The sequence below is a fragment of the Leptodactylus fuscus genome, chromosome 10 (genome assembly GCF_031893055.1).
Source record: "Leptodactylus fuscus isolate aLepFus1 chromosome 10, aLepFus1.hap2, whole genome shotgun sequence".
NCBI classification, from domain to species: Eukaryota; Metazoa; Chordata; class Amphibia; order Anura; family Leptodactylidae; genus Leptodactylus; species Leptodactylus fuscus.
The window spans coordinates 2,443,238-2,582,745 of NC_134274.1; the positions used below are offsets into that span (position 1 = coordinate 2,443,238).

Genomic DNA, 139,508 nt, shown 5'->3' on the forward strand with positions numbered 1-139,508 from the left:
ATGGCCACTCATGGATGTGAAACTGAGGCAGCTGACTTTGTGGCACCCTAGGGTTTTGTAGCTGGTATTCCATCAAAGGTCTCTGCTGCTCAACCACTCTATTCAACATCTGAAACGTTGAGTTCCAGCGTGTGGGGACGTCGCACAAAAGCCGGTGTTGTGGCACATGCAGGCGTTGCTGGAGAGATTTTAAGCTAGCAGCGGCTACTGTCGACTTGCGAAAGTGGGCGCACATGCGCCGCACTTTCACCAGTAGCTCTGGAACATTGGGGTAGCTCTTTAGGAAACGTTGCACCACTAGGTTGAAGACGTGGGCCAGGCATGGAACATGTTGGAGTCCGGCAAGCTCCAGAGCTGCTACCAGGTTCCGGCCGTTATCACAAACGACCATGCCTGGGCCCAGGTGCAGCGGCTCAAACCATATTGCCGTCTCATCGAGGAGGGCATCCCTCACCTCGGAGGCAGTGTGCTGTCTGTCCCCCAAGCTGATCAGCTTCAGCACAGCCTGCTGACGTCTACCAACGCCAGTGCTGCAACGTTTCCAACTCGTAGCTGGGGTCAATCTAACAGCGGAGGAGGAGGCGGTGGCGGAGGAGGAGGCGGTGGCGGAGGAGGAGGCGGTAGAGGAGGAGGAGGAGGGGGGTGTTCTTCTCGTGTCCCTGCCAGGAATGTTAGGCGGGGAGACGAGGTACACCGGGCCAGTTTGGGAAGCAGTCCCAGCCTCAACTACATTCACCCAGTGTGCCGTCAGTGAAATGTAGCGTCCCTGTCCGCATGCACTTGTCCACGCGTCGGTGGTCAAGTGGACCTTTGTGCAAAGCGCGGAACTAAGGGCCCGCCTGATGTTGAGTGACACGTGCTGGTGCAAGGCGGGGACGGCACACCGGGAGAAGTAGTGACGGCTAGGGACGGCATAGCGAGGTGCCGCAGTTGCCATCAGGTCCAGGAAGGCGGGAGTTTCAACAAGCCGGAACGCCAACATCTCCTGGGCCAGCAGTTTAGCGATGTTGGCGTTCAAGGCTTGCGCGTGTGGGTGGTTAGCAGTGTATTTCTGCCGCCGCTCCAATGTCTGAGAGATGGTGGGTTGTTGTAAAGAAACGCCTGATGGTGCCTTTGATGGTGCAGGAGAAGGAGATAAGACAGGACCAGGGGAGGATGAGGTAGAAGTCAACAAAGTGGCGGAGGCAGATGAAGTGGTGTCCTGGCTCGTCCTCTGGAGTGCATCGCCAGCACAGTCAGCAGTGGCAGTGGCAGAGGCAGAGGCAGTGGCAGTGGCGTGAACGGCAGGCGGCCTTTGTCCTGCCGTTGCTGCCTGCCACTGATTCCAGTGCTTGGATTCCAAATGACGGCGCATTGAAGTGGTGGACAGGTTGCTCTTCTCAGAGCCCCTAATCAATTTCGAGAGGCAAATTGTGCAGACAACACTATATCTGTCCTCGGCGCATTCCTTGAAAAAACTCCACACCTTCGAGAAACGTGCCCTCGAGGTGGGAGTTTTTCGGGGCTGGGTACGAACTGGAACATCTTGGGAGATTCCGGGTGTGGCCTGGCTTCGCCTAAGCTGCTGACCTCTGCCTCTGCCTCTAGCTACCCTTTTTGGTGCTGCACCTGCCTCAACATCCACACTACTTTCCCCGCTTGACATCCCCCCTGTCCAGGTCGGGTCAGTGTCCTCATCATCCACCACTTCCTCTTCCAACTCCTGTCTCATCTCCTCCTCCCGCACAATGCGCCGGTCAACTGGATGCCCTGACGGCAACTGCGTCACATCATCGTCGATGAGGGTGGGTTGCTGGTCATCCACCACCAAATCGAACGGAGATGGAGGAGACTCTAGTGTTTGAGCATCTGGACACAGATGCTCCTCTGTTAGGTTCGTGGAATCGTGACGTGGAGAGGCAGGTTGAGGGACAATGAAAGGAGCGGAGAACAGCTCTGGGGAGCAGGGACAGTTTGGGTTATTGTTCTGTAAAGCTTCGGAATTTTGGGAGGAAGGAAGACAAGACTGTTGGGTAATAGGAGGAGAGGAGGCAGAGTCTGACTGGCTGCTGGACAATGTGCTGTAAGCGTTCTCTGACAGCCATTGCAAGACCTGTTCCTGGTTCTCGGGCCTACTAAGGTTTGTACCCTGCAGTTTAGTTAATGTGGCAAGCAACCCTGGCACTGTGGAGTGGCGCAATGCTTGCTGCCCCACAGGAGTAGGCACGGGACGCCCTGTGGCTTCACTGCTACCTTGCTCCCCAGAACCATTCCCCCGACCTCGCCCACGGCCTCGTCCACGTCCCTTTCCGGGAGCCTTGCGCATTTTGAATTCCTAGTTAGAAATTGGCACTGTATACCAGTAGTAAAAATTGTGGGTGCACGTAACCCCAATATATTCTTTGAATTCCCAGTCAGAAACTGGCACTATATGGCAGTAGCAAGAAATGAGGGTATTTGTATTCCCAATATACTCTTTGAATTCCCAGTCAGACAATGGCACTGTATACCAGTAGTAAAAATTGTGGGTGCACGTAACCCCAATATATTCTTTGAATTCCCAGTCAGAAACTGGCACTATATGGCAGTAGCAAGAAATGAGGGTATTTGTATTCCCAATATACTCTTTGAATTCCCAGTCAGACAATGGCACTGTATACCAGTAGTAAAAATTGTGGGTGCACGTAACCCCAATATATTCTTTGAATTCCCAGTCAGAAACTGGCACTATATGGCAGTAGCAAGAAATGAGGGTATTTGTATTCCCAATATATTCTTTGAATTCCCAGTCAGACAATGGCACTGTATACCAGTAGTAAAAATTGTGGGTGTATATAGCCCCAATTCTATTGCTAGGGGACTTGCAGGGTATTTCTGGGGTGAAGGTGGGGGGGCACACCGTTGGAACGGGTATCGGGGTATATATCGGGTATACGGGAATACACTGACAGTGTATTCCATTCAGGATCCTGGGAAAGCTGGGTTGCGGCGATTGAGCCCGTCAGTGCCACGTTACACTGACAAGCTTCTCCCTGGAATTTAGCTCTTACAAGAGCTGTTGGTTGTCTTCTCCTTCCTATCCTAGCCTGTCCCTGCCTACCCAGAATCTAAGCCCTAGCTAGCTGGACGGAAACCTCCGTCCTCGGTGAATTGCAAGCTCAGAATGACGCGAAGTTGGGCGGCGCTGTTCTTTTAAATTAGAGGTCACATGTTTTCGGCAGCCAATGGGTTTTGCCTACTTTTTTCAACGTCACCGGTGTCGTAGTTCCTGTCCCACCTACCCAGCGCTGTTATTGGAGCAAAAAAGGCGCCAGGGAAGGTGGGAGGGGAATCGAGTAATGGCGCACTTTACCACGCGGTGTTCGATTCGATTCGAACATGCCGAACAGCCTAATATCCGATCGAACATGAGTTCGATAGAACACTGTTCGCTCATCTCTAGTGAGCGCAGCTCTGGAGTATAATACAGGATAAGTAATGTAATGTATGTACACAGTGACTGTACCAGCAGAATAGTGAGCGCAGCTCCGGAGTATAATACAGGATAAGTAATGTAATGTATGTACACAGTGACTGTACCAGCAGAATAGTGAGCGCAGCTCTGGAGTATAATACAGGATAAGTAATGTAATGTATGTACACAGTGACTGCACCAGCAGAATAGTGAGCGCAGCTCTGGAGTATAATACAGGATAAGTAATGTAATGTATGTACACAGTGACTGCACCAGCAGAATAGTGAGCGCAGCTCTGGAGTATAATACAGGATAAGTAATGTAATGTATGTACACAGTGACTGTACCAGCAGAATAGTGAGCGCAGCTCTGGAGTATAATACAGGATAAGTAATGTAATGTATGTAGACAGTGACTGCACCAGCAGAATAGTGAGCGCAGCTCTGGAGTATAATACAGGATAAGTAATGTAATGTATGTACACAGTGACTGTACCAGCAGAATAGTGAGTGCAGCTCTGGAGTATAATACAGGATAAGTATTGTATGTACACAGTGACTGTACCAGCAGAATAGTGAGCGCAGCTCTGGGGTATAATACAGGATAAGTAATGTAATGTATGTACACAGTGACTGTACCAGCAGAATAGTGAGCGCAGCTCTGGAGTATAATACAGGATAAGTAATGTAATGTATGTACACAGTGACTGCACCAGCAGAATAGTGAGCGCAGCTCTGAAGTATAATACAGGATAAGTAATGTAATGTATGTACACAGTGACTGTACCAGCAGAATAGTGAGTGCAGCTCCGGAGTATAATACAGGATAAGTAATGTAATGTATGTACACAGTGACTGCACCAGCAAAATAGTGAGCGCAGCTCTGGAGTATAATACAGGATAAGTAATGTAATGTATGTACACAGTGACTGCACCAGCAGAATAGTGAGCGCACCTCTGGAGTATAATACAGGATTCGTAATGTAATGTATGTACACAGTGACTGTACCAGCAGAATAGTGAGCGCAGCTCTGGAGTATAATACAGGATAAGTAATGTTATGTATGTACACAGTGACTGTACCAGCAGAATAGTGAGCGCAGCTCTGGAGTATAATACAGGATAAGTAATGTTATGTATGTACACAGTGACTGTACCAGCAGAATAGTGAGCGCAGCTCTGGAGTATAATACAGGATAAGTAATGTAATGTATGTACACAGTGACTGTACCAGCAGAATAGTGAGCGCAGCTCTAGAGTATAATACAGGATAAGTAATGTAATGTATGTACACAGTGACTGTACCAGCAGAATAGTGAGCGCAGCTCTGGAGTATAATACAGGATAAGTAATGTAATGTATGTACACAGTGACTGTACCAGCAGAATAGTGAGCGCAGCTCTGGAGTATAATACAGGATAAGTAATGTAATGTATGTACACAGTGACTGCACCAGCAGAATAGTGAGCGCAGCTCTGGAGTATAATACAGGATAAGTAATGTAATGTATGTACACAGTGACTGCACCAGCAGAATAGTGAGCGCAGCTCTGGGGTATAATACAGGATAAGTAATGTAATGTATGTACACAGTGACTGTACCAGCAGAATAGTGAGCGCGGCTCTGGAGTATAATACAGGATAAGTAATGTAATGTATGTACACAGTGACTGTACCAGCAGAATAGTGAGCGCAGCTCTGGAGTATAATACAGGATAAGTAATGTAATGTATGTACACAGTGACTGTACCAGCAGAATAGTGAGCGCAGCTCTGGAGTATAATACAGGATAAGTAATGTAATGTATGTACACAGTGACTGTACCAGCAGAATAGTGAGCGCAGCTCTGGAGTATAATACAGGATAAGTAATGTAATGTATGTACACAGTGACTGTACCAGCAGAATAGTGAGCGCAGCTCTGGAGTATAATACAGGATAAGTAATGTAATGTATGTACACAGTGACTGCACCAGCAGAATAGTGAGCGCAGCTCTGGAGTATAATACAGGATAAGTAATGTTATGTATGTACACAGTGACTGTACCGGCAGAATAGTGAGCGCAGCTCTGGAGTATAATACAGGATAAGTAATGTAATGTATGTACACAGTGACTGTACCAGCAGAATAGTGAGCGCAGTTCTGGAGTATAATACAGCGTAAGTAATGTAATGTATGTACACAGTGACTGTACCAGCAGAATAGTGAGCGCAGCTCTGGAGTATAATTCAGGATAAGTAATGTAATGTATGTACACAGTGACTGTACCAGCAGAATAGTGAGCGCAGCTCTGGAGTATAATACAGGATAAGTAATGTAATGTATGTACACAGTGACTGTACCAGCAGAATAGTGAGCGCAGCTCTGGAGTATAATACAGGATAAGTAATATAATGTATGTACACAGTGACTGTACCAGCAGAATAGTGAGCGCAGCTCTGGAGTATAATACAGGATAAGTAATGTAATGTATGTACACAGTGACTGTACCAGCAGAATAGTGAGCGCAGCTCTGGAGTATAATACAGGATAAGTAATGTAATGTATGTACACAGTGACTGTACCAGCAGAATAGTGAGCGCAGCTCTGGAGTATAATACAGGATAAGTAATGTAATGTATGTACACAGTGACTGCACCAGCAGAATAGTGAGCGCAGCTCTGGAGTATAATACAGGATAAGTAATGTTATGTATGTACACAGTGACTGTACCGGCAGAATAGTGAGCGCAGCTCTGGAGTATAATACAGGATAAGTAATGTAATGTATGTACACAGTGACTGTACCAGCAGAATAGTGAGCGCAGATCTGGAGTATAATACAGGATAAGTAATGTAATGTATGTACACAGTGACTGTACCAGCAGAATAGTGAGCGCAGTTCTGGAGTATAATACAGGATAAGTAATGTAATGTATGTACACAGTGACTGTACCAGCAGAATAGTGAGCGCAGTTCTGGAGTATAATACAGCGTAAGTAATGTAATGTATGTACACAGTGACTGTACCAGCAGAATAGTGAGCGCAGCTCTGGAGTATAATACAGGATAAGTAATGTAATGTATGTACACAGTGACTGTACCAGCAGAATAGTGAGCGCAGCTCTGGAGTATAATACAGGATAAGTAATGTAATGTATGACTGTATTGTAATGACCTCTGTGATTTAGAATCTCCTCTTCTTTCCTCTTACTGTCTTATTTATATACTAGTTGTGTCTCTGTGTAATATTCTCAATCTTCTGCCTTATACAAGTTTATTAGTAAGAAGTTGTGGACAGATGACGGATATTGCCGAGCGCCGGGTCCTTCTTCCTCCACGAGTCACATAACCTCTTCCTGCAGCTGTCAGTGATGGTAAGTGTTGATCTTCATATATCTTCATTATCTTTCATACAGAAAAGGGTTAATTTCACAAGGCTCCATGTAAATCTTTGTATTATAAATCTTCTTGTGTCTCAGTCTGGTGCAGCAGTGTGCAGGGAGAATACATTTACATTGCACAGACGGCAGCCAATACTGGAGATCACTGATATGTAAGCAGCCTTAGTGTTGTACGGGCCCCCCTGGCTCACGGGCCCACTGACAACCCCTGTACCCTCTATAGTCATGGCAGTGATATAGGACAAATGCAGTGAAATAAATCCCTGATCACTTAACCCCATCTCTGCCGCGTCCCCTTTCCCTATACCATCCAATCCCATGGCTCGCCTTGTTCCGCGGTTCCTTGTACTTTTTCCTTTTCCTCTTCCCGGCCTTGGATAATTTACAAAGTTGCAAAAAGTTTTCTTTACATGTAATGAAAAATCTTTAGACTTTTTAAATTTCTTCTCCTTAATTTGACACAACAAACCCGGACCCCGAGGTTTCGATTCACTTCCCCGAAACGTAGAATTGTAGACAAATGGGAAGCCGCGGTCTGTGCGGGTGTAATTGTCAGTAAGTGGCTAATAAATGTAATCTCCCCCGATGATCTCGCCGAGGAAAAACACAACATTATTGGCGTCCGAAACCTGAGCCCTCATTCAGGCCAAATGTATAAAACAAGCAGCTGAATCTAGAAGCTGCGCCATTCCGGGGGCCGGGGCTCGGGTTTCAGCGCGGGCTGTCTATACATGTTACATCTACATGAGAAAGGAGCCCAAATACCATTCACTTAGTCCAAGCAGCGAGCGATGGCGAATCTGATAGAAATGCAGGAATGAGGGACGACTCGCTCTCCCAGGGTAACCGGAGCGCCTGGATATTCAGCGCGGCCCGGACGGTTATTATGTAACCGCCTCTAATTAGATCTTCGGTGTCTTCTTTTCTTAAGTCGAGAAGAATAAAACTTCCCCTAAACATGGTATCTTAGGCTGATCTCATGGGCCAGGCCAACGTCTTGGGCAGAAGTCGCAGAACGGATTGGTCACATTGGATTTTGATGACTGTGGATCGTTACGTTCTGGGCCACCATGGAAGAGATGCATTCTGGGTACAACTGTTATTGTAGATCCCTGCGAGGTGGACGCCATTCACACTGCAGAGGTCTCGTCTTGTATAGGAGTCTTAGTAGATCCTAATAGTCACAAGGAGTCTAAGAGCGGGGGCAGGGTGAGTTAGGCTGGAGATCAGTGGCAAAGAGCAGTGGCCAAGAACGACTCTGCCCGGAGGACCTGCCCAGTCATTTCAGTAGGAATCGTGTAATACTTCTCCTCTCCTGTGGTGGCGCTGCAGTCTACTTGAACACTTGATGTTGGTCCATCTGATCACTTTGGGGTCTCAGCAAAAGGAGAATCCACCCGAAAGTCATATCCTAGACAGGGCAATGACTAAGTATAAGCAGGTCAGATACGTCCGCTAGTAGGTCCGATCCGGCACAGCCATGTTGGGCTGGTATATTGAATTCCTTAGGGAGACTTCCAGCAATGGATTATGGGAACATATGCAAATATTACAGCACAGGGAGAGGCTGGAACAAGAGACAAGTCTATTGGAGCAGCTCTGGGTGTGATTGGAGTAGAACATGCTGAGGACGCCAGGGCTATGTCTGACTATATTGTCCTGTGTGTTTATACAGTCCTGTAGGTGGCGCCATCCCTCAGGATCAGTCATATTGTCCCCCAGTCACAGGACATTTGGGGTCAGTAGATGTGGGCGCATTTACTCGTCCATCTCTTTGGCCACTTCTAGAAGAAGACGACAAGGGGACACTGTTTATAATCTTTATTATCTTTGTCTGGACATTTATACAAGATGGAGGAGGTTCGTACGATATGACCCTCTAAGTACCATAAGTGCCCTGAGGTGAAGGCTGGGGGTGGGGGAGGGGAAAGCAGAAAGAGATGGAAGGAAACTGAGTGTGCATGTGCAGGAACCCGGGTGCTGGGGCGGTCACTAATATGGGGGCACTCTAGAGGTGTGGCCTATATTTATGGGTGGAGCTTCTGTATTACCACAGTAGGAGGACAGAGGGGGTGATACCCTAACCCCCCCATATTATACATCCGTCCTCCTCACTTGCCCTTGCCGGGCTCACACAGTAGTCGGGAGTAGTCAATCTTGCCAGCCAGGTCCTTGTCATAGTGAGCCATGATGTGATAGATCTCGTCCTCATCCAGCACAATGTTACACAACTTCACCACCGATCTGAACTCCGGCAGGCTGAGGAGACCCGAACCATCCTTGTCCATCTTAAGACAGGACTGAAGAAGGTTCCTCCATTCTGTGCTGGATATCTACAAGGAACAGGGAGACGATCAGGACATGACAGAGAGGGAGATATCCAGATAATAATGACTATGGAGCATGGTTCTGTAGATGTAGCAGAGCTGAAGGCGACCTGGAGACCAGAACTGGTCAGTAATAAGGAAACCTTTATCCTTGAGCTCTGAATGGTCAGACCCGGGGATACTGAGCAACGCAGGTGCGTGGAGTCTGGATGATACGCTATAGGGTCCTATAATATGTGAGCACTGTATGGATACTATAGGATATATGGGCACTGTATGTGAATCTCTTTCCAACATCTCCCCCTGATTTTTTTGGTGACTATTTTCATGGCGTCCCCCCCCCACCCCCCGCCCCTGGTACCTTCTGACGTAGTTTGGTAGTGATGGTGTTCAGGCCACAATCTATGGACTGTTTTGGTGACGTCGTCTTGTCCATTGTCTTCAATGCTTTTCTTCCACTATTTTTCATTGTGTTATTTCCAGTCTGATATGGCTGAAGAAATCTGACATAAGAAACCCTGCGAAGAAAAACAACTCAGCAGGGACGTAAGAAAAATGTATGACCGCAATAGTGTGAACGGGGGGGAATTCTGGAGCACGGCCATAGGTCCCTCATTGTTCTCATCCCATTGTAATAAGACGTTCATGAGATCCGCACATCTTATACTACAGCTATTCATCTGAGAGGTTGTCACAGCCCCGCCCCCTGTTACTGACATCATTGATATAATGTCACAGCCCCGCCCCCTGTTACTGACATCATTGATATAATGTCACAGTCCCGCCCCCTGTTACTGACATCATTGATATAATGTCACAGCCCTGCCCCCTGTTACTGACATCACTGATATAATATTGTCACAGCCCCGCCCCCTGTTACTGACATCACAATGTGGCTGCAGGTATAGATCACGTGTACGAACCTGTTCTGTCCAACACTAAACTTCGCCGCGATGGTGTCGCACTGGTGCTTGGTCAGGTCTGGACTCAATTCTTGGAGCAGATCAAGAAATTCTTCTCTAGTGACAGATCCAGAATTCTGGGGATCAATCTCCTTAAACTTGAACCACAGGTCATCACGAAGGAACTTCACCTGGACAACAAGTGACATCACAAAGTGAGAAGCCGAATCTACCCGAGACCCGAGAACCTTCCTACAAGCTTCAGCAGATTGTACTGGACGACTGCGCTGATACATTGTAACAAAGACAAGTCTCAGCTTTATAGATCAGGAATGTTGCTATTTACTAAACGAGGAACTGAAACTTTATAGGAAACTTGACAATCTTTTCATTCAGTTCTTGTGACTCTTGGACGTATACTAAGGCTCACCCAGCTTTCCCATAGTCCTGACTGGTGCACAGAAGCATGAGAAGTGTCAGATACTACTGATATCTGGTGTTCAGGGGCCTGGTAAAGCTGAGTGCATAAAGAAACGGCTTCTTCTACCCTATAGGGCCCTATAGAGCGACCGTCACGTAGGTGCCTTGTTGTGCGGGCACGTCTATTATGATAAGGTCTCGCCCGTCCTCCTCGCCCCGCACATGACCAGTATATTGGACATTGTTCCCTCAGTCACTTCTATAAATTACCATTTTGGTCCAAAAAGTTTCCATATAATAAAAAAAAATACAGCCCTGGCTAAAGCGCGACATAGTGTAAAGCGGTCCTAATGCTGCCGGGTATAATGAGCCCAGAATCTGAGCATTGTGCCCCCCCTCCCCCACTCCACGCCGTCTCAGGGCTCATTATATAACAGTCGCGTCCGTGCCGTCTTCTCCGGTTTCTCTTTATAGATTCCACCTTGACCCCGCTCTGCCGAATAAAAGCTTTTTTTAATGATTAGAATCGGAGCTTTCCCCCCTCAGAGCGGCGGATCCATTATCTGATGCGTCCATGTCTTCCTTAACACTGCAGCCATTGTGCTCCCGGTGTCCTCCTTTTAAGGTTTGTCGCTCGGAGCAGACACATTGTATTGTAAATGGGGGCAGCGTCTCCGCCTCAAATCACCAAAAAGATTTCATCTCAATTAATGTACAGCGTATCGAGCCGGCAGCCACATACCGAGATTCAGGGGCACTTAAGACGTGGCGTGTGATGAGACTTCCCCGGCTCACAAGGACTTGTCTACATGTACTCGGCGCACAATGGAAAGTTCTGCGGCCTTGGAATAGACGTTTGTTCTTCATTTCCTGGTCCTGAATATTCCTCTCCCCTAATAAGTCTGGACCAGGAGCTTCTTACAATTATCAGACCGATACATTTAATCTGCACTGATACATTGTAGCGACTGCCAGGACCGGAGAGCGGTTTCTGCTGCGGCGGGTGATTGTTCAGACTGTATACAAGTGTAATAGCTGTGAGATGGATTGGGTCAGAATGGGTTACAGATTGGGCCTGTGTAATAAATAAGAGGCTACTGAATGGTTCTCATTTATTACATGTAGCTGGTGATAACTGGCAGCAGCATGGAGGACAATATACAGCACAAGTCAGCAATATACAGCAGATTCCACAGTCTGAACCCCAAGGATACAGTCTTATGTCTTCCCTATATCCAGTCCCATGAATCCCCTGATATGAAGCCCTTTACTACTAAACCAGAGCCAGTTACTAATATTCTAGCCAAGCCTCTAATGGCTGATAACAGGGAGTAATCTGCTGCATTTATCTACCTCTGGTCACCCTACCCCAGGCTGTAGTGGCTGAAAACAGATAACAATAGATTCCATCAACCTTACAACGAACACCCAGCTTGTCTTGTCATATTAAATTCAGATTAGATATCAGATGGGGGCGCTATTGTATTAGTGTCTATGTGAAAATGTTGGTGAAAGGTGGTACTGCAGGTAATAAAGTGGTCCCTCAGAGCGTCCGGAATCTCACCTTTGTCTGCAATAAATTTGCAATGATCCTGGTGTCAGAGTTGAGCTTCAGTGAACGTATCAGACAGTCAACGTCACCTCTCACCGGGGGAGAGATTTTAGCATTTGGGAAGCAGGAAGACTCCATGGAAAAGCCAAAATGGCGGACAAACTCCCAAAAGTCAACTGACTGGTCTTGATTAAGAATTAGGGTCTTCCAGATTTGTCCTACTTCTTCTCTGGAAATCTCTGGCCTGACGCCACATCTGCAATGCAAAGTCATTGTAATTAAAGGGGTTGTCCAAACCGTGGTCATGTGATGAACACACAGGTCGTAGGTCAGCGTCCGCCCCTAGACCTCATGCAGTAATCTGTTGTATCCTATTTATTGGGTCCCTTCTATTTTCTTCCTGTAACAATGTAACACCTCTTCATTTAACCCCTGATAGAGTACTTACCTTTTCAGCAGCTGATACAAGGTTTCTGCTGTCAGTCTCCACGTGTTCCGCTGGTCCATCTCATTAAAGTTCATCTCCAGGGTCTCGTAGTCGTCTTTGATGAGACGTTTGATGATTTCTGTGATCTGCAAAGTGAAGAGAACATCAGGTGACCCTGCAGGAGACAGATCTAATCCAGATCTATGAAATTATGGCAACACATAGAAATACACGGCATGCAACATTTTACTGCCCATGAGGCAAGAGATGAGTTTTGAGCTATTTTTGAGTCGCGGCCACCTGATCTATTACTTATCAGAGTTCCCCGATCTCAGAAGAAGTCAAAACTATCTGTAATGAAGTCTCCCACACGCTGCACTCCGAGAAGATCCTGATCTCTATCTCTTATTACAGAAACAGCAGCAGCATGGAGAACAATATACAGCAGAACCAGAGAGCGTAGCGGTCAGTCCAGCTCTGGGGTGAGTAGTAAAACACTTACTAATAGCAGCAGCATGTCTGTGTGTCTGGGTACTGTAGGTGTCTTCCCTCTTCCTACAGTTCTATTGGAATACGTGTATGCCTTGCTGCTTGTGTCTCAATGCCGCAGCTTCTTTCCTTCCTCCCCATTTCTCATATATATATATATAGATGTTGCAGCAAAGAGAACATTACGCAGCAGTAATAGACAATGCTGTTGTGAGTCCAGCAGTGGGGTCAAATAGTTAAACAACCAAAAGAAGCAGAAGAAGCTGTGTATGTCACTTTACCTCTGGCTCAGTGCAGCAGCTCCCCGCTCCTTTTCGCTATTACTCATTATATATATATATATATATATATATATATATATATATATATATATATATATATATATACACAGAAGGAGTAGCATACAGGACATTATACAGCAGTAAGGGGTAGAGTTGTTTTATACCAGCAATGGAATGAGATAGTGTCACATGTAAGAGAAGGAGCGGTTTCTGTGTATGTCACTTCATGTTTGTCTCATTGCAGCAGCTACCCTCCCCCTATTACTTATATACACAGATGGAGCAGCATGTAGCACATTATACAGCAGTAAGGGGCAGAGTTGTGTAACTCCAACAATGGGTGACATAGTATAACACTTAATACAAGCAAACACAAATGCAAAGGCTTATAAAACAAGCAATCCACAAAGACTAGAATAAATAATGTCTATGAAAGACAGGATCACCATAAAAAGTATATAATTTTATTTGAAAGTTAGTAACAATGTTACTAACTTTCAAATAAAATTATTTACTTTTTATGGTGATCCTGTCTTTCATAGACATTATTTATTCTACTTAATACAAGCAGCAGCATCTGGGTATGTCACTTTATCTCCTTGCAGAAGCTCCCCCTTCCTCTTGCTGTATAAAGAAGCAGCAGCATGGGAGATGTTATACAGCAATCCCAAGCAGTGCAGCTGTGAACCTTGCTCTGGAGTAAGATAGTACAACAGTGTGTTTGACTGTATATATATCTGCAGACGCTCAATCTGCCCCTTCCCCTCAGAAGTAGGGGCCAATCATAAACAGGAACTTTTAAGACTCTTATTTAGGATTGTACTACTAAAGGGATTAAAACTTCATTTCCAAATATCCCAGACACCTTTAAGCAGCAATCTGGTTACATATATCATAATATACGGGAGGTGCGGCCGTTACCTGCTCCGCGTTCCTCTCTCTCTTTCCGTTATGACTGTTTGTCATGTTCACTCTTGACTTTCGGCTCCAGTTTGTCAGAACCGTCTCCCGTCCGTCCCAGAGGCTGAAGGTCCCATCTCTGTAAAGATTCATATTACTAAAAGAAACACAACAACCCCCCTCTAAGTGACGGACACGCCCCGCCTGAGCAACTCTAATCCCACATGGACAGAATCTCTGGACAACTGGATGTCAGGGAGGATATTATCGCTGTAATGGGCTGTTTCTCCACTAGAGGGCAGATCATTCCCCGCCGTCCTCAGATATTTAATCAAATTCTCCACCTGCCCGGAGTCATCCCCAAGACAAGAGTCACATTGTATCCAACCGCAACGTCTCAATACATAGAAGTGACTTATCTTCTACCACAAATCTCACTAAAGGCTTCTATTATTTACCTGCTATCAAATCTGGCCATAAACTCCAAATATCTGATGTCCCCGCAGGGAGTGATGGGTAAATTCTCCAAACAATATGCAAATTCCTCATCTGTGACCTGTATAGAAAATCTACAGAACAGTACATAAGAGCAGTATTATAGTAGTTATATTCTTGTACATAGTAGTAGTATTATAGTAGTTATATTCTTGTACATAGGAGGTAGTATTATAGTAGTTATATTCCTGTACATAGGAGTAGTATTATAGTAGTTATATTCTTGTACATAGGAGTAGTATTATAGTAGTTATATTCTTGTACATAAGAGTAGTATTATAGTAGTTATATTCTTGTATATAGGAGGTAGTATTATAGTAGTTATATTCTTGTACATAGGAGTAGTATTATAGTAGTTATATTCTTGTACATAAGAGCAGTATTATAGTAGTTATATTCTTGTACATAGTAGTATTATAGTAGTTATATTCTTGTACATAGGAGTAGTATTATAGTAGTTATATTCTTGTACATAGGAGCAGTATTATAGTAGTTATATTCCTGTACATAGGAGTAGTATTATAGTAGTTATATTCTTGTACATAGGAGTAGTATTATAGTAGTTATATTCTTGTACATAGGAGCAGTATTATAGTAGTTATATTCTTGTATATAGGAGGTAGTATTATAGTAGTTATATTCTTGTACATAGGAGCAGTATTATAGTAGTTATATTCTTGTACATAGGAGGCAGTATTATAGCAGTTATATCCTTGTACATAGGAGTAGTATTATAGTAGTTATATCCTTGTACATAGGAGGTAGTATTATAGTAGTTATATTCTTGTATATAGGAGTAGTATTATAGTAGTTATATTCTTGTACATAGGAGCAGTATTATAGTAGTTATATTCTTGTACATATGAGTAGTATTATAGTAGTTATATTCTTGTACATAGGAGGTAGTATTATAGTAGTTATATTCTTGTACATAGGAGCAGTATTATAGGAGTTATATTCTTGTACATAGGAGGTAGTATTATAGTAGTTATATTCTTGTATATAGGAGTAGTATTATAGTAGTTATATTCTTGTACATAGGAGGTAGTATTATAGTAGTTATATTCTTGTATATAGGAGTAGTATTATAGTAGTTATATTCTTGTACATAGGAGCAGTATTATAGTAGTTATATTCTTGTACATAGGAGGTAGTATTATAGTAGTTATATTCTTGTATATAGGAGTAGTATTATAGTAGTTATATTCTTGTACATAGGAGCAGTATTATAGTAGTTATATTCTTGTACATAGTAGTAGTATTATAGTAGTTATATTCTTGTACATAGGAGCAGTATTATAGTAGTTATATTCTTCTACATAGGAGTAGTATTATAGTAGTTATATCCTTGTATATAGGAGGTAGTATTATAGTAGTTATATTCTTGTACATAGGAGTAGTATTATAGTAGTTATATCCTTGTACATAGGAGGTAGTATTATAGTAGTTATATTCTTGTACATAGGAGTAGTATTATAGTAGTTATATTCTTGTATATAGGAGCAGTATTATAGCAGTTATATTCTTGTACATAGGAGTAGTATTATAGTAGTTATATCCTTGTACATAGGAGGTAGTATTATAGTAGTTATATTCTTGTACATAGGAACAGTATTAATGTAGTTATATTCTTGTATATAGGAGTAGTATTATAGTAGTTATATTCTTGTACATAGGAGTAGTATTATAGTAGTTATATTCTTGTACATAGGAACAGTATTATAGTAGTTATATTCTTGTACATAGGAGTAGTATTATAGTAGTTATATTCTTGTACATAGGAGTAGTATTATAGTAGTTATATTCTTGTACATAGGAGTAGTATTATAGTAGTTATATTCTTGTATATAGAAGGTAGTATTATAGTAGTTATATTCTTGTACATAGGAGTAGTATTATAGTAGTTATATTCTTGTACATAGGAGTAGTATTATAGTAGTTATATTCTTGTACATAGGAGTAGTATTATAGTAGTTATATTCTTGTACATAGGAGGTAGTATTATAGTAGTTATATTCTTGTACATAGGAGTAGTATTATAGTAGTTATATTCCTGTACATAGGGGCAGTATTATAGTAGTTATATTCTTGTACATAGGAGTAGTATTATAGTAGTTATATTCTTGTACATAGGAGTAGTATTATAGTAGTTATATTCTTGTACATAAGAGCAGTATTATAGTAGTTATATTCTTGTACATAGGAGCAGTATTATAGTAGTTATATTCTTGTACATAGGAGCAGTATTATAGTAGTTATATTCTTGTACATAGGAGTAGTATTATAGTAGTTATATTCTTGTACATAGGAGTAGTATTATAGTAGTTATATACTTGTACATAGGAGGTAGTATTATAGTAGTTATATTCTTGTACATAGGGGGTAGTATTATAGTAGTTATATTCTTGTACATAGGAGTAGTATTATATTAGTTATATTCTTGTACATAAGAGCAGTATTATAGTAGTTATATTCTTGTACATAGGAGTATTATAGTAGTTATATTCTTGTACATAGGAGTAGTATTATAGTAGTTATATTCTTGTACATAGGAGTAGTATTATAGTAGTTATATTCTTGTACATAGGAGTAGTATTATAGTAGTTATATTCTTGTACATAGCAGCAGTATTATAGTAGTTATATTCTTCAACATAGGAGTAGTATTATAGTAGTTATATTCTTCTACATAGGAGCAGTATTATAGTAGTTATATTCTTGTACATAGGAGCAGTATTATAGTAGTTATATTCTTGTACATAAGAGCAGTATTATAGTAGTTATATTCTTCTACATAGGAGTAGTATTATAGTAGTTATATTCTTGTACATAGGAGTAGTATTATAGTAGTTATATTCTTGTACATAGGAGTAGTATTATAGTAGTTATATTCTTGTACATAGGAGTAGTATTATAGTAGTTATATTCTTGTACATAGGAGCAGTATTATAGTAGTTATATTCTTGTACATAGGAGCAGTATTATAGTAGTTATATTCTTCTACATAGGAGTAGTATTATAGTAGTTATATTCTTGTACATAGGAGTAGTATTATAGTAGTTATATTCTTGTACATAGGAGCAGTATTATAGTAGTTATATTCTTCTACATAGGAGCAGTATTATAGTAGTTATATTCTTCTACATAGGAGTAGTATTATAGTAGTTATATTCTTGTACATAGGAGCAGTATTATAGTAGTTATATTCTTGTACATAGGAGTAGTATTATAGTAGTTATATTCTTGTACATAGGAGTAGTATTATAGTAGTTATATTCTTGTACATAGGAGCAGTATTATAGTAGTTATATTCTTGTACATAGGAGTAGTATTATAGTAGTTATATTCTTGTACATAGGAGTAGTATTATAGTAGTTATATTCTTGTATATAGGAGTAGTATTATAGTAGTTATATTCTTGTACATAGGAGTAGTATTATAGTAGTTATATTCTTGTACATAGGGAGTAGTATTATAGTAGTTATATTCTTGTATATAGGAGTAGTATTATAGTAGTTATATTCTTGTACATAGGAGCAGTATTATAGTAGTTATATTCTTGTACATAGGAGTAGTATTATAGTAGTTATATTCTTGTATATAGGAGTAGTATTATAGTAGTTATATTCTTGTATATAGGAGTAGTATTATAGTAGTTATATTCTTGTACATAGGAGTAGTATTATAGTAGTTATATTCTTGTACATAGGAGTAGTATTATAGTAGTTATACTCTTGTGCATAGGAGTAGTATTATAGTAGTTATATTCTTGTACATAGGAGTAGTATTATAGTAGTTATATTCTTGTACATAGGAGTAGTATTATAGTAGTTATACTCTTGTACATAGGAGTAGTATTATAGTAGTTATATTCTTGTACATAGGAGTAGTATTATAGTAGTTATATTCTTGTACATAGGAGCAGTATTATAGTAGTTATATTCTTGTACATAGGAGTAGTATTATAGTAGTTATATACTTGTACATAGGAGGTAGTATTATAGTAGTTATATTCTTGTATATAGGAGGTAGTATTATAGTAGTTATATTCTTGTACATAGGAGTAGTATTATAGTAGTTATATTCTTGTATATAGGAGCAGTATTATAGTAGTTATATTCTTGTACATAGGAGCAGTATTATAGTAGTTATATTCTTGTACATAGGAGCAGTATTATAGTAGTTATATTCTTGTATATAGGAGTAGTATTATAGTAGTTATATTCTTGTATATAGGAGTAGTATTATAGTAGTTATATTCTTGTACATAGGAGTAGTATTATAGTAGTTATATTCTTGTACATAGGAGTAGTATTATAGTAGTTATACTCTTGTACATAGGAGTAGTATTATAGTAGTTATATTCTTGTATATAGGAGTAGTATTATAGTAGTTATATTCTTGTATATAGGAGTAGTATTATAGTAGTTATATTCTTGTACATAGGAGTAGTATTATAGTAGTTATATTCTTGTACATAGGAGTAGTATTATAGTAGTTATATTCTTGTATATAGGAGTAGTATTATAGTAGTTATATTCTTGTATATAGGAGTAGTATTATAGTAGTTATATTCTTGTACATAGGAGTAGTATTATAGTAGTTATATTCTTGTATATAGGAGTAGTATTATAGTAGTTATACTCTTGTACATAGGAGTAGTATTATAGTAGTTATATTCTTGTATATAGGAGTAGTATTATAGTAGTTATATTCTTGTATATAGGAGTAGTATTATAGTAGTTATATTCTTGTACATAGGAGTAGTATTATAGTAGTTATATTCTTGTACATAGGAGTAGTATTATAGTAGTTATACTCTTGTACATAGGAGTAGTATTATAGTAGTTATATTCTTGTACATAGGAGTAGTATTATAGTAGTTATATTCTTGTACATAGGAGTAGTATTATAGTAGTTATATTCTTGTACATAGGAGTAGTATTATAGTAGTTATATTCTTGTATATAGGAGTAGTATTATAGTAGTTATACTCTTGTACATAGGAGTAGTATTATAGTAGTTATATTCTTGTACATAGGAGTAGTATTATAGTAGTTATATTCTTGTACATAGGAGTAGTATTATAGTAGTTATATTCTTGTACATAGGAGCAGTATTATAGTAGTTATATTCTTGTACATAGGAGTAGTATTATAGTAGTTATATTCTTGTACATAGGAGCAGTATTATAGTAGTTATATTCTTGTACATAGGAGGTAGTATTATAGTAGTTATATTCTTGTACATAGGAGCAGTATTATAGTAGTTATATTCTTGTACATAGGAGGTAGTATTATAGTAGTTATATTCTTGTACATAGGAGTAGTATTATAGTAGTTATATTCTTGTACATAGGAGGTAGTATTATAGTAGTTATATTCTTGTACATAGGAGGTAGTATTATAGTAGTTATATACTTGTACATAGGAGTAGTATTATAGTAGTTATATTCTTGTACATAGGAGTAGTATTATAGTAGTTATATTCTTGTACATAGGAGTAGTATTATAGTAGTTATATTATTGTACATAGGATTAGTATTATAGTAGTTATATTATTGTATATTGGAGTAGTATTATAGTAGTTATATTCTTGTACATAGGAGTAGTATTATAGTAGTTATATTCTTGTACATAGGAGTAGTATTATAGTAGTTATATTCTTGTACATAGGAGTAGTATTATAGTAGTTATATTCTTGTACATAGGAGTAGTATTATAGTAGTTATATTCTTGTACATAGGAGTAGTATTATAGTAGTTATATTCTTGTACATAGGAGTAGTATTATAGTAGTTATATTCTTGTACATAGGAGTAGTATTATAGTAGTTATATTCTTGTACATAAGAGGTAGTATTATAGTAGTTATATTCTTGTACATAGGAGTAGTATTATAGTAGTTATATTCTTGTACATAGGAGTAGTATGATAGTAGTTATATTCTTGTACATAGTAGCAGTATGATAGTAGTTATATTCTTGTACATAGGAGGTAGTATTATAGTAGTTATATTCTTGTACATAGGAGTAGTATTATAGTAGTTATATTCTTGTACATAGGAGTAGTATTATAGTAGTTATATTCTTGTATATAGGAGCAGTATTATAGTAGTTATATTCTTGTACATAGGAGTAGTATTATAGTAGTTATATTCTTGTACATAGGAGGTAGTATTATAGTAGTTATATTCTTGTACATAGGAGTAGTATTATAGTAGTTATATTCTTGTACATAGGAGCAGTATTATAGTAGTTATATTCTTGTACATAGGAGTAGTATTATAGTAGTTATATTCTTGTACATAGGAGCAGTATTATAGTAGTTATATTCTTGTACATAGGAGCAGTATTATAGTAGTTATATTCTTGTACATAGGAGTAGTATTATAGTAGTTATATTCTTGTACATAGGAGGTAGTATTATAGTAGTTATATTCTTGTACATAGGAGTAGTATTATAGTAGTTATATTCTTGTACATAGGAGCAGTATTATAGTAGTTATATTCTTGTACATAGGAGTAGTATTATAGTAGTTATATTCTTGTACATAGGAGCAGTATTATAGTAGTTATATTCTTGTACATAGGAGCAGTATTATAGTAGTTATATTCTTGTACATAGGAGTAGTATTATAGTAGTTATATTCTTGTGCATATGGGCAGTATTATTACATTGATATTCTGCTCTCACTATTAGGTTACCAATCAGACATTATAGTTATTACCTTAATGTGTTACAATTCCTAAATAAATCTCATTGTGTTTTCCTGTATATAACTACATCTAGAATTTTTGGATAAATTCACCTTCTTTCCAGGATTTCTCTGAAGTCTTGTGGTCTGATAACCTTTAGATTATTTGTGTCTGCTTTCCTATAAATAAGACATATGTTATGTTAGTATTTGCAGCTTTAGCAGTGACTGAGTTATTCCCTGATATATTACTATATAGTATTGTTGTACTATCCTGTATATCTGGAGCTGATACGTGTTCCAGAACAGTCATGTGATCAGTTTCACACCCTGTATAGGGACCATCTCCGTCCCCTCCACTAGGTGGTGGTAAATTTATTTGACGTTTTTGTGAAAGCCAAGACAATCAAGCGTAGACTGAATATCATGAAAGAGAAATGTGTGTAGTGTGGGGGAATTCTATGGGGCCTCAATACATACAGTATACGGTATTATATTACATTACATTATATATATGACTCTCACCTGAACTCTGCAAGGAGGGAGTTAAAATCTGTATGGAAAATCCGTATGAGCTTGTCTTCTGCCACGCTGATTGTGGATAATGAAGGTGAAGATTGTTTGTTCGCAGTCCTGGGTGGAGGAGACAATTACACAAGCGCTTAGTAATTGTATTCACTAGATTGTCTGTAGCTGGGAAAGTTGGGTTGTTACTAATATTCAGTATCTGTCACATATATTCTAATGCTGAAAAATCTGTGTAGTCGAGGAAATATGATTAATAATTAGAAACGTTATGAAGAAGATTCTGTACAGAGATTGAACCAGCAGGAGTTACAGGAGGATATTAATGTCTGTATATAGGAGCTAAACAGTATATTAGCAGAATTCCTAGCACAGCTCTGGATGTGACTAGAGTATGACAGCAGTAAAGTATCTGCAGCAGTTGAGCTAGTGCTGAACACTAAATATAAGATGTATGAGAGGATTCAGAGCCAGATCAGATCGCCCCAATCACACGATAAGACCTTGATCGTACCCATAGCCCGGCTTACAGAGCGCCCGGTACGCTCGGCCATTTGGATTTCTGCTCTGGAGTCGCTGCAAGAATTCCAGGTAATTGACATCGGGCAACGTCTCGTCCAGTCCACAGCGAGCGAGGAGAAGACCCAACTGATCCCTGGTGAGGTGGAGACGATGCCGGGCCAAGACCTGAAGGAAGGTTTCTTTAGATACCTAGAAGTAAAGATGGCGCAGGGTGAGGGGGATTCTGGGATGAGAAAAGAAAACAAACCTGAACGGAAGAACTTGGTGACAGTCATTTGTGAGTGACAGGGTGTGACCGGCATGGGAAGTGTGAGTGTGTGACATGAGTGTGGCGTGTCCATCATGTGAGTGTGCGGCGTGTCCATCATGTGAGTGTGCGGCGTGTCCATCATGTGAGTGTGCGGCGTGTCCATCATGTGAGTGTGCCATGTGTCCATCATGTGAGTGTGCGGCGTGTCCATCATGTGAGTGTGCGGCGTGTCCATCATGTGAGTGTGCGGCGTGTCCATCATGTGAGTGTGCGGCGTGTCCATCATGTGAGTGTGCGGCGTGTCCATCATGTGAGTGTGCGGCGTGTCCATCATGTGAGTGTGCGGAGTGTCCATCATGTGAGTGTGCGGCGTGTCCATCATGTGAGTGTGCGGAGTGTCCATCATGTGAGTGTGCGGCGTGTCCATCATGTGAGTGTGCGGCGTGTCCATCATGTGAGTGTGCGGCGTGTCCATCATGTGAGTGTGCGGCGTGTCCATCATGTGAGTGTGCCGTGTGTCCATCATGTGAGTGTGCCGTGTGCCCATCATGTGAGTGTGCCGTGTGTCCATCATGTTAGTGTGTGGCGTGTCCATCATGTATGTAGTGAGTGTGCGGCGAGTCCATTATGTGAATGTGCAGTGTGTCTACCATGTATGTAGTGAGTGTGCAGCGTGTCCATCATGTATACATTGAGTGTGAAGCGTGTGTCCATCATGTGAGTGTGCCGTGTGTCTACCATGTATGTAGTGAGTGTGCAGCATGTCCATCATGTGAGTGTGCCGTGTGTCTATCATGTGAGTGTGTGGCTTGTCCATCATGTATGTAGTGAGTGTGCAGCATGTCCATCATGTGAGTGTGCCGTGTGTCTATCATGTAAGTGTGTGGTGTGTCTATCATGTATGTAGTGAGTGTGCAGCGTGTGTCCATCATGTGAGTGTGCGGTGTGTCTATCATGTATGTAGTGCGTGTGCAGCATGTGTCCATCATGTATGTAGTGAGTGTGCAGCGTGTGTCAATCATGTGAGTGTGCGGTGTGTCTATATCATGTATGTAGTGAGTGTGCAGTGTGTCCATCATATGCGTGTGCAGCATGTGTCCATCATGTATGTAGTGAGTGTGCAGCATGTCCATCATGTATGTAGTGAGTGTGCAGCATGTCCATCATGTATGTAGTGAGTGTGCAGCATGAATTGTAGCCTGTCCATGTCCAGTGTGTACTCATGCTTACAATTCTAGGCCATGGTGTGTGTGATTGCCGTTTGGTTGTACACTCACCGCCCCGGCCCCCTGCGGGTCATACACTGAGAGCTCCGTCTTCATGGCCCGGGCCCCTTCCCTGAACTTCTCCTTCAGCCACTTCTCTATACTCAGTGACAATTTCCTCTCATTTCCCATCTTAGAGACATTTACTTTGGATGTTTCTGTAAGTGATAAAGCGGCTTCATTACTATGGCATGGCTCTTATCCTCCAATCACAGCTAAAGCTGCATCCACGGATTGCTTGGAATGTTCTGACTGATGTAATCAGCTGCAATGTCAGGAGCCTCCCTTACTCATTTGGGGCCCCCGGCTGCCGGACACTTTTTGCAGGGCAGAGAGGAGCAAGCCGCGGTTTTCCTCGAGTCTTTTTGTACCCAGATGATATTGTAAGTCATCGAACCTCAGAACAGTCGCCTCGTCCTGGACATATCTGCAAAATGATAAAATACTCAGAGAGGAGCATAGAAGAGGATACAAGGACCCCAGAGCTCACACTCACAGCCCTCACCTCTTCCACAGCTTCTTATATTCCTCCTCTGACATCTTTATACCCAGATGGGTCAGAACTCTGCGGAACTCGGAAACATCCAGACAGTCTCGAGGGAAGAGCTTCAGCAGCTCAAAGTATCTGCAGCAGTGTGGATACAACGGGGTTAACGGATATGGATACAACGGGGTTAACGGATATGGATACAACGGGGTTAACGGATATGGATACAACGGGGTTAACGGATATGGATACAACGGGGTTAACGGATATGGATACAACGGGGTTAACGGATATGGATACAACGGAGTTAACGGATATGGATACAACGGGGTTAACGGATATGGATACAACGGGGTTAACGGATATGGATACAACGGGGTTAACGGATATGGATACAACGGGGTTGACGGATATGGATACAACGGGGTTGACGGATATGGATACAACGGGGTTGACGGATATGGATACAACGGGGTTGACGGATATGGATACAACGGGGTTGACGGATATGGATACAACGGGGTTGACGGATATGGATACAACGGGGTTGACGGATATGGATACAACGGGGTTGACGGATATGGATACAACGGGGTTGACGGATATGGATACAACGGGGTTGACGGATATGGATACAACGGGGTTGACGGATATGGATACAACGGGGTTGACGGATATGGATACAACGGGGTTGACGGATATGGATACAACGGGGTTGACGGATATGGATACAACGGGGTTAACGGATATGGATACAACGGGGTTAACGGATATGGATACAACGGGGTTAACGGATATGGATACAACGGGGTTAACGGATATGGATACAACGGAGTTAACGGATATGGATACAACGGGGTTAACGGATATGGATACAACGGGGTTGACGGATATGGATACAACGGGGTTGACGGATATGGATACAACGGGGTTGACGGATATGGATACAACGGGGTTGACGGATATGGATACAACGGGGTTGACGGATATGGATACAACGGAGTTGACGGATATGGATACAACGGGGTTGACGGATATGGATACAACGGGGTTGACGGATATGGATACAACGGGGTTGACGGATATGGATACAACGGGGTTGACGGATATGGATACAACGGGGTTGACGGATATGGATACAACGGGGTTGACGGATATGGATACAACGGGGTTGACGGATATGGATACAACGGGGTTGACGGATATGGATACAACGGGGTTGACGGATATGGATACAACGGGGTTGACGGATATGGATACAACGGGGTTGACGGATATGGATACAACGGGGTTGACGGATATGGATACAACGGGGTTGACGGATATGGATACAACGGGGTTGACGGATATGGATACAACGGGGTTGACGGATATGGATACAACGGGGTTGACGGATATGGATACAACGGGGTTAACGGATATGGATACAACGGGGTTAACGGATATGGATACAACGGGGTTAGTGAATCATCATGTACACAGCGACTCAAGCAAATTCATTGTAGCCTGCACTACCACATATAACCTGTAGTGTTTGTTTAGACTACAATATTATACCATACAGTACGATATCATACGGTACAATACTGTACAATACCATGCAGTATAATCCCATATCATCCCCATCAATTATTCAGAATATCTTTGAAATAACAAATCTTTATTTTAATAGAACTCAAAGAAAACTCAAACATTTTATCTACATTTATGATTATTTTTTTTTAGAAGACCTGTTGGATGGGATATAAGACGGTAGAACATAAAAGAATAGAAAATGTCTCAAATCTCCAAATAGAAAACAAACAAATCAAAAAAGAAACAGCAAAGAATAAGAAATACAAAGAAAACACAACAAATAAAGGGACAAACAACCAGAAGTGATAACACTGCAATATATAGAGAAGAGCTCTGGTCACGGGTAGATGGAGCAGAAGGAGAAGCAGAAGATCTTCCCAGATATTCTCATTCCTTTTGTAGCCGTTCTTACCATTGGGTCAAAAAAACGCAACAAAATCTGCAACAAAAAATGCTGCATTCCCGCAACATGGGGCTTCAGCCTTAGACCACTTAGTGTCAGCCATGGAGCGGGATTTACAAGAACACCATTGGAGACATGGACTCCTATTAGTACAGTATATAGTATATACCAGTCCCTGACTCCCTGTGTAATACTGTCTCACTCATATGGACACGGTGGTGACAATAACCCCTAAACCCAACACCGCAGGGGATCTGGCCCAGTAATAGTGCAGTGTGCAGGGGTCAGACGTGGACACTGCTGGTCAGACACCTGCCGGACTATCTCACCCCCTTGACCCCTCTGACCTGTTGGTCGCCATGTCCTTCAGCTGCAGGTGAGCCTCATGGGCCGTCCTCACAGCCGCCTGATGTCTTCTCCTCATGGGGTCCAACCACTCGGGGGGAGAGTTATCTTCTTCTAGCTTGAAATGATCGTAGAAAGCATTGAAGGTGATAAGTGGTTTATTGTCCAGGCGAAAGCTGTGTAAGATAGAACAAGAGCTGTCAGTCACCAAGCATAGATACTGGGAGAGCCGAAAGTTTCATCACATCACCCTACAATCAGTGACCCACCGACACAGGAGCCGCTCCAACACCATCTTATTAATGAAGCGTCCCAGAAAGGTGGTGAGGATGATCAGTAAGGAGTCCCTGTAGAAGAAAGGCAGTCAATAATGTGGCATATCTGTCTATAAATACTGGTCCTATGATGGAGACATTCACCCTTGTAATACAGCGCAGGGATGTCAATAATAAAACCGCAACACTGACAAACCCAAACCCCAGCAAGAGTAAAAAATACCTGCTCACTCGTCCTCTGCCTTCAGGGTCATGTGACAAGAACAGATGCTTCAGATCATAGAAACCGCCTGAAGTTATCTTATCCAACAACTGGAACTTCAGCTACAAAGTAAAAAAACAGTGTAACATCTAACAAAGCAATACATTACATCAGTACACAGTACAAATGCTCCAGAGCTGCGCTCACTATTCTGCTGGTGCAGTCACTGCATACATACATTACATTACTTATCCTGTATTATACCCCAGAGCTGCGCTCACTATTCTGCTGGTACAGTCACTGTGTACATACATTACATTACTTATCCTGTATTATACCCCAGAGCTGTGCTCACTATTCTGCTGGTACAGTCACTGTGTACATACATAACATTACTTATCCTGTATTATACTCCAGATCTGCGCTCACTATTCTGCTGGTACAGTCACTGTGTACATACATTACATTACTTATCCTGTATTATACTCCAGAGCTGCGCTCACTATTCTGCTGGTACAGTCACTGTGTACATACATTACATTACTTATCCTGTATTATACTGCAGAGCTGCGCTCACTATTCTGCTGGTGCAGTCACTGTGTACATACATTACATTACTTATCCTGTATTATACTCCAGAGCTGCGCTCACTATTCTGCTGGTACAGTCACTGTGTACATACATTACATTACTTATCCTGTATTATACTCCAGAGCTGCGCTCACTATTCTGCTGGTACAGTCACTGTGTACATACATTACATTACTTATTCTGTATTATACTCCAGAGCGGCGCTCACTATTCTGCTGGTACAGTCACTGTGTACATACATTACTTATCCTGTATTATACCCCAGAGCTGTGCTCACTATTCTGCTGGTACAGTCACTGTGTACACACATTACATTACTTATCCTGTATTATACTCCAGATCTGCGCTCACTATTCTGCTGGTACAGTCACTGTGTACATACATTACATTACTTATCCTGTATTATACTGCAGAGCTGCGCTCACTATTCTGCTGGTGCAGTCACTGTGTACATACATTACATTACTTATCCTGTATTATACCCCAGAGCTGCGCTCACTATTCTGCTGGTACAGTCACTGTGTACATACATTACATTACTTATCCTGTATTATACTCCAGAGCTGCGCTCACTATTCTGCTGGTACAGTCACTGTGTACATACATTACATTACTTATTCTGTATTATACTCCAGAGCGGCGCTCACTATTCTGCTGGTACAGTCACTGTGTACATACATTACTTATCCTGTATTATACCCCAGAGCTGTGCTCACTATTCTGCTGGTACAGTCACTGTGTACACACATTACATTACTTATCCTGTATTATACTCCAGAGCTGTGCTCACTATTCTGCTGGTGCAGTCACTGTGTACATACATTACATTACTTATCCTGTATTATATTCCAGAGCTGCGCTCACTATTCTGCTGGTACAGTCACTGTGTACATACATTACTTATCCTGTATTATACCCCAGAGCTGCGCTCACTATTCTGCTGGAGCAGTCACTGTGTACATACATTACATTACTTATCCTGTATTATACTCCAGAGCTGCGCTCACTATTCTGCTGGTGCAGTCACTGTGTACATACATTACATTACTTATCCTGTATTATACTCCAGAGCTGCGCTCACTATTCTGCTGGTACAGTCACTGTGTACATACATTACATTACTTATCCTGTATTATACTCCAGAGCTGCGCTCACTATTCTACTGATTTGTAGTCTTTCCCTTCTTCTCGCTGCCCCCTATGCTTCCTATCAGGTACACACTCTGGGCTGGTATTTATTCTCACTGTATAGGTCAGTACACTATAGTATTGCGCCCTGTAGGTGGCGCTCTCTCACCTCCTCACATTGCTCCCCCAGCAGAGGGTTTGTGTCTGTTTCGGTTCTTTCCTTTTCTTCTTTGCTGTCTCTTTCCCGGGGTCTCTTCTCTGTAATATTACAGAACACGTTATAATGGGGCACCATCGGCTTTATACTGACTTGCTGGTTTTGTTCTGCACATTTGTGTAGTGCCATCCCAGTCTCCCACATGTGGGGGCGCTCTATGCTATACATTGCCTTATATTGCTGGTGGCTATAAGGGACACGTATATGGTCCGCAGTCACCTCAGGCTGTAACAGTTACTTGTACGTAGTAAAAGGGTGGTTTAGGTCTACAATAAGATGGCTGCCTCCTTCCTAACACAGCGCCACAGTATTCAGCAGGTTGTTTGTGGTACTGCAGCCCTGCTAGAGAGTTTGCTCTGACTGATCTGTGTATATACTGTATATCTGTATCTGTACATATATATATATATATATATACAATCAGCAGGACTTTTCTCGATGAGTCCCGAGCCTTATTCTGCTCCCAGCTAAAGGTTTGTTACAATGTATCTAAACATTCTGACTCCAGACTGATACATTGTAACAAGCTTCTCATTCCAGTACTGCTGAGCTCACATTGTCTGGTCAGGATACAATTGTAACACACAGTATATATATATATACTAATGGCATCTCATCCATGAGGGGGGTATAATCCTCCTTTACCAGTATTGGCCCAGCGCTCCAGCGTCTTCCAGTCGTCCTGCTCGGCCGGGAAGGTCTTGAGGATTTTTTGCAGGGTGTCCTCGCCCCTCCCCTCAGGTCTGGAGATTCCCCGCACTGACAGGCTTTGGGGGTCCCCCCGGCGCAGGGTGGGGTGCTGAATCCCTGGCCGCTTGGAATAGGCCCCAGAGCGGCCCCTGGAAGCCATGAATAACTGCACTGTGTGCACGGCGCCCCTGACTGACAGGACAAGAGAAGTTTAGGAACTGTCAGCAGTGACAACAGAGTAACTCTGGAAACCATTCACTGCCTGTCCGGGACAATGGTGGCCATAGAGACGCCCAATATGTATCCTGCTATAAGACTAAATCTGCAGGGCGATAATTCCCGCTCTGAGCCTGCGTGATACGAGAAACACAGCAATACATGTCACCCAGCTTTCTACAGCTCCTGAAAGACACAGAATCATGGGGTGGAATACAGAAATCCCAGATGTTCCCGCTCTTCTACTTCTCTGCTGGTGTGTCAGTGTTCACTGTAATTCTAGCATTCTATTCTCCAGTCTGATTCAGAATTGTGACGGCTTTCTATCAGTACGGAATTATCATAGAGCCGTCTAATCTTCTGAGACAGTATCACACAGGATTAGATACAGCAGCTCAGTATACAGTATCACACAGGATAGGATTAGATACAGCTCAGTATACAGTATCACACAGGATAGGATTAGATACACAGCTCAGTATACTGTATCACACAGGATAGGATTAGATACACAGCTCAGTATACAGTATCACACAGGATAGGATTAGATACACAGCTCAGTATACAGTATCACACAGGATAGGATTAGATACACGGCTCAGTATACAGTATCACACATGATAGGATTAGATACACAGCTCAGTATACAGTATCACACGGGATAGGATTAGATACACAACTCAGTATACAGTATCACACGGGAGAGGATTAGATACACAGCTCAGTATACAGTATCACACGGGATAGGATTAGATACACAGCTCAGTATACAGTATCACACAGGATAGGATTAGATACACGGCTCAGTATACAGTATCACACAGGATAGGATTAGATACAGCTCAGTATACAGTATCACACAGGATAGGATTAGATACAGCTCAGTATACAGTATCACACAGGATAGGATTAGATACAGCTCAGTATACAGTATCACACAGGATAGGATTAGATACACAGCTCAGTATACAGTATCACACAGGATAGGATTAGATACAGCTCAGTCTACAGTATCATACAGGATAGGATTAGATACACAGCTCAGTATACAGTATCACACAGGATAGGATTAGATACAGCTCAGTATACAGTATCACACAGGATAGGATTAGATACACAGCTCAGTATACAGTATCACACAGGATAGGATTAGATACAGCTCAGTCTACAGTATCATACAGGATAGGATTAGATACAGCTCAGTATACAGTATCACACAGGATAGGATTAGATACACAGCTCAGTATACAGTATCACACAGGATAGGATTAGATACACAGCTCATTATACAGTATCACACAGGATAGGATTAGATACACAGCTCAGTATAAAGTATCACACAGGATAGGATTAGATACACAGCTCAGTATACAGTATCACACAGGATAGGATTAGATACAGCTCAGTATACAGTATCACACAGGATAGGATTAGATACACAGCTCAGTATACAGTATCACACAGGATAGGATTAGATACACAGCTCAGTATACAGTATCACACAGGATAGGATTAGATACACAGCTCAGTATACAGTATCACACAGGATAGGATTAGATACACAGCTCAGTATACAGTATCACACAGGATAGGATTAGATACACAGCTCAGTATACAGTATCACACAGGATTAGATACACGGCTCAGTATACAGAATCACACAGGATAGGATTAGATACACCGCTCAGTATACAGTATCACACAGGATAGGATTAGATACAGCTCAGTATACAGTATCACACGGGAGAGGATTAGATACACAGTTCAGTATACAGTATCACACAGGATAGGATTAGATACACAGCTCAGTATACAGTATCACAGGATAGGATTAGATACACAGCTCAGTATACAGTATCACACAGGATCGGATTAGATACAGCTCAGTATACAGTATCACACAGGATAGGATTAGATACACAGCTCAGTATACAGTATCACACAGGATAGGATTAGATACACAGCTCAGTATACAGTATCACACAGGATGGGATTAGATACACAGCTCAGTATACAGTATCACACAGGATGGGATTAGATACACAGCTCAGTATACAGTATCACACAGGATAGGATTAGATACAGCTCAGTATACAGTATCACCCAGGATAGGATTAGATACACAGCTCATTATACAGTATCACACAGGATAGGATTAGATACACAGCTCAGTATACCGTATCACACGGGATAGGATTAGATACACAGCTCATTATACAGTATCACACAGGATAGGATTAGATACACAGCTCAGCAGTATCACACAGGATAGGATTAGATACACAGCTCAGTATACAGTATCACACAGGATAGGATTAGATACACAGCTCATTATACAGTATCACACAGGATGGGATTAGATACACAGCTCAGTATACAGTATCACACAGGATAGGATTAGATACACAACTCAGTATACAGTATCACACAGGATAGGATTAGATACAGCTCAGTATACAGTATCACACAGGATAGGATTAGATACACAACTCAGTATACAGTATCACACAGGATAGGATTAGATACAGCTCAGTATACAGTATCACACAGGATAGGATTAGATACACAGCTCAGTATACAGTATCACACAGGATAGGATTAGATACACAGCTCAGTATACAGTATCACACGGGATAGGATTAGATACACAGCTCATTATACAGTATCACACAGGATAGGATTAGATACACAGCTCAGTATACAGTATCACACAGGATTAGATACACAGCTCAGTATACAGTATCACACAGGATAGGATTAGATACACAGTTCAGTATACAGTATCACACAGGATGGGATTAGATACACAGCTCAGTATACAGTATCACACAGCATGGGATTAGATACACAGCTCAGTATACAGTATCACACAGGATAGGATTAGATACACAGCTCAGTATACAGTATCACACAGGATAGGATTAGATACAGCTCAGTATACAGTATCACACAGGATAGGATTAGATACACAGCTCAGTATACAGTATCACACAGGATAGGATTAGATACACAGCTCAGTATACAGTATCACACAGGATAGGATTAGATACACAGCTCAGTATACAGTATCACACAGGATGGGATTAGATACACAGCTCAGTATACACTATCACACAGGATAGGATTAGATACACAGCTCAGTATACAGTATCACACAGGATAGGATTAGATACACAGCTCAGTATACAGTATCACACAGGATAGGATTAGATACACAGCTCAGTATACAGTATCACACAGGATAGGATTAGATACACAGCTCAGCAGTATCACACAGGATAGGATTAGATACACAGCTCAGTATACAGTATCACACAGGATAGGATTAGATACAGCAGCTCGATAGACAGTATCACACAGGATAGGATTAGATACAGCTCAGTATACAGTATCACACAGGATAGGATTAGATACACAGCTCAGTATACAGTATCACACAGGATAGGATTAGATACACAGCTCAGTATACAGTATCACACAGGATAGGATTAGATACACAGCTCAGTATACAGTATCACACAGGATAGGATTAGATACACAGCTCAGTATACAGTATTACACGGGATAGGATTAGATACACAGCTCAGTATACAGTATCACACAGGATAGGATTAGATACACAGCTCATTATACAGTATCACACAGGATAGGATTAGATACAGCTCAGTATACAGTATCACACCGGATAGGATTAGATACACAGCTCAGTATACAGTTTCACACAGGATTGGATTAGATACACAGCTCAGTATACAGTATCACACAGGATAGGATTAGATACACCGCTCAGTATACAGTATCACACAGGATAGGATTAGATACAGCTCAGTATACAGTATCACACCGGATAGGATTAGATACACAGCTCAGTATACAGTTTCACACAGGATTGGATTAGATACACAGCTCAGTATACAGTATCACACAGGATAGGATTAGATACACAGCTCAGTATACAGTATCACACAGGATAGGATTAGATACACAGCTCAGTATACAGTATCACACAGGATGGGATTAGATACACAGCTCAGTATACAGTATCACACAGGATAGGATTAGATACAGCTCAGTATACAGTATCACACAGGATAGGATTAGATACATGGCTCAGTATACAGTATCACACAGGATAGGATTAGATACAGCTTAGTATACAGTATCACACAGGAGAGGATTAGATACACAGCTCAGTATACAGTATCACACAGGATAGGATTAGATACACAGCTCAGTATACAGTATCACACAGGATAGGATTAGATACACAGCTCAGTATACAGTATCACACAGGCTTAGATACACAGCTCAGTATACAGTATCACACAGGATAGGATTAGATACACAGCTCAGTATACAGTATCACACAGGATAGGATTAGATACACAGCTCAGTATACAGTATCACACAGGATAGGATTAGATACAGCTCAGTATACAGTATCACACAGGATAGGATTAGATACAGCTCAGTATACAGTATCACACAGGATAGGATTAGATACACAGCTCATTATACAGTATCACACGGGATAGGATTAGATACACAGCTCAGTATACAGTATAACACAGGATAGGATTAGATACACAGCTCAGTATACAGTATCACACAGGATAGGATTAGATACACAGCTCAGTATACAGTATCACTCAGGATAGGATTAGATACACAGCTCAGTATACAGTATCACTCAGGATAGGATTAGATACAGCTCAGTATACAGTATCACACAGGATAGGATTAGATACACAGCTCAGTATACAGTATCACACGGGATAGGATTAGATACACGGCTCAGTATACAGTATCACACAGGATAGGATTAGATACACGGCTCAGTATACAGTATCACACAGGATAGGATTAGATACACAGCTCAGTATACAGTATCACACAGGATAGGATTAGATACAGCTCAGTATACAGTATCACACAGGATAGGATTAGATACACAGCTCAGTATACAGTATCACACAGGATAGGATTAGATACACAGCTCAGTATACAGTATCACACGGGATAGGATTAGATACACAGCTCAGTATACAGTATCACACGGGATAGGATTAGATACACGGCTCAGTATACAGTATCACACAGGATAGGATTAGATACACAGCTCAGTATACAGTATCACACGGGATAGGATTAGATACAGCTCAGTATACAGTATCACACGGGATAGGATTAGATACACAGCTAAGTATACAGTATCACACAGGATAGGATTAGATACAGAGCTCAGTATACAGTATCACACAGGATAGGATTAGATACAGCTCAGTATACAGTATCACACAGGATTGGATTAGATACACAGCTCAGTATACAGTATCACACAGGATAGGATTAGATATACAGCTCAGTATACAGTATCACACAGGATGGGATTAGATACACAGCTCAGTATACAGTATCACACAGGATAGGATTAGATACACAGCTCAGCAGTATCACACAGGATAGGATTAGATACACAGCTCAGTATACAGTATCACACAGGATAGGATTAGATACACAGCTCATTATACAGTATCACACAGGATAGGATTAGATACACAGCTCAGTATACAGTATCACACAGGATGGGATTAGATACACAGCTCAGTATACAGTATCACACAGGATAGGATTAGATACACAGCTCAGCAGTATCACACAGGATAGGATTAGATACACAGCTCAGTATACAGTATCACACAGGATAGGATTAGATACACAGCTCAGTATACAGTATCACACCGGATAGGATTAGATACAGCAGCTCGATAGACAGTATCACACAGGATAGGATTAGATACAGCTCAGTATACAGTATCACACAGGATAGGATTAGATACACAGCTCAGTATACAGTATCACACAGGATAGGATTAGATACACAGCTCAGTATACTGTATCACACGGGATAGGATTAGATACACAGCTCAGTATACAGTATCACACAGGATGGGATTAGATACACAGCTCAGTATACAGTATCACACAGGATAGGATTAGATACACAGCTCATTATACAGTATCACACAGCATAGGATTAGATACACAGCTCAGTATACAGTATCACACAGGATAGGATTAGATACACAGCTCAGTATACAGTATCACACGGGCTTAGATACACAGCTCAGTATACAGTATCACACAGGATAGGATTAGATACACAGCTCAGTATACAGTATCACACGGGCTTAGATACACAGCTCAGTATACAGTATCACACAGGATAGGATTAGATACACAGCTCAGTATACAGTATCACACAGGATAGGATTAGATACACAGCTCAGTATACAGTATCACACAAGATAGGATTAGATACAGCTCAGTATACAGTATCACACAGGATAGGATTAGATACAGCTCAGTATACAGTATCACACAGGATAGGATTAGATACACAGCTCAGTATACAGTATCACACGGGATAGGATTAGATACACAGCTCAGTATACAGTATTACACGGGATAGGATTAGATACACAGCTCAGTATACAGTATCACACGGGATAGGATTAGATACACGGCTCAGTATACAGTATCACGCGGGATAGGATTAGATACACAGCTAAGTATACAGTATCACACAGGATAGGATTAGATACAGAGCTCAGTATACAGTATCACACAGGATAGGATTAGATACAGCTCAGTATACAGTATCACACAGGATAGGATTAGATACACAGCTCAGTATACAGTATCACACAGGATTACATACACAGCTCAGTATACAGTATCACACAGGATAGGATTAGATACACAGCTCAGTATACAGTATCACACAGGATAGGATTAGATACACAGCTCAGTATACAGTATCACACAGGATAGGATTAGATACAGCTCAGTATACAGTATCACACAGGATAGGATTAGATACAGCTCAGTATACAGTATCACACAGGATAGGATTAGATACACAGCTCAGTATACAGTATCACACGGGATAGGATTAGATACACAGCTCAGTATACAGTATCACACGGGATAGGATTAGATACACAGCTCAGTATACAGTATCACACAGGATAGGATTAGATACACGGCTCAGTATACAGTATCACACAGGATAGGATTAGATACACGGCTCAGTATACAGTATCACACAGGATAGGATTAGATACACAGCTCAGTATACAGTATCACACGGGATAGGATTAGATACAGCTCAGTATACAGTATCACACGGGATAGGATTAGATACACAGCTAAGTATACAGTATCACACAGGATAGGATTCGATACAGAGCTCAGTATACAGTATCACACAGGATAGTATTAGATACAGCTCAGTATACAGTATCACACAGGATTGGATTAGATACACAGCTCAGTATACAGTATCACACAGGATAGGATTAGATATACAGCTCAGTATACAGTATCACACAGGATGGGATTAGATACACAGCTCAGTATACAGTATCACACAGGATAGGATTAGATACACAGCTCAGCAGTATCACACAGGATAGGATTAGATACACAGCTCAGTATACAGTATCACACAGGATAGGATTAGATACACAGCTCATTATACAGTATCACACAGGATAGGATTAGATACACAGCTCAGTATACAGTATCACACAGGATGGGATTAGATACACAGCTCAGTATACAGTATCACACAGGATAGGATTAGATACACAGCTCAGCAGTATCACACAGGATAGGATTTGATACACAGCTCAGTATACAGTATCACACAGGATAGGATTAGATACACAGCTCAGTATACAGTATCACACCGGATAGGATTAGATACAGCAGCTCGATAGACAGTATCACACAGGATAGGATTAGATACAGCTCAGTATACAGTATCACACAGGATAGGATTAGATACACAGCTCAGTATACAGTATCACACAGGATAGGATTAGATACACAGCTCAGTATACTGTATCACACGGGATAGGATTAGATACACAGCTCAGTATACAGTATCACACAGGATGGGATTAGATACACAGCTCAGTATACAGTATCACACAGGATAGGATTAGATACACAGCTCATTATACAGTATCACACAGGATAGGATTAGATACAGCTCAGTATACAGTATCACACAGGATAGGATTAGATACACAGCTCAGTATACAGTATCACACGGGCTTAGATATACAGCTCAGTATACAGTATCACACAGGATAGGATTAGATACACAGCTCAGTATACAGTATCACACAGGATAGGATTAGATACACAGCTCAGTATACAGTATCACACAGGATAGGATTAGATACAGCTCAGTATACAGTATCACACAGGATAGGATTAGATACAGTTCAGTATACAGTATCACACAGGATAGGATTAGATACACAGCTCAGTATACAGTATCACACGGGATAGGATTAGATACACAGCTCAGTATACAGTATTACACGGGATAGGATTAGATACACAGCTCAGTATACAGTATCACACGGGATAGGATTAGATACACGGCTCAGTATACAGTATCACGCGGGATAGGATTAGATACACAGCTAAGTATACAGTATCACACAGGATAGGATTAGATACAGAGCTCAGTATACAGTATCACACAGGATAGGATTAGATACAGCTCAGTATACAGTATCACACAGGATAGGATTACATACACAGCTCAGTATACAGTATCACACAGGATTACATACACAGCTCAGTATACAGTATCACACAGGATAGGATTAGATACACAGCTCAGTATACAGTATCACACAGGATAGGATTAGATACACAGCTCAGTATACAGTATCACACAGGATAGGATTAGATACACAGCTCAGTATACAGTATCACACAGGATAGGATTAGATACAGCTCAGTATACAGTATCACACAGGATAGGATTAGATACACAGCTCAGTATACAGTATCACACATGATTAGATACACAGCTCAGTATACAGTATCGCACAGGATAGGATTAGATACACAGCTCAGTATACAGTATCACACAGGATAGGATTAGATACACAGCTCAGTATACAGTATCACACAGGATAGGATTAGATACAGCTCAGTATACAGTATCACACAGGATAGGATTAGATACACAGCTCAGTATACAGTATCACACAGGATAGGATTAGATACACAGCTCAGTATACAGTATCACACAGGATAGGATTAGATACACAGCTCAGTATACAGTATCACACAGGATGGGATTAGATACACAGCTCAGTATACAGTATCACACAGGATAGGATTAGATACACAGCTCAGTATACAGTATCACACAGGATAGGATTAGATACACAGCTCAGTATCACACAGGATAGGATTAGATACACAGCTCAGTATACAGTATCACACAGGATAGGATTAGATACACAGCTCAGTATACAGTATCACACCGGATAGGATTAGATACAGCAGCTCGATAGACAGTATCACACAGGATAGGATTAGATACAGCTCAGTATACAGTATCACACAGGATAGGATTAGATACACAGCTCAGTATACAGTATCACACAGGATAGGATTAGATACACAGCTCAGTATACTGTATCACACGGGATAGGATTAGATACACAGCTCAGTATACAGTATCACACAGGATAGGATTAGATACACAGCTTAGTATACAGTATCACACAGGATAGGATTAGATACACAGCTCAGTATACAGTATCACACAGGATAGGATTAGATACACAGCTCAGTATACTGTATCACACAGGATAGGATTAGATACACAGCTCAGTATACAGTATCACACGGGATAGGATTAGATACACAGCTCAGTATACAGTATCACACAGGATAGGATTAGATACACAGCTCAGTATACAGTATCACACAGGATAGGATTAGATACACAGCTCAGTATACAGTATCACACAGGATAGGATTAGATACAGCTTAGTATACAGTATCACACAGGATAGGATTAGATACAGCTCAGTATACAGTATCACACAGGATAGGATTAGATACACAGCTCAGTATACAGTATCACACAGGATAGGATTAGATACACAGCTCAGTATACAGTATCACACAGGATAGGATTAGATACACAGCTCAGTATACAGTATCACACAGGATAGGATTAGATACACGGCTCAGTATACAGTATCACACAGGATAGGATTAGATACACAGCTCAGTATACAGTATCACACAGGATAGGATTAGATACACAGCTCAGTATACAGTATCACACAGGATAGGATTAGATACAGCTCAGTATACAGTATCACACAGGATAGGATTAGATACACAGCTCAGTATACAGTATCACACAGGATAGAATTAGATACAGCTCAGTATACAGTATCACACAGGATAGGATTAGATACACAGCTCAGTATACAGTATCACACAGGATAGGATTAGATACACAGCTCAGTATACAGTATCACACAGGATAGGATTAGATACAGCTCAGTATACAGTATCACACAGGATAGGATTAGATACACAGCTCAGTATACAGTATCACACAGGATAGGATTAGATACACAGCTCAGTATACAGTATCACACAGGATAGGATTAGATACACAGCTCAGTATATAGTATCACACAGGATAGGATTAGATACACAGCTCAGTATATAGTATCACACAGGATAGGATTAGATACACAGCTCATTATACAGTATCACACAGGATAGGATTAGATACACAGCTCAGTATACAGTATCACACAGGATTAGATACACAGCTCAGTATACAGTATCACAGGATAGGATTAGATACACAGCTCAGTATACAGTATCACACAGGATAGGATTAGATACACAGCTCAGTATCACACAGGATAGGATTAGATACACAGCTCAGTATCACACAGGATAGGATTAGATACACAGCTCAGTATACAGTATCACACAGGATTAGATACACAGCTCAGTATACAGTATCACACAGGATTAGATACACAGCTCAGTATACAGTATCACACAGGATAGGATTAGATACACAGCTCAGTATACAGTATCACACAGGATAGGATTAGATACACAGCTCAGTATACAGTATCACACAGGATAGGATTAGATACAGCTCAGTATACAGTATCACACAGGATAGGATTAGATACAGCTCAGTATACAGTATCATACAGGATAGGATTAGATACAGCTCAGTATACAGTATCACACAGGATAGGATTAGATACACAGCTCAGTATACAGTATCACACAGGATAGGATTAGATACACAGCTCAGTATACAGTATCACACAGGATAGGATTAGATACACAGCTCAGTACACAGTATCACACAGGATAGGATTAGATACAGCTCAGTATACAGTATCACACAGGATAGGATTAGATACACAGCTCAGTATACAGTATCACACAGGATGGGATTAGATACAGCTCAGTATACAGTATCACACAGGATAGGATTAGATACACAGCTCAGTATCACACAGGATAGGATTAGATACAGCTCAGTATACAGTATCACACAGGATAGGATTAGATACACAGCTCAGTATACAGTATCACACAGGATAGGATTAGATACAGCTCAGTATACAGGATCACACAGGGTAGGATTAGATACACGGCTCAGTATACAGTATCACACAGGATAGGATTAGATACAGCAGCTTCACAGACAGTATCACATATGACAGGATTAGATACAGAGACTCAGGAGACACATGACTGGCTTAGATACACGGGTTCTGCATGTTTGTCATTGTGCCAGCGCTGGTTCTCAGGGGGTTAATCACTTTCTCCTGATTTTCGAGCCATTTAAGGTGAATCTTTTGGCCGGTTTCGGACAATTGGCCTTTGTCTCCTTTGTCGCTGTACAGAAAGCATTGAGCGCCAGTGATTTGGGGGGGGGGGGGGGGGATTGGGTACAGCGGACTTTCCATCGGATGTTTCCGCGGTAACCTCATTGACACATCAGGCAACAAAGAACCAATTACAAGCGCGGCCTAAATACGGACAAAAATGGCTTAGAGCGGATTAGACTCCTGGCAGGAGGCGGTGGGAACGGAGAGGGTCACCCCACTGAGGGGAACTACAAGTCCCAGGAGGAGCCAGTCCTGCAGGACCTCAGACATCACCTTACTGGTTATTCCACTTCTCTTAGTTAACCCTTTCTATGCAAATTGGCAAAATCACCAAGATCATAAATCATTGAGTTGTATTTTCTTTTCACATTTTTCGGGTGGAAACTCAATGGCCCCCATTATAGGTCATGGTGTCGGTCTCCACGTGTAACTGCTTGTTAAGCAGATTGGGTTTCTGGTTTTCAGGTCCCCAAGTGGACCCAAAGAATGGAAACCTTATCACAGGTGTGAGCCCAGAATTTGGGGGCTGCTGTCCGGTACTCAGGGAAGCCACCATCTTTCTCTCTGTCTACCTTGACATTGGTGCACATTGGGGAGTGATAAGTGAATCTTCTCAGATTCGGCCTGAATATCAGAGGCCTTGGGAGGGTGCAGATACAAGCACTGCTCAGAGTGTGACAACGGTTCTTGGGGGGAGAACTTGACATTTTTGGAAGACTTGTAAAGAACCCAGATGATTGTGCAGATCCTGAGGTCAGGTCCATGTCATATCATAGCATATCATATGTGGGAGGTGCCTGTGATAGTATGTTGCAGCCCTGAGGGTTGTATACGGTGATCTCCCAGTGGTGATGTCCGTCTGGTGTCCGTCCCTCCACCGTCCGGCGTCCGGCCCTCCACAGTCCGGCGTCCGTCCCTCCACAGTCCGGCGTCCAGCCCTCCACAGTCCGGCGTCCAGCCCTCCACAGTCCGGCGTCCGTCCCTCCACAGTCCGGCGTCCGTCCCTCCACAGTCCGGCGTCCAGCCCTCCACAGTCCGGCGTCCAGCCCTCCACAGTCCGGCGTCCGTCCCTCCACAGTCCGGCGTCCGTCCCTCCACAGTCCGGCGTCCGTCACCCCACAGTCCAGCGTCCGGCCCTCCACAGTCCGGCCCTCCACAGTCCGGCGTCCGTCCCTCCACAGTCCGGCGTCCGTCCCTCCACAGTCCGGCGTCCGTCCCTCCACAGTCCGGCGTCCAGCCCTCCACAGTCCGGCGTCCGTCACCCCACAGTCCGGCGTCCAGCCCTCCACAGTCCGGCCCTCCACACTCCGGCGTCCGTCCCTCCACAGTCCGGCGTCCGTCCCTCCACAGTCCAGTGTCCGTCACTCCACAGTCCGGCGTCCCTCCCCTCACAGTCCGGCGTCCGTCCCTCCACAGTCCAGCATCCGTCATTCCACAGTCCGGCGTCTGTCCCTCCACAGTCCGGTGTCCGTCCCTCCACAGTCCGGCGTCCGTCACCCCACAGTCCGGCGTCCGGCCCTCCACAGTCCGTCCCTCCACAGTCCGGCGTCCGTCCCTCCACAGTCCGGCGTCCGTCACTCCACAATCCGGCGTCCGTCACTCCACAATCCGGCGTCCGATCCTCCACAGTCCGGCGTCTGTCCCTCCACAGTCCGGCGTCCGTCACTCCACAATCCGGCGTCCGATCCTCCACAGTCCGGCGTCCGTCACTCCACAGTCCAGCATCCGTCATTCCACAGTCCGGCGTCCGTCCCTCCACAGTCCAGCATCCGTCATTCCACAGTCCGGCGTCCGTCCCTCCATAGTCCGGCGTCCGTCCCTCCACAGTCCGGCGTCCGTCCCTCCACAGTCCGGCGTCCGTCCCTCCACAGTCCGGCGTCCGTCCCTCCACAGTCCGGCGTCCGTCCCTCCACAGTCCGGCGTCCGTCCCTCCACAGTCCGGCGTCCGTCACTCCACAGTCCGGCGTCCCTCCCTCACAGTCCGGCGTCCGTCCCTCCACAGTCCAGCATCCGTCATTCCACAGTCCGGCGTCCGTCCCTCCACAGTCCGGCGTCCGTCCCTCCACAGTCCGGCGTCCGTCCGACCATAGTCCGGCGTCCGTCCCCCCACAGTCCGGCGTCCGTCCCCCCACAGTCCGTCCCTCCACACTCTGGTGTCCGTCACTCCACAGTCCGGCCCTCCACAGTCCGGCGTCCGTCACCCCACAGTCCGGCATCCGGCCCTCCACAGTCCGGCCCTCCACACTCCGGCGTCCGTCCCTCCACAGTCCGGCGTCTGTCCCTCCACAGTCCGGTGTCCGTCACTCCACAGTCCGGCGTCCCTCCCCTCACAGTCCGGCGTCCGTCCCTCCACAGTCCAGCATCCGTCATTCCACAGTCCGGCGTCCGTCACTCCACAGTCCGGCGTCCCTCCCCTCACAGTCCGGCGTCCGTCCCTCCACAGTCCGGCGTCCGTCCCTCCACAGTCCGGCGTCCGTCCCCCCACAGTCCGGCGTCCGTCCCCCCACAGTCCGGCGTCCGTCCCTCCACAGTCCGTCCCTCCACACTCCGGTGTCCGTCACTCCACAGTCCGGCCCTCCACAGTCCGGCGTCCGTCACCCCACAGTCCGGCGTCCCTCCACAGTCCGGCCCTCCACACTCCGGCGTCCGTCCCTCCACAGTCCGGCATCCGGCCCTCCACAGTCCGGCGTCCGTCACTCCACAGTCCGGCGTCCGTCCCTCCACAGTCCGGCGTCCGTCACTCCACAGTCCGGCGTCCGTCCCCCCACAGTCCGGCGTCCGTCCCCCCACAGTCCGGCGTCCGTCCCTCCACAGTCCGGCGTCCGTCCCTCCACAGTCCGGCGTCCGTCACCCCACAGTCCGGCGTCCGTCCCTCCACAGTCCGGCGTCCGTCCCTCGACAGTCCGGCGTCCGTCCCTCGACAGTCCGGCGTCCGTCCCTCCACAGTCCGGCGTCCGTCACTCCATGGTCAGCTGCTCACACTGTAAACATTGGGGACAGCACAGCCTTGTTTGCTTTATAACAAGTATTGATTCTCTTTCTATTACAGATTCTAAGAAGTTTCCTCTACGTTACGCCGTGGACATCCCCTCGAAGTATGCCCTGGCTGTGTCCGCCTTGTACATTGGGTTATCCTCCATGTTTTTGTGTAGCAGCTGCTGCCGGTGGTTTATTATAGAGGACGCCGAAGCCTTCAGAGACCTGAGCTCAGCACAATCAGAAGGTGATCATTATAGGAGGGGGGGGGGGGGGTACCAGCTGCCGCTGCCTAATGTGACTCCTCAGCAGTTACGTCCCGGCTCCTATATAATGGAAGAAGTAAACACCATCATTGAGGGAGGGGGAAAGCGGCTCAGAGACATAATCAGGTCTCAGCTACACACTGCCATATGGTGGGTAGACGCCACTCGTTGTAGCGGGGTGACACATGGGGTGATGGAGATGGGCGACCGCCCAACACCCAATGAATAGATGAAAATTTCACCCAGAGTTTGAAAACCCAACTTGACCTGATACTTCTCACAGCGGAGGGTTTGTTACAGTTGTATCCAGTCAACACATCAGCCCTACAGATCTGTTACAATGTATCAGTGCAAGTGACTTGTATGCATGTATCTGTCTGGACTGGATATAACGGTAACAAAGTAACACTATATGGAGTCATGGAGGAGGGAAGGGAGAGGAGGGGGATGGAGCTTCAGCTTCTCTTTCTGTTCATGCTGTAATAGGGGAAGGGGAAAATCAAGACATCGGATTGGCTCAGAGCACAGCACACCATTGACATCACACCAGACAAAGCAGACAGAGGGGAAGATCTGCAGGTTACACAACATTTCTGGCCCCACTACATCTCATCCACAATGACACGGGGTTCATCAGTTTATTTATTTATCCCCTGGTTGTTGCTTAATCTCCTCCTTTATACATTGAATTGACAAAATTTTACATGAATTTGCTTTTATGCGTTTCTGCAGACAACCCTGCGGAGTTCATGGCCAGACGGCCGGGAGTCTGAACTTTACATAAAGCTTACAATGCAAACCCTCAGACATTTGCATCCTGTTACTAAAGCGACAGACAGATGGGAAACCTGGAGCAAAGTGCAAGCTGCCAAACCTGCCGCGCCTGGGCCGGGTGTTACCTCCGTCTGGTGCTGTATGTGAATCAGCAGCAGCTCCCTGTAATGTGAGGGGTATACCGGGGAATAGCCTAACCAGTAACTCCACAGCACAGTGACATCATAGGAAGAGGGAGCTCATGGAGTAATAATGGGGCCCCTGGAGAGAAACAGCTTAGTAGTGTCAGCAGACAGCGGTGCCCAGGAGCAAATACACTACATACTAACATGTACTACTAAAAATAGAAATATTTATTAAATAACAATAAAACACACACATATATACAGTATATATATATATATATGACAAGGGGAAACAGAGAAAGACCCACGCAAGGTAAACAAATACCAGAATCCTTTCACAGATGAAATGGACAGAACAAGAATCCCTCCAGGGGAAATGCTGTATATATAAAGAATACACCATGTTTCATAAATAAAGTGAATGAAGTGAATAATAGAGCAATAGCCAAAGACATGATCAGGACATAAGTGGTCACCTGACAGGGGGAAGTTCTGGTGAGACTAAGAACGAAACGCCTGACGCGCGTCTCGCCTGGACGGCTTCATCAAGAGCCTCTTGAAGCCATCCAGGCGAAACGTGCATCAGGCGTTTCATTCTTAGTTTCAGTAAATTGTTGTACATGATGATAAATCTGACGTCACGTGTTGCGCCTTTCAGGAGATCGGCGAGGGCAGTGTAAGAACCTCGTGTGACTATTTCTTGTGGCTCGGTACGTGCTGGGCATGGGGGGCACAATCACCAGGGAGCTGCCGGAAGACTGAGACAATTAGAAGAGTTACAGTTACAGAGATTTATTTTATTTCTCACTTTTTTCTTGCTAATATGGGAAAATATCAGTAGAAGCCCCCCAGAGCCCCCTCCTCCCCCGAGATGCCCCTCCTCCCCCTCTCACAGAGCCCCCTCCTCCCCCCCAGAGCCCCCTCCTCCTCCCTCACAGAGCCCCCTCCTCCCCCCTCACAGAGCCTCCTCCCTCACAGAGCCCCCCTCCTCCCCTCTCACAGAGCCCCCTCCTCCCCCCAGAGCCCCCTCCTCTCCCCTCACAGAGCCCCCTCCTCTCCCCTCACAGAGCCCCCTCCTCCCCCCCAGAGCCCCCTCCTCCCCTCTCACAGAGCCCCCCTCCTCCCCCCTCACAGAGCCCCCTCCTCCCCCCCAGAGCCCCCTCCTCCCCTCTCACAGAGCCCCCTCCTCCGCCCCCCAGAGCCCCCTCCTCTCCCCCAGAGCCCCCTCCTCTCCCCTCACAGAGCCCCCTCCTCCCCCCCAGAGCCCACTCCTCCCCCCCCAGAGCCCCCTCCTCTCCCCCAGAGCCCCCCTCCTCTCCCCTCACAGAGCCCCCTCCTCCCCTCTCACAGAGCCCCCTCCTCCCCCCTCACAGAGCCCCCTCCTCCCCCCCAGAGCCCCCTCCTCCCCTCTCACAGAGCCCCCTCCTCCCCCCCAGAGCCCCCTCCTCCCCTCTCACAGAGCCCCCTCCTCCCCCCTCACAGAGCCCCCTCCTCCCCCCCAGAGCCCCCTCCTCCCCTCTCACAGAGCCCCCTCCTCCCCCCCCAGAGCCCCCTCCTCTCCCCCAGAGCCCCCTCCTCTCCCCTCACAGAGCCCCCTCCTCCCCCCCAGAGCCCACTCCTCCCCCCCAGAGCCCCCTCCTCTCCCCCAGAGCCCCCTCCTCCCCTCTCACAGAGCCCCCTCCTCCCCCCTCACAGAGCCCCCTCCTCCCCTCTCACAGAGCCCCCTCCTCCCCTCTCACAGAGCCCCCTCCTCCCCTCTCACAGAGCCCCCTCCTCCCCCCTCACAGAGCCCCCTCCTCCCCTCTCACAGAGCCCCCTCCTCCCCCCCAGAGCCCCCTCCTCCCCCCCAGAGCCCCCTCCTCCCCTCTCACAGAGCCCCTCCTCCCCCCCAGAGCCCCCTCCTCTCCCCCAGAGCCCCCTCCTCTCCCTCTCACAGAGCCCCCTCCTCCCCCCCAGAGCCCACTCCTCCCCCCCAGAGCCCCCTCCTCTCCCCCAGAGCCCCCTCCTCTCCCCTCACAGAGCCCCCTCCTCCCCTCTCACAGAGCCCCCTCCTCCCCCCCCCAGAGCCCCCTCCTCTCCCCTCACAGAGCCCCCTCCTCCCCCCCCAGAGCCCCCTCCTCCCCTCTCACAGAGCCCCCTCCTCCCCCCTCACAGAGCCCCCTCCTCCCCCCTCACAGAGCCCCCTCCTCCCCTCTCACAGAGCCCCCTCCTCCCCGCCAGAGCCCCCTCCTCCCCCTCTCACAGAGCCCCCTCCTCCCCCCAGAGCCCCCTCCTCCCCTCTCACAGAGCCCCCTCCTCTCCCCCAGAGCCCCCTCCTCTCCCCTCACAGAGCCCCCTCCTCCCCCCCAGAGCCCCCTCCTCCCCTCTCACAGAGCCCCCTCCTCCCCCCTCACAGAGCCCCCTCCTCCCCTCTCACAGAGCCCCCTCCTCCCCTCTCACAGAGGCCCCCTCCTCCCCCCCAGAGCCCCCTCCTCTCCCCCAGAGCCCCCTCCTCTCCCCTCACAGAGCCCCCTCCTCCCCCCCAGAGCCCCCTCCTCCCCCTCACATAGCCCCCTCCTCCCCCTCACATAGCCCCCTCCTCCCCTCTCACAGAGCCCCCTCCTCCCCCCCAGAGCCCCCTCCTCTCCCCTCACAGAGCCCCCTCCTCCCCCCCCACATAGCCCCCTCCTCCCCTCTCACAGAGCCCCCTCCTCTCCCCCAGAGCCCCCTCCCTCTCCCCTCACAGAGCCCCTCCTCCCCCCCAGAGCCCCCTCCTCCCCTCTCACAGAGCCCCCTCCTCCCCCCTCACAGAGCCCCCTCCTCCCCCTCACAGAGCCCCTCCTCCCCCCTCACAGAGCCCCCTCCTCCCCCCTCACAGAGCCCCCCTCCTCCCCTCTCACAGAGCCCCCTCCTCCCCTCCTCACAGAGCCCCCTCCTCCCCCCTCACAGAGCCCCCCTCCTCCCCTCTCACAGAGCCCCCTCCTCCCCTCCTCACAGAGCCCCCTCCTCCCCTCTCACAGAGCCCCCTCCTCCCCTCTCACAGAGCCCCCTCCTCCCCTCTCACAGAGCCCCCTCCTCCCCCCTCACAGAGCCCCCTCCTCCCCCTCACAGAGCCCCCCTCCTCCCCTCTCACAGAGCCCCCTCCTCCCCTCTCACAGAGCCCCCTCCTCCCCCTCTCACAGAGCCCCCTCCTCCCCTCTCACAGAGCCCCCTCCTCCCCTCTCACAGAGCCCCCTCCTCCCCTCTCACAGAGCCCCCTCCTCCCCTCTCACAGAGCCCCCTCTCTCCCCTCTCACAGAGCCCCCTCTTCTCCCCTCAGTGCAGTGGATCAGGGTGTCCTGCACTCAGACTCCGGGCAGCCTGCCCTCACTCATCATGGCCGCCCCTGTAGGCGGGGCACAGTCTGATGACATCATCGCGCCAGCTGAGGCTGCTGGAGAGAGGCTGCCCCGGGGTGCAGTGCTGGCTGCGGAGCCGGAGAGAGGTGAGTGCTGGAGATGGAGGTCACGTGGGTTATTAGACTGTTACATTGTATCCTCCGCTCCATCAGAGATTCTATAGACTGTGCCGCACTGTCTGCCCTCTGAGCCCTGTACATGTGCTTGGCTGACAACCCTCTGCACATGGAAGCCGGTATATACTGTATCCTCTGCTCTATACAATCTGTAATCTGCAAGGTAACTTCATCTCCTCATCCTGTATACAGGCATTTATCTCATTCTACAGGATTGTATCCTCTGCTGTACATGTGCTGTATACCTCTATATACTATATACATTGTATACTGTACATGTGCTATATTTCTAACAGCCTTGTACCTATATATCCTATATGCATTGTATCCTCTGTATACTATACATGTGCTATATACCTGAATGTTATATACATTGTATACTGTAAATGTGCTATATACCCGACTCACAGCCTTGTATCCATATATGCTGTATACATTGTATACTATACATGTGCTATATGCCTGACTCACAGCCTTGTACCTATATATACATTATATTCTCTCCTGTATATTGTATATGTGCCTGACTGACAGCCATGTACCCATATATGTTGTATACATTGCATCCTCTGTTGTATACTGTATCTTTACTATATGTCTGATTGGCAGCTTTGCAGCCTTATATGTGATATACATTGTATACTGTACATGTGGTATATGCCTAACAACAGCCTTGTACCTATATACACCATATACATTGTATACTGTACCTTTGCTATATCCCTGCCTGCCATTCCTCTAGTACTGTATATATGTATATGTATATATTATATCTTTCTGACAACTCTGTAACAATGTATGTAGTCTATATTGTGCTGGTCTGACAGCCTTGTACCCATATAGGTGATATACATTGCATCCTCTGCCTTGTACGGTGGTTGTGCTATATGTCTGCCTGACAGCCCCCTACCCATGTATGCAGTATAGGTGATCTATCCTCTGCAGATCCCCCTCCCCATCCCTCCTACATGAGCGGCTCTTACTGGCACGTTGCATCATCTGCTGGAGACTTCACATGTAGAATACATAGATGAAGATTTAGCACATTGTACATGTATGACAGCCGTGTACTCCTGAATATAGTATATACTGTCCTGTCTGACAACTCTGCACCCATGTATATACTGCCCTGTCTGACAACACTGCACCCATCAATATACTGCCCTGTCTGACAACACTGCACCCATGTATATACTGCCCTGTCTGACAACTCTGCACCCATCAATATACTGTCCTGTCTGACAACTCTGCACCCATGTATATACTGCCCTGTCTGACAACACTGCACCCATCAATATACTGTCCTGTCTGACAACTCTGCACCCATGTATATACTGCCCTGTCTGACAACACTGCACCCATCAATATACTGCCCTGTCTGACAACACTGCACCCATGTATATACTGCCCTGTCTGACAACTCTGCACCCATCAATATACTGCCCTGTCTGGTAAGCCTGTACCCATGTATATACTGCCCTGTCTGGTAAGCCTGTACCCATGTATATACTGTCCTGTCTGACAAGCCTTGTACCCATGGATATAGTATACGCTGTGCTGTCAGACAATCCTGTATCTGTGCATATATTATATACTATACTTCCTGACAACCCTGTGCTGTCCATGTTGTATACATTATCTGGTGTGAGAACTCTGAGCCCGTGTATATAGTCTTGTTCTGTCTGACAACCCTATAGCCATGCATATACTCTGTCCTGCCTGACAACTCTGTGCCCATGTATATAGTATTCATTGTCCTGTTAGATCCTGCAGGATAGGCTCTCCCCTTCCCCCGGCACAGTATATACATCACATATGTATTTATAGCTGTGGTAAGCCCCCGTGCCTGCGCCCCCTCCTCATCTGTGACCTTGGAGTGTCAGTCCCGTCTCTAGCGCCTCTCCAGGGCTCCTCGCACAAGTTCCGTCTCTTCTAGGTCTTACCTTGCTCATGAATATTTGCAGATCATCCCTGCGAGTTATCCTGCCGAGTCCTCAGCCCTGATGTTGGTGTCACTTGCGTTGTGTTTGGCGACTGATGACGTCATCAGCGCGGTCTTGTCCTTGCCTTTGGCTTTGTTGAGATTGTCAGTGACTTTCTGAAGTGTTGTCGTATTGTATGTGTTATTATTTCTTATTGCATGTATCTGTATCGCGGAGGTCTCGCTGTTCTCACTTTCTCTTTCTCACGGGTCCCTTGTTTTGTCTCTGTCTTGTAATCCGTCTCCAGGTGGCGAAGCTGCAGTGACCGCGGCGGAGGCTTCATCCTCAGTGACATGGAGGAGGCTGGATATTCCCTGGGAATGGCTGACATATCGTATCTGCCCAGCGTGGTGGACTATACACGGGGAAGGCTGAAGAACTGCGCCGAAGAATGGGTGAGTGACGGCGGCGCCCCATCTACTACGCCTGCCAAAACTTTGTGGTTGGAGAATGGACGTAAATCTAAATCGCTCGGGCATCGTAACGCCATTCGTGTCAGACATCGAAGCTCTCACAGGACCCGTATAAGGGCATGAGGACGGTGTCTTCTGATTGGTTGTCACGTCTTGCGCCATAGTTAAAGGTTTGTCTCCAAGTGATAAATAATGGGATATATACAGATTGTGTAGTGTATGCCCTTCTATTCAGAAGTTGTCAGGTTGTCAGTGATGTAATATACAGGTCGTAGCTCCCCTATATCCCGTAGGGTCACACTGGGGCCGGGACAGTGCTGCCCTGACTTCCTTTGCGTTTTCTGGCTGATGTAACATAGCCTGCTGCATTATTTATTGGTAGTCGGCGCTATAATACACAGGTTGTCAGATAGTCTGGGCTCCCCTATATGCTGTAGGGTCAGGGTCACACTGGCCTCGGCTTCTTTTGCTTTTCCTGGCTAGAATGGCGTATCCTGCAGCGCGATATTTGTGGTCGAGTCCCCGTTACAAGTCAGAGGGATCTGTTCGGACGCCATGTTTGGGCAGTTCTAAGTTTTGTGCTGTGCGTGCTCGCCATGGCATGGACAACGTACCATAATATGTCATATTTCTCCTGTGCACAATGGTGTATAGCCCTACACTGCACCCCAGTCACATATAAGACTATCCATCAGTGCTGAAGGGGGCGCTACTAATGGGCCACACTTTATGGATATTGTATTTGCTCACAGTATGGCGGTATTTATGAGACTGTTGAGTACGTTTTTAGGACTAAGCATATTAATCCGTATAGTAAGATATGGCGGTGTGTGGGATTTTCCGGCAGGTGTTGCTGGGTACAGTAGTGCGCCCTCTGATGGGGTGAGCGGACGTGTAATGATACTTTATGTGACATCCCCAGAGCTGAGCTCCTGCCTAGGTGTGACAGATCAGCCGCTCCTCCTATAACACCGCCACATGCTATCATTTACACTCGCTGCCTTTTTATTAGCGCAGGACAATTACAGATCTTACAGAACTGGAGGCGGAAAAATAAACACGTTGTAGTGTCAGAGCAATCCTCTTATGTGTGCCGAGAAATGTACAAAACCCCTACAAGCCGCACCAGGATCAGGGATTTAGTATAGCCCCGGGATAAACCGCAACAGACGTGTGTGTGAACCATGGAGTGTGGAATACTGCCATATAGTGCTTATGATAATCCCTACATAACAACAGTATTACCGCCATATAGTGCTTATGATTATACCTACATAACAGTGATGCTGCCATATAGTGCTTACTATAATGCTTCCATACATAATACTGCCATACAGTATTTAATAATATCACCATACAATACATAAAAGAATACCTACATACAAACAATAACACTGCCATACAGTGCTTACTATAATGCTTCCATACTTCATTATACCGCCATACAGTGCTTACAGTAATGCCTCAATACTTAGTAATATTGCCATGCCCAAATAATACCTCCATACTTGGCACCAATAATACTGCTATACAGTGCCCCCATAATACTGTCATGCTTAGAGGCAATGATACTGCTATAAATGCCTGGATAATATTATCATACAGTGCCCAAAAAATACTGCCGCCATTGGTGATAATAATACTAATATATAATGTAATTAAAGGATACATAATTGCCAAATTAATTAATACCGCTGTATAGTGCGCACATAATACAGCCACGCAGTGCTAATATAGTAGCTGATGGAGCCCAGATTGTGCCTTCATTAGAACTACAATAATACCGCCATACTGTGCTACTGTAATAGACCTACATAACTCATATATGGTTGTTTCTGTTCTGTCATCGGCCCATATGTCGTGTCATCCTCTGGATGTGCTGACAGTCCTCTGTGCTCCTGTGGGAAGTGAAGGATGATTTTCCATTACTGGCACAGCGGTGGTTTTACTGACAATAGGTTGTCAGGGGAGCGGGACTCGTCACTGCCAAGATTTCGGGGCGATTGGCTGGGGATCTGGTGCACGGCCTTAGGCTGATGAAGACAACGCTGATGGTGATTTCTTAGAGTTGTAAATGACAAAGATGTTTTCATGTTCTAAATTTAGACTTAGAGGTTTTCCTGTTTATTTTACCCCCCGGGGGCTCCAAGCGCTGCTAAACAAGGGGGCGCCGTGTACCCCGACTCCAGGAGAGGTGCTGAGAGCCGGAATCTGTATAAGACAGTGTGATATCTAGTATTAGTATATAACATACCGTATATATACCGTAGTAATAAGATGTGATATCATGTATATAATGTGATACATAGTTATACGGTGTGTGTGTATATATATATATATATATATATATATATATATATACATATATATATATATATATATAGTAATGTAATGTGATATATAGTATATGAGCTGTGATATCCTGTATATAGTAATATGTATAATGTATAATATCAGACACTATATACTCTCATCGGGCTTGGCTCCTCTTCTTTCAGGGCGATCGCGTCTCCAGCCCGGCCGCCTTTACATCTTCTACACTGAGGTGGAAGGAGACTCTGCTGAGCCGGAAGCGGCCATTTGTGGGCAGATGCTGCTACGTGTGCACTCCGCAGAGCCGGGTAAGAGGTTTACCACAGATTGGAGGAGAGGAGATCGGGGTCAGCGCAGGAGGCGGCAGATATTACTATGGGCTCCACCTAATAACACAGCATCGGCTATGACATCATTCTTCTTAAAGGGGAACGCCACCTGGAATGGAAATAATGGGGCTGGCTGGAATCCACCAAAAATCTTCTGTTTCCGTTTTATCTGTGACACTGTGAATATAGCGAGGAACTCTAACCCCCAGCATGGAAAGGGTTAACTGTGGAAGATACTAAGTGACCAAATGTGCAGAGTTCTGTATAGTCCGTGTATAGTCAGGATCTGAGGTTATTACTGCACTATATGACGGTGATGACATTGTATCTAGATGTGTAACTATTGCCTGTCCAGGTCCGCTCTGATACTCCTTGTATATCTCTTCTATATACTCTCCAGTAATGTCTCCTCCTCTCTTCCAGGATCAATACTATAATCCCAGCATCCCCTCTCTGGGGCTCCGCAATGTTATCTACATCAATGAGACTCACACTCGGTACGTTCCTTTGTTTCCAGTGACTTCTTACTTGGCTCTGACAATAATCCTCCTGCGATTTGTTATAATGTGCTGAAGCTGCGGAGTCTCTGGTATCGGCTTATATAGGTGTATACTGTATAGTAGGTGCGGGGACGGGGGATGGTCACAGTTATGGCTAATCCTCAGGACGACGGATCTTCTATGGGATTTCTGAAGACGTCTGAGTGTAAACATATACGTTACATAGGACTGAGAGGATCGGTCAGTACGTGAGCTGTATACAGTATATATATCACACAGGATCAGTCAGTACATTCCCTATAGACAGTATATATATATCACACAGGATCGGTCAGTACGTGAGCTGTATACAGTATATATATATCACACAGGATCAGTCAGTACATTCACTATAGACAGTATATATATATCACACAGGATCGGTCAGTACATTCCCTATAGACAGTATATATATATCACACAGGATCGGTCAGTACATTCCCTATAGACAGTATATATATATCACACAGGATCGGTCAGTACATTCACTATATACAGTATATATATCACACAGGATCGGTCAGTACATTCACTATATACAGAATATATATCACACAGGATCAGTCAGTACATGAGCTGTATACAGTATATATATCACACAGGATCAGTCAGTACAGTATATATATATATGTATTTCGCTTAGTCTATGGTGTAGACTTTTCATTCTTCTCGGCCACTTCTGTACGTTCAGGCCTTTGCTGTGTAACTGTCTCCGGATGATATTATCGGGTTTCATCAGTCGCCGCTCGCTCGCTCGCACGTATAGACGGTGACGTTCTCTGCAAATATTGACCCACTGTGTAAAGTGAACGTTACAGAGTTAATATTGACAGTATTTTGTATCTTCTTGTGACATTTAGTAACATTACTGATCTGATACGGAAACGGCGACTTTATAGAAAAAGGAAGAAGCCGAGGGCCCCGGGGCCCCTGTAACGTCTCCTCCTGTCCTGTGTAAATAAAGCTTGGCCATTGTATAACACGTCCTGCAGCTTTTCCAGTTTCTGCCCTTTTGCAGCTTGCTGTCAGTGAGTGGCAGTATTCGTTGTTCCTCTGATGGGTTTGTTACATTGTGTCAGTGCAGGTCTGAGCTATCGGGGGGAGAATTATTTTTCTGTGTTGTTACCTTACTGAGACCCCCCCCCCCCCAGACTGAAACACTGAAACAACCCGTCAGCTGTGTGGTCAGGACTAGACTGAAGTGGATTTTGAGTTTTTAGATGCAAACAATAATATTTGTGTTCCGAGATCTACAGAAGTGCTGCCTATAGTATATAGTGTCACCGCCATACACACTGCCTGGACCCGCTCTAGTGTAACACAGGGGATGTCACATTGTGAGTTACCCAAGGGCCCCGTAGAGCAAGAGCACCAGGAGAAGGCGAACGGAATGTGAACTACGTGGCAGTATTATGTAGACTCTAGGCTGCGCTGGCAGTATTATTTTTGCACTGTAGTAGTGGCAGTAGTATTTTCTATGTGGCAGTATTAAATGATCTATATATGGCAGTAATATTATTACATGGTGATATTATATGGATTCTATACAGCTGTAGTATTTTAACACTATATGGTGGTATTATATGGACTGGGTGTGGCAGTAATATTTTGGCACTACTTGGTGGTACTGTATGGACTATATACGGCTGTAATATCTTGCCATTATTTGGTGGTATGGGCTATATCTGGCTGTAATGTTTTTTTTTTACCCTATGATGGTATTGTATGGACTGTATATGGCTGTAATATTTCAGCACTATATGGTGGTATTGTATGGACTGTGTATGGCTGTAATATTTCAGCACTATGGTGGTATTATATGGACCGTATGTGGCTGTAATATTTTATTACCATGTGGTGGTATTGTATGGACTGTATATGGCTGTAATATTTCAGCACTATATGGTGGTATTATATGGACCGTATGTGGCTGTAATATTTTATTACCATGTGGTGGTATTGTATGGACTGTGTATGGCTGTAATATTTCAGCACTATATGGTGGTATTGTATGGACTGTATATGGCTGTAATATTTCAGCACTATATGGTGGTATTATATGGACCGTATGTGGCTGTAATATTTTATTACCATGTGGTGGTATTGTATGGACTGTATATGGCTGTAATATTTCAGCACTATATGGTGGTATTGTATGGACTATATACGGCTGTAATATTTCAGCACTATATGGTGGTATTATATGGACCGTATGTGGCTGTAATATTTTATTACCATGTGGTGGTATTGTATGGACTGTATATGGCTGTAATATTTCAGCACTATATGGTGGTATTGTATGGACTATATACGGCTGTAATATTTCAGCACTATATGGTGGTATTATATGGACCGTATGTGGCTGTAATATTTTATTACCATGTGGTGGTATTGTATGGACTGTATATGGCTGTAATATTTCAGCACTATATGGTGGTATTCAGTAGGCTATCATCATGAGCACAATCTTTCTATGATGGGAAGTCGAGGGCCTTGCTGTTCTATAAACCTCGCCCTTCTGTATAGGAGAGAGATAAGGTGTGAGCACTACGTGCCGGTCGCCGCCTGGTGTGGCAGGTTTATTCATTTACACAAGGCCGACCTGACCTGTTACATGTATACTATATGAGAAACCGCCCTGAGTGGGGTCCAGAACGTCCAGTGGGGTTACGGGTTTTAGCGCGTTCAGTCCTCGCCATTCAGTCATGGTGAGTTGTTGGATTTTTTGTAAAGAAAAAAATTTCCGAAATGTCTCAGTAGTATCGTCACATGATCCGTGGCGGTGTCTGATCTTATCGCGGCCCTGGCACTGCCAACCCTCTGTAGGGCGTCTGAAGAGGTCAAGGGCCAGACTACCCCATAAATGCCCTATAATCCGGCACGTCCGATTAGGAGACTGTTCACACTGATGCAGATTATTGGGATTTCATCATTTGATTCGAAGTCTTGCAAATTTCATCATACAATTGTTTTCGTTGTGCGCCTCTCTGGGCCGTCCAGTCGGTGCGCGCGGTCCGGGGGGCGTTCTGTGTTTTGATCCTGGCTCTGACCTCACGTGTCGCCCTGTTTTCTTCCGCAGGCACCGCGGCTGGCTGGCTCGTCGCCTCTGTTATGTCCTGTTTGTCCAGGAGCGCGATGTCAACAAGAGCATGTTCTGCAGCAACATGGCAGAGACGGTGCTGAACCAGAGCAGGTGAGGACAGGGGGGCGATGGGTTAATGGGTAACCAGGGTGAGGTGACCCCATGTTTGCAGAGTGGTTAGAAATACAATGTGTCCAGATGGTGCAATCGATGAAGATTCTCCTCCTGTGGTCCGGACTCCAGGACCTGTATCATCCAGGTCTCCAGACACGTGCAGGGACTACATCACACCTTCTGCAGATCTGCAGATTATTGCAACAAAATGTGTCAATGTCTGGAACATTCTTAGCCTCTTCTTGACTGTGCATTGTATATAGACATCTGATCAGCGGCTGCGTATCTCTGCAGGGATGTCCCTGTACAATGTAGTGATGTGTTGAAAGTCGTCCTGGGTGTTGTATCCAGTGCTGCCTCCTAGTCCTGGGTGTTGTATCTAGTGCTGCCTCCTAGTCCTGGGTGTTGTATCTAGTGCTGCCTCCTAGTCCTGGGAATTGTATCTAGTGCTGCCTCCTAGTCCTGGGTATTGTATCTAGTGCTGCCTCCTAGTCCTGGGTGTTGTATCCAGTGCTGCCTCCTAGTCCTGGGTATTGTATCTAGTGCTGCCTCCTAGTCCCGGGTGTTGTATCTAGTGCTGTCCCCTAGTCCTGGGTGTTGTATCTAGTGCTGTCCCCTAGTCCTGGGTGTTGTATCTAGTGCTGTCCCCTAGTCCTGGGTGTTGTATCTAGTGCTGCCTCCTAGTCCTGGGAATTGTATCTAGTGCTGCCTCCTAGTCCTGGGTGTTGTATCTAGTGCTGCCTCCTAGTCCTGGGTGTTGTATCTAGTGCTGCCTCCTAGTCCTGGGTATTGTATCTAGTGCTGCCTCCTAGTCCTGGGTGTTGTATCTAGTGCTGCCCCCTAGTCCTGGGTGTTGTATCTAGTGCTGCCTCCTAGTCCTGGGTGCTGTATCTAGTGCTGTCCCCTAGTCCTGGGTGTTGTATCTAGTGCTTCCTCCTAGTCCCGGGTATTGTATCTAGTGCTGCCTCCTAGTCTTGGGTGTTGTATCTAGTGCTGCCTCCTAGTCCTGGGTATTGTATCTAGTGCTGCCTCCTAGTCCTGGGTGTTGTATCTAGTGCTGCCTCCTAGTCCTGGGTATTGTATCTAGTGCTGCCTCCTAGTCCTGGGTGTTGTATCTAGTGCTGCCCCCTAGTCCTGGGTATTGTATCTAGTGCTTCCTCCTAGTCCCGGGTGTTGTATCTAGTGCTTCCTCCTAGTCCCGGGTGTTGTATCTAGTGCTTCCTCCTAGTCCCGCGTGTTGTATCTAGTGCTGCCCCCTAGTCCTGGGTGTTGTATCTAGTGCTTCCTCCTAGTCCCGCGTGTTGTATCTAGTGCTGTCCCCTAGTCCTGGGTGTTGTATCTAGTGCTTCCTCCTAGTCCCGGGTATTGTATCTAGTGCTGCCTCCTAGTCCTGGGTGTTGTATCTAGTGCTGCCTCCTAGTCCTGGGTGTTGTATCTAGTGCTGCCTCCTAGTCCTGGGTATTGTATCTAGTGCTGCCTCCTAGTCCTGGGTGTTGTATCTAGTGCTGTCCCCTAGTCCTGGGTGTTGTATCTAGTGCTTCCTCCTAGTCCCGGGTATTGTATCTAGTGCTGCCTCCTAGTCCTGGGTGTTGTATCTAGTGCTGCCCCCTAGTCCTGGGTGTTGTATCTAGTGCTTCCTCCTAGTCCCGGGTGTTGTATCTAGTGCTTCCTCCTAGTCCCGGGTGTTGTATCTAGTGCTTCCTCCTAGTCCCGCGTGTTGTATCTAGTGCTGCCCCCTAGTCCTGGGTGTTGTATCTAGTGCTTCCTCCTAGTCCCGGGTATTGTATCTAGTGCTGCCTCCTAGTCCTGGGTGTTGTATCTAGTGCTGCCCCCTAGTCCTGGGTGTTGTATCTAGTGCTGCCTCCTAGTCCTGGGTGTTGTATCTAGTGCTGCCTCCTAGTCCTGGGTGTTGTATCCAGTGCTGTCACCTAGTCCTGGGTGTTGTATCTAGTGCTGCCCCCTAGTCCCGGTTGTTGTATCTAGTGCTGCCCCCTAGTCCCGTGTGTTGTCTAGTGCTGTCCCCTAGTCCCGTGTGTTGTATCCAGTGCTGCCTCCTAGTCCTGGGTATTGTATCCAGTGCTGCCCCCTAGTCCCGGGTGTTGTATCCAGTGCTGCCGCCTAGTCCTGGGTGTTGTATCTAGTGCTGTCGCCTAGTCCTGGGTGTTGTATCTAGTGCTGCCCCCTAGTCCCGGTTGTTGTATCTAGTGCTGTCCCCTAGTCCCGTGTGTTGTATCCAGTGCTGCCCCCTAGTCCCGTGTGTTGTATCCAGTGCTGCCTCCTAGTCCTGGGTATTGTATCCAGTGCTGCCCCCTAGTCCCGGGTGTTGTATCCAGTGCTTCCCCCTAGTCCCGGGTGTTGTATCCAGTGCTGCCCCCTAGTCCCGTGTGTTGTATCCAGTGCTGCCTCCTAGTCCTGGGTATTGTATCCAGTGCTGCCCCCTAGTCCCGGGTGTTGTATCCAGTGCTTCCCCCTAGTCCCGGGTGTTGTATCCAGTGCTGCCTCCTAGTCCAGGGTGTTTTGTTTAGTGCTGCCCCCTAGTCCCGGGTGTTGTATCTAGTGCTGCCCCCTAGTCCCGGGTGTTTTGTCTAGTGCTGCCCCCTAGTCCTGGGCTCAGCTATGAACACTTCTTGGGTGCAGTCTTGTTACTCTTGCGCCCCCCTCTGTGTCGTGTCCATTGGACGCCATTACATCCTTTATCTCCTCCTCACTTTTAGTTCTTGTGATTTTTCAGGGTATTAAAAGCCATTGAAGAAGTTGCCGCTGAGAATAATCCGACCGGAACCGCGGACGCCAAGACTACCGGCAAAGTGAAGAGAAAAGCCAAGAAGATCCTGCAGGAAATGGTGGCCAGTATATCACCAGCGATGATCAGGTAGGGCCGGAGTCCTGTGATGTGTTATACTCCAGTCACATCCAAAGCTGCTGCTGTAACTATTGGCTGGTAGACTCCAGTATAACGTAGTAGTAAGTCCTACATCTCTGACCCTGCACTGCAGCTTATCTGGTATCTATCTGGATTTATAGGGCCGTGTTCTCGCTCTGGATTTATAAGGCCATGTTCTCGCTCTGGATTTATAGGGCCGTGTTCTCAGTCTGGATTTGTAGGGCCGTGTTCTCGCTCTGGATTTATAGGGCCGTGTTCTCGCTCTGGATTTATAGGGCCGTGTTCTCGCTCTGGATTTATAGGGCCGTGTTCTCGCTCTGGATTTATAAGGCCGTGTTCTCGCTCTGGATTTATAAGGCCGTGTTCTCGCTCTGGATTTATAGGGCCGTGTTCTCGCTCTGGATTTATAGGGCCGTGTTCTCGCTCTGGATTTATAAGGCCGTGTTCTCAGTCTGGATTTGTAGGGCCGTGTTCTCGCTCTGGATTTATAGGGCCGTGTTCTCGCTCTGGATTTATAGGGCCGTGTTCTCGCTCTGGATTTATAAGGCCGTGTTCTCAGTCTGGATTTGTAGGGCCGTGTTCTCGCTCTGGATTTATAGGGCCGTGTTCTCGCTCTGGATTTATAGGGCCGTGTTCTCGCTCTGGATTTATAGGGCCGTGTTCTCGCTCTGGATTTATAGGGCCGTGTTCTCGCTCTGGATTTATAGGGCCGTGTTCTCGCTCTGGATTTATAGGGCCGTGTTCTCGCTCTGGATTTATAGGGCCGTGTTCTCGCTCTGGATTTATAGGGCCGTGTTCTCGCTCTGGATTTATAGGGCCGTGTTCTCGCTCTGGATTTATAGGGCCGTGTTCTCGCTCTGGATTTATAGGGCCGTGTTCTCGCTCTGGATTTATAGGGCCGTGTTCTCGCTCTGCAGTATTTGTAATGGATTCCATCAGGGGAAATGTAGCATAGTAAGGAATGGAAAAACAAAACAAAACCCTGGACTGTTGGGAGATTTGTCCTGTCCCATCTGAGCAGATCTGCGGGTTCTTGGTTTTCTCTGGTTGGTTCTGTTGCTTTTATTGATGAAAATGGGCCAAAGCAAATCTTCTGGAAAGGAGGTTATTTATGAAATGTTTCTGGAAGGAAAATACCGAGGGAGCCTTCACACGGAGTAAATGCGCGTGTAAAAATAAGACTCCCATTGACTTCAATGACATTTTACAGGCGTATTTTAACACGCGTATTTTGCAAAAATACACGTGCATTTACTCCGTGTGAAGGCTCCCTGAAAGATGTCAGTGTGTATTGTATATAGTGTATAATGTATAGTGTGTGTATTGTATATAGTGTATAGGGTGTTTAGTATATAGTGTGTGTATTGTGATCCTTCACCAGACGGCCGCAGTCCTCGCCTTCTCTCTGACATGTTTGGCCGTGTTCACAAACTTCCCTGATCTGCAGATTGAGGCCCCATCTGAGAGTCGTCATCACCATCCCCAGATCTCGCCTTAGACATCAGATTTCTCTCCTCCACCTTATTCTGTTTCACTGTAAAATTTAATCTGCAGCTTCCTCCCCCTCCTCTCCCACCTTTCCCACTTCTTTCCTTCCTCCTCTCCCCTTCTCCTCCTTCCTGTATTTTTGTGACCTTCAATATGTCGCACATCTTTATATAGTATCCTTCCATCTTTCCCCTTCTCCTCTCCTCATTTCTTTCCTCCTCTTCCTCTCCTCTTCTCTCCTCTCTTCCCTTCCTCCTCTCCTCATACATCGGTGACTTCCAGCCCGTTGCACATCTTATATATTCTTCTCTCTCCTCTCCTTCTCCTCTTCTCTCCTCTCTTCCCTTCCTCCTCTCCTCTCCTCTCCTCTCCTCTCCTCTCCTCGTACATCTTTGACCTCCAGCCCGTTGCACATCTTATATATTCTTCTCTCTCCTCTCCCTCTCCTCTTCTCTCCTCTCTTCCTTTCTTCCTCTCCTCTCCTCGTACATTGGGGACCTCCAGCCCGTTGCACATCTTATATATTCTTCTCTCTCCTCTTCCTCTCCTTTCCTCTCCTCGTACATCGGGGACCTCCAGCCCATTGCACATCTTATATGTTCTTCTTCTCTCCTCTATTCCTTTCCTCCTCTCCTCGTACATCGGGGACCTCCAGCCCGTTGCACATCTTGTATATTCTTCTCTCTCCTCTATTCCTTTCCTCCTCTCCTCGTACATCGGGGACCTCCAGCCCGTTGCACATCTTATATATTCTTCTCTCTCCTCTTCCTCTCCTTTCCTCTCCTCGTACATCAGGGACCTCCAGCCCATTGCACATCTTATATGTTCTTCTTCTCTCCTCTATTCCTTTCCTCCTCTCCTCGTACATCGGTGACTTCCAGCCCGTTGCACATCTTATATATTCTTCTCTTCTCTCTTCCTCTCCTCGTACATCGGGGAACTCCAGCCCGTTGCACATCTTATATGTTCTTCCTCTTCTCTGCAGACTGACGGGTTGGGTTCTCCTGAAACTCTTCAATGGATTCTTCTGGAACATTCAGATCCACAAGGGTCAGATGGAGATGGTGAAGAAAGCGGCCAGTGAGGTTTGTGTAGTTGTAGTCACCCCTGTCCTGTGGATCATGATGTGGTGACGGTTTCTGCACTGTGCACATTGGGCAGTTTTTGGTGCAGCAGTTACTCCGGCGCCATCGATGTGTCCACTGACCGTTCTCGCTCCACCTGTCTGAACAGAGGCAGAGGTCGCTCCAGTGACCCCGATGTGTCTTGTTTGACCCCACATGTCCGCCCCAGTCATGTGACTGACCCAGAATCCTCTGCTCTTCTCTCCCTGCAGATGAAGGCTCCTCTCATCTTCCTCCCCGTTCACAAGTCTCACATCGATTACCTGCTGCTCACCTTCGTCTTGTTCTGCCATAACATTAAGGCCCCGCACATCGCGGCTGGGAACAACCTCAACATCCCAATCTTCAGGTTAGTACAGGAGTCGCTGTATGAACAGCGCTCTATTGTATCTGTGCTGTGTGTCAGTCTTTACTGTTCTGTCATTCTATTCATAACTTGGCTGTAGTCTCTTCCCCCATAGAGGGGTGCTGCAGTGCTGGGACTTGTGGTGGAGTCAGGATGCTTAGAACGGAGGTCAATGTCCTTGTCTAAAAATATAAAGTGACCTCCCTCATTTGGCCGTTCCCCGGGTACTACAACCCCCAGCAGACCCTCTCCCCCTGACCATTCTGCTTCTTACTCCACAGCACATTGATCCACTTGCTGGGCGGATTCTTCATCCGGCGGAGATTGGACGAGACCCCGGATGGAAAGAAGGACGTTCTGTACCGATCCCTGCTGCACGGGGTACGGCCGGGTCATGTGACCTTTATTACGCAACGAGATATTAATAGTCTGATTACACAGCAGCTACTAAAATAACCAGACTGCATGGGCTTAGATACGCCTGTGAGGCACCACACATGGTAGGCTTAGATACACAGCTCAGCAGTCAATATCACACAGGATAGGATTAGATACATCGGTTGAGCAGTCAGTATCACACAGGATAGGCTTATATACACAGCTCAGCAGTCAGTATCACACAGGATAGGCTTATATACACAGCTCAGCAGTCAGTATCACACAGGATAGGCTTAGATACATCGGTTGAGCAGTCAGTATCACACAGGATAGGCTTAGATACATCGGTTGAGCAGTCAGTATCACACAGGATAGGCTTAGATACATCGGTTGAGCAGTCAGTATCACACGTTAGGCTTAGATACGTCGGTTGAGCAGTCAGTATCACACAGGATAGGCTTAGATACACAGCTCAGCAGTCAGTATCACACATGATAGGCTTAGATACACAGCTCAGCAGTCACCATTACACATGATAGGTTTAGATACACAGCTCAGCAGTCAGTATCACACAGGATAGGCTTAGATACATCGGTTGAGCAGTCAGTATCACACATGTTAGGCTTAGATACGTCGGTTGAGCAGTCAGTATCACACAGGATAGGCTTAGATACACAGCTCAGCAGTCAGTATCACACATGATAGGTTTAGATACACAGCTCAGCAGTCAGTATCACACAGGATAGGCTTAGATACATCGGTTGAGCGTCAGTATCACATGATAGGCTTAGATACATCAGTTGAGCAGTCAGTATCACACACAATGGCCGCAGAGTTCTTTTCCACGTCTCCATTCCTCAGTGATGTTGCGGCGCCCCCTGGTGGTGACTTCCTATTGTACTTCCTTACTTACCCCTGCGGTTGCGCCGGATCCACCAGTTAACCCTTCATTGTCTGTGTCCTCCAGTACATTGAGCAGCTCCTCTGCCGCCATCAGTTCCTGGAGATCTTCCTGGAGGGGACGCGCTCTCGCAGCGGGAAGACGTCTTGCGGCCGGGCGGGGCTGCTCTCGGTGGTTGTGGACACGCTGTGCTGCAGTTCCGTCCCCGACGTCCTCATTATTCCGGTGGGAATCTCGTACGATCGCATCATAGAAGGACATTATAACAGTGAGCAGCTGGTGAGTGGCGCGGCGGTGGCGTGTGGTCCGGGGTCAGACATGGCCGCTCGGGGTCCAGTCACTGACCACAACCTCTCCTCATGTCCTAGGGGAAGCCCAAGAAGGACGAGAGCCTGTGGGGCATCGCCAGGGGCGTCTTCAGGATGCTGAGGAAGAACTACGGCTGCGTCCGCATGGACTTCGCACAGCCCTTCTCTCTTAAAGTAAGTGAACCCTCATTGTGAAGATGTCAGACCTTCTCGTGTCTGATTCTGGGAAAGCTGGGTGACAATCAGCATAACTGCTATGACCTCCCCACACAGCTTTCTCAGGGCTAGAGAGTCTGGGAAAGCTGGGTGACGACTCCGTGAACGCAATTCTGGCCGCCATCTTGGCTGTCACTTTGCTTTCCTAATATTGCTGATACTATTAGTTCTTCCCAATCTGTGGCAATGTCTTTACAGGAATATCTGGAGAGTCAGCGACAGAAGCCGAGCCCGGCCCCCGTGTGCCTGGAGCAAGCGCTGCTGCCGGCCATCCTCTCCTCCAGGTGAGCCCCATGTAACCTCCATAGTCTGTCACACAGCTGAGGGGTTGTTACTATTGTATCCTGTCTGAACAGCTCCGACTACAGATTGATACATTTTATCTGCGCTGAAACATTGTAACATTGTATCAGAGCAGAGAGTACGGAGGACGGAGTGCAGGGTCACAGCTGAGGGTTCGGTACACTTGTATCCAGTCTAGACAATCCTGTGAATGGTATGAACTCCGACTGACACATTGTAACGAGGGCTGGAGAGAGACTTTATCTTCTAAAGACTGGATGGCAGCGGAGCAAGAGATTCCTTATAGTGTGACTTACTTTATATTCACTTCTAGACCGACTGATGCTGTGACCGAGAGCGTGGTCAGCGCCACCCCCGACCTGAGAGTGGACGGGCCCGTCAGGAGGCAAATCATCACCAACCTGGCCAATCACGTCCTGTTCAGTAAGTGGCGAGTAATATTACATGTATCCAGGAGGGGGCAGAACTGTACAGTCTACTGCTCTCTGTTATCAGCCATGTCAGGAGAGGAGAGGCCAACTGTAGGACAGAGGAATACAATCTATTACTATCTGTTATCAGCCATGTCAGGAGGGGAGAGGCCAACTGTAGGACAGGGGAATACAATCTATTACTATCTGTTATCAGCCATGTCAGGAGAGGCCGACTGTAGGACAGGAGAATACAATCTATTACTATCTGTTATCAGCCATGTCAGGAGAGGAGAGGCCGACTGTAGGACAGGGGAATACAATCTATTACTATCTGTTATCAGCCATGTCAGGAGAGGCCGACTGTAGGACAGGGGAATACAATCTATTACTATCTGTTATCAGCCATGTCAGGAGAGGAGAGGCCGACTGTAGGACAGGGGAATACAATCTATTACTATCTGTTATCAGCCATGTCAGGAGAGGAGAGGCCGACTGTAGGACAGGGGAATACAATCTATTACTATCTGTTATCAGCCATGTCAGGAGAGGCCGACTGTAGGACAGGAGAATACAATCTATTACTATCTGTTATCAGCCATGTCAGGGGAGGCCGACTGTAGGACAGGGGAATACAATCTATTACTATCTGTTATCAGTCATGTCAGGAGAGGAGAGGCCGACTGTAGGACAGGGGAATACAATCTATTACTATCTGTTATCAGCCATGTCAGGAGAGGAGAGGCCGACTGTAGGACAGGGGAATACAATCTATTACTATCTGTTATCAGCCATGGCAGGAGAGGAGAGGCCGACTGTAGGACAGGGGAATACAATCTATTACTATCTGTTATCAGCCATGTCAGGAGAGGCCGACTGTAGGACAGGAGAATACAATCTATTACTATCTGTTATCAGCCATGTCAGGAGAGGAGAGGCCGACTGTAGGACAGGGGAATACAATCTATTACTATCTGTTATCAGCCATGTCAGGAGAGGCCGACTGTAGGACAGGAGAATACAATCTATTACTATCTGTTATCAGCCATGTCAGGAGAGGAGAGGCCGACTGTAGGACAGGAGAATACAATCTATTACTATCTGTTATCAGCCATGTCAGGAGAGGAGAGGCCGACTGTAGGACAGAGGAATACAATCTATTACTATCTGTTATCAGCCATGTCAGGAGAGGAAAGGCCGACTGTAGGAAAGGAGAATACAATCTATTACTATCTGTTATCAGCCATGTCAGGAGAGGAGAGGCCGACTGTAGGACAGGAGAATACAATCTATTACTATCTGTTATCAGCCATGTCAGGAGGGGAGAGGCCGACTATAGGACAGGGGAATACAATCTATTACTATCTGTTATCAGCCATGTCAGGAGAGGAGAGGCCGACTGTAGGACAGGAGAATACAATCTATTACTATCTGTTATCAGCCATGTCAGGAGAGGAGAGGCCGACTGTAGGACAGGAGAATACAATCTATTACTATCTGTTATCAGCCATGTTAGGAGAGGAGAGGCCGACTGTAGGACAGGAGAATACAATCTATTACTATCTGTTATCAGCCATGTCAGGAGGGGAGAGGCCGACTGTAGGACAGGGGAATACAATCTATTACTATCTGTTATCAGCCATGTCAGGAGAGGCCGACTGTAGGACAGGAGAATACAATCTATTACTATCTGTTATCAGCCATGTCAGGAGAGGAGAGGCCGACTGTAGAACAGGGGAATACAATCTATTACTATCTGTTATCAGCCATGTCAGGAGAGGAGAGGCCGACTGTAGTACAGGAGAATACAATCTATTACTATCTGTTATCAGCCATGTCAGGAGAGGAGAGGCCGACTGTAGGACAGGAGAATACAATCTATTACTATCTGTTATCAGCCATGTCAGGAGAGGAGAGGCCGACTGTAGGACAGAGGAATACAATCTATTACTATCTGTTATCAGCCATGTCAGGAGAGGAAAGGCCGACTGTAGGACAGGAGAATACAATCTATTACTATCTGTTATCAGCCATGTCAGGAGAGGAGAGGCCGACTGTAGGACAGGAGAATACAATCTATTACTATCTGTTATCAGCCATGTCAGGAGAGGAGAGGCCGACTGTAGGACAGGAGAATACAATCTATTACTATCTGTTATCAGCCATGTTAGGAGAGGAGAGGCCGACTGTAGGACAGGAGAATACAATCTATTACTATCTGTTATCAGCCATGTCAGGAGGGGAGAGGCCGACTGTAGGACAGGGGAATACAATCTATTACTAACTGTTATCAGCCATGTCAGGAGAGGCCGACTGTAGGACAGGGGAATACAATCTATTACTATCTGTTATCAGTCATGTCAGGAAAGGAGAGGCCGACTGTAGGACAGGGGAATACAATCTATTACTATCTGTTATCAGCCATGTCAGGAGAGGAGAGGCCGACTGTAGGACAGGGGAATACAATCTATTACTATCTGTTATCAGCCATGTCAGGAGAGGAGAGGCCGACTGTAGGACAGGGGAATACAATCTATTACTATCTGTTATCAGTCATGTCAGGAAAGGAGAGGCCGACTGTAGGACAGGGGAATACAATCTATTACTATCTGTTATCAGCCATGTCAGGAGAGGCCGACTGTAGGACAGGGGAATACAATCTATTACTATCTGTTATCAGTCATGTCAGGAAAGGAGAGGCCGACTGTAGGACAGGGGAATACAATCTATTACTATCTGTTATCAGCCATGTCAGGAGAGGCCGACTGTAGGACAGGGGAATACAATCTATTACTATCTGTTATCAGCCATGTCAGGAAAGGAGAGGCCGACTGTAGGACAGGGGAATACAATCTATTACTATCTGTTATCAGCCATGTCAGGAAAGGAGAGGCCGACTGTAGGAGAGGGGAATACAATCTATTACTATCTGTTATCAGCCATGTCAGGAGAGGAGAGGCCGACTGTAGGACAGGGGAATACAATCTATTACTATCTGTTATCAGCCATGTCAGGAGAGGAGAGGCCGACTGTAGGACAGGGGAATACAATCTATTACTATCTGTTATCAGCCATGTCAGGGGAGGCCGACTGTAGGACAGGGGAATACAATCTATTACTATCTGTTATCAGTCATGTCAGGAAAGGAGAGGCCGACTGTAGGACAGGGGAATACAATCTATTACTATCTGTTATCAGCCATGTCAGGAGGGGCCGACTGTAGGACAGGGGAATACAATCTATTACTATCTGTTATCAGTCATGTCAGGAAAGGAGAGGCCGACTGTAGGACAGGGGAATACAATCTATTACTATCTGTTATCAGCCATGTCAGGAAAGGAGAGGCCGACTGTAGGACAGGGGAATACAATCTATTACTATCTGTTATCAGCCATGTCAGGAGAGGAGAGGCCGACTGTAGGACAGGGGAATACAATCTATTACTATCTGTTATCAGTCATGTCAGGAAAGGAGAGGCCGACTGTAGGACAGGGGAATACAATCTATTACTATCTGTTATCAGCCATGTCAGGAGAGGAGAGGCCGACTGTAGGACAGGGGAATACAATCTATTACTATCTGTTATCAGTCATGTCAGGAAAGGAGAGGCCGACTGTAGGACAGGGGAATACAATCTATTACTATCTGTTATCAGCCATGTCAGGAGAGGAGAGGCCGACTGTAGAAAAGGGGAATACAATCTATTACTATCTGTTATCAGCCATGTCAGGAGAGGAGAGGCCGACTGTAGGACAGGAGAATACAATCTATTACTATCTGTTATCAGCCATGTCAGGAGAGGAGAGGCCGACTGTAGGACAGGGGAATACAATCTATTACTATCTGTTATCAGCCATGTCAGGGGAGGCCGACTGTAGGACAGGGGAATACAATCTATTACTATCTGTTATCAGCCATGTCAGGGGAGGCCGACTGTAGGACAGGGGAATACAATCTATTACTATCTGTTATCAGTCATGTCAGGAAAGGAGAGGCCGACTGTAGGACAGGGGAATACAATCTATTACTATCTGTTATCAGTCATGTCAGGAAAGGAGAGGCCGACTGTAGGACAGGGAATACAATCTATTACTATCTGTTATCAGTCATGTCAGGAAAGGAGAGGCCGACTGTAGGACAGGGGAATACAATCTATTACTATCTGTTATCAGCCATGTCAGGAGAGGCCGACTGTAGGACAGGGGAATACAATCTATTACTATCTGTTATCAGTCATGTCAGGAAAGGAGAGGCCGACTGTAGGACAGGGGAATACAATCTATTACTATCTGTTATCAGTCATGTCAGGAAAGGAGAGGCCGACTGTAGGACAGGGAATACAATCTATTACTATCTGTTATCAGTCATGTCAGGAGAGGAGAGGCCGACTGTAGGACAGGGGAATACAATCTATTACTATCTGTTATCAGTCATGTCAGGAAAGGAGAGGCCGACTGTAGGTCAGGGAATACAATCTATTACTATCTGTTATCAGCCATGTCAGGAGAGGCCGACTGTAGGACAGGAGAATACAATCTATTACTATCTGTTATCAGCCATGTCAGGAGAGGAGAGGCCGACTGTAGGACAGGAGAATACAATCTATTACTATCTGTTATCAGCCATGTCAGGAGAGGAGAGGCCGACTGTAGGACAGGAGAATACAAGCTATTACTATCTGTTATCAGCCATGTCAGGAGAGGAGAGGCCGACTGTAGGACAGGGGAATACAATCTATTACTATCTGTTATCAGCCATGTCAGGAGAGGAGAGGCCGACTGTAGGACAGGGGAATACAATCTATTACTATCTGTTATCAGCCATATCAGGAGAGGCCGACTGTAGGACAGGGGAATACAATCTATTACTATCTGTTATCAGCCATGTCAGGAGAGGAGAGGCCGACTGTAGGACAGGGGAATACAATCTATTACTGTTATCAGCCATGTCAGGAGAGGAGAGGCCGACTGTAGGACAGGGGAATACAATCTATTACTATCTGTTATCAGCCATGTCAGGAGAGGAGAGGCTGACTGTAGGACAGGAGAATACAATCTATTACTATCTGTTATCAGCCATGTCAGGAGAGGAGAGGCCGACTGTAGGACAGGAGAATACAATCTATTACTATCTGTTATCAGCCATGTCAGGAGAGGAGAGGCCGACTGTAGGACAGGAGAATACAATCTATTACTATCTGTTATCAGCCATGTCAGGAGAAGAGAGGCCGACTGTAGGACAGGAGAATACAATCTATTACTATCTGTTATCAGCCATGTCAGGAGAGGAGAGGCCGACTGTAGGACAGGAGAATACAAGCCATTACTATCTGTTATCAGCCATGTCAGGAGAGGAGAGGCCGACTGTAGGACAGGGGAATACAATCTATTACTATCTGTTATCAGCCATGTCAGGAGAGGAGAGGCCGACTGTAGGACAGGGGAATACAATCTATTACTATCTGTTATCAGTCATGTCAGGAAAGGAGAGGCCGACTGTAGGACAGGGGAATACAATCTATTACTATCTGTTATCAGCCATGTCAGGAGAGGCCGACTGTAGGACAGGGGAATACAATCTATTACTATCTGTTATCAGCCATGTCAGGAAAGGAGAGGCCGACTGTAGGACAGGGGAATACAATCTATTACTATCTGTTATCAGCCATGTCAGGAAAGGAGAGGCCGACTGTAGGAGAGGGGAATACAATCTATTACTATCTGTTATCAGCCATGTCAGGAGAGGAGAGGCCGACTGTAGGACAGGGGAATACAATCTATTACTATCTGTTATCAGCCATGTCAGGAGAGGAGAGGCCGACTGTAGGACAGGGGAATACAATCTATTACTATCTGTTATCAGCCATGTCAGGGGAGGCCGACTGTAGGACAGGGGAATACAATCTATTACTATCTGTTATCAGTCATGTCAGGAAAGGAGAGGCCGACTGTAGGACAGGGGAATACAATCTATTACTATCTGTTATCAGCCATGTCAGGAGGGGCCGACAGTAGGACAGGGGAATACAATCTATTACTATCTGTTATCAGTCATGTCAGGAAAGGAGAGGCCGACTGTAGGACAGGGGAATACAATCTATTACTATCTGTTATCAGCCATGTCAGGAAAGGAGAGGCCGACTGTAGGACAGGGGAATACAATCTATTACTATCTGTTATCAGCCATGTCAGGAGAGGAGAGGCCGACTGTAGGACAGGGGAATACAATCTATTACTATCTGTTATCAGTCATGTCAGGAAAGGAGAGGCCGACTGTAGGACAGGGGAATACAATCTATTACTATCTGTTATCAGCCATGTCAGGAGAGGAGAGGCCGACTGTAGGACAGGGGAATACAATCTATTACTATCTGTTATCAGTCATGTCAGGAAAGGAGAGGCCGACTGTAGGACAGGGGAATACAATCTATTACTATCTGTTATCAGCCATGTCAGGAGAGGAGAGGCCGACTGTAGAAAAGGGGAATACAATCTATTACTATCTGTTATCAGCCATGTCAGGAGAGGAGAGGCCGACTGTAGGACAGGGGAATACAATCTATTACTATCTGTTATCAGCCATGTCAGGAGAGGAGAGGCCGACTGTAGGACAGGGGAATACAATCTATTACTATCTGTTATCAGCCATATCAGGAGAGGCCGACTGTAGGACAGGGGAATACAATCTATTACTATCTGTTATCAGCCATGTCAGGAGAGGAGAGGCCGACTGTAGGACAGGGGAATACAATCTATTACTGTTATCAGCCATGTCAGGAGAGGAGAGGCCGACTGTAGGACAGGGGAATACAATCTATTACTATCTGTTATCAGCCATGTCAGGAGAGGAGAGGCTGACTGTAGGACAGGAGAATACAATCTATTACTATCTGTTATCAGCCATGTCAGGAGAGGAGAGGCCGACTGTAGGAGAGGGGAATACAATCTATTACTATCTGTTATCAGCCATGTCAGGAGAGGAGAGGCCGACTGTAGGACAGGGGAATACAATCTATTACTATCTGTTATCAGCCATGTCAGGAGAGGAGAGGCCGACTGTAGGACAGGGGAATACAATCTATTACTATCTGTTATCAGCCATGTCAGGGGAGGCCGACTGTAGGACAGGGGAATACAATCTATTACTATCTGTTATCAGTCATGTCAGGAAAGGAGAGGCCGACTGTAGGACAGGGGAATACAATCTATTACTATCTGTTATCAGCCATGTCAGGAGGGGCCGACAGTAGGACAGGGGAATACAATCTATTACTATCTGTTATCAGTCATGTCAGGAAAGGAGAGGCCGACTGTAGGACAGGGGAATACAATCTATTACTATCTGTTATCAGCCATGTCAGGAGAGGAGAGGCCGACTGTAGGACAGGAGAATACAATCTATTACTATCTGTTATCAGCCATGTCAGGAGAGGAGAGGCCGACTGTAGGACAGGAGAATACAAGCTATTACTATCTGTTATCAGCCATGTCAGGAGAGGAGAGGCCGACTGTAGGACAGGAGAATACAATCTATTACTATCTGTTATCAGCCATGTCAGGAGAGGTAAGGCCGACTGTAGGACAGGGGAATACAATCTATTACTATCTGTTATCAGCCATATCAGGAGAGGCCGACTGTAGGACAGGAGAATACAATCTATTACTATCTGTTATCAGCCATGTCAGGAAAGGAGAGGCCGACTGTAGGACAGGGGAATACAATCTATTACTATCTGTTACCAGCCATGTCAGGAGAGGAGAGGCCGACTGTAGGACAGGGGAATACAATCTATTACTATCTGTTATCAGCCATATCAGGAGAGGCCGACTGTAGGACAGGGGAATACAATCTATTACTATCTGTTATCAGCCATGTCAGGAGAGGAGAGGCCGACTGTAGGACAGGGGAATACAATCTATTACTGTTATCAGCCATGTCAGGAGAGGAGAGGCCGACTGTAGGACAGGGGAATACAATCTATTACTATCTGTTATCAGCCATGTCAGGAGAGGAGAGGCCGACTGTAGGACAGGGGAATACAATCTATTACTGTTATCAGCCATGTCAGGAGAGGAGAGGCTGACTGTAGGACAGGAGAATACAATCTATTACTATCTGTTATCAGCCATGTCAGGAGAGGAGAGGCCGACTGTAGGACAGGAGAATACAATCTATTACTATCTGTTATCAGCCATGTCAGGAGAGGAGAGGCCGACTGTAGGACAGGAGAATACAATCTATTACTATCTGTTATCAGCCATGTCAGGAGAAGAGAGGCCGACTGTAGGACAGGAGAATACAATCTATTACTATCTGTTATCAGCCATGTCAGGAGAGGAGAGGCCGACTGTAGGACAGGAGAATACAAGCCATTACTATCTGTTATCAGCCATGTCAGGAGAGGAGAGGCCGACTGTAGGACAGGGGAATACAATCTATTACTATCTGTTATCAGCCATGTCAGGAGAGGAGAGGCCGACTGTAGGACAGGGGAATACAATCTATTACTATCTGTTATCAGTCATTTCAGGAAAGGAGAGGCCGACTGTAGGACAGGAGAATACAATCTATTACTATCTGTTATCAGCCATGTCAGGAGAGGAGAGGCCGACTGTAGGACAGGGGAATACAATCTATTACTATCTGTTATCAGCCATGTCAGGAGAGGAGAGGCCGACTGTAGGACAGGGGAATACAATCTATTACTATCTGTTATCAGCCATGTCAGGAGAGGAGAGGCCGACTGTAGGACAGGCGAATACAATCTATTACTATCTGTTATCAGCCATGTCAGGAGAGGAGAGGCCGACTGTAGGACAGGGGAATACAATCTATTACTATCTGTTATCAGCCATGTCAGGAGAGGAGAGGCTGACTGTAGGACAGGAGAATACAATCTATTACTATCTGTTATCAGCCATGTCAGGAGAGGAGAGGCCGACTGTAGGACAGGGGAATACAATCTATTACTATCTGTTATCAGCCATGTCAGGAGAGGAGAGGCCGACTGTAGGACAGGGGAATACAATCTATTACTATCTGTTATCAGCCATGTCAGGAGAGGAGAGGCTGACTGTAGGACAGGAGAATACAATCTATTACTATCTGTTATCAGCCATGTCAGGAGAGGAGAGGCCGACTGTAGGACAGGAGAATACAATCTATTACTATCTGTTATCAGCCATGTCAGGAGAGGAGAGGCCGACTGTAGGACAGGGGAATACAATCTATTACTATCTGTTATCAGCCATGTCAGGAGAGGAGAGACCGACTGTAGGACAGGGGAATACAATCTATTACTATCTGTTATCAGCCATGTCAGGAGAGGAGAGACCGACTGTAGGACAGGGGAATACAATCTATTACTATCTGTTATCAGCCATGTCAGGAGAGGAGAGGCCGACTGTAGGACAGGGGAATACAATCTATTACTATCTGTTATCAGCCATGTCAGGAGAGGAGAGGCCGACTGTAGGACAGGGGAATACAATCTATTACTATCTGTTATCAGCCATGTCAGGAGAGGAGAGGCTGACTGTAGGACAGGAGAATACAATCTATTACTATCTGTTATCAGCCATGTCAGGAGAGGAGAGGCCGACTGTAGGACAGGGGAATACAATCTATTACTATCTGTTATCAGCCATGTCAGGAGAGGCCGACTGTAGGACAGGAGAATACAATATATTACTATCTGTTATCAGCCATGTCAGGAGAGGCCGACTGTAGGACAGGAGAATACAATATATTACTATCTGTTATCAGCCATGTCAGGAGGGGAGAGGCCGACTGTAGGACAGGAGAATACAATCTATTACTATCTGTTATCAGCCATGTCAGGAGGGGAGAGGCCGACTATAGGACAGGGGAATACAATCTATTACTATCTGTTATCAGCCATGTCAGGAGAGGAGAGGCCGACTGTAGGACAGGAGAATACAATATATTACTATCTGTTATCAGCCATGTCAGGAGAGGAGAGGCCGACTGTAGGACAGGAGAATACAATCTATTACTATCTGTTATCAGCCATGTCAGGAGAGGAGAGGCCGACTGTAGGACAGGAGAATACAATCTATTACTATCTGTTATCAGCCATGTCAGGAGAGGAGAGGCCGACTGTAGTACAGGAGAATACAATCTATTACTATCTGTTATCAGCCATGTCAGGAGAGGAGAGGCCAACTGTAGGACAGGAGAATACAATCTATTGCTATCTGTTATCAGCCATGTCAGGAGAGGAGAGGCCGACTGTAGGACAGGGGAATACAATCTATTACTATCTGTTATCAGCCATGTCAGGAGAGGAGAGGCCGACTGTAGGACAGGGGAATACAATCTATTACTATCTGTTATCAGCCATGTCAGGAGAGGAGAGGCCGACTGTAGGACAGGAGAATACAATCTATTACTATCTGTTATCAGCCCTGTCAGGAGGGGAGAGGCCGACTGTAGGACAGGAGAATACAATCTATTACTATCTGTTATCAGCCATATCAGGAGAGGCCGACTGTAGGACAGGGGAATACAATCTATTACTATCTGTTATCAGCCATGTCAGGAGAGGAGAGGCCGACTGTAGGACAGGGGAATACAATCTATTACTATCTGTTATCAGCCATGTCAGGAGAGGAGAGGCCGACTGTAGGACAGGAGAATACAATCTATTACTATCTGTTATCAGCCCTGTCAGGAGGGGAGAGGCCGACTGTAGGACAGGAGAATACAATCTATTACTATCTGTTATCAGCCATATCAGGAGAGGCCGACTGTAGGACAGGGGAATACAATCTATTACTATCTGTTATCAGCCATGTCAGGAGAGGAGAGGCCGACTGTAGGACAGGAGAATACAATCTATTACTATCTGTTATCAGCCATGTTAGGAGAGGCCGACTGTAGGACAGGAGAATACAATCTATTACTATCTGTTATCAGCCATGTTAGGAGAGGAGAGGCCGACTGTAGGACAGGAGAATACAATCTATTACTATCTGTTATCAGCCATGTCAGGAGAGGAGAGGCCGACTGTAGGACAGGAGAATACAATCTATTACTATCTGTTATCAGCCATGTCAGGAGAGGAGAGGCCGACTGTAGGACAGGAGAATACAATCTATTACTATCTGTTATCAGCCATGTTAGGAGAGGAGAGGCCGACTGTAGGACAGGAGAATACAATCTATTACTATCTGTTATCAGCCATGTCAGGAGGGGAGAGGCCGACTGTAGGACAGGGGAATACAATCTATTACTATCTGTTATCAGTCATGTCAGGAAAGGAGAGGCCGACTGTAGGACAGGGGAATACAATCTATTACTATCTGTTATCAGCCATGTCAGGAGAAGAGAGGCCGACTGTAGGACAGGGGAATACAATCTATTACTATCTGTTATCAGCCATGTCAGGAGAGGAGAGGCCGACTGTAGGACAGGGGAATACAATCTATTACTATCTGTTATCAGTCATGTCAGGAAAGGAGAGGCCGACTGTAGGACAGGGGAATACAATCTATTACTATCTGTTATCAGCCATGTCAGGAGAGGCCGACTGTATGACAGGGGAATACAATCTATTACTATCTGTTATCAGTCATGTCAGGAAAGGAGAGGCCGACTGTAGGACAGGGGAATACAATCTATTACTATCTGTTATCAGCCATGTCAGGAGAGGCCGACTGTAGGACAGGGGAATACAATCTATTACTATCTGTTATCAGCCATGTCAGGAAAGGAGAGGCCGACTGTAGGACAGGGGAATACAATCTATTACTATCTGTTATCAGCCATGTCAGGAAAGGAGAGGCCGACTGTAGGAGAGGGGAATACAATCTATTACTATCTGTTATCAGCCATGTCAGGAGAGGAGAGGCCGACTGTAGGACAGGGGAATACAATCTATTACTATCTGTTATCAGCCATGTCAGGAGAGGAGAGGCCGACTGTAGGACAGGGGAATACAATCTATTACTGTCTGTTATCAGCCATGTCAGGGGAGGCCGACTGTAGGACAGGGGAATACAATCTATTACTATCTGTTATCAGTCATGTCAGGAAAGGAGAGGCCGACTGTAGGACAGGGGAATACAATCTATTACTATCTGTTATCAGTCATGTCAGGAAAGGAGAGGCCGACTGTAGGACAGGGAATACAATCTATTACTATCTGTTATCAGTCATGTCAGGAAAGGAGAGGCCGACTGTAGGACAGGGGAATACAATCTATTACTATCTGTTATCAGCCATGTCAGGAAAGGAGAGGCCGACTGTAGGACAGGGGAATACAATCTATTACTATCTGTTATCAGCCATGTCAGGAGAGGAGAGGCAGACTGTAGGACAGGGGAATACAATCTATTACTATCTGTTATCAGTCATGTCAGGAAAGGAGAGGCCGACTGTAGGACAGGGGAATACAATCTATTACTATCTGTTATCAGCCATGTCAGGAAAGGAGAGGCCGACTGTAGGACAGGGGAATACAATCTATTACTATCTGTTATCAGCCATGTCAGGAGAGGAGAGGCCGACTGTAGGACAGGGGAATACAATCTATTACTATCTGTTATCAGTCATGTCAGGAAAGGAGAGGCCGACTGTAGGACAGGGGAATACAATCTATTACTATCTGTTATCAGCCATGTCAGGAGAGGAGAGGCCGACTGTAGGACAGGGGAATACAATCTATTACTATCTGTTATCAGTCATGTCAGGAAAGGAGAGGCCGACTGTAGGACAGGGGAATACAATCTATTACTATCTGTTATCAGCCATGTCAGGAGAGGAGAGGCCGACTGTAGAAAAGGGGAATACAATCTATTACTATCTGTTATCAGCCATGTCAGGAGAGGAGAGGCCGACTGTAGGACAGGAGAATACAATCTATTACTATCTGTTATCAGCCATGTCAGGAGAGGAGAGGCCGACTGTAGGACAGGGGAATACAATCTATTACTATCTGTTATCAGCCATGTCAGGGGAGGCCGACTGTAGGACAGGGGAATACAATCTATTACTATCTGTTATCAGCCATGTCAGGGGAGGCCGACTGTAGGACAGGGGAATACAATCTATTACTATCTGTTATCAGTCATGTCAGGAAAGGAGAGGCCGACTGTAGGTCAGGGAATACAATCTATTACTATCTGTTATCAGTCATGTCAGGAAAGGAGAGGCCGACTGTAGGACAGGGAATACAATCTATTACTATCTGTTATCAGTCATGTCAGGAAAGGAGAGGCCGACTGTAGGACAGTGGAATACAATCTATTACTATCTGTTATCAGCCATGTCAGGAGAGGCCGACTGTAGGACAGGGGAATACAATCTATTACTATCTGTTATCAGTCATGTCAGGAAAGGAGAGGCCGACTGTAGGACAGGGGAATACAATCTATTACTATCTGTTATCAGTCATGTCAGGAAAGGAGAGGCCGACTGTAGGACAGGGAATACAATCTATTACTATCTGTTATCAGTCATGTCAGGAGAGGAGAGGCCGACTGTAGGACAGGGGAATACAATCTATTACTATCTGTTATCAGCCATGTCAGGAGAGGAGAGGCCGACTGTAGGACAGGAGAATACAATCTATTACTATCTGTTATCAGCCATATCAGGAGAGGAGAGGCCGACTGTAGGACAGGGGAATACAATCTATTACTATCTTTTATCAGCCATATCAGGAGAGGCCGACTGTAGGACAGGAGAATACAATCTATTACTATCTGTTATCAGCCATGTCAGGAGAGGAGAGGCCGACTGTAGGACAGGGGAATACAATCTTTTACTATCTGTTATCAGCCATGTCAGGAGAGGAGAGGCCGACTGTAGGACAGGGGAATACAATCTATTACTATCTGTTATCAGCCATATCAGGAGAGGCCGACTGTAGGACAGGGGAATACAATCTATTACTGTTATCAGCCATGTCAGGAGAGGAGAGGCCGACTGTAGGACAGGGGAATACAATCTATTACTGTTATCAGCCATGTCAGGAGAGGAGAGGCCGACTGTAGGACAGGGGAATACAATCTATTACTATCTGTTATCAGCCATGTCAGGAGAGGAGAGGCCGACTGTAGGACAGGAGAATACAATCTATTACTATCTGTTATCAGCCATGTCAGGAGAGGAGAGGCCGACTGTAGGACAGGAGAATACAATCTATTACTATCTGTTATCAGCCATGTCAGGAGAAGAGAGGCCGACTGTAGGACAGGAGAATACAATCTATTACTATCTGTTATCAGCCATGTCAGGAGAGGAGAGGCCGACTGTAGGACAGGAGAATACAAGCCATTACTATCTGTTATCAGCCATGTCAGGAGAGGAGAGGCCGACTGTAGGACAGGGGAATACAATCTATTACTATCTGTTATCAGCCATGTCAGGAGAGGAGAGGCCGACTGTAGGACAGGGGAATACAATCTATTACTATCTGTTATCAGTCATTTCAGGAAAGGAGAGGCCGACTGTAGGACAGGAGAATACAATCTATTACTATCTGTTATCAGCCATGTCAGGAGAGGAGAGGCCGACTGTAGGACAGGGGAATACAATCTATTACTATCTGTTATCAGCCATGTCAGGAGAGGAGAGGCCGACTGTAGGACAGGGGAATACAATCTATTACTATCTGTTATCAGCCATGTCAGGAGAGGAGAGGCCGACTGTAGGACAGGCGAATACAATCTATTACTATCTGTTATCAGCCATGTCAGGAGAGGCCGACTGTAGGACAGGAGAATACAATCTATTACTATCTGTTATCAGCCATGTCAGGAGAGGAGAGGCCGACTGTAGGACAGGGAATACAATCTATTACTATCTGTTATCAGTCATGTCAGGAAAGGAGAGGCCGACTGTAGGACAGTGGAATACAATCTATTACTATCTGTTATCAGCCATGTCAGGAGAGGCCGACTGTAGGACAGGGGAATACAATCTATTACTATCTGTTATCAGTCATGTCAGGAAAGGAGAGGCCGACTGTAGGACAGGGGAATACAATCTATTACTATCTGTTATCAGTCATGTCAGGAAAGGAGAGGCCGACTGTAGGACAGGGAATACAATCTATTACTATCTGTTATCAGTCATGTCAGGAGAGGAGAGGCCGACTGTAGGACAGGGGAATACAATCTATTACTATCTGTTATCAGTCATGTCAGGAAAGGAGAGGCCGACTGTAGGTCAGGGAATACAATCTATTACTATCTGTTATCAGTCATGTCAGGAAAGGAGAGGCCGACTGTAGGACAGGGAATACAATCTATTACTATCTGTTATCAGTCATGTCAGGAAAGGAGAGGCCGACTGTAGGACAGTGGAATACAATCTATTACTATCTGTTATCAGCCATGTCAGGAGAGGCCGACTGTAGGACAGGGGAATACAATCTATTACTATCTGTTATCAGTCATGTCAGGAAAGGAGAGGCCGACTGTAGGACAGGGGAATACAATCTATTACTATCTGTTATCAGTCATGTCAGGAAAGGAGAGGCCGACTGTAGGACAGGGAATACAATCTATTACTATCTGTTATCAGTCATGTCAGGAGAGGAGAGGCCGACTGTAGGACAGGGGAATACAATCTATTACTATCTGTTATCAGCCATGTCAGGAGAGGAGAGGCCGACTGTAGGACAGGAGAATACAATCTATTACTATCTGTTATCAGCCATATCAGGAGAGGAGAGGCCGACTGTAGGACAGGGGAATACAATCTATTACTATCTGTTATCAGCCATATCAGGAGAGGCCGACTGTAGGACAGGAGAATACAATCTATTACTATCTGTTATCAGCCATGTCAGGAGAGGAGAGGCCGACTGTAGGACAGGGGAATACAATCTTTTACTATCTGTTATCAGCCATGTCAGGAGAGGAGAGGCCGACTGTAGGACAGGGGAATACAATCTATTACTATCTGTTATCAGCCATATCAGGAGAGGCCGACTGTAGGACAGGGGAATACAATCTATTACTGTTATCAGCCATGTCAGGAGAGGAGAGGCCGACTGTAGGACAGGGGAATACAATCTATTACTGTTATCAGCCATGTCAGGAGAGGAGAGGCCGACTGTAGGACAGGGGAATACAATCTATTACTATCTGTTATCAGCCATGTCAGGAGAGGAGAGGCCGACTGTAGGACAGGAGAATACAATCTATTACTATCTGTTATCAGCCATGTCAGGAGAGGAGAGGCCGACTGTAGGACAGGAGAATACAATCTATTACTATCTGTTATCAGCCATGTCAGGAGAAGAGAGGCCGACTGTAGGACAGGAGAATACAATCTATTACTATCTGTTATCAGCCATGTCAGGAGAGGAGAGGCCGACTGTAGGACAGGAGAATACAAGCCATTACTATCTGTTATCAGCCATGTCAGGAGAGGAGAGGCCGACTGTAGGACAGGGGAATACAATCTATTACTATCTGTTATCAGCCATGTCAGGAGAGGAGAGGCCGACTGTAGGACAGGGGAATACAATCTATTACTATCTGTTATCAGTCATTTCAGGAAAGGAGAGGCCGACTGTAGGACAGGAGAATACAATCTATTACTATCTGTTATCAGCCATGTCAGGAGAGGAGAGGCCGACTGTAGGACAGGGGAATACAATCTATTACTATCTGTTATCAGCCATGTCAGGAGAGGAGAGGCCGACTGTAGGACAGGGGAATACAATCTATTACTATCTGTTATCAGCCATGTCAGGAGAGGAGAGGCCGACTGTAGGACAGGCGAATACAATCTATTACTATCTGTTATCAGCCATGTCAGGAGAGGCCGACTGTAGGACAGGAGAATACAATCTATTACTATCTGTTATCAGCCATGTCAGGAGAGGAGAGGCCGACTGTAGGACAGGGGAATACAATCTATTACTATCTGTTATCAGCCATGTCAGGAGAGGAGAGGCCGACTGTAGGACAGGGGAATACAATCTATTACTATCTGTTATCAGCCATATCAGGAGAGGCCGACTGTAGGACAGGGGAATACAATCTATTACTATCTGTTATCAGCCATGTCAGGAGAGGAGAGGCCGACTGTAGGACAGGGGAATACAATCTATTACTGTTATCAGCCATGTCAGGAGAGGAGAGGCCGACTGTAGGACAGGGGAATACAATCTATTACTATCTGTTATCAGCCATGTCAGGAGAGGAGAGGCTGACTGTAGGACAGGAGAAAACAATCTATTACTATCTGTTATCAGCCATGTCAGGAGAGGAGAGGCCGACTGTAGGACAGGAGAATACAATCTATTACTATCTGTTATCAGCCATGTCAGGAGAGGAGAGGCCGACTGTAGGACAGGAGAATACAATCTATTACTATCTGTTATCAGCCATGTCAGGAGAAGAGAGGCCGACTGTAGGACAGGAGAATACAATCTATTACTATCTGTTATCAGCCATGTCAGGAGAGGAGAGGCCGACTGTAGGACAGGAGAATACAAGCCATTACTATCTGTTATCAGCCATGTCAGGAGAGGAGAGGCCGACTGTAGGACAGGGGAATACAATCTATTACTATCTGTTATCAGCCATGTCAGGAGAGGAGAGGCCGACTGTAGGACAGGGGAATACAATCTATTACTATCTGTTATCAGTCATTTCAGGAAAGGAGAGGCCGACTGTAGGACAGGAGAATACAATCTATTACTATCTGTTATCAGCCATGTCAGGAGAGGAGAGGCCGACTGTAGGACAGGGGAATACAATCTATTACTATCTGTTATCAGCCATGTCAGGAGAGGAGAGGCCGACTGTAGGACAGGGGAATACAATCTATTACTATCTGTTATCAGCCATGTCAGGAGAGGAGAGGCCGACTGTAGGACAGGCGAATACAATCTATTACTATCTGTTATCAGCCATGTCAGGAGAGGCCGACTGTAGGACAGGAGAATACAATCTATTACTATCTGTTATCAGCCATGTCAGGAGAGGAGAGGCCGACTGTAGGACAGGGGAATACAATCTATTACTATCTGTTATCAGCCATGTCAGGAGAGGAGAGGCCGACTGTAGGACAGGGGAATACAATCTATTACTATCTGTTATCAGCCATATCAGGAGAGGCCGACTGTAGGACAGGGGAATACAATCTATTACTATCTGTTATCAGCCATGTCAGGAGAGGAGAGGCCGACTGTAGGACAGGGGAATACAATCTATTACTGTTATCAGCCATGTCAGGAGAGGAGAGGCCGACTGTAGGACAGGGGAATACAATCTATTACTATCTGTTATCAGCCATGTCAGGAGAGGAGAGGCTGACTGTAGGACAGGAGAATACAATCTATTACTATCTGTTATCAGCCATGTCAGGAGAAGAGAGGCTGACTGTAGGACAGGAGAATACAATCTATTACTATCTGTTATCAGCCATGTCAGGAGAAGAGAGGCCGACTGTAGGACAGGAGAATACAAGCCATTACTATCTGTTATCAGCCATGTCAGGAGAGGAGAGGCCGACTGTAGGACAGGGGAATACAATCTATTACTATCTGTTATCAGCCATGTCAGGAGAGGAGAGGCCGACTGTAGGACAGGAGAATACAATCTATTACTATCTGTTATCAGCCATGTCAGGAGAAGAGAGGCCGACTGTAGGACAGGAGAATACAATCTATTACTATCTGTTATCAGCCATGTCAGGAGAGGAGAGGCCGACTGTAGGACAGGAGAATACAAGCCATTACTATCTGTTATCAGCCATGTCAGGAGAGGAGAGGCCGACTGTAGGACAGGGGAATACAATCTATTACTATCTGTTATCAGCCATGTCAGGAGAGGAGAGGCCGACTGTAGGACAGGGGAATACAATCTATTACTATCTGTTATCAGTCATTTCAGGAAAGGAGAGGCCGACTGTAGGACAGGAGAATACAATCTATTACTATCTGTTATCAGCCATGTCAGGAGAGGAGAGGCCGACTGTAGGACAGGGGAATACAATCTATTACTATCTGTTATCAGCCATGTCAGGAGAGGAGAGGCCGACTGTAGGACAGGAGAATACAAGCCATTACTATCTGTTATCAGCCATGTCAGGAGAGGAGAGGCCGACTGTAGGACAGGAGAATACAATCTATTACTATCTGTTATCAGCCATGTCAGGAGAGGAGAGGCCGACTGTAGGACAGGAGAATACAATCTATTACTATCTGTTATCAGCCATGTCAGGAGAAGAGAGGCCGACTGTAGGACAGGAGAATACAATCTATTACTATCTGTTATCAGCCATGTCAGGAGAGGAGAGGCCGACTGTAGGACAGGAGAATACAAGCCATTACTATCTGTTATCAGCCATGTCAGGAGAGGAGAGGCCGACTGTAGGACAGGGGAATACAATCTATTACTATCTGTTATCAGCCATGTCAGGAGAGGAGAGGCCGACTGTAGGACAGGGGAATACAATCTATTACTATCTGTTATCAGTCATTTCAGGAAAGGAGAGGCCGACTGTAGGACAGGAGAATACAATCTATTACTATCTGTTATCAGCCATGTCAGGAGAGGAGAGGCCGACTGTAGGACAGGGGAATACAATCTATTACTATCTGTTATCAGCCATGTCAGGAGAGGAGAGGCCGACTGTAGGACAGGGGAATACAATCTATTACTATCTGTTATCAGCCATGTCAGGAGAGGAGAGGCCGACTGTAGGACAGGCGAATACAATCTATTACTATCTGTTATCAGCCATGTCAGGAGAGGAGAGGCTGACTGTAGGACAGGAGAATACAATCTATTACTATCTGTTATCAGCCATGTCAGGAGAGGAGAGGCCGACTGTAGGACAGGAGAATACAATCTATTACTATCTGTTATCAGCCATGTCAGGAGAGGAGAGGCCGACTGTAGGACAGGAGAATACAATCTATTACTATCTGTTATCAGCCATGTCAGGAGAAGAGAGGCCGACTGTAGGACAGGAGAATACAATCTATTACTATCTGTTATCAGCCATGTCAGGAGAGGAGAGGCCGACTGTAGGACAGGAGAATACAAGCCATTACTATCTGTTATCAGCCATGTCAGGAGAGGAGAGGCCGACTGTAGGACAGGGGAATACAATCTATTACTATCTGTTATCAGCCATGTCAGGAGAGGAGAGGCCGACTGTAGGACAGGGGAATACAATCTATTACTATCTGTTATCAGCCATGTCAGGAGAGGAGAGGCCGACTGTAGGACAGGCGAATACAATCTATTACTATCTGTTATCAGCCATGTCAGGAGAGGAGAGGCCGACTGTAGGACAGGGGAATACAATCTATTACTATCTGTTATCAGCCATGTCAGGAGAGGAGAGGCTGACTGTAGGACAGGAGAATACAATCTATTACTATCTGTTATCAGCCATGTCAGGAGAGGAGAGGCCGACTGTAGGACAGGAGAATACAATCTATTACTATCTGTTATCAGCCATGTCAGGAGAGGAGAGGCCGACTGTAGGACAGGAGAATACAATCTATTACTATCTGTTATCAGCCATGTCAGGAGAAGAGAGGCCGACTGTAGGACAGGAGAATACAATCTATTACTATCTGTTATCAGCCATGTCAGGAGAGGAGAGGCCGACTGTAGGACAGGAGAATACAAGCCATTACTATCTGTTATCAGCCATGTCAGGAGAGGAGAGGCCGACTGTAGGACAGGGGAATACAATCTATTACTATCTGTTATCAGCCATGTCAGGAGAGGAGAGGCCGACTGTAGGACAGGGGAATACAATCTATTACTATCTGTTATCAGTCATTTCAGGAAAGGAGAGGCCGACTGTAGGACAGGAGAATACAATCTATTACTATCTGTTATCAGCCATGTCAGGAGAGGAGAGGCCGACTGTAGGACAGGGGAATACAATCTATTACTATCTGTTATCAGCCATGTCAGGAGAGGAGAGGCCGACTGTAGGACAGGCGAATACAATCTATTACTATCTGTTATCAGCCATGTCAGGAGAGGAGAGGCCGACTGTAGGACAGGGGAATACAATCTATTACTATCTGTTATCAGCCATGTCAGGAGAGGAGAGGCCGACTGTAGGACAGGCGAATACAATCTATTACTATCTGTTATCAGCCATGTCAGGAGAGGAGAGGCCGACTGTAGGACAGGGGAATACAATCTATTACTATCTGTTATCAGCCATGTCAGGAGAGGAGAGGCCGACTGTAGGACAGGAGAATACAATCTATTACTATCTGTTATCAGCCCTGTCAGGAGGGGAGAGGCCGACTGTAGGACAGGAGAATACAATCTATTACTATCTGTTATCAGCCATATCAGGAGAGGCCGACTGTAGGACAGGGGAATACAATCTATTACTATCTGTTATCAGCCATGTCAGGAGAGGAGAGACCGACTGTAGGACAGGGGAATACAATCTATTACTATCTGTTATCAGCCATGTCAGGAGAGGAGAGGCCGACTGTAGGACAGGGGAATACAATCTATTACTATCTGTTATCAGCCATGTCAGGAGAGGAGAGGCCGACTGTAGGACAGGGGAATACAATCTATTACTATCTGTTATCAGCCATGTCAGGAGAGGAGAGGCTGACTGTAGGACAGGAGAATACAATCTATTACTATCTGTTATCAGCCATGTCAGGAGAGGAGAGGCCGACTGTAGGACAGGGGAATACAATCTATTACTATCTGTTATCAGCCATGTCAGGAGAGGCCGACTGTAGGACAGGAGAATACAATATATTACTATCTGTTATCAGCCATGTCAGGAGAGGCCGACTGTAGGACAGGAGAACACAATATATTACTATCTGTTATCAGCCATGTCAGGAGGGGAGAGGCCGACTGTAGGACAGGAGAATACAATCTATTACTATCTGTTATCAGCCATGTCAGGAGGGGAGAGGCCGACTATAGGACAGGGGAATACAATCTATTACTATCTGTTATCAGCCATGTCAGGAGAGGAGAGGCCGACTGTAGGACAGGAGAATACAATATATTACTATCTGTTATCAGCCATGTCAGGAGAGGAGAGGCCGACTGTAGGACAGGGGAATACAATCTATTACTGTCTGTTATCAGCCATGTCAGGGGAGGCCGACTGTAGGACAGGGGAATACAATCTATTACTATCTGTTATCAGTCATGTCAGGAAAGGAGAGGCCGACTGTAGGACAGGGGAATACAATCTATTACTATCTGTTATCAGTCATGTCAGGAAAGGAGAGGCCGACTGTAGGACAGGGAATACAATCTATTACTATCTGTTATCAGTCATGTCAGGAAAGGAGAGGCCGACTGTAGGACAGGGGAATACAATCTATTACTATCTGTTATCAGCCATGTCAGGAAAGGAGAGGCCGACTGTAGGACAGGGGAATACAATCTATTACTATCTGTTATCAGCCATGTCAGGAGAGGAGAGGCCGACTGTAGGACAGGGGAATACAATCTATTACTATCTGTTATCAGTCATGTCAGGAAAGGAGAGGCCGACTGTAGGACAGGGGAATACAATCTATTACTATCTGTTATCAGCCATGTCAGGAAAGGAGAGGCCGACTGTAGGACAGGGGAATACAATCTATTACTATCTGTTATCAGCCATGTCAGGAGAGGAGAGGCCGACTGTAGGACAGGGGAATACAATCTATTACTATCTGTTATCAGTCATGTCAGGAAAGGAGAGGCCGACTGTAGGACAGGGGAATACAATCTATTACTATCTGTTATCAGCCATGTCAGGAGAGGAGAGGCCGACTGTAGGACAGGGGAATACAATCTATTACTATCTGTTATCAGTCATGTCAGGAAAGGAGAGGCCGACTGTAGGACAGGGGAATACAATCTATTACTATCTGTTATCAGCCATGTCAGGAGAGGAGAGGCCGACTGTAGAAAAGGGGAATACAATCTATTACTATCTGTTATCAGCCATGTCAGGAGAGGAGAGGCCGACTGTAGGACAGGAGAATACAATCTATTACTATCTGTTATCAGCCATGTCAGGAGAGGAGAGGCCGACTGTAGGACAGGGGAATACAATCTATTACTATCTGTTATCAGCCATGTCAGGGGAGGCCGACTGTAGGACAGGGGAATACAATCTATTACTATCTGTTATCAGCCATGTCAGGGGAGGCCGACTGTAGGACAGGGGAATACAATCTATTACTATCTGTTATCAGTCATGTCAGGAAAGGAGAGGCCGACTGTAGGACAGGGGAATACAATCTATTACTATCTGTTATCAGTCATGTCAGGAAAGGAGAGGCCGACTGTAGGACAGGGAATACAATCTATTACTATCTGTTATCAGTCATGTCAGGAAAGGAGAGGCCGACTGTAGGACAGTGGAATACAATCTATTACTATCTGTTATCAGCCATGTCAGGAGAGGCCGACTGTAGGACAGGGGAATACAATCTATTACTATCTGTTATCAGTCATGTCAGGAAAGGAGAGGCCGACTGTAGGACAGGGAATACAATCTATTACTATCTGTTATCAGTCATGTCAGGAGAGGAGAGGCCGACTGTAGGACAGGGGAATACAATCTATTACTATCTGTTATCAGTCATGTCAGGAAAGGAGAGGCCGACTGTAGGTCAGGGAATACAATCTATTACTATCTGTTATCAGCCATGTCAGGAGAGGCCGACTGTAGGACAGGAGAATACAATCTATTACTATCTGTTATCAGCCATGTCAGGAGAGGAGAGGCCGACTGTAGGACAGGAGAATACAATCTATTACTATCTGTTATCAGCCATATCAGGAGAGGAGAGGCCGACTGTAGGACAGGGGAATACAATCTATTACTATCTGTTATCAGCCATATCAGGAGAGGCCGACTGTAGGACAGGAGAATACAATCTATTACTATCTGTTATCAGCCATGTCAGGAGAGGAGAGGCCGACTGTAGGACAGGGGAATACAATCTTTTACTATCTGTTATCAGCCATGTCAGGAGAGGAGAGGCCGACTGTAGGACAGGGGAATACAATCTATTACTATCTGTTATCAGCCATATCAGGAGAGGCCGACTGTAGGACAGGGGAATACAATCTATTACTATCTGTTATCAGCCATGTCAGGAGAGGAGAGGCCGACTGTAGGACAGGGGAATACAATCTATTACTATCTGTTATCAGCCATGTCAGGAGAGGAGAGGCTGACTGTAGGACAGGAGAATACAATCTATTACTATCTGTTATCAGCCATGTCAGGAGAGGAGAGGCCGACTGTAGGACAGGAGAATACAATCTATTACTATCTGTTATCAGCCATGTCAGGAGAGGAGAGGCCGACTGTAGGACAGGAGAATACAATCTATTACTATCTGTTATCAGCCATGTCAGGAGAAGAGAGGCCGACTGTAGGACAGGAGAATACAATCTATTACTATCTGTTATCAGCCATGTCAGGAGAGGAGAGGCCGACTGTAGGACAGGAGAATACAAGCCATTACTATCTGTTATCAGCCATGTCAGGAGAGGAGAGGCCGACTGTAGGACAGGGGAATACAATCTATTACTATCTGTTATCAGCCATGTCAGGAGAGGAGAGGCCGACTGTAGGACAGGGGAATACAATCTATTACTATCTGTTATCAGTCATTTCAGGAAAGGAGAGGCCGACTGTAGGACAGGAGAATACAATCTATTACTATCTGTTATCAGCCATGTCAGGAGAGGAGAGGCCGACTGTAGGACAGGGGAATACAATCTATTACTATCTGTTATCAGCCATGTCAGGAGAGGAGAGGCCGACTGTAGGACAGGGGAATACAATCTATTACTATCTGTTATCAGCCATGTCAGGAGAGGAGAGGCCGACTGTAGGACAGGCGAATACAATCTATTACTATCTGTTATCAGCCATGTCAGGAGAGGCCGACTGTAGGACAGGAGAATACAATCTATTACTATCTGTTATCAGCCATGTCAGGAGAGGAGAGGCCGACTGTAGGACAGGGGAATACAATCTATTACTATCTGTTATCAGCCATGTCAGGAGAGGAGAGGCCGACTGTAGGACAGGGGAATACAATCTATTACTATCTGTTATCAGCCATATCAGGAGAGTCCGACTGTAGGACAGGGGAATACAATCTATTACTATCTGTTATCAGCCATGTCAGGAGAGGAGAGGCCGACTGTAGGACAGGGGAATACAATCTATTACTGTTATCAGCCATGTCAGGAGAGGAGAGGCCGACTGTAGGACAGGGGAATACAATCTATTACTATCTGTTATCAGCCATGTCAGGAGAGGAGAGGCTGACTGTAGGACAGGAGAATACAATCTATTACTATCTGTTATCAGCCATGTCAGGAGAGGAGAGGCCGACTGTAGGACAGGAGAATACAATCTATTACTATCTGTTATCAGCCATGTCAGGAGAGGAGAGGCCGACTGTAGGACAGGAGAATACAATCTATTACTATCTGTTATCAGCCATGTCAGGAGAAGAGAGGCCGACTGTAGGACAGGAGAATACAATCTATTACTATCTGTTATCAGCCATGTCAGGAGAGGAGAGGCCGACTGTAGGACAGGAGAATACAAGCCATTACTATCTGTTATCAGCCATGTCAGGAGAGGAGAGGCCGACTGTAGGACAGGGGAATACAATCTATTACTATCTGTTATCAGCCATGTCAGGAGAGGAGAGGCCGACTGTAGGACAGGGGAATACAATCTATTACTATCTGTTATCAGCCATGTCAGGAGAGGAGAGGCCGACTGTAGGACAGGCGAATACAATCTATTACTATCTGTTATCAGCCATGTCAGGAGAGGAGAGGCCGACTGTAGGACAGGGGAATACAATCTATTACTATCTGTTATCAGCCATGTCAGGAGAGGAGAGGCTGACTGTAGGACAGGAGAATACAATCTATTACTATCTGTTATCAGCCATGTCAGGAGAGGAGAGGCCGACTGTAGGACAGGAGAATACAATCTATTACTATCTGTTATCAGCCATGTCAGGAGAGGAGAGGCCGACTGTAGGACAGGAGAATACAATCTATTACTATCTGTTATCAGCCATGTCAGGAGAAGAGAGGCCGACTGTAGGACAGGAGAATACAATCTATTACTATCTGTTATCAGCCATGTCAGGAGAGGAGAGGCCGACTGTAGGACAGGAGAATACAAGCCATTACTATCTGTTATCAGCCATGTCAGGAGAGGAGAGGCCGACTGTAGGACAGGGGAATACAATCTATTACTATCTGTTATCAGCCATGTCAGGAGAGGAGAGGCCGACTGTAGGACAGGGGAATACAATCTATTACTATCTGTTATCAGTCATTTCAGGAAAGGAGAGGCCGACTGTAGGACAGGGGAATACAATCTATTACTATCTGTTATCAGCCATGTCAGGAGAGGAGAGGCCGACTGTAGGACAGGCGAATACAATCTATTACTATCTGTTATCAGCCATGTCAGGAGAGGAGAGGCCGACTGTAGGACAGGGGAATACAATCTATTACTATCTGTTATCAGCCATGTCAGGAGAGGAGAGGCTGACTGTAGGACAGGAGAATACAATCTATTACTATCTGTTATCAGCCATGTCAGGAGAGGAGAGGCCGACTGTAGGACAGGGGAATACAATCTATTACTATCTGTTATCAGCCATGTCAGGAGAGGAGAGGCCGACTGTAGGACAGGGGAATACAATCTATTACTATCTGTTATCAGCCATGTCAGGAGAGGAGAGGCTGACTGTAGGACAGGAGAATACAATCTATTACTATCTGTTATCAGCCATGTCAGGAGAGGAGAGGCCGACTGTAGGACAGGAGAATACAATCTATTACTATCTGTTATCAGCCATGTCAGGAGAGGAGAGGCCGACTGTAGGACAGGGGAATACAATCTATTACTATCTGTTATCAGCCATGTCAGGAGAGGAGAGGCTGACTGTAGGACAGGAGAATACAATCTATTACTATCTGTTATCAGCCATGTCAGGAGAGGAGAGACCGACTGTAGGACAGGGGAATACAATCTATTACTATCTGTTATCAGCCATGTCAGGAGAGGAGAGGCCGACTGTAGGACAGGGGAATACAATCTATTACTATCTGTTATCAGCCATGTCAGGAGAGGAGAGGCCGACTGTAGGACAGGGGAATACAATCTATTACTATCTGTTATCAGCCATGTCAGGAGAGGAGAGGCTGACTGTAGGACAGGAGAAAACAATCTATTACTATCTGTTATCAGCCATGTCAGGAGAGGAGAGGCCGACTGTAGGACAGGGGAATACAATCTATTACTATCTGTTATCAGCCATGTCAGGAGAGGCCGACTGTAGGACAGGAGAATACAATATATTACTATCTGTTATCAGCCATGTCAGGAGAGGCCGACTGTAGGACAGGAGAATACAATATATTACTATCTGTTATCAGCCATGTCAGGAGGGGAGAGGCCGACTGTAGGACAGGAGAATACAATCTATTACTATCTGTTATCAGCCATGTCAGGAGGGGAGAGGCCGACTATAGGACAGGGGAATACAATCTATTACTATCTGTTATCAGCCATGTCAGGAGAGGAGAGGCCGACTGTAGGACAGGAGAATACAATATATTACTATCTGTTATCAGCCATGTCAGGAGAGGAGAGGCCGACTGTAGGACAGGGGAATACAATCTATTACTGTCTGTTATCAGCCATGTCAGGGGAGGCCGACTGTAGGACAGGGGAATACAATCTATTACTATCTGTTATCAGTCATGTCAGGAAAGGAGAGGCCGACTGTAGGACAGGGGAATACAATCTATTACTATCTGTTATCAGTCATGTCAGGAAAGGAGAGGCCGACTGTAGGACAGGGAATACAATCTATTACTATCTGTTATCAGCCATGTCAGGAGAGGAGAGGCCGACTGTAGGACAGGGGAATACAATCTATTACTATCTGTTATCAGTCATGTCAGGAAAGGAGAGGCCGACTGTAGGACAGGGGAATACAATCTATTACTATCTGTTATCAGCCATGTCAGGAGAGGAGAGGCCGACTGTAGGACAGGGGAATACAATCTATTACTATCTGTTATCAGTCATGTCAGGAAAGGAGAGGCCGACTGTAGGACAGGGGAATACAATCTATTACTATCTGTTATCAGCCATGTCAGGAGAGGAGAGGCCGACTGTAGAAAAGGGGAATACAATCTATTACTATCTGTTATCAGCCATGTCAGGAGAGGAGAGGCCGACTGTAGGACAGGAGAATACAATCTATTACTATCTGTTATCAGCCATGTCAGGAGAGGAGAGGCCGACTGTAGGACAGGGGAATACAATCTATTACTATCTGTTATCAGCCATGTCAGGGGAGGCCGACTGTAGGACAGGGGAATACAATCTATTACTATCTGTTATCAGTCATGTCAGGAAAGGAGAGGCCGACTGTAGGACAGGGGAATACAATCTATTACTATCTGTTATCAGTCATGTCAGGAAAGGAGAGGCCGACTGTAGGACAGGGAATACAATCTATTACTATCTGTTATCAGTCATGTCAGGAAAGGAGAGGCCGACTGTAGGACAGTGGAATACAATCTATTACTATCTGTTATCAGCCATGTCAGGAGAGGCCGACTGTAGGACAGGGGAATACAATCTATTACTATCTGTTATCAGTCATGTCAGGAAAGGAGAGGCCGACTGTAGGACAGGGGAATACAATCTATTACTATCTGTTATCAGTCATGTCAGGAAAGGAGAGGCCGACTGTAGGTCAGGGAATACAATCTATTACTATCTGTTATCAGCCATGTCAGGAGAGGCCGACTGTAGGACAGGAGAATACAATCTATTACTATCTGTTATCAGCCATGTCAGGAGAGGAGAGGCCGACTGTAGGACAGGAGAATACAATCTATTACTATCTGTTATCAGCCATATCAGGAGAGGAGAGGCCGACTGTAGGACAGGGGAATACAATCTATTACTATCTGTTATCAGCCATATCAGGAGAGGCCGACTGTAGGACAGGAGAATACAATCTATTACTATCTGTTATCAGCCATGTCAGGAGAGGAGAGGCCGACTGTAGGACAGGGGAATACAATCTATTACTATCTGTTATCAGCCATGTCAGGAGAGGAGAGGCCGACTGTAGGACAGGGGAATACAATCTATTACTATCTGTTATCAGCCATATCAGGAGAGGCCGACTGTAGGACAGGGGAATACAATCTATTACTATCTGTTATCAGCCATGTCAGGAGAGGAGAGGCCGACTGTAGGACAGGGGAATACAATCTATTACTGTTATCAGCCATGTCAGGAGAGGAGAGGCCGACTGTAGGACAGGGGAATACAATCTATTACTATCTGTTATCAGCCATGTCAGGAGAGGAGAGGCTGACTGTAGGACAGGAGAATACAATCTATTACTATCTGTTATCAGCCATGTCAGGAGAGGAGAGGCCGACTGTAGGACAGGAGAATACAATCTATTACTATCTGTTATCAGCCATGTCAGGAGAGGAGAGGCCGACTGTAGGACAGGAGAATACAATCTATTACTATCTGTTATCAGCCATGTCAGGAGAAGAGAGGCCGACTGTAGGACAGGAGAATACAATCTATTACTATCTGTTATCAGCCATGTCAGGAGAGGAGAGGCCGACTGTAGGACAGGAGAATACAAGCCATTACTATCTGTTATCAGCCATGTCAGGAGAGGAGAGGCCGACTGTAGGACAGGGGAATACAATCTATTACTATCTGTTATCAGCCATGTCAGGAGAGGAGAGGCCGACTGTAGGACAGGGGAATACAATCTATTACTATCTGTTATCAGTCATTTCAGGAAAGGAGAGGCCGACTGTAGGACAGGAGAATACAATCTATTACTATCTGTTATCAGCCATGTCAGGAGAGGAGAGGCCGACTGTAGGACAGGGGAATACAATCTATTACTATCTGTTATCAGCCATGTCAGGAGAGGAGAGGCCGACTGTAGGACAGGCGAATACAATCTATTACTATCTGTTATCAGCCATGTCAGGAGAGGCCGACTGTAGGACAGGAGAATACAATCTATTACTATCTGTTATCAGCCATGTCAGGAGAGGAGAGGCCGACTGTAGGACAGGGGAATACAATCTATTACTATCTGTTATCAGCCATGTCAGGAGAGGAGAGGCCGACTGTAGGACAGGGGAATACAATCTATTACTATCTGTTATCAGCCATATCAGGAGAGGCCGACTGTAGGACAGGGGAATACAATCTATTACTATCTGTTATCAGCCATGTCAGGAGAGGAGAGGCCGACTGTAGGACAGGGGAATACAATCTATTACTGTTATCAGCCATGTCAGGAGAGGAGAGGCCGACTGTAGGACAGGGGAATACAATCTATTACTATCTGTTATCAGCCATGTCAGGAGAGGAGAGGCTGACTGTAGGACAGGAGAATACAATCTATTACTATCTGTTATCAGCCATGTCAGGAGAGGAGAGGCCGACTGTAGGACAGGAGAATACAATCTATTACTATCTGTTATCAGCCATGTCAGGAGAGGAGAGGCCGACTGTAGGACAGGAGAATACAATCTATTACTATCTGTTATCAGCCATGTCAGGAGAAGAGAGGCCGACTGTAGGACAGGAGAATACAATCTATTACTATCTGTTATCAGCCATGTCAGGAGAGGAGAGGCCGACTATAGGACAAGAGAATACAAGCCATTACTATCTGTTATCAGCCATGTCAGGAGAGGAGAGGCCGACTGTAGGACAGGGGAATACAATCTATTACTATCTGTTATCAGCCATGTCAGGAGAGGAGAGGCCGACTGTAGGACAGGGGAATACAATCTATTACTATCTGTTATCAGTCATTTCAGGAAAGGAGAGGCCGACTGTAGGACAGGAGAATACAATCTATTACTATCTGTTATCAGCCATGTCAGGAGAGGAGAGGCCGACTGTAGGACAGGGGAATACAATCTATTACTATCTGTTATCAGCCATGTCAGGAGAGGAGAGGCCGACTGTAGGACAGGGGAATACAATCTATTACTATCTGTTATCAGCCATGTCAGGAGAGGAGAGGCCGACTGTAGGACAGGCGAATACAATCTATTACTATCTGTTATCAGCCATGTCAGGAGAGGAGAGGCCGACTGTAGGACAGGGGAATACAATCTATTACTATCTGTTATCAGCCATGTCAGGAGAGGAGAGGCTGACTGTAGGACAGGAGAATACAATCTATTACTATCTGTTATCAGCCATGTCAGGAGAGGAGAGGCCGACTGTAGGACAGGAGAATACAATCTATTACTATCTGTTATCAGCCATGTCAGGAGAGGAGAGGCCGACTGTAGGACAGGAGAATACAATCTATTACTATCTGTTATCAGCCATGTCAGGAGAGGAGAGGCCGACTGTAGGACAGGAGAATACAATCTATTACTATCTGTTATCAGCCATGTCAGGAGAGGAGAGGCCGACTGTAGGACAGGGGAATACAATCTATTACTATCTGTTATCAGCCATGTCAGGGGAGGCCGACTGTAGGACAGGGGAATACAATCTATTACTATCTGTTATCAGTCATGTCAGGAAAGGAGAGGCCGACTGTAGGACAGGGGAATACAATCTATTACTATCTGTTATCAGTCATGTCAGGAAAGGAGAGGCCGACTGTAGGACAGGGAATACAATCTATTACTATCTGTTATCAGTCATGTCAGGAAAGGAGAGGCCGACTGTAGGACAGTGGAATACAATCTATTACTATCTGTTATCAGCCATGTCAGGAGAGGCCGACTGTAGGACAGGGGAATACAATCTATTACTATCTGTTATCAGTCATGTCAGGAAAGGAGAGGCCGACTGTAGGACAGGGGAATACAATCTATTACTATCTGTTATCAGTCATGTCAGGAAAGGAGAGGCCGACTGTAGGACAGGGAATACAATCTATTACTATCTGTTATCAGTCATGTCAGGAGAGGAGAGGCCGACTGTAGGACAGGGGAATACAATCTATTACTATCTGTTATCAGTCATGTCAGGAAAGGAGAGGCCGACTGTAGGTCAGGGAATACAATCTATTACTATCTGTTATCAGCCATGTCAGGAGAGGCCGACTGTAGGACAGGAGAATACAATCTATTACTATCTGTTATCAGCCATGTCAGGAGAGGAGAGGCCGACTGTAGGACAGGAGAATACAATCTATTACTATCTGTTATCAGCCATATCAGGAGAGGAGAGGCCGACTGTAGGACAGGGGAATACAATCTATTACTATCTGTTATCAGCCATGTCAGGAGAGGAGAGGCCGACTGTAGGACAGGGGAATACAATCTATTACTATCTGTTATCAGCCATGTCAGGAGAGGAGAGGCCGACTGTAGGACAGGCGAATACAATCTATTACTATCTGTTATCAGCCATGTCAGGAGAGGCCGACTGTAGGACAGGAGAATACAATCTATTACTATCTGTTATCAGCCATGTCAGGAGAGGAGAGGCCGACTGTAGGACAGGGGAATACAATCTATTACTATCTGTTATCAGCCATGTCAGGAGAGGAGAGGCCGACTGTAGGACAGGGGAATACAATCTATTACTATCTGTTATCAGCCATATCAGGAGAGGCCGACTGTAGGACAGGGGAATACAATCTATTACTATCTGTTATCAGCCATGTCAGGAGAGGAGAGGCCGACTGTAGGACAGGGGAATACAATCTATTACTGTTATCAGCCATGTCAGGAGAGGAGAGGCCGACTGTAGGACAGGGGAATACAATCTATTACTATCTGTTATCAGCCATGTCAGGAGAGGAGAGGCTGACTGTAGGACAGGAGAATACAATCTATTACTATCTGTTATCAGCCATGTCAGGAGAGGAGAGGCCGACTGTAGGACAGGAGAATACAATCTATTACTATCTGTTATCAGCCATGTCAGGAGAGGAGAGGCCGACTGTAGGACAGGAGAATACAATCTATTACTATCTGTTATCAGCCATGTCAGGAGAAGAGAGGCCGACTGTAGGACAGGAGAATACAATCTATTACTATCTGTTATCAGCCATGTCAGGAGAGGAGAGGCCGACTATAGGACAAGAGAATACAAGCCATTACTATCTGTTATCAGCCATGTCAGGAGAGGAGAGGCCGACTGTAGGACAGGGGAATACAATCTATTACTATCTGTTATCAGCCATGTCAGGAGAGGAGAGGCCGACTGTAGGACAGGGGAATACAATCTATTACTATCTGTTATCAGTCATTTCAGGAAAGGAGAGGCCGACTGTAGGACAGGAGAATACAATCTATTACTATCTGTTATCAGCCATGTCAGGAGAGGAGAGGCCGACTGTAGGACAGGGGAATACAATCTATTACTATCTGTTATCAGCCATGTCAGGAGAGGAGAGGCCGACTGTAGGACAGGGGAATACAATCTATTACTATCTGTTATCAGCCATGTCAGGAGAGGAGAGGCCGACTGTAGGACAGGCGAATACAATCTATTACTATCTGTTATCAGCCATGTCAGGAGAGGAGAGGCCGACTGTAGGACAGGGGAATACAATCTATTACTATCTGTTATCAGCCATGTCAGGAGAGGAGAGGCTGACTGTAGGACAGGAGAATACAATCTATTACTATCTGTTATCAGCCATGTCAGGAGAGGAGAGGCCGACTGTAGGACAGGAGAATACAATCTATTACTATCTGTTATCAGCCATGTCAGGAGAGGAGAGGCCGACTGTAGGACAGGAGAATACAATCTATTACTATCTGTTATCAGCCATGTCAGGAGAGGAGAGGCCGACTGTAGGACAGGAGAATACAATCTATTACTATCTGTTATCAGCCATGTCAGGAGAGGAGAGGCCGACTGTAGGACAGGGGAATACAATCTATTACTATCTGTTATCAGCCATGTCAGGGGAGGCCGACTGTAGGACAGGGGAATACAATCTATTACTATCTGTTATCAGTCATGTCAGGAAAGGAGAGGCCGACTGTAGGACAGGGGAATACAATCTATTACTATCTGTTATCAGTCATGTCAGGAAAGGAGAGGCCGACTGTAGGACAGGGAATACAATCTATTACTATCTGTTATCAGTCATGTCAGGAAAGGAGAGGCCGACTGTAGGACAGTGGAATACAATCTATTACTATCTGTTATCAGCCATGTCAGGAGAGGCCGACTGTAGGACAGGGGAATACAATCTATTACTATCTGTTATCAGTCATGTCAGGAAAGGAGAGGCCGACTGTAGGACAGGGGAATACAATCTATTACTATCTGTTATCAGTCATGTCAGGAAAGGAGAGGCCGACTGTAGGACAGGGAATACAATCTATTACTATCTGTTATCAGTCATGTCAGGAGAGGAGAGGCCGACTGTAGGACAGGGGAATACAATCTATTACTATCTGTTATCAGTCATGTCAGGAAAGGAGAGGCCGACTGTAGGTCAGGGAATACAATCTATTACTATCTGTTATCAGCCATGTCAGGAGAGGCCGACTGTAGGACAGGAGAATACAATCTATTACTATCTGTTATCAGCCATGTCAGGAGAGGAGAGGCCGACTGTAGGACAGGAGAATACAATCTATTACTATCTGTTATCAGCCATATCAGGAGAGGAGAGGCCGACTGTAGGACAGGGGAATACAATCTATTACTATCTGTTATCAGCCATATCAGGAGAGGCCGACTGTAGGACAGGGGAATACAATCTATTACTATCTGTTATCAGCCATGTCAGGAGAGGAGAGGCCGACTGTAGGACAGGGGAATACAATCTATTACTGTTATCAGCCATGTCAGGAGAGGAGAGGCCGACTGTAGGACAGGGGAATACAATCTATTACTATCTGTTATCAGCCATGTCAGGAGAGGAGAGGCTGACTGTAGGACAGGAGAATACAATCTATTACTATCTGTTATCAGCCATGTCAGGAGAGGAGAGGCCGACTGTAGGACAGGAGAATACAATCTATTACTATCTGTTATCAGCCATGTCAGGAGAGGAGATGCCGACTGTAGGACAGGAGAATACAATCTATTACTATCTGTTATCAGCCATGTCAGGAGAAGAGAGGCCGACTGTAGGACAGGAGAATACAATCTATTACTATCTGTTATCAGCCATGTCAGGAGAGGAGAGGCCGACTGTAGGACAGGAGAATACAAGCCATTACTATCTGTTATCAGCCATGTCAGGAGAGGAGAGGCCGACTGTAGGACAGGGGAATACAATCTATTACTATCTGTTATCAGCCATGTCAGGAGAGGAGAGGCCGACTGTAGGACAGGGGAATACAATCTATTACTATCTGTTATCAGTCATTTCAGGAAAGGAGAGGCCGACTGTAGGACAGGAGAATACAATCTATTACTATCTGTTATCAGCCATGTCAGGAGAGGAGAGGCCGACTGTAGGACAGGGGAATACAATCTATTACTATCTGTTATCAGCCATGTCAGGAGAGGAGAGGCCGACTGTAGGACAGGGGAATACAATCTATTACTATCTGTTATCAGCCATGTCAGGAGAGGAGAGGCCGACTGTAGGACAGGCGAATACAATCTATTACTATCTGTTATCAGCCATGTCAGGAGAGGCCGACTGTAGGACAGGAGAATACAATCTATTACTATCTATTATCAGCCATGTCAGGAGAGGAGAGGCCGACTGTAGGACAGGGGAATACAATCTATTACTATCTGTTATCAGCCATGTCAGGAGAGGAGAGGCCGACTGTAGGACAGGGGAATACAATCTATTACTATCTGTTATCAGCCATATCAGGAGAGGCCGACTGTAGGACAGGGGAATACAATCTATTACTATCTGTTATCAGCCATGTCAGGAGAGGAGAGGCCGACTGTAGGACAGGGGAATACAATCTATTACTGTTATCAGCCATGTCAGGAGAGGAGAGGCCGACTGTAGGACAGGGGAATACAATCTATTACTATCTGTTATCAGCCATGTCAGGAGAGGAGAGGCTGACTGTAGGACAGGAGAATACAATCTATTACTATCTGTTATCAGCCATGTCAGGAGAGGAGAGGCCGACTGTAGGACAGGAGAATACAATCTATTACTATCTGTTATCAGCCATGTCAGGAGAGGAGAGGCCGACTGTAGGACAGGAGAATACAATCTATTACTATCTGTTATCAGCCATGTCAGGAGAAGAGAGGCCGACTGTAGGACAGGAGAATACAATCTATTACTATCTGTTATCAGCCATGTCAGGAGAGGAGAGGCCGACTGTAGGACAGGAGAATACAAGCCATTACTATCTGTTATCAGCCATGTCAGGAGAGGAGAGGCCGACTGTAGGACAGGGGAATACAATCTATTACTATCTGTTATCAGCCATGTCAGGAGAGGAGAGGCCGACTGTAGGACAGGGGAATACAATCTATTACTATCTGTTATCAGTCATTTCAGGAAAGGAGAGGCCGACTGTAGGACAGGAGAATACAATCTATTACTATCTGTTATCAGCCATGTCAGGAGAGGAGAGGCCGACTGTAGGACAGGGGAATACAATCTATTACTATCTGTTATCAGCCATGTCAGGAGAGGAGAGGCCGACTGTAGGACAGGGGAATACAATCTATTACTATCTGTTATCAGCCATGTCAGGAGAGGAGAGGCCGACTGTAGGACAGGCGAATACAATCTATTACTATCTGTTATCAGCCATGTCAGGAGAGGAGAGGCCGACTGTAGGACAGGGGAATACAATCTATTACTATCTGTTATCAGCCATGTCAGGAGAGGAGAGGCTGACTGTAGGACAGGAGAATACAATCTATTACTATCTGTTATCAGCCATGTCAGGAGAGGAGAGGCCGACTGTAGGACAGGAGAATACAATCTATTACTATCTGTTATCAGCCATGTCAGGAGAGGAGAGGCCGACTGTAGGACAGGAGAATACAATCTATTACTATCTGTTATCAGCCATGTCAGGAGAAGAGAGGCCGACTGTAGGACAGGAGAATACATTCTATTACTATCTGTTATCAGCCATGTCAGGAGAGGAGAGGCCGACTGTAGGACAGGAGAATACAAGCCATTACTATCTGTTATCAGCCATGTCAGGAGAGGAGAGGCCGACTGTAGGACAGGGGAATACAATCTATTACTATCTGTTATCAGCCATGTCAGGAGAGGAGAGGCCGACTGTAGGACAGGGGAATACAATCTATTACTATCTGTTATCAGTCATTTCAGGAAAGGAGAGGCCGACTGTAGGACAGGAGAATACAATCTATTACTATCTGTTATCAGCCATGTCAGGAGAGGAGAGGCCGACTGTAGGACAGGGGAATACAATCTATTACTATCTGTTATCAGCCATGTCAGGAGAGGAGAGGCCGACTGTAGGACAGGGGAATACAATCTATTACTATCTGTTATCAGCCATGTCAGGAGAGGAGAGGCCGACTGTAGGACAGGCGAATACAATCTATTACTATCTGTTATCAGCCATGTCAGGAGAGGAGAGGCCGACTGTAGGACAGGGGAATACAATCTATTACTATCTGTTATCAGCCATGTCAGGAGAGGAGAGGCTGACTGTAGGACAGGAGAATACAATCTATTACTATCTGTTATCAGCCATGTCAGGAGAGGAGAGGCCGACTGTAGGACAGGGGAATACAATCTATTACTATCTGTTATCAGCCATGTCAGGAGAGGAGAGGCCGACTGTAGGACAGGGGAATACAATCTATTACTATCTGTTATCAGCCATGTCAGGAGAGGAGAGGCTGACTGTAGGACAGGAGAATACAATCTATTACTATCTGTTATCAGCCATGTCAGGAGAGGAGAGGCCGACTGTAGGACAGGAGAATACAATCTATTACTATCTGTTATCAGCCATGTCAGGAGAGGAGAGGCCGACTGTAGGACAGGGGAATACAATCTATTACTATCTGTTATCAGCCATGTCAGGAGAGGAGAGGCTGACTGTAGGACAGGAGAATACAATCTATTACTATCTGTTATCAGCCATGTCAGGAGAGGAGAGACCGACTGTAGGACAGGGGAATACAATCTATTACTATCTGTTATCAGCCATGTCAGGAGAGGAGAGGCCGACTGTAGGACAGGGGAATACAATCTATTACTATCTGTTATCAGCCATGTCAGGAGAGGAGAGGCCGACTGTAGGACAGGGGAATACAATCTATTACTATCTGTTATCAGCCATGTCAGGAGAGGAGAGGCTGACTGTAGGACAGGAGAATACAATCTATTACTATCTGTTATCAGCCATGTCAGGAGAGGAGAGGCCGACTGTAGGACAGGGGAATACAATCTATTACTATCTGTTATCAGCCATGTCAGGAGAGGCCGACTGTAGGACAGGAGAATACAATATATTACTATCTGTTATCAGCCATGTCAGGAGAGGCCGACTGTAGGACAGGAGAATACAATATATTACTATCTGTTATCAGCCATGTCAGGAGGGGAGAGGCCGACTGTAGGACAGGAGAATACAATCTATTACTATCTGTTATCAGCCATGTCAGGAGGGGAGAGGCCGACTATAGGACAGGGGAATACAATCTATTACTATCTGTTATCAGCCATGTCAGGAGAGGAGAGGCCGACTGTAGGACAGGAGAATACAATATATTACTATCTGTTATCAGCCATGTCAGGAGAGGAGAGGCCGACTGTAGGACAGGAGAATACAATCTATTACTGTCTGTTATCAGCCATGTCAGGAGAGGAGAGGCCGACTGTAGGACAGGAGAATACAATCTATTACTATCTGTTATCAGCCATGTCAGGAGAGGAGAGGCCGACTGTAGTACAGGAGAATACAATCTATTACTATCTGTTATCAGCCATGTCAGGAGAGGAGAGGCCGACTGTAGGACAGGAGAATACAATCTATTGCTATCTGTTATCAGCCATGTCAGGAGAGGAGAGGCCGACTGTAGGACAGGGGAATACAATCTATTACTATCTGTTATCAGCCATGTCAGGAGAGGAGAGGCCGACTGTAGGACAGGGGAATACAATCTATTACTATCTGTTATCAGCCATGTCAGGAGAGGCCGACTGTAGGACAGGGGAATACAATCTATTACTATCTGTTATCAGCCATGTCAGGAGAGGAGAGGCCGACTGTAGGACAGGGGAATACAATCTATTACTATCTGTTATCAGCCATGTCAGGAGAGGAGAGGCCGACTGTAGGACAGGGGAATACAATCTATTACTATCTGTTATCAGCCATGTCAGGAGAGGAGAGGCCGACTGTAGGACAGGAGAATACAATCTATTACTATCTGTTATCAGCCCTGTCAGGAGGGGAGAGGCCGACTGTAGGACAGGAGAATACAATCTATTACTATCTGTTATCAGCCATATCAGGAGAGGCCGACTGTAGGACAGGGGAATACAATCTATTACTATCTGTTATCAGCCATGTCAGGAGAGGAGAGACCGACTGTAGGACAGGGGAATACAATCTATTACTATCTGTTATCAGCCATGTCAGGAGAGGAGAGGCCGACTGTAGGACAGGGGAATACAATCTATTACTATCTGTTATCAGCCATGTCAGGAGAGGAGAGGCCGACTGTAGGACAGGGGAATACAATCTATTACTATCTGTTATCAGCCATGTCAGGAGAGGAGAGGCTGACTGTAGGACAGGAGAATACAATCTATTACTATCTGTTATCAGCCATGTCAGGAGAGGAGAGGCCGACTGTAGGACAGGGGAATACAATCTATTACTATCTGTTATCAGCCATGTCAGGAGAGGCCGACTGTAGGACAGGAGAATACAATATATTACTATCTGTTATCAGCCATGTCAGGAGAGGCCGACTGTAGGACAGGAGAATACAATATATTACTATCTGTTATCAGCCATGTCAGGAGGGGAGAGGCCGACTGTAGGACAGGAGAATACAATCTATTACTATCTGTTATCAGCCATGTCAGGAGGGGAGAGGCCGACTATAGGACAGGGGAATACAATCTATTACTATCTGTTATCAGCCATGTCAGGAGAGGAGAGGCCGACTGTAGGACAGGAGAATACAATATATTACTATCTGTTATCAGCCATGTCAGGAGAGGAGAGGCCGACTGTAGGACAGGAGAATACAATCTATTACTATCTGTTATCAGCCATGTCAGGAGAGGAGAGGCCGACTGTAGTACAGGAGAATACAATCTATTACTATCTGTTATCAGCCATGTCAGGAGAGGAGAGGCCAACTGTAGGACAGGAGAATACAATCTATTGCTATCTGTTATCAGCCATGTCAGGAGAGGAGAGGCCGACTGTAGGACAGGGGAATACAATCTATTACTATCTGTTATCAGCCATGTCAGGAGAGGAGAGGCCGACTGTAGGACAGGGGAATACAATCTATTACTATCTGTTATCAGCCATGTCAGGAGAGGCCGACTGTAGGACAGGGGAATACAATCTATTACTATCTGTTATCAGCCATGTCAGGAGAGGAGAGGCCGACTGTAGGACAGGGGAATACAATCTATTACTATCTGTTATCAGCCATGTCAGGAGAGGAGAGGCCGACTGTAGGACAGGGGAATACAATCTATTACTATCTGTTATCAGCCATGTCAGGAGAGGAGAGGCCGACTGTAGGACAGGAGAATACAATCTATTACTATCTGTTATCAGCCCTGTCAGGAGGGGAGAGGCCGACTGTAGGACAGGGGAATACAATCTATTACTATCTGTTATCAGCCATATCAGGAGAGGCCGACTGTAGGACAGGGGAATACAATCTATTACTATCTGTTATCAGCCATGTCAGGAGAGGAGAGGCCGACTGTAGGACAGGGGAATACAATCTATTACTATCTGTTATCAGCCATGTCAGGAGAGGAGAGGCCGACTGTAGGACAGGAGAATACAATCTATTACTATCTGTTATCAGCCCTGTCAGGAGGGGAGAGGCCGACTGTAGGACAGGAGAATACAATCTATTACTATCTGTTATCAGCCATATCAGGAGAGGCCGACTGTAGGACAGGGGAATACAATCTATTACTATCTGTTATCAGCCATGTCAGGAGAGGAGAGGCCGACTGTAGGACAAGAGAATACAATCTATTACTATCTGTTATCAGCCATGTCAGGAGAGGAGAGGCCGACTGTAGGACAGGGGAATACAATCTATTACTATCTGTTATCAGCCATGTCAGGAGAGGCCGACTGTAGGACAGGGGAATACAATCTATTACTATCTGTTATCAGCCATGTCAGGAGAGGAGAGGCCGACTGTAGGACAAGAGAATACAATCTATTACTATCTGTTATCAGCCATGTCAGGAGAGGAGAGGCCGACTGTAGGACAGGGGAATACAATCTATTACTATCTGTTATCAGCCATGTCAGGAGAGGCCGACTGTAGGACAGGGGAATACAATCTATTACTATCTGTTATCAGCCATGTCAGGAGAGGAGAGGCCGACTGTAGGACAGGGGAATACAATCTATTACTATCTGTTATCAGCCATGTCAGGAGAGGAGAGGCCGACTGTAGGACAGGGGAATACAATCTATTACTATCTGTTATCAGCCATGTCAGGAGAGGAGAGGCCGACTGTAGGACAGTGGAATACAATCTATTACTATCTGTTATCTGCCATTTTCCTGTCTCCTTTAGCGGCTGACCAGTGCTGCGCTGTCATGTCCACCCACATTGTCGCCTGCCTACTCTTGTACCGCTATCGGGAGGTGAGTCGTGGTCTCTGTTCTTCTCCCCATATTTTGGTGGTCTCCGGCCCTCTGACCGCCGCTGTCTCCGCAGGGTGTGAGTCTCTCGGTGCTGGTGGAGGACTTCTTCTCCATGAAGGAGGAGGTCCTGGCGCGGGACTTTGACCTGGGCTTCTCTGGCAGCTGTGAGGACGTGGTCATGCACGCCATCCACCTCCTGGGTAACTCCGTGGTCATCACCCACACCGCCCCCAGCAGCGAGTTCTTCATCGCCCCTAACACTAACATCCCGGCTGTGTTTGAGCTGAACTTCTACAGTAATGGAGTCCTTCACGTCTACATTACCGAGGCCATTGTGGGTGAGTCTCCCGGGATCTGAGGATCTCCCCTCTCATAGACAGTTTTATACAGATTACATAGGAGGGGCAGTCTCCTCTTGTCACCTCCAGAGCTGCACTCAGTGTTTCTTCTGTGCTTTGGTTACATGTGGTGCAGTTGCTGGGATAATCCTATGGGTCCCTGTATTTCGGTCGGGGTCCTCCTCTCTTTTCAGGGTCTTGATGATGATGATTTTTCCTTTGTAGCCAGCGCTCTGCACGTGGAGCTGAACAGGAGGACGACGGACATGACTTTGGGATCCTCTGAAGGGACCGTCAGCCAGGAGAGACTTCTCCGCACCGCCGCTGCCTTGTGCTACCTGCTGTCTAATGAAGGAACCATTGCCCTGGTCAGTGAGAGGTCCCGGGGCCGCAGCTCAGCGTTATATGTGTCATGTATGAAGCTGAGGAATATGTGCCATGGCACTGGTGCCCCCTGCTGATAGCCCTGGACAGTGGTGGTGTTCCCCTCAATCACCTCTACTCCAGGGTCCCCACAGCCTGGGAAAAGGGCCAATAATTGTTCAGCGTTTGACTGAAGATCCAGTGCCCATGTAGTCGTACATGAATTCATACAGTGGTCAAATAATACCGCCACACCGTGCCCATGTAATAGTTATACAGTGGTCATTAAATACCGCCACACTGTGCTCATGTAATAGTTATACAGTGGTCATTAAATACCGCCACACTGTGCCCATGTAATAGTTATACACTGGTCATTAAATACCGCCACACTGTGCCCATGTAATAGTTATACACTGGTCATTAAATACCGCCACACTGTGCCCATGTAATAGTTATACACTGGTCATTAAATACCGCCACACTGTGCCCATGTAATAGTTATACACTGGTCATTAAATACCGCCACACCGTGCCCATGTAATAGATATATAGTGGTCAGATAATACCGCCACACCGTGCCCATGTAATAGATATATAGTGGTCAGATAATACCGCCACACCGTGCTCATGTAATAGTTATACAGTGGTTGGATAATACCGCCACACTGTGCCCATGTAATAGTTATACAGTGGTCAGATAATACCGCCACACTGTGCCCATGTAATAGTTATACAGTGGTCGGATAATACCGCCACACCATGCCCATGTAATAGTTATACAGTGGTCGGATAATACCGCCACATTGTGCCCATGTAATAGTTATATATTGGTAATACCACCCGATGCTCAAGTCTACTGTAACAATGTTGGTTTTCAGACAGGACATGACTTCTGTTTTGCAGCCTTGCCAGATGTTCTACCAGGTGTGCCACGAAGCCGTCCAGCAGCTCATCACATACGGGGTCCTCTTGGTGGCCGAGGTAATCGCTATATGTCTGTATTATTCACCAACCTTTAGATTACTATCACGTCCTCTACTCCAGTCACATCCAGAGCTGCATTTCTTGTTTCTTCTCAGGCTGCAGGATCTGGTTAGTTCCTTATACATTCTATGTTGTAGGGGATTGCGGGGGAAAGAGGGTTAAGTTACTATATGTAAGGCTACATGAAAATATCTTCATACAAGGTGACATATAGGAGGTCACACCCAAAAACATAGTAAAAAGTGATAGATCCAGGTGCAAAGTTCACGTAACCCGCACGAGTCTGCACCAGGAGCTTGTGCTCTGAAATACAATGTAACTGAAGCCAAGTGGTGTCTGGCCACTAATGTGTTACCCGCATCCCTGCGCCCTGCCAAGAGCTGCTGAGCAAGTCCAATATCATGTGTCTGAAACTGCAGCCTCGGCTGTATAGAAAATACTAGTGAATAATTCACACACCAGCGCCCTCCTGCAACATCGCAGCAATTGGTGAGTGCAAAGACAAATGGCAGAGCTTAGTCCCAGGATCGTGCTGTAGGTGAAGGTTGTATCTATAAAACAAGGCGCAGATTGTACCTCTCGCTGTTGTGTAGCCTGAGCTGTTGCTATCCAGGATGGATCTGATATCATGTTGCTTATTGCTGCGCCTTCCTGGCACTTTGTATCAGAGAGGTCCTTGGGAAGGAAAGGGTTAATCCAGTACAGCAATCTGATGAAGGAAGCCGAAGATGGTCTGGGGTCTTATTTGGGCTCCTGGGGCTGTGACCTTTGCCAGTGCTGATGGACTCCTATTAGTGGTTAGTAGACTTGGGAATGAAGCTTTGGATGTGATTGGAGTATAAGATGTGACCTGCAGTAATGTATCCGGTTTTGCAGATTTGGAGAGTTAGTTAAATTAATTCGAGGTTTGTACTTTTTACATTTCAGGAAGATCAGGAGGATGGGAGTCCGAATCTTGGCGAGCCCACCTGGGAGAACAAGATGGCGGAGCATGTGCGGTGGAGGAGCGATGAGGAGGATGAAGACAGTGATTTCGGAGAGGAGCAAAGAGATCGTTATTTAAAGGTGCACAAAGTTAATCCCATCTAGTCACCATTCCCCCTACTAGTCACATCAGGCTCCTATCTAGTCACCATTCCCCCTACTAGTCACATCAGGCTCCTATCTAGTCACCATTCCCCCTACTAGTCACATCAGGCTCCTATCTAGTCACCATTCCCCCTACTAGTCACATCCGGCTTCTATCTAGTCACCATTCACCCTACTGGTCACAGCCAGCTCCTGTCTAGTCACCATTCTTCCTACTAGTCACATCAGGCTCCTATCTAGTCACCATTCCCCCTGCTAGTCACATCCGGCTCCTGTCTAGTCACCATTCACCCTACTAGTCACATCCAGCTCCTGTCTAGTCACCATTCTTCCTACTAGTCACATCAGGCTCCTATCTAGTCACCATTCCCCCTACTAGTCACATCAGGCACCTATCTAGTCACCATTCCCCCTACTAGTCACATCCGGCTCCTGTCTAGTCACCATTCACCCTACTGGTCACATCCAGCTCCTATCTAGTCACCATTCTTCCTACTAGTCACATCAGGCTCCTATCTAGTCACCATTCCCCCTACTAGTCACATCAGGCTCCTGTCTAGTCACCATTCACCCTACTGGTCACATCCGGCTCCTGTCTAGTCACCATTCACCCTACTGGTCACATCAGGCTTCTATCTAGTCACCATTCCGCCTACTAGTCACATCCGGGTCTCATCTAGTCACCATTCTTCCTACTAGTCACATCAGGCTCCTATCTAGGCACCATTCCCCCTACTAGTCACATCCGGCTCCTAGCTAATCACCATTCCCCCTACTGGTCACATCCGGCTTCTATCTAGTCACCATTCCCCCTACTAGTCATATCAGGTTCCTATCTAGTCACCATTCCGCCTACTAGTCACATCCGGGTCTCATCTAGTCACCATTCTTCCTACTAGTCACATCAGGCTCCTATCTAGGCACCATTCCCCCTACTAGTCATATCCGGCTCCTAGCTAATCACCATTCCCCCTACTGGTCACATCCGGCTTCTATCTAGTCACCATTCCCCCTACTAGTCATATCAGGTTCCTATCTAGTCACCATTCCTCCTACTAGTGACATCTGGCTCCTAGCTAGTCACCATTCCCCCTACTAGTGACATCTGGCTCCTAGCTAGTCACCATTCCCCCTACTAGTCACATCCGGCTCCTATCTAGTCACCATTCCCCCTACTAGTCACATCAGGCTTCTATCTAGTCACCATTCCGCCTACTAGTCACATCCGGGTCTTATCTAGTCACCATTCCGCCTACTAGTCACATCCGGCTCCTATCTAGTCACCATTCCCTTTCCTAGTCACATCATGCTTCTAATTAGGCACAGTTTTCCCCACTAGTCACAGCAGGTAATCTTATCTAATCCCCCCCACTATACACAGCAGGTAACCTTCTCTAGTCCCCCCACTAGTCACAGCAGAGGTTGCCTCACCTGACTACATATGGAGGCCTCCACTAATGTTTCCTCCCATTACTATAACTATTGCACTTTTTGGTGCAGGTGAGCCCGGCACAAGAGCATCGGCAGTTCATCACTTTCCTGCAGCGACTGCTGGGCCCCATCTTGGAGGCGTACAGCTCTGCGGCCTCCTTCCTCCACACCTTCACCGGACCCGTCAAGGAGCGAGAGTTCACCCAGAATGTGCACAAATACCTGCTCGCCAGGGCCGAGAGGAAAATCGCCGTCTACAGTGAGTCCTTCCCTTCCCTGCTGGTGGGGGGCGCTAGCGATTAATATATACCTGGCTGTAGACTGGTTGGTCCGTTCACACTGCGGCAATATCAGGGGATGTATAATAGAAATTCCTGGTTGGTACACTAGATGGCGCTCTAGGTCTGGATGTGAAGTATAAGGCTCATCCCCTCCCAAAATATACGCCTTTCTGTATACGGGATCACATCAATAGCCATGTATAGGTACAAGGAGCAATGGCTCCAGGTCATACCCACGATGCAGTGTGACACAGATCCGTGACAACCCCTGTAAGAGTCTATATAATATGCTGAGAGTTGTCAGGCAGGAGGCCCCCTCTACCTCACCCTCTCCTACCTCTTTGGGTGGAGGGTCGTATATGGCGATGCTGCAGAGAGATTTATATGATATCCATAGCGGAATATTTTTAACTGTACTACCAGAGAGTAACACTAGGGGGCAGTGCTGGAGCTGTGTTTGGGATTTGTAGACGTCTTCTAAAACCTCTTCTCGTCTTCTAGTTATTGTGTAACTGCTCCATCTTCTCTTTATTGACCCTTCCTCATACATTATTTATAGTGGGGGTCAGCGGTCGGAGGCTATTTCCTTGTATATCAGACGCGTCTTAAATATTGTGCCCATCCCAGGGCATTAGGGGGGCAGAATAGTGAGCCGCACCCTTACTGCGCCTAAGATTTTAGAAAGTTGACACTACAGAAGCAAAAACTGCAATGGCAGAGTCAGTGGTGGCCCTAAAGTTATTGGGGTTCAAAGCGTGAGACCCTTTAAAGTCATCAAGACCAAGGTGATGACCTGATGTGCCCCATCCCTCATTATGGAGGTGACTGAACGCGCCCCTCATCATGGAGGTATCCAAATATGTCTGAATGAGTCTATATTATTTGTTTGTTTGAAAGTGCAGCAGTTACCTACAGAATAGTGCAGGGTTGCTTATTATTGGTTGTTGTTGTTCTTGTTGTTCTTCTTGATCTTCTTTGTTGTTGTTGTTCTTGATCTTGGTTCTTGTTGTTGTTGTTTTTTTGAGCTTCTTTGTTGTTCTTCTTCTTGTTCTTGATCTTCTTTGTTGTTGTTGTTGTTCTTGTTTTGAGCTTCTTGGTTGTTCTTCTTGATTTTTTTTGATCTTGGTTCTTGCTGTTCTTGTTTTGAGCTTCTTTCTTTGTTGTTGTTCTTCCTGTTGTTCTTGATCTTCTTTGTTGTTGTTCTTGTTTTGAACTTCTTTGTTGTTCTTCTTCTTGTTCTTGATCTTCTTTGTTGTTCTTGATCTTCTTTGTTGTTGTTCTTCTTGATCTTCTTTGTTGTTGTTCTTATTCTTTCTTGTTGTTGTTCTTGATCTTGGTTCTTGTTGTTCTTGTTTTGAGCTTCTTTCTTTGTTGTTGTTCTTCTTGTTGTTCTTGATATTCTTTGTTATTGTTGTTCTTGTTTTGAGCTTCTTTGTTGTTGTTATTCTTCTTGTTCTTAATCTTCTTTGTTGTTCTTCCTCTTGTTCTTGTTGCTCTTCCTCTTCAGCTCTGTTCACACCTCCATTATGATTTATGTTTCCATCAGTTGATACATCGCAAACTTAATGTAATCTTTTTCTGTTTTCCTTTTTCAGCTGAAAGCGCCACTTTGTGCCTCGCCAAAAACGCAGTGAAGACCTTTGTGGATCTGGGCGTGAGTGTTTTCACTTTTCTTCCTGCACTTTCTTCTGTCACTTCTTTCATGTAAATTGGCAACTGCAGCAGATAACAGAGAGCGATGGCAAATCCAGCAATGGCAGCTCAGAGAGAAAGAGAGAACAAATCTTATCTAGATAGTTTTTGTTTTACCCATTTTTTGGCGGTCACAGATACAGGCCGGAGCCGCGATCGTGATCGTTGAATTGGGGAGAAAACTTGCTTGTTGTTGGTGCCCTCTGGTATAAGGTCTAGTTGGGGAAGGGGGTGGCAGTCCAGGTTTACAAAAACATGGCGACTTAGTTCCAAAACAACGCCAAAGGTTGTGTTTACAACAGCAGCTCAGCCCTATTCACATCAATGGAGCAGGTTTGCAATACCAGAAACAGCCTGTGGACAGATGTGGCGCTGTTTCTGCAAGAAAGCAGTCATGTTTTCCTTATCTTGACCATAGGGCTCTTATCACGTGAGGTCGCACCAGAAAGTCGCATAAATCCAGGATTGTTGCGGGGCCCCCAGAGTTTATTGTGCGGCCCCCAGGAAGACATCCTTGTCCTCCAGATCCTGCTGTGAGGGCCCCGAGGGGTCAATCAGCAGATATGAGAAATGCCAAAGGGAGATGAAATAAAACATAAGGACACAATAAAAAGGCGACGTATCCGAGGCACGGAGGAGACTTAGAAATGAGATGAGACACCTGGCTTAATATTTCCTGGTAGGGTCTGCAGCCCCTTATATAGTATTCAGGAAGGCTGATTGATGTGTGTCCTGTGGGGGGCGCCACAACGCCGGCTTGCACTTTCCTGATTATACTGAATACTGCCATATGACTCCCCATATATAGTACCCAAATAATATGCAGCACCCAATACCTGGTTGTCTGGGGTGATAAGGTGGTGCCTGTTGATGTGTCTGGATCTATGAGGCAGTGAAGGGTCTTGAAGGATTGAATTTTACATTTCTTGATACTCAAGGAGTCAGTGGTAGATTGTAGTTGCTCCTCAGGGGTGTGGCTAATAAATGTGCACCTTAACCCCACCCCTGAGCGTCAGTGAGTCCTCCCTGCCCCGCATTGTGTGCTGATGTAGCAGAGCTGTAAACGCCTTCGTCTTCTCTTTCCAGGTCTTCCAGGTCCATAAAGAGCAGCGGAATAACCTCCTGGACTTGAGCAGCACTTTCTTACCTCAAAGCAACCGGCACAAGCTGCTGGACTTTATCGTGGCATTTATGGTGTTGTAAGGCCGGTGACCTCATGTGGCGGTACGATTCTGGTCACACTACGTTCCGGCACCACCGCTGAACATTACACCCTGACAGACAAGTGCCTGCAACATGGAATCCGAGCTCTTCCAGCGCCTGCTCATCCGTGACCAGCTGCGCCTATTTGTAGATGTCGCCACTCACTAAGGACTATATCTGGGCACGCCGCCTGACGCACAGCAGGGTGGAAAGCCATTTCCGCACCTTGTTTTTAACCCTTTGTACCATTACCATAGTTGCTATATGGTATATGCGCCTTTAGTCTGCGCTGCGCACCCCGGCCGCCTGAATGTCTGATGTTTTGCATTTCTTCTTTATTCGTGAAGGGTTAATGAAATGCAACTTTTTGGTTTTTGTTATTTTTCTGTGGTTCCTGTTACATCAGTCGGCAGGGCTCTGCCTAGTGTCAGGGTATCAGTCTCACCACTACTTGCTTCGGCACTACTGTATGGCGCACGGCTGCATGGGTCATGTGATGTGCGGCTGCCGGTGGCTGCAAAATGGTCCAAAAAGTTCCAATAGGTTGAATGTTAATAATTTACAATCAGGACGTTACGGACGGTTTTAGTCGCGTTGTTTTTTTTGAGAAGTCTCTAGCGCTGCGTCGCCTTCAGACATGACGGACATTACAAGGTTACACTACTCGCTATGCCAATATGTATGGCTGCGTAACGCAACGCGCGTCTATTGGCCGCAGTATTGCACCATGCCCTCTTATTGTGCGGGATAAATCGCCTTCCCCGCCATAGACGAGACTCGCTTGAGTCCTGGACCCTGTCGCGTAACCAAAAGCACAAGTGTTCACCAGTCGGGGGGGCACGGATAGCGCCACATTCCAGTATTAGCCATGGACGTGCGGAATAGATCAGCGACATTCATTCTGCGTCCGGCCGGCGTCTATTATGGATCAGTAAAATGACTCGTTTGTAAATCTGCTCACGTTTCGGATAATTTGGCGCCAACTTGTTGGAGAATTTTTGCTTTTCTTTCTTTAGTTGTAGCCAATTGAATTGTTACTTTGTTGCACTAGAGAATTTTCTAACTTTAGAATGTAGAGAGGTTTGGATAGCCAAGACGGACTGGGCAATAAGGGTCATGGGTCCCCGACCACCCCTGGACTGTATAGATCTGTACACAGTGTGCGCCCCCTAGTGGCAGGGAGTATGAAGTAACGTTTTGGTGCAGGCGCTGAGGTCTCCCCTATGGACCCTCAGTCCCAGCCCTATTGCCCCGGTGTGAAGTAACCTGAGCACTAACAATGGCGGTACTGACTGTACAGGGGGGAGGGTAATAGGGTCTTGTTAATTTATGTAGCATCCTCCGGTACTGACCCCGGTCCTACATGAGGGCGGAGTGAACGCGCTCTGACGTCTACAACTCTTTGCACTCAGTAGTGGGCAAAAATCTGAATTATTTTTTTCCTCTAATTTTGCATTTCAATTGTTTTTGTAATTCTGCCGTTATGTTCTAACAGGGTCACATGGGCGAGATTTTTGGGGTGACGACACTAATCTGCCATATAGGCCTCCCAACATCTGAATCCTATATTTGGGGTACATCGGCGTAAGCCCCGCCTCCGTCCATTTCATAGGTCAACCCTGCACAAAAACAGGGCGACAGAGGGGAACGTTGGTCTAAAATGATGGCGCCCAAGTGGTCAGTTTGGGTACTGCAGTATTTTTTATTACCCCAGCGGATGCTGTGTGTGGGGTACGGCGGGTTCCTCAGACTGTTGGCCATAGGAGATGTGGGGGGCTGGGCTGTGAAAGGGGGTGGGGGGAGACGTCTGCTGGAAATCATCCAATAAGGTCCCGACATTTGTGTTGACTGTTTACTGATACATTTATAGGTTGCCATAGAAACGTAGAATGTCAGGGATTGCTACAGTAACAGGTGTGGCAGGGGACTGCCCAGTTATACTTTGCTTACCTTGATCTGATCCTGAGTTACCCCCGGAGCTGCACTCTGTATTCTCCTTTATTCCAGTCACATCTGGAGCTACAGACAGATTTCCCACAATGCTCCGAGCACAGACCCTGAACCAGCAGGGAACAGTAACAAGCTGCCTGGGGACAGCTGAGAAGTAGCAGCTAGCAGAATTGTTACTGCAGCTTTGGATGTGACTGGAGTGTAAGACCAAACCTTCAGGCAGGGCCTCGTGACTTTTACTTGACTAGCACAAGCTTTGTATTGAATGTCGCAGGCTGTTGGGCATGCTGGGAGTTGTAGTTCAGAGCTGCAGGTTGCATCATCTGAGCTCCTGGGGTACAGTCACCTGCCGAGCAATGATTGTTAATGCAGCTTTGGATGTGACTGGAGTATAAATATGATGTTAGTCTATAAGCAGGTCCTCGGTACATTGTGTTTTGTTCTCTGTTTGTGACTCCTTTGCTTTACCATTACTGTACGGTATACAGTGCTGGCCAAAAGTATCGCCCCCTGCAGTCCTCGGTGTCCCCCAGATAATGATTACAAGCACAAACTCTTTGGTAATATCTTCATTTATTTTGTTTGCAATGAAAAAACACAAAAGAGAATGAAAAAAAAAAGTCACATCATTGATCATTTTACACAAAACTCCAGAACTGGTGCGGACAGAGGTGGAGTCAACTTTAATCCATTTCAACCGGCTGCAAGTGTGATTTAGTTATTGCCACCACCTGTTAGGTGCCTCAGGTAAGTAACAGGTGCTGTTAATTACACAAATTAGAGAAGCATCACATGATTTCTCAAACAGTGCCAATACTTTTGTCCACCCCCTTTTTATGTTTGCTGTGGAATTATATCCAATTTGGCTTTTTGACAATTCTTTTTGTGGTTTTCCATTGAAGACAAATTAAATGAAGAAAATACCAAAGAGTTTGTGCTTGTAATCATTATCTGGAAGAACACGAGGATTATCTGACAGAACTGCAGGGGTGCCAATACTTTTGGCCTACACTGTAAGGCTGGGATCACACGTGCAGGTTTTTGTGCAGTTTTTTCTGAGCCAGATTAGGAAAACCGTTAAAAGAAATGGGAAAAATAAGCGTCGTCCTTGTTCGATCACTTGCCCGGGCGACTCCGGCCTTAACCCCGTCATTGCTGCGCTCGTACTAAATGCTGCTACTTACCTTCAGGTAACACAACTACACGGTGCTTGTGTCAGGTCAGGGCTCGGCCCAGCGATACCGTAACCCTATTAACCTCATGTGTAGTCGCTGCGGGGCAAGAGACCCTCAGGACCCCCTATAATGTATACATATAGGGTCAGGGCATGGATTACAGCATTGTGGGAGGGGGCTGTACCCATGAAATTAAGCAAGAGGGCGGGGTCTAGAGAAATTCCTGCCATCATATTGGATGTGTGAATATCCGGTGCAGCCCCCTATAGGATCCTCCGCTATACTGTGCAACCCTATGTAATAAGTGGCCGCGATCATACAGGGGGGGGGGGGGGGTGCACACAGGAGACCCCCAGAAATGGCGTTTCTTAGGTATTATTAACCATTCACTGTCCAGGTTCTAGCGATACTTGAATTTCGCCGCACCTTGTTATAACATATGCAAGACGCGTGACCATTTCTGTGCAGAGCGGTCGACGTCCGGGCAGTTTGGGGCCAATGTGGACCTTGTGGACTGTGAACATATCAAATCCTGTATATGAATGTATCCGAGCTCATTGTGGCTAGTTCTCTGAAGTGGCTGATAACAGAGAGCAGTAAATGAAGTGCATGCTGTAATTTGGCTCCATATTGGAGCTGCAACTTCTGATACAAAGCTCCAAACCCCCTGCATAGACAGTCACATGATAAGATTGTCAGCCGCAGCCGCCACTAGGGGGCGCTCAGTCCATAGGGAAAGTGTCTTCAATGACTTTAATGGAGCGGAGCTGCAGTACCAGACACAACCTGTAGACGGGGGTGGCGCTGTCTAATGTTTTTCTAATCCTGACAACCCTGTAATTGATAATTGTATAATAAAATCTTCTGCGACTTTCTAATCCACTTTTGTCAGTTCTTTTTCTTGTCCTGTTCACACAGCTGAGGGTTTGTTACAATGTGAATATAATATAGATGTAGATCCTGGAGGAAGCTGCAGCTTGTGTGAGGACTAGAGCGTAGAGTTGTAAGTAGAAGTTACTTGTGTATGGCGAGCGCGGTCCGACCGTAGGATGATTCTCGGCGAGCAGCGAGCGATACGGGGAAAGGTTTCCTAACCTCGCGGCCACTAATAGGCCGGATGTGGCCGGAGCTGCCCGGATTCAATTACCCCGAGAGGTTGTCGATAAAGCTTTTAATCTGCCAGAGCCGCCGTAATGGATTCGCATCCGTCTGAATTTACATAGAAAACAGCAGATGCTTCCAAACAAGTTCTCCGCCGCCGGTGCGGGGTCAGCGCCATCCTGTCCTCCCCTCTACTGGCTGGATACAGCGCTCTATATACATAGCATGGGGTCCCTATATACATAGCATGGGGGCCCTATATACATAGCATGGGGTCCCTATATACATGGCATGGCATCCCTATATACATGGCATGGGCTCCCTATATACATAGCAGTGGGGTCCCTATATACATAGCAGTGGGGTCCCTATATACATGGCATGGGCTCCCTATATACATAGCATGGCGTCCCTATAATACCCTGGACCCCCACCCCATATACAGTGGTCAGCGCCATCCTGTCCTCCCCTCTACTGGCTGGATACAGCGCTCTATATACATAGCATGGGGTCCCTATATACATAGCATGGGGTCCCTATATTACCCTGGACCCCCACCCCATATACAGGGGTCAGCGCCATCCTGTCCTCCCCTCTACTGGCTGGATACAGCGCTCTATATACATAGCATGGGGTCCCTATATACATAGCATGGGGTCCCTATATTACCCTGGACCACCACCCCATATACAGGGGTCAGCGCCATCCTGTCCTCCCCTCTACTGGCTGGATACAGCGCTCTAGATACATAGCATGGGGTCCCTATATACATAGCATGGGGTCCCTATATACATGGCATGGCATCCCTATATACATGGCATGGGCTCCCTATATACATAGCAGTGGGGTCCCTATATACATAGCATGGCGTCCCTATAATACCCTGGACCCCCACCCCATATACAGTGGTCAGCGCCATCCTGTCCTCCCCTCTACTGGCTGGATACAGCGCTCTATATACATAGCATGGTGTCCCTATAATACCCTGGACCCCCCACCCCATATACAGGTCTGCAGTGTTGTATATAGCCCTGGTTCAGGGTCAGCGCCATCCTGTCCTCCCCTCTACCAGATGGATGCAGCGCTCTATATACATAGCATGGGGTCCCTATATACATAGCTCGGTGCCCCTATAATACCCTGGACCCCCACCTTATATACAGGTCACACTCTGCAGTAATACATATAGTCCTGGAGCGCCCAGGGCCGGGGGTGCAAGTCACAACCACAACTTAAAGGCCTTTTATAGAAACTTTCTGTAAGTTATAGTGTGACCCTGTATATGGCTCTTTCTGTACACAGCTGTATTGTATCCGGTCTAGACAATGCTCTGTGAGCTCAACTGATACACTGTAGCAAATTAGTAGAGAGCTAGTCCTGCTGTCAGATACTATTGTATCCACTGCTCTGTAAGCGAAACGATCTGCACTCCAGACTGATACATTGTAGCACCCTGGCAGAATGTTTATTCAGCTGCTGATGTGTTTTGCTCATAGAGCATTGTCTAGGTTGGATACAACAATTATTGTATCTGAGAGCAGGACCAGCTATGTACTAGTTTGCTACAATGTATCAGTCCAGGCAGCTTGGCTCACAGAGCATTGTCTAGGCTGGATACAATAGTATCAGAGATTAGGACTCGCCATATACAGGGTTTCTGCTTCTGTATCCGGAGTTGCAGAGATTATTTGGGGAGGGGTCTGGAGCCAAGTCCTATAGGTGATAGTGGTTAAAGCCATAGGGGGTCAGTTGTATCAGGGGGGCGGGGGCTCAAGCTGCAGTCACTGGGGTACGTGCAAAGTGTCATAGGCACAGCTGTCAGACCATGCTGCAGTAAGTGGGGTCTCCAGATTGGGGGGTGCCGCTCCACTTCATGCAGATTTCCATGTCTGTAAGAACCTCGCTCCTCGCTGAACGCTCATCAGATCCGTATTCAGGCGGCGGTGTCAGCGCCGTCGTACAAGAGCTCTCCGTCACCGCGCCCTGACACTGATAAACCTCTCGTAGCGTTGACGATTATTTTCCTGGCGCTGCAGGAAATTATGAAAGTGACCTTTCCGATGATGGATAAAAACGTCCTCAAACCGTAATCAAGGGACGGCGGCGTCACCATGGCGTTAGCGCGGCGAGGCCTCATTACCGCAGATAACTTGCCGGTGAATGCCTCTTAATTTATAATGGATATTTTATAAAATTCTATTCACAGCCCTGACAGCGATCTCCCAAGACGACAAAATCGCCACTACGGAGCGTCCTGACGAATAATCGCCATCTGTACGGTTACGGCGTTAGATTTATCACTGAATAGAGAAAAGTCCTGAAACTTTGTAAGTTCTTGTTGTCTCTGAGATCTCTGCTCGCTGCTGCCATCTTTGTGTACAGACCTAAAACCTCTCACAGCTGAGGGTTTGTTACAATGGGGTCAATGACTTCAGACGGGTGTATGGTGCGGGCGAGGGGTGCAGGGTCGGGGGGTCACAGCGACCTCTGCACACCCTATAGATACAATGCTGTTGTGTAGAATATTACACCAGGAGTAACTACTGAGGTCATGACCCTCTCTCTATACTTCCTGGACTAATAGGAGAATTTGCAAATCTTTGGGATGCTGCAGAACCTCTTGGACCCTCCCAGTATGGCGCTGTCCATGGATATTCAAGTGTCCGACACTTTTTCCCAGACTGTGGTGAGCGCTGGGACAGAGCGTGCGAAGGTGAGTCGTGTGTGCGCCGGGGTTTTATGTGTTCGCTGGGATGGAGTGTGCACAGGGGTTTTATGTATTTGCTGAGATGGAGTGTGCACAGGGGTTTTATGTGTTTGCTGGGATGGAGCGTGCACAGAGGTTTTATGTGTTCGCTGGGATGGAGCGTGCACAGGGGTTTCATGTGTTTGCTGGGATGGAATGTGCACAGGGTTTTATGTGCTTGCTGCGATGGAGTGTGCACAGGGGTTTTATGTGTTTGCTGGGATGGAGTGTGCACAGGGGTTTCACGTGTTCACTGGGATGGAATGTGCACAGGGGTTTTATGTGTTTGCTGGGATGGAGTGTGCACAGGGGTTATATGTGTTCGCTGGGATGGAATGTGCACAGGGGTTTTATGTGTTTGCTGGGATGGAGTGTGCACAGGGGTTTTATGTGTTCGCTGGGATGGAGTGTGCACAGGGGTTATATGTGTTCGCTGGGATGGAGTGTGCACAGGGGTTTTATGTGTTTGCTGGGATGGAGTGTGCACAGGGGTTTTATGTGTTCGCTGGGATGGAGTGTGCACAGGGGTTATATGTGTTCGCTGGGATGGAGTGTGCACAGGGGTTTTATGTGTTTGCTGGGATGGAGCGTGCACAGGGGTTTTATGTGTTTGCTGGGATGGAGCGTGCACAGGTGTTTCATGTGTTTGCTGGGATGGAGCGTGCACAGGTGTTTCATGTGTTTGCTGGGATGGAGCATGCTCAAGGGTTTTATGTTTTCACTGGGATGGAGCATGCACAGGGGTTTTATGTGTTCGCTGGGATGGAGCGTGCACAGGGGTTTTATGTTTTCGCTGGGATGGAGCGTGCGCAGGGGTTTTATGTGTTTTGACGGACCAAAAATGGAAATCCACAAAGCTCTATAAAATCTGCTGTTTTATTCTTTGCACAATGGATAGTTCATATGTAATAAACATTGCCAAAAAAGGGGTGTGGTCTGCAAAAACGGTCGCGTGCACTCTCACCCCTTCTAGATGTCTCTTCCAAAACACTGTCAAGCCCGCCCCTGCCTAGACGCAGGGTGGAGAGGGCGCAGTTGTCCCTGTCATTGGGGTTGGGGGCCCAGGAGCTTCTCCAGCTCGGAGGCCAGGAGAGGGACAGAGAAGCGATTACTTTGGAGGCCATAGCAGATTGAAGCAGACACAATGGTCTCGGGCGGGCGAGCTCTTCCCCTCTAATGTGTAATGCGTTTTGCTCGGTGGGACATGTGCTCGGAGCGAGAGCGGCCGCCATCCTGCTCTAATCGTATCCTGTGCGCTGATTAATGGATCCGAGACGGCTGAAGATGTGCGTAATGCAATTACATCACCTCATCGCTTCGGCTTCCCGTCATGCGTCCCCCTCCCCTCTCCAGCACCTGATCCACTTCTTCAAAGCAAATCTCAGCTGCGGACGTTGCGTTGGGTCCCAGCAGAGCGCACAGCCCCTGTCTGCCATCAGACGCCTCATCTCGCTGCGGATCCCTCCGGCGAGGCGCTGTAAGACTCCTAACAAATCGTATGTCATCTTCCAGCCGCTGCGAGCCCGTGCCAGCTTGTTTAATAACAGCGCGAGCAAACAAGACGATAAATGGCGATGTTCTCAATCCCACGCCGGTCACTCAGCGCCAATTATATCGTCATAACGATTCCCCGTGTGCGGTCTTGTATGTAACTGGTGATGTCATCTGGATATTGGATTACTGAGGTGTTTGCACCGTTTACCAGATAATTTCCGGATCGGTGGCGAATATAAAAAACCTGTATCCTGTAATAGACGCCAATGGAGTCGTAATAATCGTGTAATATTCATGTAATAAACCTGCAGATTTTACACTTTATTGACTCCAATCATTATTGGCTGCCAAAATCTACACAAATTACTTTTACTAGTCCCATAGACATGTCCAATACTCCAGTCACATCCAGAGCTGCTGCGTAAGTATTGCAGGTTGTCCTAAGACCGCTGCTTAGACTCGTATCTAAGTGTGAGCAGAATTGTGAATGCAGCTCTGGATACAGCAGTGATCTATAGAAAGCGTCAATGTAGCAAACTGGAACTTGACACTTAACACATGGAATACATTGTTACAAGAAACTTTAATTTGCTCCTTTGTGTGTTCTGTGATAAGTTGTGTTGTACTGAAGGGGTATTGGGGGTCATTCTGATTCCAGAGAATTGAGGTAACTGGGGGTCTGACCACTGATAGTGAGAAAGGGGATCACTTGCACCCCCAAATTAAATGACATTACCAACCACTGAGCCCCCTGACCATAAGCACTGGGGAGATTTACTAAGCATGTCCCCTAGAAAGCGAGTCTGTGCCGTGCGTCGGGTCTATTATATGTTCTAGACACATTTGTCGCTAAATGCGAGCGCCGTTCCGTTCGCCTGATTCACCGTGTCCCGTGTTCCCTTCCTATATATAGATCTCCATGTATGTACATTATCATGTCAATGAAATCTGAAATGACAACAATTTCCCTGAATGCCACATTTCCATGCAGTGCATTAATATAATGGCAGCTCTCAGGCAGCGTGCGCCCGCGAGCGACATTAACATGAGGGGGCGGACGCGGCACTGTGTCCTGTCACTCCATAGACTGATCCGGCAGAGAAAAGGTTAAATAGGCCTTACAATTATGATAAGATAAGACAATCCTGTGAGGGGTCAGTAAGTAGAGCGGCCATGAGCGGGGCCTTACAGGGGGCTTATTGTCGCAGAGTTTTGGAGCAACTGAAGCGTCTTACTAATATTGCTAATATCCATTATTTTTGCTAGGACAAAGCATTGCCCCCCCCCCCCCCCTCCTGCCAAACCGCGGCTCCCTCCACTCACTTACATCTAAAAACCTTAGTTTCCCATTGTCACCAGTAGGGGGCGAGCTATATACTCTGGCTTTGATTGTAGATCTCGCCTAACCATAAGCTCTACAATGTTGCTACACCCACGTCTGCAACAACCCAGGGACAACACTGAATCCAATGGTTTGTTGGTAGTGACCCAATGGGGTATTGGTTAACCTCTGCTGACCCCTCTTACTTCTGCTCTTGACTGGGTTTGCCCAGTTGGAACCCATATGACCCCACAGGGGACCAAAAAGCGGCTGAGCTTGCCCTCCTGTGCCTGAAGGGTAGGTGGTAGGGATGGGGGTGCAAAAACAATGGCTTCATCCTATGATCTGTGCTAGGGGGCATTTAACCCCTCTTGTATATCTGCCCCTGAGGGGCAGTAAATCTATAGCTCTGCTCTATATGTGCTCCATATATCCAGGCAGACAGGAATCAGCGGACTGTCAGGACTTTTTTATTGCATTAGATCGCTGGACAACATACAAAATAATTCTGGCTCCTACTCAATGGATTAGAAAAAGAAAACTCTTGTGTTTCACCTTGTTGCGAAGGACGGGGCCGCGATACAGAACGTTACAGAGAATATCAATTGTCCTCACCCTGGATCTGTTTGAGATGTAAAATTTTTCCATTCTGTTGGGATTCGGCGGTGACAGCACAAGACGCAGAGTCCGCAGCGGCTCATTGTGGATTCTCTCCGTAGTCCTAGAGATGTCCGGGGACAATCTGTCACTACTGACCAAATGTGCATCACACTGGAAATGACCTGAAGGTGGTGATATTAACTCTTCTGTGACCGCGCTGAAGCTCTTGGGCCTTATGTAAAAGTAAAAGCAAAATCAGAGAACCCCAATTTACTCCTTTGCGGCTCGGATTGGTCAGGATAGTAGTTTAAGACATACAATTGTCAGATCTGAATTCTCCACTATGCATTCCACCATGGCGGCTGGGGAGGGGGTTCAGGTTGACAATAGGCCGTGGCGGGGTCATCTATCACTTCCTCATACACCAGGGATTTTGATCTCTGATCTTACCATTGCTATAGGTATTGTGAAAGCTGCTTGTCCTGGTTCGGGCAGTACCAGGATTTTGCCAGTTACCCTGATGCTAGTGCTTAGTCAGTGTGTTTTACTGTAGGTTGTAAAGCAAGTAATGTTGAATCGGTTTGTTGCTGACCTCTCATGGCCGATATGAAAACTGCAATATTGTTCAGGAAGTTTTCCAGCCAGAAGTCTCTTGTTGGCGCCCGGGTGTCTTCAGGACAAGGTCTAAGCCTGGCACTGATATCAGCTTTGATGTCTTCCTCTCTGCACTTTCACTGACCGTCCATTCGCTTCATTTTTCTCAGACCATAACTGGAAAAGTTTCTTTTGACTTTCCGAGGCGGCGAGAGGTCAGAGCTGAGAATTACATTGTCTTTGTGTTGCTTTGTGCAGAGAATCTGAGATGATGGCGTCTTTCCATTAATTCTCCGGGATCGTCCTCATTTAATGACCTTGCTTTTATCCATCTCCACCGTTGTGTTATCTGTGAAAAGAAGAAAAGACAAAGATGAAGAATGGTTGGGAATCATCCGCCGTGTCCCCCCCCGATACAGCCGGGACGCCACCTGATAAGGGAAGCGGCTCAGATAAAAGAGATTTGTCATGGAGAACAAGTCCGTCTGCCGCCAAGACCGCAAGAGTCACATGTCAGTACTTCAAGATACTTGTCTTACGTTCCAGTGAGTGCAGGTGTGCACGGGTGCAAAGGGGCAACTAAAGCCTATCGGTGCGCATGTAAATCTGTATATCTGGGATGTATGTATCTGGTGCCAAAAGATTTTGAGATTTTGACTGGAGCGAATATTGTTGCTCCTATCTGGGCAATATGAAGAAAGAAGTGAAGCTGATCCTGATCGACAGGGGGGACATCTGACTATCGGCCCCTATACAAAGAAATGGCAATATTTAGATTTTTGCAGACATCTTACTGTGCTCTGGCATTCTGAAACAAGGCATCTGCACCGTACAGGACAAAGGCCATGTTCACACACAACATGAAAGTGACAATGGTGGACCAGCTTACAAATGCACATTGTTACAGGTTTTTGTTTTGCAGAGTCTTAAAATTCCATGACAATGAGCAGATTACGCAGCCCCGCTAAGATTCCTGGGTAAAGAATATGAAAATGCATCCTCCTTGGTGGAAAACAGGAACGTGCTCTAGCGCCGCCTTATGGAGGGCAAATCAATGCCTGGTTGTTCTGACTGATTAGTGTATTCCTTACCCATGGAAATAGGCAAAGATTGTTGCAGCAAATATAACAGTCAATATGGTTTGTGTAAATCTAAGCCCATCGCCTCCTCACTCTGTGACGCTGGAGTTTCCGCACAGCAGTGACATTTGTCAGTAATTGCTGCAAAAACTGCATCAAAACTCCAGCTGTGATCAGTCTCCTTGGTCTTCTCCACTTGCAGGTAATGTATCTTATTCTTCACCTGTTTCTGGATTATTTAGCTTTGTGGAGGAGATGGCGGGATTTCTCTCCTCGGATCTGTTGTTGGATAATTTTTTAATTTATCACTTTATATAAAACATGTTGTTAGATCTTATTGACTTTGCTCAATCTGAATCTTATCAGGTTACATTGTTGTGCCGTTACATCCCCCCCCCCCCCACACCATTTTCCTTGCCTTGTACCCTCACTGGCACAGCTATAGGCGGCATAAACTGAGTTCAGATTTTATAAACTGATATAATTCTGGCTGCCTGTTCTTACCACTAGAGGGAGCTCTGTAGGGGGCCTGGATATTGAGCAGACCCCTCACTCCTTGTGTTTGATATACTAATTCATTCCCTCTGATTTGTAAAGTGCAGCAGAATATAAAATTATTATTATTAATAATAATAATAATAATAATAATAATAATAATAATAATAATACTGGATATCACTCAGTGACACCCGTATTCTCAGCCAGTGATGACTAGTATTGGCCAAACACCTACTAGACCCCATATACATGTATAGCGCCCAGTTCTGTCCTCGTATATACTGCTGTGACCGCCCAATGTATACACAGCCCCATAGACATCATCACTGAGATCTGACAACTGTATTCACAGGAAACCACAAAGTATCAGAGACGAAATATAAATGTGCGAGAGGAAAGAAGCAATTTACAGATAAGAGGAAGCGACATCCAGTGACCGAAGATAAGACGGTAATACACTCGGGAAACCCTGAAGTCAGACGGAGGATCCAAAGATCACATCAGTAAGTTCTAGACTCCTAATATTACATTGTCTGAAGTCATTTCTCTGTTTAAGTCAATTATGTAATCCAGTCATCAAAGTCCTTCTGTAGGACAAAGTAAAATGATCCAAAACCCGAAATCTCTGAGCAACATTATACACGGACATGCTAGAAATACTGTATATAACTGTTATCTATCCTGAATCACATCCTGTATTATACTCCAGAGCTGCGCTCACTATTCTGCTGGTACAGTCACTGTGTACATACATTACATTACTTATCCTGTATTATACTCCAGAGCTGCGCTCACTATTCTGCTGGTGCAGTCACTGTGTACATACATTACATTACTTATCCTGTGTTATACTCCAGAGCTGCGCTCACTATTCTGCTGGTACAGTCACTGTGTACATACATTACATTACTTGTCCTGTATTATACTCCAGAGCTGCGCTCACTATTCTGCTGGTACAGTCACTGTGTACATACATTACTTGTCCTGTATTATACTCCAGAGCTGCGCTCACTATTCTGCTGGTCACTGTGTACATACATTACATTACTTGTCCTGTATTATACTCCAGAGCTGCGCTCACTATTCTGCTGGTACAGTCACTGTGTACATACATTACATTACTTATCCTGTATTATACTCCAGAGCTGCGCTCACTATTCTACTGGTGCAGTCACTGTGTACATACATTACATTACTTATCCTGTATTATACTCCAGAGCTGCGCTCACTATTCTGCTGGTACAGTCACTGTGTACATACATTACATTACTTATCCTGTATTATACTCCAGAGCTGCGCTCACTATTCTACTGGTGCAATCACTGTGTACATACATTACATTACTTATCCTGTATTATACTCCAGAGCTGCGCTCACTATTCTGCTGGTACAGTCACTGTGTACATACATTACTTGTCCTGTATTATACTCCAGAGCTGCGCTCACTATTCTGCTGGTACAGTCACTGTGTACATACATTACTTGTCCTGTATTATACTCCAGAGCTGCGCTCACTATTCTGCTGGTACAGTCACTGTGTACATACATTACTTATCCTGTATTATACCCCAGAGCTGCGCTCACTACTCTGCTGGTGCAGTCACTGTGTACATACATTACATTACTTATTCTGTATTATACTCCAGAGCTGCGCTCACTATTCTGCTGGTGCAGTCACTGTGTACATACATTACATTACTTATCCTGTATTATACTCCAGAGCTGCGCTCACTATTCTGCTGGTACAGTCACTGTGTACATACATTACTTGTCCTGTATTATACTCCAGAGCTGCGCTCACAATTCTGCTGGTACAGTCACTGTGTACATACATTACATTACTTATCCTGTATTATACTCCAGAGCTGCGCTCACTATTCTGCTGGTGCAGTCACTGTGTACATACATTACATTACTTATCCTGTATTATACTCCAGAGCTGCGCTCACTATTCTGCTGGTACAGTCACTGTGTACATACATTACATTACTTATCCTGTATTATACCCCAGAGCTGCGCTCACTATTCTGCTGGTGCAGTCACTGTGTACATACATTACATTACTTATCCTGTATTATACTCCAGAGCTGCGCTCACTATTCTGCTGGTGCAGTCACTGTGTACATACATTACATTACTAATTCTGTATTATACTCCAGAGCTGCGCTCACTATTCTGCTGGTGCAGTCACTGTGTACATACATTACATTACTTATCCTGTATTATACTCCAGAGCTGCGCTCACTATTCTGCTGGTGCAGTCACTGTGTACATACATTACATTACTTATCCTGTATTATACTCCAGAGCTGCGCTCACTATTCTGTTGGTACAGTCACTGTGTACATATATTACATTACTTATCCTGTATTATACTCCAGAGCTGCGCTCACAATTCTGCTGGTACAGTCACTGTGTACATACATTACATTACTTATCCTGTATTATACTCCAGAGCTGCGCTCACTATTCTGCTGGTACAGTCACTGTGTACATATATTACATTACTTATCCTGTATTATACTCCAGAGCTGCGCTCACAATTCTGCTGGTACAGTCACTGTGTACATACATTACATTACTTATCCTGTATTATACTCCAGAGCTGCGCTCACTATTCTGCTGGTGCAGTCACTGTGTACATACATTACATTACTTATCCTGTATTATACTCCAGAGCTGCGCTCACTATTCTGCTGGTACAGTCACTGTGTACAAACATTACATTACTTATCCTGTATTATACTCCAGAGCTGCACTCACTATTCTGCTGGTACAGTCACTGTGTACATACATTACTTGTCCTGTATTATACTCCAGAGCTGCGCTCACTATTCTGCTGGTAAAGTCACTGTGTACATACATTACTTGTCCTGTATTATACTCCAGAGCTGCGCTCACTATTCTGCTGGTGCAGTCACTGTGTACATACATTACATTACTTATTCTGTATTATACTCCAGAGCTGCGCTCACTATTCTGCTGGTGCAGTCACTGTGTACATACATTACATTACTTATCCTGTATTATACTCCAGAGCTGCGCTCACTATTCTGCTGGTACAGTCACTGTGTACATACATTACTTGTCCTGTATTATACTCCAGAGCTGCGCTCACTATTCTGCTGGTGCAGTCACTGTGTACATACATTACATTACTTATTCTGTATTATACTCCAGAGCTGCGCTCACTATTCTGCTGGTGCAGTCACTGTGTACATACATTACATTACTTATCCTGTATTATACTCCAGAGCTGCACTCACTATTCTGCTGGTGCAGTCACTGTGTACATACATTACATTACTTATCCTGTATTATACTCCAGAGCTGCGCTCACTATTCTGCTGGTACAGTCACTGTGTACATACATTACTTGTCCTGTATTATACTCCAGAGCTGCGCTCACTATTCTGCTGGTGCAGTCACTGTGTACATACATTACATTACTTATTCTGTATTATACTCCAGAGCTGCGCTCACTATTCTGCTGGTGCAGTCACTGTGTACATACATTACATTACTTATCCTGTATTATACTCCAGAGCTGCGCTCACTATTCTGCTGGTACAGTCACTGTGTACATACATTACTTGTCCTGTATTATACTCCAGAGCTGCGCTCACTATTCTGCTGGTGCAGTCACTGTGTACATACATTACATTACTTATTCTGTATTATACTCCAGAGCTGCGCTCACTATTCTGCTGGTGCAGTCACTGTGTACATACATTACATTACTTATCCTGTATTATACTCCAGAGCTGCGCTCACTATTCTGCTGGTACAGTCACTGTGTACATATATTACATTACTTATCCTGTATTATACTCCAGAGCTGCGCTCACAATTCTGCTGGTACAGTCACTGTGTACATACATTACATTACTTATCCTGTATTATACTCCAGAGCTGCGCTCACTATTCTGCTGGTGCAGTCACTGTGTACATACATTACATTACTTATCCTGTATTATACTCCAGAGCTGCGCTCACTATTCTGCTGGTACAGTCACTGTGTACGTACATTACATTACTTATCCTGTATTATACTCCAGAGCTGCGCTCACTATTCTGCTGGTGCAGTCACTGTGTACATACATTACATTACTTATCCTGTATTATACTCCAGAGCTGCGCTCACTATTCTGCTGGTACAGTCACTGTGTACATACATTACTTGTCCTGTATTATACTCCAGAGCTGCGCTCACTATTCTGCTGGTACAGTCACTGTGTACATACATTACTTGTCCTGTATTATACTCCAGAGCTGCGCTCACTATTCTGCTGGTACAGTCACTGTGTACATACATTACTTATCCTGTATTATACCCCAGAGCTGCGCTCACTACTCTGCTGGTGCAGTCACTGTGTACATACATTACATTACTTATTCTGTATTATACTACAGAGCTGCGCTCACTATTCTGCTGGTGCAGTCACTGTGTACATACATTACATTACTTATCCTGTATTATACTCCAGAGCTGCGCTCACTATTCTGCTGGTACAGTCACTGTGTACATACATTACTTGTCCTGTATTATACTCCAGAGCTGCGCTCACAATTCTGCTGGTACAGTCACTGTGTACATACATTACATTACTTATCCTGTATTATACTCCAGAGCTGCGCTCACTATTCTGCTGGTGCAGTCACTGTGTACATACATTACATTACTTATCCTGTATTATACTCCAGAGCTGCGCTCACTATTCTGCTGGTACAGTCACTGTGTACATACATTACATTACTTATCCTGTATTATACCCCAGAGCTGCGCTCACTATTCTGCTGGTGCAGTCACTGTGTACATACATTACATTACTTATCCTGTATTATACTCCAGAGCTGCGCTCACTATTCTGCTGGTGCAGTCACTGTGTACATACATTACATTACTAATTCTGTATTATACTCCAGAGCTGCGCTCACTATTCTGCTGGTGCAGTCACTGTGTACATACATTACATTACTTATCCTGTATTATACTCCAGAGCTGCGCTCACTATTCTGCTGGTGCAGTCACTGTGTACATACATTACATTACTTATCCTGTATTATACTCCAGAGCTGCGCTCACTATTCTGTTGGTACAGTCACTGTGTACATATATTACATTACTTATCCTGTATTATACTCCAGAGCTGCGCTCACAATTCTGCTGGTACAGTCACTGTGTACATACATTACATTACTTATCCTGTATTATACTCCAGAGCTGCGCTCACTATTCTGCTGGTACAGTCACTGTGTACATATATTACATTACTTATCCTGTATTATACTCCAGAGCTGCGCTCACAATTCTGCTGGTACAGTCACTGTGTACATACATTACATTACTTATCCTGTATTATACTCCAGAGCTGCGCTCACTATTCTGCTGGTGCAGTCACTGTGTACATACATTACATTACTTATCCTGTATTATACTCCAGAGCTGCGCTCACTATTCTGCTGGTACAGTCACTGTGTACAAACATTACATTACTTATCCTGTATTATACTCCAGAGCTGCACTCACTATTCTGCTGGTACAGTCACTGTGTACATACATTACTTGTCCTGTATTATACTCCAGAGCTGCGCTCACTATTCTGCTGGTAAAGTCACTGTGTACATACATTACTTGTCCTGTATTATACTCCAGAGCTGCGCTCACTATTCTGCTGGTGCAGTCACTGTGTACATACATTACATTACTTATTCTGTATTATACTCCAGAGCTGCGCTCACTATTCTGCTGGTGCAGTCACTGTGTACATACATTACATTACTTATCCTGTATTATACTCCAGAGCTGCGCTCACTATTCTGCTGGTACAGTCACTGTGTACATATATTACATTACTTATCCTGTATTATACTCCAGAGCTGCGCTCACAATTCTGCTGGTACAGTCACTGTGTACATACATTACATTACTTATCCTGTATTATACTCCAGAGCTGCGCTCACTATTCTGCTGGTGCAGTCACTGTGTACATACATTACATTACTTATCCTGTATTATACTCCAGAAGCTGCGCTCACTATTCTGCTGGTGCAGTCACTGTGTACATACATTACATTACTTATCCTGTATTATACTCCAGAGCTGCGCTCACTATTCTGCTGGTACAGTCACTGTGTACATACATTACTTGTCCTGTATTATACTCCAGAGCTGCGCTCACTATTCTGCTGGTGCAGTCACTGTGTACATACATTACATTACTTATTCTGTATTATACTCCAGAGCTGCGCTCACTATTCTGCTGGTGCAGTCACTGTGTACATACATTACATTACTTATCCTGTATTATACTCCAGAGCTGCGCTCACTATTCTGCCTGGTACAGTCACTGTGTACATATATTACATTACTTATCCTGTATTATACTCCAGAGCTGCACTCACTATTCTGCTGGTGCCAGTCACTGTGTACATACATTACATTACTTATCCTGTATTATACTCCAGAGCTGCGCTCACTATTCTGCTGGTACAGTCACTGTGTACATACATTACTTGTCCTGTATTATACTCCAGAGCTGCGCTCACTATTCTGCTGGTGCAGTCACTGTGTACATACATTACATTACTTATCCTGTATTATACTCCAGAGCTGCGCTCACTATTCTGCTGGTACAGTCACTGTGTACTTACATTACATTACTTATCCTGTATTATACTCCAGAGCTGCACTCACTATTCTGCTGGTGCAGTCCACTGTGCACATATATTACATTACTTATCCTGTATTATACTCCAGAGCTGCGCTCACAATTCTGCTGGTACAGTCACTGTGTACATACATTACATTACTTATCCTGTATTATACTCAGAGCTGCGCTCACTATTCTGCTGGTGCAGTCACTGTGTACATACATTACATTACTTATCCTGTATTATACTCCAGAGCTGCGCTCACTATTCTGCTGGTACAGTCACTGTGTACGTACATTACATTACTTATCCTGTATTATACTCCAGAGAGCTGCGCTCACTATTCTGCTGGTACAGTCACTGTGTACGTACATTACATTACTTATCCTGTATTATACTCCAGAGCTGCGCTCACTATTCTGCTGGTACAGTCACTGTGTACATACATTACATTACTTATCCTGTATTATACTCCAGAGCTGCGCTCACTATTCTGTTGTACAGTCACTGTGTACATATATTTACATTACTTATCCTGTATTATACCCCAGAGCTGTGCTCACTATTCTGCTGGTGCAGTCACTGTGTACATACATTACATTACTTATCCTGTATTTATACTCCAGAGCTGCGCTCACAATTCTGCTGGTACAGTCACTGTGTACATACATTACATTACTTATCCTGTATTATACTCCAGAGCTGCGCTCACTATTCTGCTGGTAACAGTCACTGTGTACATATATTTACATTACTTATCCTGTATTATACTCCAGAGCTGCGCTCACAATTCTGCTGGTACAGTCACTGTGTACATACATTACATTACTTATCCTGTATTATACTCCAGAGCCGCGCTCACTATTCTGCTGGTGCAGTCACTGTGTACATACATTACATTACTTATCCTGTATTATACTCCAGAGCTGCGCTCACTATTCTGCTGGTACAGTCACTGTGTACATACATTACATTACTTATCCTGTATTATACTCCAGAGCTGCACTCACTATTCTGCTGGTACAGTCACTGTGTACATACATTACTTGTCCTGTAATATACTCCAGAGCTGCGCTCACTATTCTGCTGGTAAAGTCACTGTGTACATACATTACTTGTCCTGTATTATACTCCAGAGCTGCGCTCACTATTCTGCTGGTGCAGTCACTGTGTAACATACATTACATTACTTATTCTGTATTATACTCCAGAGCTGCGCTCACTATTCTGCTGGTGCAGTCACTGTGTACATACATTACATTACTTATCCTGTATTATACTCCAGAGCTGCGCTCACTATTCTGCTGGTACAGTCACTGTGTACATACATTACATTACTTATCCTGTATTATACTCCAGAGCTGCGCTCACTATTCTGCTGGTGCAGTCACTGTGTACATACATTACATTACTTATCCTGTATTATACTCCAGAGCTGCGCTCACTATTCTGCTGGTGCAGTCACTGTGTACATACATTACATTACTTATCCTGTATTATACTCCAGAGCTGCGCTCACTATTCTGCTGGTACAGTCACTGTGTACATACATTACTTGTCCTGTATTATACTCCAGAGCTGCTGCGCTCACTATTCTGCTGGTGCAGTCACTGTGTACATACATTACATTACTTATTCTGTATTATACTCCAGAGCTGCGCTCACTATTCTGCTGGTGCAGTCACTGTGTACATACATTACATTACTTATCCTGTATTATACTCCAGAGCTGCGCTCACTATTCTGCTGGTACAGTCACTGTGTACATATATTACATTACTTATCCTGTATTATACTCCAGAGCTGCACTCACTATCTGCTGGTGCAGTCACTGTGTACATACATTACATTACTTATCCTGTATTATACTCCAGAGCTGCGCTCACTATTCTGCTGGTACAGTCACTGTGTACATACATTACTTGTCCTGTATTATACTCCAGAGCTGCGCTCACTATTCTGCTGGTGCAGTCACTGTGTACATACATTACATTACTTATTCTGTATTATACTCCAGAGCTGCGCTCACTATTCTGCTGGTGCAGTCACTGTGTACATACATTACATTACTTATCCTGTATTATACTCCAGAGCTGCGCTCACTATTCTGCTGGTACAGTCACTGTGTACATATATTACATTACTTATCCTGTATTATACTCCAGAGCTGCGCTCACAATTCTGCTGGTACAGTCACTGTGTACATACATTACATTACTTATCCTGTATTATACTCCAGAGCTGCGCTCACTATTCTGCTGTGCAGTCACTGTGTACATACATTACAATTACTTATCCTGTATTATACTCCAGAGCTGCGCTCACTATTCTGCTGGTACACTCACCTGTGTACGTACATTACATTACTTATCCTGTATTATACTCCAGAGCTGCGCTCACTATTCTGCTGGTACAGTCACTGTGTACGTACATTACATTACTTATCCTGTATTATACTCCAGAGCTGCGCTCACTATTCTGCTGGTACAGTCACTGTGTACGTACATTACATTACTTATCCTGTATTATACTCCAGAGCTGCGCTCACTATTCTGCTGGTACAGTCACTGTGTACATACATTACATTACTTATCCTGTATTATACTCCAGAGCTGCGCTCACTATTCTGCTGGTACAGTCACTGTGTACACACATTACATTACTTATCCTGTATTATACTCAGAGCTGCGCTCACTATTCTGCTGGTACAGTCACTGTGTACACACATTACATTACTTATCCTGCATTATACTCCAGAGCTGCGCTCACTATTCTGCTGGTACAGTCACTGTGTACATACATTACATTACTTATCCTGTATTATACTCCAGAGCTGCACTCACTATTCTGCTGGTACAGTCACTGTGTACATACATTACATTACTTATCCTGTATTATACTCCAGAGCTGCACTCAACTAATCTGCTGGTGCAGTCACTGTGTACATACATTACATTACTTATTCTGTATTATACTCCAGAGCTGCGCTCACTATTCTGCTGGTACAGTCACTGTGTACATACATTACATCACTTATCCTGTATTATACTCCAGAGCTGCGCTCACTATTCTGCTGGTACAGTCACTGTGTACATACATTACATTACTTATCCTGTATTATACTCCAGAGCTGCGCTCACTATTCTGCTGGTACAGTCACTGTGTACATACATTACATTACTTATACTGTATTATACTCCAGAGCTGCGCTCACTATTCTGCTGGTACAGTCACTGTGTACATACATTACATTACTTATCCTGTATTATACTCCAGAGCTGCGCTCACTATTCTGCTGGTACAGTCACTGTGTACATACATTACATTACTTATCCTGGATTATACTCCAGAGCTGCACTCACTATTCTGCTGGTACAGTCACTGTGTACATACATTACATTACTTATCCTGGATTATACTCCAGAGCTGCACTCACTATTCTGCTGGTACAGTCACTGTGTACATACATTACATTACTTATCCTAGATTATACTCCAGAACTGCGTTCACTATTCTGCTAGTGCATTCACTGTGTACATACATTACATTACTTATCCTGTAATTATACTCAGAGCTGTGCTCACTATTCTGCTGGTACAGTCACTGTGTACATACATTACATTACTTATCCTGTATTATACTCCAGAGCTGCGCTCACTATTCTGCTGGTACAGTCACTGTGTACATACATTACATTACTTATCCTGTATTATACTCCAGAGCTGTGCTCACTATTCTGCTGTGCAGTCACTGTGTACATACATTACATTACTTATCCTGTATTATACTCCAGAGCTGCGGCTCACTATTCTGCTGGTGCAGTCCACTGTGTACATACATTACATTACTTATCCTGTATTATACTCCAGAGCTGCGCTCACTATTCTGCTGGTACAGTCACTGTGTACATACATTACATTACTTATCCTGTATTATACTCCAGAGCTGCGCTCACTATTCTGCTGGTGCAGTCACTGTGTACATACATTAACATTTCTTCTCCTGTATTATACCCCAGAGCTGCGCTCACTATTCTTGCTGGTGCAGTCACTGTGTTACATACATTACATTACTTATCCTGTATTATACTCCAGAGCTGCGCTCACTATTCTGCTGGTGCAGTCACTGTGTACATACATTACATTACTTATCCTGTATTATACTCCAGAGCTGCGCTCACTATTCTGCTGGTGCAGTCACTGTGTACATACATTACATTACTTATCCTGTATTATACTCCAGAGCTGCGCTCACTATTCTGCTGGTACAGTCACTGTGTACATACATTACATTACTTATCCTGTATTATACTCCAGAGCTGCGCTCACTATTCTGCTGGATCTGTCTCGCGTGTGTACTATACATTACATTACTTATCCTGTATTATACTCCAGAGCTGGCGCATCACTATTCTGCTAGGTACAGTCACTGTGTACATACAATTACATTACTTATCCCTGTATTATACTCCCAGAGCTTGCCGCATCCACCTATTCCTGCCTGGTACAGTCTACTGTGTACATACCATTACCCTTACTATCCTGTATTATACTCCAAAGGCTGCGCTCACTATCCTTGCTTGGA

General features: G+C 45.3%; 2 protein-coding genes across 2 annotated transcripts; one reads left to right on the forward strand and one right to left on the reverse strand.

Annotated features, from left to right (window-relative positions):
* Nucleotides 1-8,911: 8,911 nt before the first annotated feature.
* LOC142183244 (EF-hand calcium-binding domain-containing protein 6-like) lies at nucleotides 8,912-23,167 on the reverse strand. The gene is made up of 11 exons (XM_075258268.1): nucleotides 22,643-23,167; nucleotides 22,339-22,535; nucleotides 21,825-21,932; nucleotides 21,414-21,479; nucleotides 14,570-14,680; nucleotides 14,133-14,250; nucleotides 12,463-12,587; nucleotides 12,027-12,270; nucleotides 10,064-10,233; nucleotides 9,502-9,658; nucleotides 8,912-9,146 (listed from the first exon to the last, which is right to left on the reverse strand). The coding sequence occupies exons 1-11, from the start codon at nucleotides 23,165-23,167 to the stop codon at nucleotides 8,925-8,927; spliced, it is 2,043 nt and encodes a 680-aa protein (XP_075114369.1). The 3' UTR covers nucleotides 8,912-8,924.
* A 26,175-nt stretch (nucleotides 23,168-49,342) lies between these two features.
* Nucleotides 49,343-119,717, forward strand: GPAM (glycerol-3-phosphate acyltransferase, mitochondrial). Its single transcript, XM_075258642.1, has 21 exons — nucleotides 49,343-49,361; nucleotides 51,621-51,768; nucleotides 54,285-54,407; nucleotides 54,852-54,925; nucleotides 58,047-58,160; nucleotides 60,895-61,035; nucleotides 63,521-63,620; nucleotides 63,872-64,008; nucleotides 64,287-64,386; nucleotides 65,351-65,563; nucleotides 65,653-65,766; nucleotides 66,007-66,092; nucleotides 66,425-66,534; nucleotides 108,258-108,328; nucleotides 108,402-108,666; nucleotides 108,892-109,034; nucleotides 109,936-110,013; nucleotides 110,944-111,081; nucleotides 112,606-112,795; nucleotides 114,413-114,471; nucleotides 115,596-119,717. The coding sequence occupies exons 2-21, from the start codon at nucleotides 51,667-51,669 to the stop codon at nucleotides 115,710-115,712; spliced, it is 2,475 nt and encodes an 824-aa protein (XP_075114743.1). The 5' UTR covers nucleotides 49,343-49,361; nucleotides 51,621-51,666; the 3' UTR covers nucleotides 115,713-119,717.
* Nucleotides 119,718-139,508: the final 19,791 nt, after the last annotated feature.

What these genes read in the sequence shown, in the direction of transcription:
- LOC142183244 (XM_075258268.1), bottom strand. Translation starts at nt 23,167, where the DNA reads ATGGACACACGGCACACTCACATGATGGGCACACGGCACACTCACATG. An exon ending in TTGTATCAGCTGCTGAAAAG is followed by an intron (nt 12,271 to 12,462) that starts GTAAGTACTCTA and finishes TTTGCATTGCAG; the next exon opens with ATGTGGCGTCAGGCCAGAGA. An exon ending in CAAATTTATTGCAGACAAAG is followed by an intron (nt 10,234 to 12,026) that starts GTGAGATTCCGG and finishes CTTGTTGTCCAG; the next exon opens with GTGAAGTTCCTTCGTGATGA.
- GPAM (XM_075258642.1), top strand. Translation starts at nt 51,667, where the DNA reads ATGGAGGAGGCTGGATATTCCCTGGGAATGGCTGACATATCGTATCTG. An exon ending in ATTATAACAGTGAGCAGCTG is followed by an intron (nt 65,564 to 65,652) that starts GTGAGTGGCGCG and finishes CTCATGTCCTAG; the next exon opens with GGGAAGCCCAAGAAGGACGA. An exon ending in GGGTCCTCTTGGTGGCCGAG is followed by an intron (nt 110,014 to 110,943) that starts GTAATCGCTATA and finishes TTTACATTTCAG; the next exon opens with GAAGATCAGGAGGATGGGAG.